This window comes from Marmota monax, unplaced genomic scaffold (assembly GCF_021218885.2).
Source record: "Marmota monax isolate L192 unplaced genomic scaffold, Marmota_monax_Labrador192_F-V1.1 WCK01_AAM20220418_F8-fsc00009, whole genome shotgun sequence".
Taxonomy (NCBI): domain Eukaryota; kingdom Metazoa; phylum Chordata; class Mammalia; order Rodentia; family Sciuridae; genus Marmota; species Marmota monax.
In genome coordinates, this window is record NW_026694710.1 from 26,196,948 (window position 1) to 26,335,884 (window position 138,937).

A 138,937-nucleotide genomic window follows, 5' to 3' on the forward strand; every position below is an offset into this window, starting at 1 on the left:
AGCCATGGTTAGGTGCTCAGTAAATACTGATCAATGCTCACTCACTGCCGGTGGGCAGCCTGAGAGCCAGAGCCACCTTGGTTGTTGCAGAGATAAAAAACGAAAGTGGGGCTGGGTGCGGTGGCCACGCCTGTCATCCCAGGGGCTCGGGAGGCTGAGGCAGGAGGATTGTGAGTTCAAAGCCAGCCTCAGCAACAGTGAGGCCCTCAGCATCTCAGTGAGACCCTGTCTCTAAATAAAACACATAATAGGGCTGGGGACAGGGTTCGGTGGCCGAGTGCCCTGAGTTCAATCCCCAGAACACCCTCCACCAAAATGGGAAGAAGTGATCAGAGCTTGTGATGACCCCAACAGCTGCTCACTCAGACAACCCATGATGGAAAACAGGACCCCCAGCTCACTGCCACCAAGAACCACGGTGACAACGGCCGTGCAGACCTCAACCCAAGGTGCCCAGGGCTCTCGTACGGGTCTCCCCCTCTTCCCTGGTTTCCAGGTGTTTCCCACCGTGCTTCCCAGACGCCCACGCTCCGCAGGGTCTTGCCCCCTTACACCCAGTGGGAGCTCTCATCCTGAGGCATCGCCCTCAGCCGTCCCCACAGGCCTGTGCCCACCACAGGTGAGAGGGCACCTTGCCAGGTCCTCTGCCCTGGTCCACTTTCCATGTGGATAACACTAACGTGACCCACTGACTGACTAACACAACCCTCCTCCACTCTGGGAGCCAGGCAGTGGCTCCACGTGGCCAGGTGGGTATGGTCCCTGCAGGGCTGGGAGACACCATTTGGCAGGAAAGCTCAGTGGTGAGAGTTTTGGAAAGGTAAGGGCAACCCCGTCATTATTTGCCAACGAGGTCAAAGAAAAGCCAAAGTGAATCAATGAAAGACTGTAATAATTAAATAAGGTTTTAATAAGGTAACCAAAATGTACAAAAGCCAGATAGCTTTTTATTTAAACAACGAGAAGAATCTTAGATGGAAAGACTACTTCTTATAGATTCTCCTGGTGTCATCTACAGGTTAACAAAAGCTTCAAATTCCAAATAACTGGTTTTTTTTGTTTGTTTTTGTTTTTTAATTTGGGGCTGGGAGGAGGCCCAGGCTTGAAATAATACCAAAGCTTATATACCTAGAACATTTTTGACAAAAAAATCTTTATTCTTTTCCACAGGTATTAGAAGGATGAAAACTAGAATCATGAAAACTACAGAAGCTGACATGGGAAACGATAGCCCAAAACTACAGAAATAGAAACAGGAACATATGTGACTCTGCATTCAAACAGGTAGCATCAGGCCAGTATATGTTCAATGGGCTAACCACAACAGATCCCTACCTCACACCAACCGGCCGACCGTGTTGCATCCCTACCTCACACCAACGGGCCGACCGTGTTGCATCCCTACCTCACACCAACGGGCCGACCATGTTGGATCCCTACCTCATACCAATGGGCCGACCATGTTGGATCCATGCCTTGCACCATTAGGCTAATCACGTTGGACCCTTACTTCATAACACAACTGAAAATAAACTTCCAGTCAATGAATACTGAAATGTACTCAAAGGAAAACAGATAAAAATGGAAATACTCTTGGTGTGAGAGAATTTCCAAGGATGACCTCAATGGCACAAATGATTCTTGGCTTTTAAATTTGGATGTCTGTTTCTGATTTAAAATTTTAGGTTTTACAATGTTACATCAAAAGGGGAAAATGAATGCAATTAGAAGGCAAGTGACAAGTCAGGAAAAATCCTTGGTAATGGATACGTCAACGCTTTAGTCACTTATTATGTAAAACTCTTTACAAGTAAAAATACTGAAAACTAAGTGCTCCATTGGGCAAAGAATGAGAGCAGACATCATCCCAGCAGCACAGGCTGCCACCTCGGCAGGTGCAAAGGAAGCAGAGCGGCATGGGAGCGCCACACGGGAGCACGGTACTGGACACAGGAATGGCAAGGCCACAGCTGGGACAACTCACCAAGTCCTACAGGACACGGGCTCCTGGCTCCTGGCCCCCAGGACACCTGTGCCAGGCTCCAGGCTGTGCCCCTGTGATGGCAAAATGACACCATGGGCATCCAGCAGCTGTGCAGTGGGCCCTGGCTCTCACTGCCCGGCCTCCCCCGTGGGAGTGGGGAGCTGCCCACGTGCTGATGCAGGTGCACCCGTGGCCACTACAGCCTGCAGAGGGGAAGCGTCTAACCCGTGTCTCCATCTCCTGGAGGTTTGCTGATCTCGCACATCGTCACTGATGGGGAAACGGCCCAGCCGCCCACCAAGGGTGTGCCCCTGTTCCCATGGAAAAGCCGCCTTCGTGTAGGGACGAAGGCGCTGGGGACAGGACCACTATCACTTCACCTGCCAGGGAGGCCCTCGGGCGGGGACGGCAACCCGGGCAGTCCAGGCCACTGTCAGCACTAAACACCTGAGACACCAGGTGCTGCTTCTGAGTGTGGGGCTGATATTCATTTTCTTTTTGGAAGGAGTCTACATTTTCAAAATAGTACCTGATGACCACATGACCAGTTCATCAGCAGAAAAAGAGTGTGAGAAGGCAGAGATTAAGATTAAACGTTTTATTCCAATTATTCAAATTTTTACTGTTGCTATCAAAATGTTTTATCTTCTAAATGATCTCTACTTACAAGCTGACTCCATAACACCACCTCTGCCCTTAACCCTGCCCCCTTGCCCTCAGGTCCAGTGTGCCCACAGGACTGGGGTGGAGCCGGCAGGTGGCCCGAGCAGGCCTGTGGGTGGGCGTCATGTCCGTGGAAGGGACCCTCTGTGGGGGCAGATGACACCTGTGTACTGATGGTCAGTCAAACCCCCTGGACAGTGAGCCACCCCTGCCCTGGGAGCTTCTCACGGCCGCACATGAGAACAGGGACACGCAGGGACCTGGCGGCACACGCAGAGAGCCTCCCTGAGTCAGTGCCAGATACAGCATTCTCCTGATCTTGGACAACTTCCATGTCCTGTTGATGAAAGGACAGCGGCTTCCAACCCAAGGACAGGTGGTAAACCAAGGTCCCGCCTGATTGAAGGTAAAAAAGAAAAGGCAAAGCACAAGGATCCCCCCAGGTGCCCAGGTAAGGCGGGCTCTCTTGCTGGACAGGGAGGGCTGAGCCTGGGTATGCTAAGGTGGGAGGGCACCGGGACTCCCACTCAGGCAGGGGGACAGGAGGACTCAGGGCCTGCTCCTCACGGTGGGGAAAGGCCATGGATCTGGGCAGAGAAGCCCCATCAGTGAATGCACAGCTACGGTGTCCGACGAGGGGCACCAGGTAGAGATGCAGTGGCCTTGGCTGGGAGCCCAGGCAGGATGGCTGAGCAGGGGACCCGGCCTCTGAGCCTGGGCAGGCCACATGAGGTGTGACTGGCAGGGCACTGGCAGCACCGTGGTTACCATGCAGGTCTGCGTTCAGAGCAGACCCTCCAGGCTGCTGAGGGTCTGGGATCTTCCCTCCCATTCTCTCTGAGGAGGAGGAGGAGATGGGCACAGTAGACCACACCCTGAGAAAGCATGAAGCGCTCATTTAACTGTGGCCAGGTGGGGATGCCTCTCTATGGAAAGGTCCATGAGGAACGCTCAGCAGGAAGCCCTGGGCACTGCCCGTCCACAGTGGGCCACGATGCTGCCCGCGCTCACACCCCTGTGCTCTGCAGCTTTGGGAAATGTCCTCAATGGAAACTTCCAGATGCACCAAGAGCAGTGACCCAGGGTTCTCCCCTGAGGCCTCACGCCGAGTCGTGCAGAGGGCCTATGGTATGAGCTAAGGAGGTTAGGGCACAGTCACGTGGCCGCCCAGCTGGCGCCGAAGAGCCAGGGAGTCCCGGGAGAAGCTGAGGCTTGTGATGCCCACAGGGGTCAGAAGGCCTGGACAGTGAGTGGCCACTGAGTCGGGGACCTGAGCCCAGGAAGGAGGTGTGGACTCCAGTGACCACGCGAGGTCCCTTTCCACACAGCAGCTGGGGACCCAGACACCCCCCCAAGGGCAATGCTGCTCAACCTGGGTGCAGAGCCATCAGCGCTGGGCACGGTGTGGCACTGGAGCTTGGAGAAGGGGCCATCTGGGCGTCTACGGAGCCAGCTTGGTGGCCATGTCCGCTGGGCTACATGGGGCGCTGCAGCCAGCGCGGCTACAGCTTGGCCCGGAGGCTGCCCACCACGGGCTTGTTCCCAGAGAACTCTGGCCACCACGACGGGCGCTCCAGCACCCCGCGCTCCTGCAGGATGGCGTTCCAGAGGTTTTTATAGAGCTGCAGGAAACACAAGGAAAGGGCTCAGCGGGTCCCGGGAAGGCCATGTCAAGGACAGGGATCCTCTGCAGTCACTTCTCAGAAAGTGTCGGATGTTTTAAGCTTATTTTATAAAAACCCTTTTTCAAAAGTGGAAAACAATTGGGACAATTCAGTTGTGAACTACGACGGCAGGCCCCGAGCTGCTCCCCGGGCTCGCTGCAGAGGTGGGCACTACCTGTGCAGCCCACACCTTCAGTCCGCCCTGAGAATGTCCTCTGGCGCCCTCGCACCACCAGCCGAGCTGGCCAGAAGTGCTGGAGAGCAGGCCCGGCCGGGGGGGTGCCCCGGCCCATGTGGCCCACCGGCCCTGTGCAGCCAGAGCCCCCATGGGATCCTGTGCTGGACTGCCTGCTGCTCGCATCGCCTTGTGGGAAACCTGGGCGGGCAGCGGTTGTCTGGGAGGATGGTCCTGGATCAGCCTGGCTGGGGCCTGGTCCTCCACCCGCTGGAGACAGAGGTTCAGCCACCAAGGGCAGAGGGGCCTGTGACTCCAAAGGACCTGGCCTAAGGAAAGGGGCCCTTCTGCCCTGACTGAGGGCAGCCACCCTCACCTGAGGATGGCCCCTTGCCTGTGCCTGCGGCACACCTGTCAGCTCCAGCATTGCGGGTGGACAGGCGGCGGCTTCTCCCGGGCGCACACCCCAGCAGCTCTCACGTGGAAAGCATGCGCTCTTTTGGGCCTTCAGACCCTCTCTCGGGGCTTTGCTCACTGAACTCCTACCTGGTCGCACCTGCTAAAACTTGGCTCCTAGTAGCTGGAAGAAAGGCGCAGTCCAGGCCACCCCACCAGGTGACACCTCTGGCAGGCTCTGGCTTGACTGTGGCACCCAGAGCCAGAGGGCCCTCTCCACCCTGGGGACACGAGACTCCTTTCTCTGGCACCTCCCGCCCACGAGCAAGGCAACTGCTCAGATGCAGGAGCCGGGGCGACCCTCCCTGCCGCGCAGGCTGCGGGCTGGGGTTCTCCGCCAGCCACAGGGCCTTCCACGGCAGGCCCCGCTGCCTGTCTGCCTGGTCAGCCCCCAGGGGAGGGAAAGCCCCTCTCCTCAGGCTCCCACTGGGACCCAAGGTCCCCTCCCCTCTTCCTCATAAGCACCAGGACCCACCTCTCCACCTGGACCCTGGCTGGGCCATGCTGACTGGGCAACCCTGGGCAACCCACAGGGCTTCTCTGGACTTGTGTCCCATCAGCAAAGTGGACAGGGGGACACAGTGTGGGCCAGGGAGGGTGAGAGGCAGAGCCTTGCTGGAGGACTGTGGGCCTCTGGATGACTGCCCTGTCCCTCCTGGTCTGAGGCACTCGGGTCTTCCATGCTGCCCACCCGGGCCAGGTCTGCCTTGTGGTGTGCCCACCCCAACCCAGGAGTGGCCTGGACTGTGAGGCCGGCACCTGCCCTTCCCTGGACAAGTCCGTCACAGGCTAAGAAGTGTTGATTCCGGTGTTCCCTGCCCAGTCTCCATTTAGGCAGAGCCCAGGTTGGCAGGTCCCTCTGGGGGACCCCGGGGGCCTGGGCTGGGTGACACATGCCCCCACAGCCGCAGCAGCAGACCTCAGACATGAGAGGAAACACTGCAATGCCAGGTCCCCATGGTTCAAGGGGCCGAGAGGCCCTGGGTATCGAGTTCTGGGTGAGGACAGGTGGACCTGTGAGTGTCACCCTGTGTGACACTGCCACTCACTGAGCAAGAGTCACACAGGGAGATGCCTTAGGCTCAGTGATGAGCCCTCCGAGGGTCACAGGGCAGTGGAGTGGGTGGGGGACGCTCCTGGGAGAGCCAGAGAAGGCTTCTGCAAGCAGGCAGTGCCCGGCTCAGGCGAGTGAACAGGGCGCTCCAGGCAGCGGGAGCAGGTGCCCAGCCCTGGGCCGGGAGGAGGAGCACATTAGGAGAGTGTGGGAGGATGGTGGGCTGGGTCCGAGGGCAGGAGCAGCACCTGGGAGCAGTGCTGGAGGGCAGGCTCACAGCGCTGGGCGGTGGCGGAGGGATCTGGGGGTGCGGGTGCTGGGAGGCTCCATCGCCGGCAGGCTGACCCACCTGCTTCTAAAGAAACCTCTGTGGAGCTCAGAGGCAGGAATGATGGGGCCTTGCAGAGGCCACGGGAGCCCAGGTGGGCAGGGAGGGGAGAGCAGCCCCAGGGCTGTGGACAGTCACCGAGAGCTGGGGGCCTGAGCTGGGGTGGAGACCTTAACGCAGCAGGTCAAGCAGTGACATGCTGACCAGGAAGGGACCGGGGCAGTGGCCAGGGATGGTCCTTCATGATGTCTGTAGTGCCACCCCTGCGACTGGAACTCAGAGGCGGCGGGAGCCAGCCCTGAGCGGGGCCGAGGTCCGGGGTAGGTATCCGGGAGAGCAGGGAGGCCGGGCCGACTGCCACTCCTGGGCCTGGGTGACGGGGCAGCCGCTCTGTCCCTCGGAGGAAGAGCAGGCCGGGGACGGCAGGGCCAGCAGCCAGTGAGAGCACCCGACACCCACCCCGGAGGCTCCCTGAAGTGTGACAAGGTCCCAAGAGGCTCCGCAGTGCCACAGAGACTCCTGCCAGCCCCTGGGACAGCCCACGTCCCACCCAGATGAGGGGGTCCTTACCTCGCCGTCAGCCCTGGCGATCGGTGAGTCCAGAACAAAGTCAGGAGGAGCGATCACGTCCACCAGGGCAACCGCGTCGTCTTTCAGCTGTTGGAAAACACGGTCCCCACACTGACAACCAGCCGCACACTCGGGGCCATGCCGAGTCAGCAGCCAGGCCCTGGGACCCAGGCAGGCACAGGCCGCTCTGACTCAGGGCCCGGTCACCACTGTGTCTGGACACCCCACCGCGCTGCTCTTCACTCAGGACTCCGGGCTTGTCTTTCCCCACAAGGTGGGGATGCGGGCAGAGACCCCAGTGCAGCCTGCTAACCAGAGCTGTCCCCAGAGGCTCGTCTTGGTCTCGGAGGACCTGGTGACTGCTGCCTGCCTGACCCAGAGCAATGGGGCAGGAGTCACAGGACTGCACAGGCCATGGGCTCCGGTAAGGCCAGCAGCGCGCAGGGCCCCTGTCCTGTCTCAGATTGCTCTTCAAGGCCACAAAAGAATTCTATGTGCGGAGACCCCCAGAGTTTTCTTGGAAGCATGACATTTTTCCTTTGAGTAACTGGGATCAACTGTCCTAGCCTCCCTGCCAGGTGGGAAGCGACTTCAGGGTCCTGACCACGTAGCACAGTGCGTGACATGGGTGTGTGTTGATATGCAGGCCACCCCGCAGCATGCAGACGGACACGCATCCTGGCGACTACACACAGGGGTCACAGACGGCCACTCACCTGTGTGCACAGGTCCAGGATGGCGCTCTCCATCTGTGTCCCTGTGTGCTCATCAGAGAAGTATCCACCTGCAAGCACAGCCTTCGTCACAGCAGGGCTGGGCCGTGGCCCCCCGCCCACGCAGCAGTGCACCCAGGAGGCCCTGGACAGGCCCTCGGGAAGCCTGTTTGGGTGGAGCTGCCCAGCTTGTAGCAGCCAGGTACCCAGGACCACAGAGGGACCAGGAGGGCCACGGAGCCGTGGCATGCAGGGTCCATGGGCCTCTGGAGCCACTGGGATAGGAGAATCAACCCGAGGGAGGGTCACCTCCAGCCCCTTGGCTCCTCTGGAGTCCTAACAGGTCCAGGCAGGGCCTGTGCGTTTGAGAAGGTGTTTGCTCAAGGATTTGCTTCCTGGAGGGTCTCCTCTAGACAATGGAGTCCGGCCACGCAGCCTCCTCCTCTGCCGGCCACTCTGCTGACCTGGGCCTCCATGGGGCAACGCCACCACCCCAGGGGCCAAAAGCTGGTCTTGGTGGGGGGGGACCTCACTGCCCACAAGCCCAGACACAGCCCCAGCACAGGGAGGGCTCATGGGGTGACTAGGAGAGAGCATCAGAAAAGGCTCCCCGGGGAGAACCCTGGCTCCCCGGCCCTGCCAGGCTTCCAGATCAGCTTGGGCACTGCCTCCTCCAAGAAGCCACCCAAGATCTCTAGACTGGAAACTCCTGGCGGTGTTGTCCCAGCAGCCCAGTCCTGTCTCTGCCTGTGGCCCACAGGGCTGGCTCTGCTCTCTGGAACCCAGCCCACTTCCCGGTGACAGTGGCCTCCTGAGCCAGGCACGGTGGTGCACCTGCTACCCCAGGGACTCCAGAGGCCGAGCACTGCACATCTGAGGCCAGCCTGGGCCACCAGCGAGACTCTGCTCAGAGTAACAGGTTAAGAGGGGTGGGCGCAGCTCAGCAGTGGACAGCTTGCCCAGCACACAGGGGGCCCTGGCTTCAGTACCAGACTGCAACACACACACGCACACACGCACACACACATGCACACACACACGCACACTTCTGGAAGTATCAATGAAGCACACAGGAGGCTGACTCTGCAGGGACTGTGGACAGGGGCAGCTGCGTCTGGCCAGCGGGTGCTGACATTTCTCTGCCCTTTCTGCTGGCCTCATGTTGCACTGGGGCACCTGGGCCCCTCCACTGAGCCCGCCTGGAGGTGCTGCCACACGGGCAGGGCACAGCTGCCTGCGTTCACAGGGCACAGGTCCCGGGGGGCTCCTGTGCCGGGAGGCCGGCCAGGACAGCGGTCTCACCTCGATAGAGCAGAGCCGTGTGCCGGCTCAGCGACCACAGGGCGTAGAGAGCGCTGAGCCGCCCCAGCACAGCCCGCAGTGAGGACGGCACGCCGGGGCCGTGCGTGTAGGCGTGGAACCGCTGCACCACGGTGAGCTCCAGGAAGACCAGGGCCAGCGAGCGGCAGTGGTACACCTTGGAGACAGAACAGGGCTGCGTCCACCAGGCTGCGCCCCATGGGGCTGCCAGGAAACGCAGGCCAAGGCCTTGGTGAGGCCAGTCCCACAGGCCCCCTGGGTGGGGGACGGGGACACAGCACACCTCAAGAGCTGGTCCACACACCCAACAGAAGCGCCGTGCAGACACAGCCCAGCGCAGCCTGGCACTCGGGCCCCGGGACCCCTGTACCCAGCTCAGGCCATCTGGAACTTGGCTCGGCAGTGACAGCACAGGGGCGGGGCAGGCTCGGGAGGCTGCTGCTGCCCAGGGGAGGTGACACCAGCATATGGCCCCAGGGTGCAGGGCCTGCAGTCTTCTGCAGCTGGGACACTCGAGGGACCCAGAGGGGCTCCATGGCCTGCCCCAGTGACACTGCTGGCAGAGTGTCACTCCTCCAAGGGTCACCTAAGTTCCTAAAGAGGCCATTCTGCCCTCTGCTCAGGCATTCGCCCTGAGACAGGAGGCCAGACACAATGCAGCCCAGCCAAGCCTGCCTGAGCCTCTGGGTGGAGGCTGGCAGCAGGGGGTCACGGTCGGTCCCGCTTTCTCTTCTAACCTGTACCCAAAATATCTGCAGACAACCCTTAGTGTTCCTTCCCTCATCTCCAATTTACAGTCTCACCAGGTCCTTTTAAGTCCCGGGAACGATTGTGCGCTGCTTGGTTTGTGAGTGAGCGTGAGCTGCTTCTGAGGTTGAAGCTAACACATCAAGAGACGGATGGGGACCGCGGCACCCCTGCGTGTGACACTGCCACCACCTCAGCCGGAACACACAGGGCTCACCCCACCTGACTGCAGGGGCACGGAGCCTCCCCTCAGGCCTGCTCACCCTCGGGGCAGCACAGGGTCTCCAGTCCCAGACTGGCCTTCCCCAGGGCCCCGGGCACAGTCTCAGCCTCCGGAGAGCAGACATTCCTCCCTCTGCCTCCTGCCACCAGACTGTCCTGTCCCAAGAGCCCATAGGGTCATGCACACTGTAAGGAAGGCCCGCTGGGGGCCCACAGGGCCTCCGCCACAGCCTGCCCTGACCCACCCTCACATGCTAAGGTGCGCGTGTCCCTGCCTTGGCCAATAGAGGCTGGAGGCAGGGCAGGAAGGTGAGGACTGCTATGGACCCCAGCTGGACCTGTGCCCAGATTTCCCAGGGCTCTGCTGAGTTCAGGGCGGGTGGGCCCTCGGGCTGCTCATGTCCTCTGGCTGGTCATGTGGCCGGGCCAGGTGCTCTGGCTTCCTGGGCTCCCCCGTCCTCCCTGGTCTTCCCTCCACCCGCTGACAAAATGGACAGGCTGAGCCTGGCAGGTCCAGAAAGTCCCACCCACACCCCAGCACACACCACAAGCCCTCCTCTACCAGGTGTCCTCTCTGGGGTCAGAGGTGAGGTCAATTCCACAGGCCTGGACGTTGGTTGGGGCCTGAGCCAGGCTTGCTCTTCTGTCCATGCCCTCCCTTCCGCCACACGGACTGTCTAGTGTTCAGGTGACCCTCTTTTATCGTCTTCCTGTGACAGCAGCACATCTCCATTTCTGCTGTGCCACAGGCTGGATGGGTGGCTGGTGAGCGTGGAAAGACAGCTGCCCCTGTAGCTCGCCACCATGCAGCAGGGACACCTGGTTCCAGGAGGTGGCAGCTGTTTCTGTGAGCAGTGCGTGCGGCCAAGAGCTGACCATCTCTGCACACGAGCGTCCACAGCTGTGGTCGGGAGCCCTGGGTGTTGTTCAGGGTCAGCTTGAAGCTCGCAGGTGACGCTCCTCACACCTTGGGAAGCACCTGCATTGTGGCTCTTGGTGGCCTGCGGGCTTCAGCATGAGGACACGCCCTTGCATTCTTGGGAAACGTCCAGATAAGACCACTGGTCACAGGCTCCAGGGACAGACTCCTCACCAGTGTCTGTTGCTGCAGTCAGTAGATCTGACTGCAATAGTGACCAAGGTGGGCTGGGGCACGGGACAAGGGCGTCCCCATCGTCACGGTTACAGCTGGTGCCTTTAGGCCAAGGTGTTCCTGGAACCCACGGGCCAGTGTGGGCAACTCACTGTCCCCAAAGCTATACCAGTCGTGGACAGGACAGTGGGTGTGGGGCCTGTTCCAGAGCAAACTTCTGACTAGTCTCAGTGCCCCCAGAGCTGTTCCACTGTCCCTAGTTCAGGACGCAACAGGCACACAGGAGTTGCAGCTATGGACCAGGTGCCACCCTGCAGCAGTGACCCCTGAGGCTCATGGACAGAGGGCACACAGAGGGGCCTGGCTGTGCCTAAATCCCAGCCATCCTGTCTGCACATCGGTCCCCAAGGCCAGCCTTCCCTCTCACAAACCCCAGACACCTCCAGCCAGGAAAGAAAGGGAGAATCGAGTACTCGTTGTGGCTGAGTCTCCAAGGCCTCGCACCTTAACAGGCAATGAACACTTTGGGCAAAACCCAACTGCAAGCTGCCCAGGCCCAGACCCAGCGGTGCGGAACGGGGGACAGCTGGGCTCTAGGTCGGCAGGTCCAGGTCCATCTCCCAGTGTTAGGGTCTGTAAACAAGACAGGATGGCGCCTGGCATTTTGCCAGAGGGAGTGGTTTGTGAAGTAACGCCAGCGAGCCATTAAGTGTGGAGATTCCTTACTGGTTGACTGCTGTATCTAGTTTATGTTAATTAAGATACGCTGTGTGGAATGTATATATACCCCTCCTGTCCTACAATAAACGGCCCCACTCCTGCTGTATCAATCTACACAAGTTGCTCGTCACCCTCGGGTTATTTTGCTGCAGCCAGACTGCGGCATCCCAGTGCAGCTGAGCCAGGAGGCCTGGGCGTTGCTCTCCCCCTCAGGTTCCTTAATTCCCCAAAGGACATAATGTGACGCACAGAGCCCAGGGTGGCTAGAGGGAGAGAAAAAGTCCTTCTCTGCAGGTCTCTGCAGGGGCTCTGGGTTCCGTGCAGGGCTGGTCCCAGGGCTGGGGTCAGTGAGGCAGGGATGAAGACACCGCCACCTTTCTACAGCACTGGCCAGCACAGGAGGGGGCCTCCCGGCCGAGGCACCAAAAAGTGCTTTTGGTTTTAAATAACCTACTGTGCACATGGGGCCGCAGTAGGAAAGCAGTAAAGGGCACTCACCTCTGCAAAGGGCCATAGGTGAAGAAAGTCAGTAAAGCCTGCTGGGGGAGGGGGAGGCACACTGTCCCCTCAACAAGAGCAGCCGGTCACTGCCCCAAAGGGCAGCACGCAGAGTAGCTGCTGCCCAACACCAGCCAATGCCTGGGGCGTGTGGCCTCCACCTGGAGGTCCCCGTTGGTCGCGCCCCCCTGGTCGCGCCCCCACGCTCCCAGCCCAGGGCCCGGCTGGCTGTGCTGCAGGTGACTGCTGCTCCTCAGGGAAGCCCAGCTTTCCTCTCCCTTCAGTGCTGCTGCAGCCCAGGGCCTCACACACTCAGCAAGCCTCTGCCTCGAGCCACACCCAGCCCAGAAGGCTGAACTTTTCAACTGTTAAGTCAGTTTTCTTTTGTAGCCTCGGAGGACCCCGCCTTCAGGAGGCTGGTCCAGGACTGAGGTTAGGTAAACAATCTGCCTTTCTTCCTGAGCTACGTGGCTGTAGGGCAGGGACTGTGCTCCCGCAGCCTGCGTCCAGCCAGGGCCCTGCGAGCTCTCGGCTGTCTGCAGTCTGCCTCCTAAACTCCCTGTGATCCTGAGCAGGGAGCCAGCCTGTCCTGCTGCTCCCTCCCCAAGGCCTCGGGGCCACCTCCACCCTGGCTCCTGCCCCTCTGTGCGGCCACACAGCAGCATGGTCAGCTCCGGCTCTCCCAGGAAGCCCATCCCAGCTGGACCCAGACCCTGGGGCCTGTCTTGTTTGCAGCTGGATTCACTGAAAGGCAGCTGAGAAGCCCATTAGTGAAGCACCCAACGAAGTGCTCCCCAAGCACCACGCCACACGTGGTGCTGAGGACGCATGGCCAGAGGCCAGCACTGGCCAAGGGCAGCACGGAGGCCAATCGGGCCTCCTGCAGTGCTGGGGGTGCGTGCTGTTGGCAGGTGCTGTGGGCAGGTGCTATTGGCAGGGGTGACTTGTACCACCATCTCTTCAGGGGTCTCAGTTGGTAATGAGGGCAGGTTGCTACTCATTTTAGAATGACCCCTGGACCAGCAGGCAAGAGTGGTCAGAGCCAGTGGCCAATCATCCTACCCAGATGGCCAAATTGCTGTGACCCAGCCCTAGGGTACAGAAAGTGGCCTGTTCCAGAAGGTCTTTCTAAGCCTCCTAGTTGGGCCACTGTGGACCTGAACTAGAAGCTGAACTGACCTTGGCCATCTGCTGAATTCATTAAGTCCTAGGCTCCATCTAGTTCATTCCTGCTCAGCAGGAGCCCGGCACCCTGGGCAGGTGAGCCACCTGGGTTCCCGAGCAGCTGCTTGGCCTCGTTACGTGACACCGAGAGGAGGGGGCAGCAGCAGCCCTGCGGGGCCTGGGTGTGCTCACCAGGGCCTCCCAGAGGACCCTGTCCCCGTGGATCCTCCGCCCAGGGCAGGCCCACCACGGCCCGGCACAGAGCAGTGCTCCACACCAAGTGCTCCCACAGGCACCCAGCTGCGGAACCACAAGCTGCCCAAGCCACTCACGAGCTGCTTGGCCCACTCCCACCAAGGCCCAGGGAGCGGGGCGGGCCCTTGAGAAGAGCTGGGCGCAGGGCAGTGGGGCAGGCTTGGGAGCCATCCCATCAGGAGGAGCCTGAGGCCTGCACTGGCACTTCACAGAAGACCAAGGCTGTCACGGCTCCCTTTCCACTCCCCAGGACAGCTCTGGCCCCAGCAGAGACCACGAGGCTTGGTAACAGTGCGCCTCGACCCCTCCCCCACACCATAAAGCAGGTGCCACCACCATCCTACAGAGGAGCAAAGTGCCCGAGGCCAGCGATCATCCCAGGCTCTGGGAATTCCGGGGGAGGGCGGCAGCCACAGGGACACAACAGCAAGGGAATTAGGGGCAAAAAAAGCAAATTTCAAAACAAGCAAGTACCTGGCTGTTGTTTCTTGCTTCGAAGTCACTGCTCTGGGACCTCCTCTCTCGAATTAACTTCTGATGACTCTCTTGGAGCAAGTAGCACACCAGCCACTTGTACGCAGCCAGGGGGGCTTTACAACAGGAAAAAGGAGAGATCAGCAACAGAGCCCTCAGCAGCTGCTCTGTGCCCACCCCGGGACAGACGGACAGGGCCGGCTGCAGGACACGATCCAGCACATGTCTCGCACTGCGTAGGGACTGGCAGCAGGCAGCTCCTGCCACCCGTCAGCAACAGCTCGGTGTCCTGAAGGTGAGGGTTTTGGATCCCGTGCACCTCTAAACTCACTGGCAGATCCCGGAAAGCCATGCTCCCGCCAGTCCAGGAGAGCCGGAGGGCCAAAGGTCACTATATAAGGCTTCCCCGGACCCACATGAGGCCAGGGCCGGACTTGGGGTTTGTGACCATGTGTACGCGGGACACAGGCTTGCAGCCAGTGGTTTTATTGCAGTTTCTCCTCCAGAAAACACTTCCACTTTGCTGGGTCTTGCACGGTTAAGCAGGAAAGCACAGGACGCAGCTTGGCAGGCTTGCTGGGGCGGGTGCACCGGGAGGGCCCAGCGCTCCTGCTCTCCGTGCCAGGGAACGGGGAGAGGCAGGCAGAGCCGGCAGGTAGGGGAAGCTGAGCCCTGAATTCCAGTTTCACAAGGCCTGACGACTGGGGAAAGAGCTCTGGTGGCTGAAGGAACTACCATGGTGAGGTCATTTTCTAGCGCTTTCTGTGGCAACACTTGGGAAGCTCAGACATAGATCTTCACGTGACCCCATTTACTATTAGCACATTAAAAAGGCAGATTGATAACAGAAAGATCTGTTGCTGTCAGAACAGCTGTATCAGCACGTGATGGCGGGGAATACGGCAGCTACTCTGGGCTGCGTTTCCTGGATCACAATGACTACAATGACAATGGGTCACTCTGCAGTGCCAGGCGCTGCCACGGCGCTAGTTCTCTGCTGCAGGCCCTCTCGGGAGCCCCGCAGGCTGGGGGCTGAGGAGGGCGTGCTGGACGCCGGCAGTTGCCTTGCTCTGGCTGACAAGGGGCCTGGTGGCTGGGATGCCCTGCTCCTGTCTTCCTGGGGAGGAGGCTGGTGGCTCTTTATCCTGGGGATCCAGGGCCCTCGAGGATGCTCATCCTCTGGCCTCCTGTGTACAAAGCCCGGTGCCACCCCACAGTCCTCCAGATAGCCTCAGTGGACGGAAACCATTAAGTCTGCAGCAGTGCAGTGTGTTCCTGAGCACCGGGGACATGAGGGGCTCAGGACACACAGCAGGCAGAGGCCAGAGCACAGAGGCCTCTCCCATGGCCTGTCCTGGGGAGGAAGAGGTCTGGTGGCGGGAAGGGCACTTTCCTTTTTACCCTGGAGCCAGCACCTCCGAGCCAAAGGCACAGAAAGATGGCCCAAGAACAAGTCATTAAAGATAAAAGAAAAGGCCCATGCCACACCCAGGACCTCCCACTGCCCGGCACCTAGCTAGCCACCAGAGACCCCCGTGGCCCAGCATTTTCTGGGGTAATGACAGAAAACAAGAGAGCCAAGGAAACCTCCTGCCCATGACCAGGGGGAAGGGACACACCTGCAGAGTCCAGCCAGTCCGCTTGGTGGGTGCCTGTGAGCCTCTGGCTGAGGATGCTGGGGTGGGCCTCCAGAAAGTCCACAGTCCGCAGCGGGCTTCTGAAGCGAGCTCCGTCTAGGACACACACTCCATGACTTTGGTGAAAGGGGCCCCCCAAGCCCGCCCTGAAGACACAGCAACCCCTGCCCAGCTCAGCGGTCATGCAGCGTGGCCCCTGCAAAGTGAGGCACCCCTACCTGGCCCGCAGTGCTCCAGGATGCCCAGCAGGTAGCTGCTCGTCTGCTGCAGCAGGACGTTGTTGTCACCTTCGTATGTGCAGTTTGGGTCGTTGTCATTCCTGAGGTCACCCAGGCGGTTCACTGTGACAGAGCCACAGGATCTGCATCATTCACCACGCTCACCTGAGAGACGCCACCGCCACCCACAGGGGTGAGGAGCCCCATGTCCCCTGAACTACCCTTGCGTCTCCGGCACTGACTCGAGACCCAGCAGTGCCCTGGGAGGGCATGGGAGGGGTGCAGGGCTACTGGCTGCTGGACCAGGGCTGTGGAGGGAGTGCAGTACCACTGGCCGCTGGACCAGGGCTGGAGGGGGGGCTTCAGACGGCAGCTGGGGCCTCCCTGCGGCCCAGGCCTCTGCACCTGGTAGCGCCTCCCAGCAGCATGGGGACCGGCCTGCCCACGGTCTCCACAGCGGGTCTCCAGGGAGCTGATTCCAGGGCTGCCCTTCCTCCTACGGCTGGACGGACCTTTCTTTTCAGCGAGAAACCTCAGCTGTCAGAAACGGTCAGTCTCACGGCTCCGTATAAGGCACTCTCCAGGCCCTCACCCACCTGGTCTCCCTCCTGAGATGGGGACTTTACAAGCACGAGGCTGCCCCCGAGGAGCCCAGCCTGCAAGCAGGGCGCCCGTGGCCACACCCACACGCTGTACGAACGGAGGCAGCCACAGGCTGAAAGGTGCCCTGCTGCAGGAGGCTTGTGGTCACCTCTGGTCATTTTTCAAAACACTAATTAATACCTTAAACCTAGATATGGGCGTTTACATTTGTCTCTGTTGACTTCGGTCTTACTGGTCTGGCCCAGTGTTTAAATAAGTTAAAAACCTCGATTCAGTTACTTTTGTTGTCTCCAGTATTACATGATTCAATTTCCTTATTCTACTTAAAACGGGAACAGGTGGGGCCGGGGATGGGGTGCAGTGGTGGAGCGCTTGCCTAGCACGTGTGAGGCACTGGGTTTGATTGTTAGCACCACATACAAATAAATAAAATAAAGGTCCACTGTCAACTAAAAAAATTTTTTTAAAAATGGGACAAAGCTAAACTATTTGTAGTGTTTCTATGGGTTTTAACAACAAAAAACACCAGGAACTTCACCCAGAGGACGAAAACACACCTATGTGTAAATTCTGTACATCCATGGTCCCCGCACTCCAGTGCATATCAGGGACAGCGTGCAGGCACGGAGGGCCATGCTGATGTCCAGCGGTGCTGGAGAGGCTCGGCTGGAGCAGCAGGGACAGCCAGCCACTCAGGGGCACGGCCATTCTGGGTCCTTGCTGCACCCTTCACCAGCTGGCAAGAGCCTGCAGAACCTCCCCAGGCCGGGAAACAGCTTTGCAGCTGAGCTGTGGGGCGAGTCTGCGGCCTTCTGGGAGAGCTGGTTGTGAAGATTTTCCCACAGGAAGCTGTGCAGATAAGCTGCAAATAATGACACTAACAACTGCCGGGGACGATGGCGCTCGCCTGTGATCCCAGCAGTGAGGGAGGCTGAGGCAGGACGAGCCCAAGTTCAAGGTCAGCCTCAGCAACTTAGCGAGGCCTGGTCTCAAAAGATGAAAAGGGCTGGGGTGTAGCTTGATGTAGAGCACCCGGCTCTGATCCTCAGTACAAAAATAAGAAGATAAAATGGAAGTAACCATGATTCCAACGCGGACAGCCACGGGAGCAGGGAGCAGGGAGCAGCGCTGGGCCAGAGCCCAGTCAGACTCCCACTGACTCGCCACGTGAACTCACTCAATCCCGGCAGGAGCCCACACCACAGGCAGACCTGAGAGCCCGAGCACCACGGGCTAAACTGCCTTCAGTGGACACCAGCGAGGGCTGGCCTGGCCTCGGGGGAGCTGGCTGACCCTCTCAGCCTCGTGTCAGCTGCCTGAGGACCCGCCAACACCAATGGAGCACTTTCCTTTCTAGGCATGAGCACTCGTACCAGTTTCCTACCGAGTCATTGACCAAAAGCTTGCCTCTCCCTGCCTGGTCTGCGCCCTGCCTGGCCCCTGGGGCCCCTCACATATCCCACATGCTGCCTCATTGTCCAGGACATGGGTCAAGAAATCAGAGGGCACTGTCTGGGGCAGAGGTCAGCAAACCACACTGGGCATGGTTCATGGCCAGCCTGTGAATGCGTGGTTTCTCTCGGGTCTGCTCGGGCCACTCAACATTGGCAGGGCGGTGTGGAAGGAAGCCTGGGAGGACTGGGTGCCTGGGGCTGGGTGCCTGGGTGCCTAGATGCCAGGGAATTCCATTCACAAGCACAGGCAGCGGCTGGGCTTGGCCCATGGGCTGCAGCGTGCTGACCCCTGGCCTAGCATCAAACAGCAGGGATAAGGGCAGAGACCACCGTGCGCTTCTCCAGAACCTACTGGCCAGATAGCCGTGTCCACCGCAGGCCTCCCGGCACTCCTGGATTCCTTGCTGGGCAGTCCATGAGGCCAGAGGCTTGCCAGCCGATGCCAGAGCGTGGATCTCGCGCCCGAGCTCTGCCTTTGGGTGGGGAATCCAATGAGAATGAGTGAAAAGACCCTGAGATTGCAGGTCAGGCCCCAGCATCAGCAACGGCATCAAGGACAAAGGACCGCATCCCCCGCTCTAGTCCAAGACCCCTGCGATTCAGAGGAGACCCAAGCTTAATTAAGGACAGGGAGGGACGCACCCAGGAGTGGACATGGCATTGATAAATGGACCACGCTCTGGGCAGCAGACAGGCCTCAGGGCCACGGGGTGGGCAGCGGGAGCCCAGCAGAGGAGTGACGGCTGCCTCGGCTCTCGGAAAGCCCACGGAGCCCAGGCGAGTGGGGAGCCAAGAAGGTGCTCTCGCCGAAGGGCCACAGAGCAAGGGAGGGAACCCCCACAACACCAGAGACACGCCTCCCTCCAAGGGGACAAGGGCCGGGATGGGAGCTCATGGCTGGGGCTGGCGGAAAAGCCCTGACCACAGACAGCGCCCGGCAGGGCTCTCCCCCGCCGGACACTCGCTGCCTCGCACCCAACCCCGCACACATCCCCTGAGTCCCGCTGCTCTACTTGACATTCAGGAAACAACTTAGAGAGAGAGAGAGAGAGGGAGGGAGGGAGAGAGAGGGAGGGAAAGAGGGAGAGCTGCTAAAGAAAATGACCCACTTTACAAGGGTTTTCAAGTTCAAATGAGGGCAACTTCGAGCTTGTATGGTGTCTGTCTGGGCCACGGAAGAATAAGCCCGGTTGTGCCCCGCGCCACTGACACTGCAGAGCCAGGACTCGTGCCAGGGAGAAGCCTGCCAGGCCCTCCACCTGTCCCAGTGCCCAGGGACTCTAGCCGCTCACTCCGCGTTTACACCCCACATTCCACCCCAAGCAACGCGGAGGGGCTTTCAGAACCCGGAGCCCGACCCCAGCTGCAGCGGTCCTCGTCTGTTTCCAGGGGCACTCATCTGGACTCAGTCTCACTCCGCTCAGGCAGCGGCCCACGGGGGCGCGGAAGCCAGTCTGTGCAGTAGAACTGGGACGGGCCGCCTGAGGTCGTGCTGATCTCAGTGGACCTGCACGCCACTCCTGCACAGATCCTCAACTGTCAACTCGACTCCCGTCAGCAGGACTCAGCCTTTGTACGTTGTTTATGAAAGGATCAGAACCATGAAATCCGCTGAGGGGCTGGTAACGGGGATTTTGCAAAACCATCACATTCTCAAAAGGAGAACAAGAGCTGAACTCAGACGGGAATTAGGAGTCGTGTCAGCACATGCTTGAGAAGCCAGGGCGTGCACGCAGCCCAGACCGCTGCAGTCGAAGCACGAGCCAGGTCCCGAGCAGCTGGCACGGCCGAGGGACACGTCGTGGGCCCTGTGCTCACAAATCAACACATGACTTTGTTTAGGAATCATGGCTGGGATGCGGCTCAGTGGTGGAAGCCTTTCTCACTGACGGCCCTGGGCTCCACCCTCAGACAAGACAGGAACGGAGAGTGAGACAGGAGGAAGGGGTCACGGAGGGAGGGGCGGGAGAAGACTTTCAAATCAGCAGGATCTGGGCTGCTGGACCTCAGCAACCCGAACCCTGTGCGCTAAGCAGAGCATGGACGCCTCACCTGCCTGGGCCCGTGGTCCCCCCGCATCAGGCCTCGCTGCAGCTGCATCAGGTCCAGGAAGAGCGATCTGGAGAAGTGGTCCAAAGCATAGGCAGCCGCCAGGTAGGGGAGCAAGCGCCATTGCTACAAGAAACCAGACATGGCCCGCGTCCTCCTGAGGGGCCAGCCACTGCCCATCCAGTGACCTCAGGCCCCCGGGAAGTCCACTTGTGAACTGAGAGGACACTGCCTGGTGCACAGGCTGGCTGGGCCCCAGCCTGGGCTTCCTAGGCCTGGGGCAGGTAACACAGTCACGTGGTCAGGAAACTAGGCTCAAGGGCAGAGAGCGTGGGCTTTTCACCTGTGCACATCAGCACAGGACAGGGACAGGTGAAGGGAACCCAGCCAACTGCCACCACCAGGGTCCCACATTTGCCAGGCACGAAAGGCTGTGCCGGCTGCCTCCGCATACAAACTTATCCAATCCCTGAGACCCGGGAAGAGTGTCACCAGCAGCACCACACAGACCCAATACTGGGTATGGGGCCGGGGCACTGGCCCAGGCCCTGCCTCCCATCAGGGTGGGGCTGGGTTTGTGGCTGAGCTGCCCTGGCTCCTGACCTGTAGCTGGAGGAGGGGGCCGGGGTGGGCAGGCCGTGGGCTGCCCAGGTACGGACAGCACCCTACTCCCCTCGGCATGGAGGCACCTGAGCCTCAGTGCACAGAAAGGTGTGCAGTAGTCATACCCCGCAGACTCACTGGACACACCTGCTCACACACAGCTCGGCCCCCAGCCTGAGCAGAGCTACCCACTGAGCTCTGAGCCTCACCATCTAATCCTCGGTCCCCACCTGTGTGGTGGGGATCACAAGGCGATTGCCTGGCTGCGAAGGCCCGCCGCACAGCCCCAGGTCCAGCAAGGCAGGGGCCTGCGCCTCAGGAGCCGGCATATGGGAGGGGTCAGCCCCCCGGCTGTGCCTGCCTGGACTGCTGCCTGGGTGTCTGCCCTGAGCCCTAAAAGCCACCACAGGGGACAGGGCTCCACACTCACCTATTGCTTCTGACAATCATTTCCTGGGAATCATGTCTCAGGGAAGGAACGGATGACAGGTGGACAGGCGGCCCACCACCTGCCACAGCTGTGGGACCTCACGGCCACATCAGGTGAGCATGCCTGCTGCCCAGACCTCGCCCGGCTGGCCTGCCCTGGCCCCTGCTGAGGCCATTCTACACACAGTTCTTTGAACTACAAGCCACCCGGGGGCACACCGAGGCCTCGCTGCCTGCGGCCACACCCCTTGCCTGTCCCCTTACTGCCGATGGCTTAGACCAGCTCCCAGGAGCCCAGAAAAGAGGCGCCTGGGGCAGCAGGGAGCAGGAAGCCCACACCTGCAGCTGGTACTCGAGCACGGGGACCTCTTCCTCCTCCGTTGGTCCAAACTGACACCGAGTGGCCGAGAAGCGGAGCGCGATGGACACGGCCAGCTTCAGGTTCACCACCGACATGCCGATGATGGACACCCGGCCCGAGGACAGGCTGCCCAGCGACGCTCCGAAGCGCTGCCTGGTGTCCTGAGGAAGAGAAGCAGGCACTGCACGTGGGCCAAAGACGAAGGTGACCTTTCCTTCCCGTGAGCCCTGGGGCACCCAGAGCCAGCCTCCCGGCACAGACGGCGGCTGGGCCTGCAGATGGCAGCTGCCACCAGTGAACCATGGGCGGAGGAGGGGACCCCAGCTGCGGGAGGAAGGGGCGCTCCAGGAGGAGGCAATGGCAGGCCACAGCTCTGCAGGAGCCCTCCTTAGGGACCAGGCCCTGTGTGCACCGGGCGGTAGGCAGCAATGGCCTGGGCGGCTGGAGGGCAGCAGGGTGCCCACAGTCTGGGAGTGCATCTCTGGCCCGACATTCTGCTGAAAAAATAGGTTCCTTTTATCCCCAACCCTGTGGATTCCCCTGTCCCTGTCAGAGGACCCGATCTAAGGGCTAACAGATGCACGTGTTCTGTGTCCCTGGGGAGTGGGAGGGTCTCAGAGCACCTCCAGTTTTCACCTCTGGTCGCGTCTCCTCCTGCCATAAGCAGTCAGGGTCCCTGGTGGGGCTGTGGCTCGTCCAGTACACAGCCTCCCAAGGCCCCGTCCCCTCCCGCCTGGCTGCTGTTACCCCAGGTGTTGCGTCATCTTCCAAAACACTGTGGGTTGGGAAGACGCACCCCAGCGCCAGTTCTGCTGGCGTGGGAACACGTGCTCACATCACTCCCCCCCTCCCGCCCCCCGCCGTGCTGCCTTGAGAATCCCAAGTTCAGGTGACTTCTGCTCACTGCCATCGGACCCGAGGGCTCCAGGACTTTCCTCTGAAGTCCCCCAGCTCCTCTCTTGCTCCTGCCCGGCCGGCGTCTGCTCCCCTGGGAGCATGAGATCCTCCACCCGAGGACCCCGTCCTGTCGGTCTGCAGACTGCTCGTCCACACTCAGCCTCCCCAGGGCCTCCGCGGCCGGTGGGCATCAGGTGCCGCCTGGCCCTCGGGCTGTCCTGTGGCCTCCAGAGCTCCTTCTCCAGGCCCCCGGCTTCATGTCATGGTGATGTTTTCACAGCTCAAGGTCACATGCTCCGTGGCTTCCAGCCTCAGGGTGCTCCGTCTTTCCTTGTGTGTCCCTTACCTCTTCTCACTGCCAGGTGACGCGGGTGTCCCCAGAGTGCCTTTCTGATGCCCATCCTTGGGCTCAGTGGTCTTGGCCGTGATTCACAGCCCTGAGGCTTCAGCTCAGCCCAGGGCCACCTCCCCTCAGGCCACAGATCTCTGGGGAGGGGTGGCGAGTCCTGGACGCAGAGAACCCTGCTGGTTGCCAAGTGTGGAGCTCTCCAGCAGCCTCTCCCTGTGGACCCTCAGGTGACAGCACTGGGGAGAATCCCCCAACTGGAACCCCATGGGCGTGGACGCCCCAAATCAGCCTGAGCCTGCTGCCAGGCCAGACTCACCCTGCAGCTGGCACCCTGTGACCAAGTCCCTGCCCTGGCTGGGGACACAGAACCCAAGATAAGGAGGAGTGCCCAGGGCCTCCAGTGGCAGGGCCTTGCTCAGGGCTTTGGCCGGCCCTGCAGGGGAGGCGCCCGGGGAGCACTGGCCACAAATGCCCTGCAGAATCCTCCTACCTTGAAGGGGGTGACATAGGTGCCCTCAGGGGTGACATCCCCCGTCCTGTTCAGGAGGTCCTCACGAGGAATCCTGACCTTGTGGAACATGGCGAATCTGTGGGGAAGAAAGGGCGGCTTCTGTTAGGGGGTGGCCCTGGGCTCCCTCCTATCCCCAGAGGGCAGCACAAAGGTGCCACAACCCCAAGGACAGGGCGTGTGCTGGCCTGCACATGGGGGAACATACAGCCAGGACCCCGCCCCATGGGACAAAGGTGTTCCTGGAGAACGCACAGGGGCATGGGGCAGTGCAGCACCTGGGCTGCTGGCAGGACGGCAGCTGGCCCTGAGGGCGGCCGCCCTGACTCTCCTCATGTGTCACCTGCAAGCCTGAGCCCCGGGGGCAACGAGTGCAATGGAGGTTTCAAAACCCGCAAGACAAAGCAAAGAGCTGTGTGGCCACCTCCTCCACACTCAGCCTCCTCTGGCCTCTGCAGCCCCTCCCGCTCCCCAAGGGCGGCCGGGGGTTCCTGGTGCGGCCGGGGAACCCAAAGGAGGTGACCTGTCCCTTCTGAGTGCTGAGAGATGATCACATGGTCACCTTTATGGTTGAGCATGAGTTAAACACTGAAGATATTGTGATGGTCGTCAGGTCAGGGAAACCCCTTTGGCAACAGCCTAGGCAACACGTTACGTCAAGGGATGTGCGTTCTGTAAACTGTCCCCAACTCAAAACCCCAAACACAAGCCAGACACATCGGTGGTTCCTCAAGCCACCCAGCCGGTGACTAAGATCACTCACAATGTCAGAGAGGACGGCTCTTGTGAAACCAAAGAAGACCTCATTGGTGGTGAACAGCTGTCCCGGCTGGGGACAGGAGATGGGGGACGGCCTGCTGGACAAGAAGGTGTTCCTTTCCCAACACCTGTCCTCCTTGAAACCTGGCTTGTGGACGTCCCCTCTCAGTCCACCCTAGCCGTTTCCATCAAACACCAGCAGGAACAGAGACGCTCTGACACTGCCACAGCCCGGTGAGCCCAGCCCACACCCACTCCCCAGTTGCCTGCACCCCGTATGCAGGGTGACCCTCACCTGACCTAGCCTCTCCAGCAGCCGGGTCCACCAACTCAAGACACGTGGACCCCCCAGGCTCTCTCCTGGCCTGGGCCCTCCCTGCCTTTCCTGGGCAGCCTCTGGTGCTCCTCAGAGGGCAGCTGGGCTGCGGCCCCCTCCAGGAAGCCCGTCACGGCTCCCCACCCCACAGAAGTGGGTAAGGTGTCCTCTGCCCAGGACCCCACAGGTGACCCTGTTCTGTGCAGGTCCTGCTCTCTTCACCCCTTTCAAGATCATTTATTGTGGAAAAAGTGGTAGCAGTGAGCAGGTGAGCCTTGGCCACTCACGGGAGTCCCCAAGGTGTGTGGCTGCTAGAAATCCAGGCGACCCTCAGCCGTGTGGCTCAGTGCCAGGAACAGCCCAAAAGCAAAAAAAAGCAGGACCACAGAGGCAGGGCTGCGTCTGGGCCGCGGGCGCCCTCTGCTGGGCAAGCCCGCCGCTGGCGGAGGGAACGAGCCAGGCTGGTGTGGGAAGCTGGGCGCTCCCCAGCTCCACGGCCTCCTGCGGCCAGCGTGTGGGCAGACACCACGGGCCCCACAGCCGGGACTCTGCTTCAGAGGAGCTCTTGGCTTCTCGGGCCGACCCCACTGCCCACAGGGACTCGGGAGAGGGGCGTTCCTGGCCATCAGAAGAGCCTGGCCATGTCCACGTGTCTACTGAAGCGGTCTCACCGGTGCTGCGGGGGCACCGTCCACCTAGAGATCATTCTTTCTCCAGAAGCAGGAGTTGATTCAGGGGAGCCAAGGGCAGGTCGTTCTGTGTGCTCCCAAATGATGCTGGTTTGTAAGGTTAGTGGATGGTCAGCAGAGGCCCTGCGGTGGCCGAGCTGCTGGCCACGCACACCTGCACTCTCAACAGAGGAGTGACGAGACCCGCTTTTCTCCAGCTGTGACAAAACCTGCTGTGACCAAGCAGAGATGGGAGACCCTCCCAGCCCAGCCCCGGACTACTGGGGAGGGAAAGATGAAAGGGGGTTTCTCCAGGTGGGTATCTGGCGACCACCTGGCTCACCTCCTCCTGGAGGCCAGGTCACCCACTGGGCAGCTGCTGGGAGTGGCCAGCCGAGCCACACGGCAGGGCAGGACTGCTCCCCTGCACCCAGGACCCAGGCTCCCACAGGAGCCTCCAGGACTCAGGGACCCCCTCTCCCTGTGCCCAGGATCTCTCTCGGGCCGGGCTCACCTGGAGCCAGTTCTGGGTCCTGTGTGCAGGGGGAGGGAGGCACCGACACAGTTAGGGCCAAGAGCCCTCTCCTGGCTCCTCCTTGGGACCACACAAGGGACTGACATGGGGACACACCATTGCACGGATGAGGACCCTGGCCAAGAAAGTCAGCTGAGGTGGCACAGAGCTCATGCTCTCGATGTCCCTCAGTGACAAGACTCCCGGGGCCACCGCAAGCTGGCTGTGCACCCTGGCGCCTCACACTGTGCTGTCCTGTCACCTGGCCACCTCCTGCTAAGCGCAGGCCTCTACCTGGACATCAACCTTTCACTAGAGACTTCTCGGGCTGCTCCCAGCCAACGTCTGCACATCCACCTGGGCGCTCGGAACCCCCCACACCCGCACCAACCCTGCTTCACACCTGTGCTGGGAGCGGGCAGAGACCCCCCTGTGCTCACCATCTTCCACCCAGCACTAAGCCAGTTCCTGCCCCAGCAAGAGCCACTGAGTAGGTTTCTGTGAGTGTATCAAACACATCAACCAGCAAACCTCCTCCGAGTTGCACAGGATCACCAGGAGCAAGCCCAGGGCAAAGCACAATTGTGGACAAGGTCCTAGGGTTCTGAGCAGGGTGCTGAGGCTGAGCCCCGAGGACCTGGCAGCAAAGAGGTGGCCTGGCACCCAGCTTAGCCCAGGCTGGGGCCCCCAGGTGGAGGGAAGGGGCTGGGCCTGGCCTGAGGCCTGGGAGCGCCACCTGCTGGAGGGGACGGCTGTTCGCAGGGAGGCAGGCAAGGGTCCCCACCGCCTAGAGAGGCCCATGGGAGCCTCCAGGCAAGGGCAGCTCTGAGGCTCCTGCAAAAGCCCAGCTCAAGTGAGGGTTCCTGGAGGGGCAGCTCTGTGACCGCCAAACCCAGCCCGACACTCACCCATTGTCCAGCCCGTTCTGCCCAAGCTTCTTCCCTATGTCGCCAACCATCACCCCTGGCATGGGAAGCAGGGTCTTCGGGTCCCGAATCTGTGAAGTCGTGGGGAGCAACAAATGGTGCTTGTTAGGATCACAGAAAAAGCAAAACGAGTGTGGCCAGACCCGTGGCTGAGCTAGGGGCCACTCTGCGCAGCTGTGGGTCGCGCCATCTCCTCTGGGAGCGTCAGGCCCAGGGGCTGCCCTGGACCTGGGAACCGGCGTCATGTGGAAACGGGCTCTGTGCAGATGCCTTGAAGGCTGGTCTCAAGACAAGGTCACCCCAAACACCTGGTGGCTCTAAATTCAAGGACAAGGATCCTTACAAGGGACCAGGGAGACATATACTCAGGAAGCCACGTGACTAGGGTGAAGGCAGAGACAGGAGAGAGGTGGCCATGGGCCAAGGATGCCCAGAGCTGCCAGGAGCTGGGAGAGGCAGGGAGGGGCCACCCCACAGCCTCAGAGGGAATCCCTGCTGCATCTGGACTTCAGACATTGAGCTCCCGAAATGCAACCAGAGTGCCCAGCCCCCAGCTCGCAGCCTGTGGAACTGAGAAGGCGGCTGTCCGCTGTGGTGAGGCCGGTGGCCACAGGGCTCTGTGGGGGCAGCTGCAGGGCCGGAGTCAGGGCTGACGGTGCGTGCTACCTGAATGCCACCTGGAGGTCCTGCCACAGCAGGGTTCCAAAAGAATAACAACATGGCGGCACGTATGTGCGGTGGGAGGGACGGTCGAGATTTGTGGCAACTCTCCACTCAGCAAGACGGGTTTCCAGAGGCCTACTTATCTAAAAACATGCAGAGGCAGCGGGCTGACCAGCCCTCACCTCTGCTCCGTGAACGGGACACGGCTTCATTCCACGAGAATGTTAGCGCGGGGACTTCTGGTCGCAAAGGAGCGGCCACCACCTGCCCCTCCAGAGCTCAGAGGCCACGTCTGGAGACATGTGGTTGTCCCAGCTAAGGGGCAGCACTGGCGTCCTGTGGTGGAGGCCAAGGCTGCTAAACACCCTAGAGGGCACGGATGGTCGCAGGACCGCCGTCCACTGAGGTGTGGAGGAACCCCGATGGCAGGGCGGAGCCCCGGCAGAGAGTGCTCAGCACAGAAGAGAGAAGAGCAAGAGAGAGGAAGGAGAGGAAGCTGCGGTCAGGTCACTCACAACTCATGGGTCTGCGTGTACGTCAGCTTTTATCTGGTAAAGCAATGGTCTGACTTAATTGAAATTTAAAATAAAGATATTTAAAATACTTAAAGGGCCAAAATCCAAACACAAGACATATTCTCCCTTTTCCAGTCTTTCAATAAGGCTCAGTGAAGAGTCAGAAGCAAACTTTAAAAAATCTTTTGAAATAAATGCCATTTAAAAAGCAGCTCAAAAACCAGAAATGAAGAGTGGCCGGCTTGGCCCTTGACTGCCCCGAAGGCCAGGAGAGAGAACCTGGAAGGGGAGGGGGCTGCGGGGGGCTGGAGGGGCTGCAGGAGCAGGCGCCCAGGGGGTGGAAGCCGGCGCTCCCTTTTCCTCTTGCCCCTGGTGCTGGGAAGTGAAGGCTGTGCTCTGCCCCCCCGGGGGTGCAGCCTCTCCACAGGCCCAAACGCCACAGGCCAGGTGACCATAGACCGAAGTCCCTGAAACCATGAGTCAAAATAAACCTTTCCTCCTTTTAAGTACATTATCTCAGCGACTTCGTCACAGCAACAGAGAGCTAATACAGAAAGCCAGCACCTAGAATCGGAGTCGTTGCTGCGACTATATCTGACCACGTACAGCTTCAGAAGCCTTTGGAATTGGTTTGCAGGAGAATTCAGACAAGTTTGGTGGAGCAGGTTAGAGAAAGCCTCGGTGGTATAAACAGCTTCATGGAAAAATCTGGTCCACCTCAGAAGAGCAGAAGGTGATAGTAATTCAGACAGTAAAGGCCAGGCTCGTGACGTTTCAGATGGGAACAGGCCTCTGTGGGGAACTGGATTGGCACTGTTCATGTTCCTGTGTAGACAAAGAACTTGTCTATGTTTTCTCTGTGTTCTGACATTTTGTGGGCCTCCAGTGGACGGCAGGCCTTGGCATTGTCCACGTGGTGCTGGTGTTGGTTTTTTGTTTTTTTGTTTCTTTTGGTACTGAGGATTGCACTTGGGGGCTCTCGACCACTGAGCCACACCCCAGCCCTGTTTTGCATGTTCTTTAGAGACAGGGTCTCACTGGGATACTTAGCACCTCACTTTTGCTGAGGCTGGCTTTGAACTTGCGATCCTCCTGTCTCAGCCTCCTGAGCCACTGGAATGACAGGCGTGGGCCCCTGTGCAGGGCTGGTGCTGGTGCTGCAGGCATACAGGGGCCATGGAGGCTTCCGCCAAGATCCCTTAGGAATCCCGAGAGGCCAGGGGTGTGGGGCAGGGTCAGAATCCCTAGACACCCCCCACAGAGGGCCACATGTGACGCTGGGAAAGCAAAGCCCAGGCCACAATGAGATGCTGCAAGCTGGAGATATGAGGAAGGGCCTGCCTGCCGCGCGGAATGCAGGCAGCGAGCAGAGCCAGGCCCGGGGAGAGGCCAAGTGCTCTCGGCCAGCAGGGCCGCAGCAGTGGGGCTGCCTGGGTTTTTTATTTTATTTTTTTAGTACCAGGGGTTGAACCCAGGGGTGCTTTGCCTTTTCTTATTTTGCATTTTGAAATACGGTCTCACTAAGTTGCTGAGGCCCCACTACATTGCTAAGGCTGGCCTTGAACTTTCTATCCTCCTGCCTCGGCCTCCTGAATCTCTGGGATTACAGGTGTGTGCCACGCGCCTGGCTGCCCAAGCACTTTCGAGTTCACATCACGCCACTATGTGCCCAAGGTGCCAGAACTACAGGGTTAAATGTTTGCCCTTCTGGGTTTTGGTCTTGCTTTGGTCTAATTCCTTCGTTCTATAGTCTATTCTTCCTTTGGGATTGGGAATGTCTATCCTGTCCCACCACTGTATCTTGGAGGTATGTAACTTGTATTTTAATCTTTACAGGAGCTCACAGCTAAAAGTTTGCCTTTGAGACTCAGAGACTTTGTATTTGCACTTTTGAACAATGATGGGACAGTTAAAACTTTGGTCTTTCTTGGAAATTAACTGAATGCATTTCACATTATGAGGTGGACGTGAGATAGGCCCGGTGGCACATACCTATCATCCCAGCAACTTGGGAGGCTGAGGCAAGAGGATTGCAAGTTTGAGGCCAGCCTCAGCAGCTTAGCAAGGCCTGAAGAAACTTAGCAAGACCATGTCTCAAATGACAAGACTTTTACAAGCTGGGTGTGTAGCTCAGTGGTTAAGCAGAGCTGGGTTACCCCAGTACCAACAGAGGGGGAGAGAGAGAGGCCTCTGGGGGCCAGGGATGATAGGACATTATGGTCTGAATCTGAAATGTCTCCCAGAGGCCACGTGCTGAAGGCTTAGCACTTGGGAGAGGATGAAAACTTTAGGGATGGGAACTAAAGGAGGAAATCACATCCGTGGGGCATGCCCTTGAAGGAACCCTTGGGACCTCAGCCCCTTCCTCTCTCCCTGCTTCCTGACCAGCTAGAGGCCTGCGGGTTCACACACACTTCCACCAAAGGCCTCCCGTGATGGGCCAAGCAACCATGGACAGAGCCTCTGAAGCCACAAATCAAAGTAAACCTTTCCTCCTTAAAAGTAAATTATCTCAGACGTTTTGTCACAGCAGCAGACAGCTAACACAGAGGACGGAAATTATAAAAACAATTGGTATTTTTCAAGTAATGGAACAATAATAACACTATGAATGCAAGTTTTCAGTTCATCGAGAAGTAAAATGATAATGTAGTGATTATAAATATCCTTAAAACTCTTGAATCAAGGAAAGACTTCTAAAGACGAAAGTAGAAATAGTCAATGTCAACTTATCTCAGGAATATTTAATTGTGCAGTTCACATCTCACACTTCCACACTTAAGGGACTGCCAACCCGAGGGCCCCTCAAGCCTGCGAGCACCTCCACCAGCCAAGGCTCGGGACTCCACTCGCCTCCTCCTGTCTCTCCCCTGGACTGGCAGCTCCACTGGGCAGGACCCACAGCGCCCTGCACACTGTGGGCTTCCCTGGACGCCTTGGAGAACGCACAATCCTCTGAGCACCTTTGGCATCAGGCTAACCACAGCCTGCAGTGCTGCGGCGGGCGGCCTACAGCCGGACAGCCCAGCGGCTCCCCCGGTTCCCCAGGCCCAACCTGCACTCGCAGAAGCCACAGGGGCCTCAGGCACCCCCCGCTGGTCCCCCCCCCCCCGCTGATCCCCCCTCGCTGGTGCCCATCGCTGGTGCCCATCGCTGGTCTCCCTGGCACCCTACCTGGACCACAAAGGAGTGCAGCCCGTGGCACTGGCCCCCTGGCGTGTACAGCTGGGCAAACACCACCGCGTGAGTCGCCGTCTTGCCCATGTTGCCAACCCAGAATTTGGCAGCTTCAAAATCGGGCGAATGTATGACGAATTCCTGCGAGAGGAAGAGTGACACCGTGGTCAGCACCGAGGCGCACGCCTCCCCCAGGTCGTCTTCTGTGGTCAGCATCTTTGGCAACAGTCAAAAGGAGGCACTTTGACTTCCTTTACTGCAAAGTGGGCCTTATTTTTAAAGAAAGCATATCCCACGCCTGTGATTTACAGACTTGAGAAATGACAAGCAACATTGCAAACAATAAAATGTACGCAAAATACTCTGTCTGCTAAGACCGAGCTCCTCGCCAGGTTGAGTGGGAGGGCCGAGCACCCGCGCTTCCTCCACGTGCCCTGGACTTCTCCGGGGTGGCAGCCTGTTTCACCTGCGGTCTCTCTGGTCTACAAGCTCCACGAATGAGGCTATCCCAGAACGCCCAGGAGCCCTGTGGACACACGGTGGAGAACAAGCTGCCGCCTCTGCATGCTTGGTGTGGCCGTGAGACCATGGCAGGTGTGCGAGGCCAGGGCAGGTATGCAGTGAGAGATGGCAGGTGTGTGAGACCAGGGCAGGTGTGCGAGACCAGGGCAGGTGTGCAGTGAGAGATGGCAGGTGTGCGAGACCAGGGCAGGTGTGCGAGACCAGGGCAGGTGTGCAGTGAGAGATGGCAGGTGTGCGAGACCAGGGCAGGTGTGCGAGACCAGGACAGGTAGGCAGTGAGAGATGGCAGGTGTGCGAGGCCAGGGCAGGTGTGCGAGACCAGGGCAGGTGAGTGAGACCAGGGCAGGTGTGCAGTGAGAGATGGCAGGTGTGCGAGACCAGGGCAGGTGTGCGAGACCAGGGCAGGTGAGTGAGACCAGGGCAGGTGTGCAGTGAGAGATGGCAGGTGTGTGAGACCAGGGCAGGTGTGTGAGCCCAGGGCAGGTGTGCGAGACCAGGGCAGGTGAGTGAGACCAGGGCAGGTGTGCAGTGAGAGATGGCAGGTGTGCGAGACCAGGGCAGGTGTGCGAGACCAGGGCAGGTGTGAAGTGAGAGATGGCAGGTGTGTGAGACCAGGGCAGGTGTGCGAGACCAGGGCAGGTGTGCGAGACCAGGGCAGGTGAGTGAGACCAGGGCAGGTGTGCAGTGAGAGATGGCAGGTGTGCGAGACCAGGGCAGGTGTGCGAGACCAGGGCAGGTGAGTGAGACCAGGGCAGGTGAGTGAGACCAGGGCAGGTGTGCAGTGAGAGATGGCAGGTGTGCGAGACCAGGGCAGGTGTGTGAGACCAGGGCAGGTGTGCAGTGAGAGATGGCAGGTGTGTGAGACCAGGGCAGGTGTGTGAGACCAGGGCAGGTATGCAGTGAGAGATGGCAGGTGTGCGAGACCAGGGCAGGTGTGCGAGCCCAGGGCAGGTGTGCAGTGAGAGATGGCAGATGTGTAAGACCAGGGCAGGTATGTGAGACCGGGACAGGTGTGCAGTGAGAGATGGCAGATGTGCGAGACCAGGGCAGGTGTGCGAGACCAGGGCAGGTGTGAGTGAGAGATGCAGAACTCAACGTGCAGGTGACTGGACCACGCGCACGCAGCACCAGCCCTGCTGGCGAGCAGAGCAGTGAACCCCACAACAGTGGTGTCCTCTCTGGCTTTCAGGGTGCACAAACCAGAGCACCTGGACTCTACCCTGGGTCGTGGGGCACGGGCACCAGCTCTCCAGCACCCGGGAGGCTCTGTGTGCATCTTGGAGCACCGGCCGGGATGGGTCTCCTTGTTAGTGACCACCCCACTCCCGACAGTGCCACGGGGAAGGGGCAGGAAGGGGCGCCCACCTGCGTGGCGGGATCATAGTGGGCGGTGGTGCGGATGGCCTTGGTGTTGCTCCCGTGACTCAGCTCAGTCAGAGCGAAACAGCCAAAAATCTAGGAGTCCAAGTGCAAAGTACGTAAGGCGAGCTGTTCCTGAGGGCCTGCCCCACCTGTCCTGGCAGAACTGACTGGGCCCGCCCATCGCTGTTCACCTGCCTCCCCAGCTCTGACCTGGCTGCGTCCCATGGGACCGGGTGCCACCTCGTGAGATGACAGGCAGACCAGCCACAGCCCTCTCTGGGTCACAGGGTGGTGGGGACTGCTCTGGACCCCGGAAGCAACGCCAGGCCCCGGCTTGGGCGGGCAGCAGAGTCCACTGTGTGTGGGCTGGGGAGTGGACGTGGCCCGAGACTCCCCTTAGATAAGATGGCCACAACCTCCAGGGGCCTCTCCTGCACTGCCCTTCCCCAAATCCCAAGAACAGGGAGGAAGGCCGGGCCATTCTTGGCGCTGACCTTACCTCTGTGTTGAAGATCTTTTCAATGTATTTGAAGTGTCTTTCAGAACCGGAGTTGTAGACTGCCGACCCGAAAACCTGCAGGAACACCACTGTGTAAACAGACGGGGCTAAGAAGCTCCGCTGCTCAGCAACTGGAGGCCGACGTGACATCGACACGGCCCCCGGCTCCGCGCCACCATGCTGGCTCAGCGAGGCCCCGTGGGACAGGGGCAGCTCCTCCCGAGGTTCGTCTGCCCAGGGGCCTTGGATTCCACTGGCAGCAAGGCCCGGTCCCTGGCCAGGCAGCCTGCAGGCACCTCCGGCCTACGACAAGTCCTGAGCCACTGAGAGGGGCCAGGAGGACGGTGAACAGCAGGGAGAGCCCCACCGCCACCGACAGCACACCCAGGACGAGGGCCACACCCTGCCCAGTCCCCTACCAGTGTGTGGGAAGGAGGCAGTGGCCACCTCCCTTCGGCCCGCCTTCCTATTCCCACTGGTCACACACACAGCAAAAAGGAACACAAGGCCCCAGGATCTGGCATGGGCCTTTGAGTTTCATCCAAGTGTGCAGCTTTGCCTGTGGTTTGCTGGCTACCTGGGGAAGCATGGCGGCGGCCCCCGTCCAGCTGCGTGTGGCCATGTGCAGTGGCCTGCGCTGTGCACTCACCAGCAGGTGCAGGAAGCACTTGGCTGCCAGGGACCAGTCGTACATGCCCAGGCAGTGGATCAGGGCCCAGACCCTCAGCGGGCTTGCTGCCAGGTCCTCCACACTGAAGAAGCCGTACTCCAGCACCCGCTTGCACTGAAGGAAGCTGAGCTCCCGGTACTTCTCCAGGGCCAGGTCGGCCCCACGGGAACGGGCGAAGAGAGGGTCCTTCTCCAGAGCCGAGAAGATGGTTTTCTGGAAACACAGGAGGCAGTGCGGCCGACTTGGAGGAAGGACGGGACTTCCTTCACCCCCACCCGCACAGTTCTCAAGGCTGGAACTGCCGGGGACACAGCCTACCCCAGGACCAGCGAGGAGACAGCTGCCACTCCCAACTGAGGGACAAGGGGCTCGAGGGTAGGAGCTTAGACTGGGGGTCTGTTCCTGTCTCTCTGGTCGGCTCCCTGAGGCCCGTCCAGGGTTACAAAGACGAGAACGGCCCACGGTGGCCCAGGATCAGCTTCTCACAGAGGAGGCAGCCCCAGGACACCACACAGCTCAGAGCTGCAGACCCACTTCCACCAGGGGACGAGGACGCCGGCAGCACACGCCGCAGCGCCACGCACCTCACCTTAAAGCGGACCACGTCCTCGCCTTCCAAGAACAGCAGCAGCTCCGCACCACTGAAGGATGCGCGGGCCCGGTACCTGCTCAGGGGTCCCCTGGGGAAGTCTGGCCACAGGGCACGGGCGCTTCCTTCCAAGGTGGGCGCCATCCTCTGCCATCAACCTGCGGAGGACACTGCCTGAAGCAGGGTGGCAGGTCACCTTCAGATGGCCACATGCCTGGCCAGGTGCCACCACCCAAGCAAAGCCAGCCCTGACCTGAGGGGACGGCAGGCAGGGCCCGCACAGAGAAGGGGTGCCATATTCCAAAAGAGAAGGCGAGGTGACATTTCTCACCTCCACTCCTGGACAAAGGGTGACGAGGACACAAAAGAGAGCTAAGAGAGGTCCCAGGGCTGGCGCTGGAAGGACACGGGAAGTGGGTATAGCAAACAGATGGTAGGCGAGGGGTCCAGAGGGTACTGGGGACTTGGGCTCAAGCAGCCTCGGCTCAGCCTGAGGACACCACGCAGGGCTTCCCTGGGAGTCCAGCAAAGCAGCCTGGCCACACACCATGGTACATTATGTTCCTGGACGCGGGCCATCTGTCCCAGGCTTTGGTCCTATTCTGTCCCCAACATGCAGACACCTGCCTCTCCACTAAGAGAAAAGGGCCCTCAAACAAGGAATTCAGGGACTTCTGAGTCGGCTGGCCCTTTCCCAAGACCTCAGCTGGTGGAGGTGCTGGAGGAGATGGCTGTGGACCCAGCTCTCCACAACCATGGAGCCTGGGGAACTGTGAAACGCTTCTAGGTGACTGCTGAAGTACTCCAGAGCTGGACTCTGCCCTGAACAGTCCACAGTTCCAGTAAGAGGGAAAGGAGGGACGTGGCCACCAAGCCCTGCTTGGAGGCCAGGGAGTATGCTCTGCAGACAGTCCCCGGGTAACCCTCCCATCTCTGTCCCTGTGGAAACAGGTAAGAGCTGAGGAGCACAGGGCCACTTTGCAGCAGGGAAGAGGCAGCAGAGCTCTGCGGCACCCCCCAAGGTCAGCTTGGGGAGACCCCAGGTCACGGGAGGAGAAGCACACGAGGAGCAAGCGACAGGGGATACTACGAAGAGCAAGGCAGGAGCAGCGGGCAGGAGGAAGAGGCCACGTGGAGACAACTGCCTTGCAGACAGACTGAGGAGTCTGTAGACTTTCAGCTGGACTGAGTGTGGCCAGCGGGATGTATCCTACAAGTGACGGTGACATAAGAACAGCAGGTCAGGCTGTGCCTGCCCTAGTGACTACATGGTGTATAGGACAGCAGTCCTCAGGCTGTGCCTGTCCTAGTGACCCTATGGTGTGCACAAGAGCAGTCCTCAGGCTGTGCCTGCCCTGGTGACTCCTTGGTGTGCACAAGAGCAGTCCTCAGGCTGTGCCTGCCCTGGTGACTCCATGGTGTGTAGGACAGCAGTCCTCAGGCTGCACCTGCCCTGGTGACTCCTTGGTGTGTGAAACAGGAGTCCTCAGGCTGTGCCTGCCCTGGTGACTCCATGGTGTATAGGACAGCAGTCCTCAGGCTGTGCCTGCCCTGGTGACTCCATGGTGTGTAGGACAGCAGTCCTCAGGCTGCGCCTGCCCTGGTGACTCCATGGTGTGCAGGACAGCAGTCCTCAGGCTGCACCTGCCCTGGTGACTCCTTGGTGTGTGAAACAGCAGTCCTCAGGCTGTGCCTGCCCTGGTGACTCCATGGTGTGTAGGACTGCAGTCTTCAGGCTGTGCCTGCCCTGGTGACTCCATGGTGTGTAGAACAGCAGTCCTCAGGCTGTGCCTGCCCTGGTGACTCCATGGTGTGTAGAACAGCAGTCCTCAGGCTGTGCCTGCCCTGGTGACTCCATGGTGTGTGGGACAGCAGTCCTCAGGCTGTGCCTGCCCTGGTGACTCCATGGTGTGTAGAACAGCAGTCCTCAGGCTGTGCCTGCCCTGGTGACTCCATGGTGTGTAGAACAGCAGTCCTCAGGCTGTGCCTGCCCTGGTGACTCCATGGTGTGTGGGACAGCAGTCCTCAGGCTGCGCCTGCCCTGGTGACTCCATGGTGTGTAGGACAGCAGTCCTCAGGCTGTGCCTGCCCTGGTGACACCATGGTGTATGGGACAGCAGTCCTCAGGCTGCGCCTGCCCTGGTGACTCCATGGTGTGCAGGACAGCAGTCCTCAGGCTGTGCCTGCCCTGGTGACACCATGGTGTATAGGACAGCAGTCCTCAGGCTGCGCCTGCCCTGGTGACTCCATGGTGTGCACAAGAGCAGTCCTCAGGCTGTGCCTGCCCTGGTGACTCCATGGTGTGTAGGACAGCAGTCCTCAGGCTGTGCCTGCCCTGGTGACACCATGGTGTATAGGACAGCAGTCCTCAGGCTGTGCCTGCCCTGGTGACTCCATGGTGTATAGGACAGCAGTCCTCAGGCTGTGCCTGCCCTGGTGACTCCATGGTGTATAGGACAGCAGTCCTCAGGCTGTGCCTGCCCTGGTGACACCATGGTGTATAGGACAGCAGTCCTCAGGCTGCGCCTGCCCTGGTGACTCCATGGTGTGCACAAGAGCAGTTCTCAGGCTGTGCCTGCCCTGGTGACTCCATGGTGTAGGACTGCAGTCTTCAGGCTGTGCCTGCCCTGGTGACTCCATGGTGTAGGACTGCAGTCTTCAGGCTGTGCCTGCCCTGGTGACTCCATGGTGTGTAGAATAGCAGTCCTCAGGCTGCGCCTGCCCTGAGTGACTCCATGGTGTATAGGACAGCAGTCTTAAGGCTGCGCCTGCCCTGGTGACTCCATGGTGTGTAGAACAGCAGTCCTCAGGCTGCACCTGCCCTGGTGACTCCTTGGTGTGTGCAACAGGAGTCCTCAGGCTGCGCCTGCCCTGGTGACTCCATGGTGTGTAGGACAGCAGTCTTCAGGCTGCGCCTGCCCTGGTGACTCCTTGGTCTGTAGGACAGCAGTCCTCAGGGTGTGCCTGCCTTGAGTAACCCCGGAACAATCTCTCCTGCCAGGCACCACCATAAAGAACACACCTATTTTTTATAAAAACGTATACATGCCAGCCAGGCACAGCGGCACATGCCTCATGAGGCAGAGGCAGCAGTATCTCAAGCTCAAGAACTGCCTGGGCAAGTTAGTGAGATACTGTCTCAAATTAAAATGCAAAGTCTGGAGGTGTGGCTCAGTGGTAGCAAACCCCTGGGTTCAATCCCAAGGACAAATAGTAAACAAGAACTCAAACATGCCAATTATCAAACATAATCAGAAGCACCTGGACTCACAGACTGCCCAGATCATACCAAGATGGGAGCGAACAACCTAATCAGACAACACCCATCACTCAAGACCCCGAGGCTGGACACAGCAGCACCTGGACTCCATCACCTGGTCACTCCTCACATGCCTTTTCCAGGAAAGTTGCCACAGCAGCAAACCTCTGCTTCTGTCCGCTGGGCTTCAGCACGGCATAGCTTCTCCCGTGTGATGACCACACACAGCCCTCTGCACGCTGACACGTCCAGTCTGCACCTGCAACTCTGCAGAACTGGTTTGTCCTAACCCCTCTCTGACCACCCCCAGTGGACAGTGTGTTCTTCTCTCTGCCCCAGCTCTAGGCCCAGCAGCCTGTCCTCTGTGGCGCCTTTACCTATCTTATTCTTTCTGCGACCTCTCTACATATGACGTGTGCTTTGAGGGTGACAGGTACTATTATCAACAGAGACTGGAATAAAAGACCCTGTGCTTGCCAAGCCTGTGGCTATAGGGGGACCTGCCAGTATTCAGGGAATCCCCACCACAGGGCGTGGCACAGCCCGTGACTTCATTGTTACTCAGGGAATTCTGTCACTGGGGAAAGAAACAAGTATGTTTGCCCATGTTAATGACACAGGTTAATCATGGCACTGGGCCCATTAAAAAGAGAAAACTCAAACTCCTAACTGGGAATTGAGGCGGGGAAGTTGGGCTGACTGTAAAGAAATAAGCATGCGGGAGAACTCCACAAACCACCAGGTGCCAACCCAGGAGGTCACTCAAGGAAATGGTCCACTCCCAGGGAGGCACAACCCACCAAGGTTGATTTATGAGAAGCAGAAAATCAGCGTAGACTACAATGACTGAGAAGCTGAGTTACCAACCGAGAAACTGGGGTTCAGTTATGAGATCTGCCAAACATTCAAAGAAAAATACCAATCTCCACAAACATGTCCCCGAAGCCGAGGAGGTGCCCACGCTTCCCAAGTCATCCCCAGGCCAGCATGACCCGGACACCAACAGCAGACCAGGACACAGGAGAAAATCCAGGCAAGCGTCCCTCACACACAGATGCAAAGACCCTCGGCTGAACTCCGCAAACTGAACCCAGCGACATCTGACCAGAGATCATGTGGCAGGAGCGCCTGGGCCCACCTGGGAGGGCAAGGCGGCTCCGCACCTGAAAGTAGCTCTGTGAAGCCAGGCCAGCAGGAGCAAGGCACTGAAGCTTGCACAGCGGGCGACAGGTGCAGAAAGAGCACCCAAGGAAGGGAACACTGCTGACAGACGCCGCCAAGCCAGGGACAGGGAGCTGCACGTCACGGGACCCAGGAGCAGGCAAGCTGACCTGGTGCCAGCATCACCGCATGCACACCTGTGGAGATGCTGCAAGGTGCCGTCAGTGTGTAGTCTTTATGTGTCAATCAAAAACATTCTTAAATGCTGGGAGCCTTGGCACACGCCTGTGATCCCCAAGTACTTGGGAGACTGAGGTGTGAGGACAAGTTCAAGGCCAGCCGGGCAACTCTGTGAGAGACCCTGTCTCAAATTTATTTTAAAAAAGGAGGTGTGGACTGGAGTGTAGCTCAGTGATCAAGTGCTTGCCTAGTGTGTGCCAAGTCCTGGTACAACAACAGACCACAAAATATAAATAAATAAAATTAAAAGAAGGAAATGTCATCACCCAGATAAAAGCCATCTACAAACAGCCCCAGGGGACCACCAGTTTCCAAGACAAACACTGATTTGAGCCTTTTGGAGCTGATAAATCAGCTGAGCCAGGCTGCAGGCCCTACACCAAGATGGCAGAGGCCTTCGCTTTGACCTGGGCTCCTGCACCAGCCCCCAGACAGGCCAAACCAGACGGACTCACTCATGATGCCACAGGACCAAGCTGAGTCTCGAAGGCAGCGGCCTGCTGGGCTTTGGATCTGGGATGTCCCCCAAAAGCCCACGTGTTACGGCTTGGCACCCAGTGACGAGGCACTATTGGAAGATGCTGGGACTTTAAAAGGTGGAGTCTAGTGAGGGTCCTTGGGTGATTGAGGGAAATTGTGGGACCCCAGTCTCTTCTTCCTTTCACCTCCTGTCCACGAGGTGAGCTGCTTTGCTCCACTACACGCTTCTGCCACAACGTGCTGCCTTGCCACAGGGCCACAGCAATGGGAACAACCAAACTGGCCGCACTGGAACCTCCAACACTACAAGCCACGGTTTTTATAATCGGACTGTCTCAGGTGTTGTGGTGATGGAAACCGAGCAATGCCGTCCCCATACACAGCAGTTTTCCTAGAAACCGGCAATTCCCATCAATGTAGTAACACGTCCCCTCTGCTTCAACCCTTCCACAGCGCTCGGCTGCTTTTCACAGGGTGCCATGATAACTCAATAAGACAGTCCTTTCCAACAACCAGAGCTGGGGCAACTGGACACACACACACACACAAGATTAACTCCGTGACCCACAGATCCAATGAGCCCAAATCATAAAACTCAGAAGAAAACATAGGCGTGAATCTTTGTGATGGTAGGTTAAGCAAGGCCTTCTTAGATATAGCAATGGAAGCACAATCAACAACAAAAAAATCAAGGAAATGAGATCTCACCCAAATTAAAATGTTTGCTGCAAAAACCACCTTCAATAACCTTAAAACTCAATAATAAGACAGGTATCCCGAGTTAAAGTGGGCTAAGGACTAGAACAGACAGTTGTCCAAAGAGACACACAAAGGGCCAATAAGTCCAAGAAAAGACGCTCAACATCATTTGCCATCAAAAGCCAATCAAGAATGCAATGTGATCCACTTTATCACCACAAGGACTGCCTCAACAAAGAGATCAATAATAGCAAGTACTGCAGAAGATGTGGAGAAGCCAAACCCTTGTGCACTGCCATGAGGGACAGAGAATGGTGCCACCACATGGAAAGACAGATTGGCAGTTCCTCAGACCATAGGACCCAGCAACTCCACTCCTAGGCACACACTCTGGAGAACTAAGACTTAGTTACACAAAAACCTGTACATAAACTTCATTGCAGCATTGCTTATAGCATCTCCAAAGTGGAAACAACCCAAATGTCCACCAGTGGATGAAGGGATAAACTATGTATGGCAGATCTGCCCAGTGGGACATAACTTAGTCACAAAAAAGGAATAAAGTACTGATTCATGACACAATATATATGAACCTTGAAAACATGATTTCAGTGAAAGAAGCCAGTCACCAAAGATCACAGTCATATGCTTCCTATAATAGGAAACATTCAGAAAATGCAAATACAGAGAGAAAGAAAGTAGGATTAGTAGCTGCTGGGGGAATACCAATCCACTCCTAATGGGTCCAAAGTTTCTTTCTGAAAATGTTCCATAATTACACAGTGATGATGTTTGCACAACCCTGTGAATATATAAACAACCACGTAGCACACAGTGTAGACCATGGGATGTGGAGTCTATCTCAATAATGCAGCATAAAAAGGGAAAAATACAGCACCCCACTTGGCAGAGGCAAGTTCTCCACACACCAGCAGAAAAGCCCAAGAGTACTTCTGCAGCCCAGGGCCTGCTTCCTACTACCCTGCACACGCTTCTTCCTGTGGCCTGGAGCACCACACACCTCCCTTTGCCCTCCTCCTGTCTCCTCGAAGACCTGTCCTTAGACACCCACCCCATGCACCATCCCATCCACACAGATGGTCCTTGGTGTGTGGAGAGCTCCCACATCCATACCTCCTGACCCCTGTGCTTATTTGGCAGCTGGCTGGACAGCCCTCTTCTCTCGAGTTCTGGAGATGCTCAAACTGAATGTGCAACACTGAAATCACCCCTGACCCAGCCTGCCCTCCTGTAGGCCCAGTTCACACTGCCAGTAGCCCAAGAGCTACCCACGCTGTAAACCTAAGACCATTCCTAGAAGTTCCTTCCTCATGGTGCCCAGATTGCTTATCAGGGCCCCACTCTATCAATACCTCTGCCACATATGGCCCTATTAAACCTAGCATGGAACCTCCCATTATTGAGGAAGGACTGTGTGCAGGTAATCGCCAGGGAGTTAGCTGTTTGAAGTGAAACCAATTGCCCAAGGTCCTACAATTATTATCAAACAGAGTGACTCCAAATCCTATGATCCTATCCAGTCTCCTCTGGTCCCATTGCTATACCATGCCAAGAGGATTCAAAGCCAGACTGCCTGGGTTCAAATTCCAACACTACAGCAAGGTGCCTGTTTGCCAAGCCACCTCTCCTTGTGTGCTTCAGGGACAGTGCAAGGCAATGTTTGTCAGCACACACTGTCTAAGCTGTCGCAGTGCACAACCGGATACTGGCAATAGTTGCTGACATCTGTTAAGTGGTGGCTTTCACTGAAGCCAGTTTTTCTTCTTAAAAAAAAAAAAAAAAAAAAAAAAAAAGAGAGGCTATACTTTTGGTCTGAGGTCCTGCACAGAAGCCCCCCCATGCACCAGTGCAAACCAAAATGCTGCACAGTCTAACTAAGGAAGCAGCCAGGTCACCAAACACCATTTTGCTGGAAACTGGACACGTCAGCCAATCAGGGCCTCATTATGAAGTCCCCTGGCTTTCACCCCTACAGAAAAGTTACCTGGGGTGACCCGTGGCCTGGTCTCCACCTTTCTGCTTCCCGGTTCCACCTCCAAGTCCCACTGTCAGGGAGCTGTCACCCTACGGAGTCCCGGTTGCCGAGATACGTGACGTGGACGCCGGCCTGTCACCTGCAGCTAAACCTGTCGTGACGCAGTCTCCCCTCCGCGGCGGGCGGTGATCTGAGACACGTATGCTAGCGTTTGGCCCCAGCGGCTGCCGGGCGCCCCGGGGTCACAGCCGCGGCCCGCTGCCCCGCGCCCGCCCAGGCCTCGCGCGGTCGGCTCTGCTCCGGCCCCGGCTGCGCACACAGCGGGCTCTGGACCGTCGTCCTGACGTCGCTACCGCGGGCGGAACCCCGAGGTTAGCGCACAGGCCCGGCCGCTCCGGGGCGCGGCCGCCGCCTCCGCTCCGCCTTCCAAGGGGCGTGACCCACCTTCCTCGGCTCCGCCCCGGGGCGTGGCTCGTCCGCATTCGATGTCTTGTCCCCTCCCATCAGGGAGGTCTTCGCCCCTGCTCCTAGGCGGGTGCTGCCCTCTCGTCTCCACGGCTCCAGGGCGTGGCCTGTCTGTCCCCCTGACGTCTTCGCTCCGGGCTCGGGTTGTCCCGGAAAGCCGCGGCGCGGACCACGTGGGCTGCCGCTGGTGGCCGCGGCTCTCCCCGCACGTTGTTGTCGGGCGCTTTTCCTGAGCGGTCCTCCTGGCGGGCTGCGGCGGCTCTGCGCAGAATCCCGGGAGGCGGTTTAACTTGCAGACTCCCGCCCGGCCCGGAGCTGCCCCATCCGCCAGTGGGCTGCGCCTTTTCAAATTAGCAAGCTGGCCTAGTGCTCGCGAAGTTCCAGAACCGCGGTGCCGCGCGGGTCCCCAGAGGGAAGCGCGGTGGCGCACGGCAGTAGCCTACTCAGTAACATACACCTCTCTCTGTTTCTATCGCACACATCCTCACTCTCGCATTTTGGGATCACCTCCACATTAATTGCCAGCACCCAAATCCTGTCTCATGGTCTGTTTAAACTTGCACAGAGAGAACCAACTGGGCTGGGCAATTTTCCACATGAAGAGCAGATTAGCCCAAAGGTTTTTTTCCATGGAAAGGGAACTAAAAAACAGGTGGTGTGGTTGTGGGGAAAAGAAAGATGCTAAGTCGAATTTTAGAGATGTGTCAATTTTAAGACATCGGAAGCATATCTGGGTGGTGATTCAGTTGGGAAAGTCTCTTTCTAATCCTGCTCTACCCTAAAATATCCTTAGTTCCATGATAACATTATTATTCACACTTACCACTCAAAATCGGCTTATGATTTCAGCTACTGGGACTTTCCTGTTGAAAAGCAGAAGGAAGGGATTAGAGGATGAAGCAGTCTCCTGCCAAGCAGTCAGGGTGGAAGTCCCTTCTCAGGCAGCATTGTGGCCCAGGTCTGAGCCCATAGGAGCACCTGGGATTGTCTGCAAACCAAATCAATCAGTCCAATAAGAACACATGCTGCTATTTTGCAAATGTTTGAAGATACTGTTGAGAGTCACAGAATATCCACTCATTACAGAATTCACACCTTTAGGTCACAATGTCTTCCCAAACACAACTAGTAAGTTAGGTTCACGTTTTATTAACAGAGAAAAGCATTATTCCAATTTGGAAACCGTCAACCTAAAATGAGTGGTAAAGATAAAGCCAGATTTAAAGATAGGTAGTTAGGTAAATCGGGTCTAATACGGAGTAAAATCGAAAATGAATGCCATGTTGAGAATGGAGTCCGAGAAAAGCAGAACAACTCTTGGAATGTTAATGTCCCCAAGGCCCAGAGCCCATCCCAAAGAAATGTTAATGGAACAGCTCCCAGCAAACCTGGAGATGCTAACCCAAAAGTCCTTCCTGCCCAGATTACTCCTTTGGCCCACCTGTGCCCCACCCACCCTCTGGGCCTTCCCACCTACATTCCATCACTGAAAGATAACAGAACAGAGGACAGGAATGAGGGAAAGGTGAAAGAAGACCTTAGCTATAAAAGGGGAACACATTCACCCTTCCACAGATTCCACCTCTTGGGTGGGAGAAGTCTTTTCTGCTGTCCTTTAATAAAGCCTCTACTTTCCACTCAAAACTTGCCTTGGTGTGCTTCTCTGGTGTTATACTTCAACATTGGGGAAGCAAGGACTCGTCACCAGTAAACAGCAGTAACAAAGACATGGGCTCTCCAACACGGAGATGTTATTTGGAAATGACAAGATTGCAGTCTGGAATATGCATGACATGGTAGTCCATGGGCATCTAAGAAGACACCCGTTTTCAGAGGTAAAATGAAGGAGTTTCCGTTCATTGTTTGGAAACACTTGTCCTTGGCTGCAAAGATCAGTAACCAGGCTGGTGTTGATATGCTCGAGATCGGGACCCCCCAAAAGACCACCAGAGGCCAAGATCAATGTAAGCAGCAAAGAGGTGTTTATTGCGAGCTAGCTTGGTCCTCCGCGCACACAGCAACTGGTGATGCTGAGAGGCCCTGATCCCAGGGTTTGTAGCAGTTTTATACACTCTTTGGGGAAGGCAGGAACTTCACATACATCATAGCATCTCTTAGCAAATCATTACACACCGTGGGAAAATCATAAAACAACTCTAAAACATGATTAGTACATTCTCTGGAGGGAACAAGTTAGGTAGGGGTGATTGGGCAGTACAAAGGGGGGGGAGATTTGTTTGAACTGATTGGTTTAAGCCTCAAGGGGTGTACCTGCTGAACTACATGGTTTCCCAACATGTTATCAACCACCATAAACTACTGGGAGGGTCATCTGGCTTCCCAGGTATTTTCCCTGTCACATGCTGGTAATCCCAGCAGCTCAGGATTGGTGGTTGCTAGATGTTGCTATGGGTTCTCACCTAGCCTGACTCAGTCAGGGACACCTGGTACCACAGATCTCTCCTGTTATTTGTAGATAAACAACTCAGTGGGGTGGGTATGTGCCTAGGAGTGCGCTCTGTGCATTTTTCCAAGGATAAGGGTCACGCCCACTTCCTTGGACAGGCTTTGCTCTGAGGTAGAGGCTGGTTTCTCAAAAATGGAGTCACATCAGTTTCTCAGTGTCAGTCTGAGGCTGAAAGCAGATGCTGGATAGGGAGCCACACAGAGGCATCTTTTATGTGAGGTTTTTTGGCTGGCCCTTTTGTGATAGTTCTTATTACCAGGCAAATATGTGTAAGAATCACCCCCATCCCCCAAGGCCTCCCCACTCCATTTTGTTAGGGTTTGACATAAGTAACTCCATTTTGATTCTGGCAACTTTCACAAAAGACTTCTAGTCCACCACAGGAAAGGGAGGGAAGAAACGTTTATATTTTCTTTCTTTTTGGTGTCAATGATTGAACCCAGGGGTGCTTAACCATTGAACCACAGAGCCAGCCCTTTTTATTTTTTTTAACTTTTTATTTTGAGACAGGGTATCACTAAGTTGTTTAGGGCCTTGCTAAGTTGCTGAGGCTGGTCTTGAAATTGAGATCCTCCTGTCTCAACCTTCTGAGTGGCTGGGATTGTAGGCCTATCACTCTGCTGGGCAGAGGAGACCCTGTTATGCTCAAATTCGGATCCCCAAAAGACCACCAGAGACCAAGATTGATGTAAGCAGCAAAGAGGTGTTTATTGCGAGCTAGCTCCATCCTCCGCGTACACACAGCAACTGGTGATGCTGAGAGGCCCTGAGCCCAGGGTTTGCAGCAGTTTTATACATTCTTTGGAGAAGGCAGGGACCCCACATTCATCATAGCATCTCTTAACAAATCATCACACACAGCGGGAAAATCATAAAACAACTCTAAAACGTGATTAGTACATTCACTGGAGGGAACAAGTTGGGTAGGGGTGATTGGTTACTACAAGAGGGGGATTCATTTGAACTGATTGGTTTAAGCCAAGAGGGGTGTTCCTGCTGAACTACATGGTTTCCCAACACGTTATCAACCACCATAAACTACTGGGAGGGTCATCTGGCATCCCAGGTATTTCCCTGTCTCATGCTGATTGGTGGCTGCTAGGGGGCTGCTATGGGTCCCCACCTAGCCTGACTGAGTCAGGGACACCTGGCGCAGCAGATCTCTCCTGTTATTTGTAGCTAAACCACTCAGCAGGGTGGGAATGTGCCTAGGAGTGATCTGGGGGTCTTCCCAAGGACAAAGGCCATGTCCCTTCCTTGGACAGGCTTTGCTCTGAGGCAGAGGCTGGGTTTTCAACCCTTCTAAGCAGACTTCAGAAGGCAGGCTACAGAGGAACACCTCAGAGCCACCAGTGAGAGCCAGAGACCTGAGGGAGGGAAGGGAGGTGATAGCCTCCTGTTGGCTCTATTAGGACAGGGTGTCCTTAAAAAGCATGCATGGAGAAAATGCCCACAGCTCATGCCCCAGGTTTGGGGAGGGCATCAGCCCTCTTTCCCCTGCTCCTTGGGTTTGTCTGCCTCTGCCTTCCGCCCCACTGCCAGGGCTGGTCGGAGACTTTAATGTTCTGGTGACTGGGCTAAGACTGTTGTTCCAGCTCTGACCACTTCCTGTGCCCCCAGTTCCTCTCCCCAACCTGCAGTCCCCTCCTGGGCCTTAGGATACAGCGCAATCTTGGTTGACAGGAGCATCATGGACGTCTCTATGTGGATTCAGGTGCACCTTGAGGCTGAAGGATGGTCGTCAAGTATGAAGAGAAAGGGACTTTTGTGTTGCTGGGACCCGGGTGAAGGGATCACGGTGACCAAAACACCTGACACAAACAACTTTATGGAGGAAAGCTTATTTTAGCTGTCAGTTTTGTCCGTCTCAGTCCGTGGTTGGCTGGCTCCCCTGCTCTGGGCCTGAGGGAAGAGGACCATCATGGCAAAAGGACAGGCAGAGGAAAGCCATCGGCTTAGGCCGCCAGGAGCAGAGCCTGGGAGAGGCCAGGGACAGACTGTCTCCACCTCCTCCCGCCATGCCCACCTGCCCACAGTTCCCGCCCTCCTGGTGGTCCACGCAGATTATCAACCCAGCCACTCAGGCAGAGGAAGGGGGACCAACGTCTCGAGGCCACCTAAGCAACTTAGTGAGACCCTCTCTCCGAATAAAATGAGAAGGGCTGGGGATGCAGCCTGGTGTTGGAGCACCCTGAATCCAACCCTGAGCAACACACCCAAAGGTATCAACCCATTAACAGACTGGTCCAGTGAGAGGTCAGAACCCTCACAGTCCAGTCTCTCCCTGCTGTTCCTGACCAGCATGTGAATTTGCAGGGACACCAAAGAAAACAGACACAATCTACCTTTACACATGCTTCAGGACCGCTTTCCCGCTCTCGGCCTCAGGTTCCCCAAAAGGGAGAGCAAGGGAGAGTCACCAGAGGCCGATGAGAGAAGGAACTGTTCTGAAGGGAGCTTTCATTGAGGGGATTCTTGTCCTCAGAAAGTTCTACCCAAAAAAGGGCAGAAGGGGCAGGACTACAAGGGACAGGTGACTCAACCCTAGGGGCACACCCCGCAAAGAAGACCCCTTACTATCTGAGCTGGACCCCACCAGAGCCACAGCGAATGCCGTGGTTGGTAGAATCAGAGGCATCAGGACTGGAAGGTGTGGTCATTCACTGTGGCTCCCCACACTTCCTCAAAACTGGCCTGTGCATTGCTGCAGGGGACCAAGTCTTCAACCCAGGAGCCTTTGGGGACATCTAGATCCAAGCCCTAACAATGGAGATGCCACTGGGGTCAGCATAGAGGGTCTCACTTTAAGAGGAAAGAAAAGGAGGCTGTTTTTGTTCTTGTTTTGTTAGCGACTTTCTTGTGAAACTACAGGAACAGCCTGGGCGCTGCTGCTGAGCGACTCATAGATGTCCACTGGAGCTGTCATCTGACTGCCACCCGCTCTTTTTCATGTGGACTCAGTCCTGTTCCACTGCCCACCTAATCCCTGCTCAGGCTTAGTGTTTGCTCTATTGCCCCCATGGGCACAGGCATGGGCACCTGCAATCCCTTGAACACACTTCCTCACAGCTTGGGCCATTTGTATCCCCTTCCTCCACTCTCCCACCACTCAAACCTCTGCTGCTGGTTCAGGATTCACAGATAAGCGGTGGGGATGGGGCCACCAGTGTGGAGAAAGGTGACTTGGATCACAGTCTCTGCCTGCCTGGCAGCAGGAGCTATGCCTGCACTGGGAACTTCCTGTGCAGAGATGCAGGTCGAGACTGCCCAGTTGCCATGGTGACACCTTGCTTAAAGGAGGTTCTGTGTACTGGACTACTAGTCTTGACCTGAGTTCAGACACCAGCTGCCAGGAGTAGAGAATTATGAGCACAAGTATGGAATTATAATTGGTTGCCAGTGCTTCGACCTCAAGACTTCCTGCTTTTGAAGACACTTTCTCAGAGAAGATCCTTTCAATAATAAAACCTACATAATACGTGTGCTGAGGTAACTCTCTGGGTCATTGTTCCTCCATCAGAGGACAGTGTCCCCCTGGTCCCAATTTCTCTGTGTGTGTATCTGTCTCAATCCCCCACTGCCCCTCACTGGTTTCCATGGGTCAGCCATGCAGCACACCAGGCTGCTGGGCTGGGAATGGGCTGTCAATTCTGCACCAAGTGTGGCTCTGTGATACCTCTGCCGGGGCCACCACTGCCCAGCACCATGCTTCCCCTTGTAAAGTCACACTCAGATGGGCATCAGAGCATGGCCTAGAGAAGAGCTGAGGCTGATAAATGTGGTTTTGTAAAAGATGCACATACAAAAGGCTATAGCTTTGGTCTTACTGGTGGTATGACCAATGGGAAAAACTTTTTTGGACTATAAACCCAATACATTCAAACCAAAGGGTATGTTGACTTAAAAGGAAACCAAGAGACAGACTCTCTAGAGGTAGCAAGTTTACTTGGGGATAAAAGGAACTGCATCCAGGACACACAGCCCTCTGTTTGCATCCCCTGGCAGCTGGAGCCTCCTGATGAGCAGGGCCTGATTACCTGTGTCCTCAGGGCTTGGCTGAGGTCCCTGCACACAGTGAGATGTGTAACAGTTGGCCAGTTGGCTGCCCCAACCAGGCTAAACATTTTTGAACAGCGTTGGGGTTGAATCAGGCCCTTCCAAGGGATATGCTGAAGTCCTAACCTTATGTGGACACAAGGGCCTTGGCAGATGAAATCAAGTTACAGTGATGTCACACTGGATTAGGGTTGGTCCTAATATCAAATATGAATGCTATCTTTATTAAACAAAGATACTTTGAGAAACGAGAGAGAATGCTGTGACCACAGTCAGAGGCTGTAATGAAGCCGAGACAAGCCAAGGAGTATTGAGGACTGCTGTAAGCAGCAGAAGCTGGGAGAGAGTAGGTTCTACTTCAGAGCCTTCAGAACTGTGAGAGAATGTGTCTCCATTTGTGGTTCTTTGTTACAAAAGCCCCTGGAAACTAACTCAAACAACAGAAAAATCAACCCTGTGAACAAAGTCTGAGTGGGCTGGAGTGAACAGGTGTGTCTGAGACTGCATGGCTCAGCTGTCTTTCACTTAATTCCACATTTGGTCTGTGCTCTTCACTGATAAATCACATGACAAGTGAGTTTTCAATTTTGATTCTGCCATATATCCTGTTACTGGAAACTCCCAGAAAAAACGAAAAACCTTTGAGACTTTTGAGATTTTCACCAGGTGCTGGTGACCTTGGATGACACTGGCAGTTTTTGAACCTTTTTGTGACAGCTACTAGACAGGAACTTTTAGGGGCAAGGTGCTTATGCTTGGGGGAAGCTGTCACCTCTTTAAATAACTGCTGACATCCGTTCAAGTTGTTTCAGATAGGATTCTCAGGCTTGGTTAGGTGGCTTAGGAGGTTGATGCAGGAAATCTGCCAAGTTGGAGGTCAACTTCAGCAACTTAGGAAGACTCTGTCTCAAAATGAAAAAGACTGGGGCATGTAGCATCAGTGGTAGTATATTGGTTCAATTCCAGGTCAAACAAAATGAAACAAAAACCCCCTCCAGATTAGACCACAAGGTGTCAGTTTAAACTCAGCCAAAATGTGAGTCCTTCTGGATAATGCAGTGAACTTTGCTCATCATAATGCTTAATTCTTCACCTGAGGAGCATTCCCACCTGCCACATTTCAAGACCTAAGCAAGTATGGATTGAGACTGGGCATGCTCTGCAACAGCCCGACTCAACAAGCAAAGTCTTTTCCTTAGAGGTTAGCATAAATCTCCCTAATAAAATCCCCTGGCCCGAGCAATCAGGGAGACACCGATTTGGGAGTTGTCCCAGTGCTCTACGTACTCGCTGCAAGTGATAACCCTCCCCACCGCGGTCCTCGGGCTGTGCCCACTGGCCCTGGGCTCCGGAGGGCGAAGACCCTCCCCACCGCGGTCCTCGGGCTGTGCCCACTGGCCCTGCGCTCCCGAGGACGGCCTCTGAGTGCCGCTCCACGGTGCCGCTCACTGGGCGCGAGCTCACAGTGCACGGTTCTCGGCGGCCCGGGGCTGAGCTCGGACCTGGGGGTGGCCGGCTGTCACTCTCCCAGAGGAAAGCACACCGGGCCGCACGCGGAGCAGGGGGCGCTCCCCCAGAGCGGCGGCCTTGCGCGTTCACACATTCGGGCTCCCGGGCTCCTATCAGCGGTTCCGGGGCGCCGTGCGTGCTCCGCGCCGCCTCCAGAGCCCTCCAGAACTGACTCCGCTCAGACCGCCCTCCGCATCAGCCCCCTGACGGGACGGAAGGACAGCGACCCAGGCGACGCAGCCGTGGACCCCAGAAAGGAGGTCCCTCGGCTCTAGTTTCGCCGCCGCCGCGCCCCGACGTCGACGCGCTGCCGTACGTGCGTCATCGTGGCGCGCCGCTGCCAGGTGCGTCTTTGCCGCGCGCCGCCAGGGATCGGGGCGCCGGCGCGCTATGGCGGAGGTGGGCCGGGTGCGGGTGTGCGACCCCGGTGCGCTGCTCCCGGGCGGCTTCTGGGCGGCGGTGGCCGTGTGGCTGGAGAAGCCGCAGGTGGTCAACAAGCGGCTGAGCGGCGCCCGCCTGGAGGCCCGCGGGAGCGCCGCCCTGCCCCGAGCCGAAGTCTGCCGTCCCGGGCCGAGCGCTGGCCTCGAGCAGGAGCGGCGGGGACCCCGCCAGGGCTCCGCTGAGGGAGACCCCGGGCCGGGATTAGGACCCGAGCGGAGCCCCACGGCTGGCGGACCTGAGCAGGCCCAGGCCCCGCTGCTCGCTGGGGATCCCGGGCCGCCCGTCAGGACTGGACGCGCCGTAGATCTGGGCTCGCTCTGGGGCCGTTTGTCCCGGAGCCTGGCCGATGGCAGCCCGGAGGTGCTGGCCTTCCTCTCCGGCCCCGGGGCCCGCTCGCCGCCCGAGGCCCCGCAGCAGCTCGACCTGGCTCTCAGAACCGTCATCCCGAAAAGGAGCACTCGTTGCCCGCTCTCGGCTCCCGGGAGAGAAGTGGTTGTGCAAGGTCAGCGCGCAGCTGGTAGTGGAGGAGGAACGCGGCGAGGGCGCAAAGCGTCCCTTGGAAAGGCGCGGCAGGGACCTGCCGTGGCAGCACTCGGCGATTTACTAGTGAAGTTGTAGGTGTTTGCTTGTTTTTGAGGGAGTGTGTAGAAATGCGTGTCCGCAGTCCAGGGGTTGGGAAGTTGGTCCAGGTGGTCAGAGTCCGCGAGGCCCCCGGGAGAAGGTGAGGATGGGCTGGGTCTTGAATGATCAATTACAAGTTCAGCCGTTAAAGAGAGAAGTTAAAGTTCAGTAAGCAATTTATGCTGACACAGATGAGAAAGAGCGTGGTGATTGGACAGAAGGGAACTGACTAGTTTTGAGTGTTTTTCAAGAAAATTTCAGACATTTATTTTGACTGTGGCCTTCAGACTTAAACTACTCCCTGCCTCAAACTTTATTCAGCATTTGTGAACTTCCTACTGTTGCTGTAGCAAATTACTATGCATTTAATGGCCAAACCCAGACAAACTGCTTCTTACAGTTTTGTAGGTTGGAATTTCTGGTGGTCTCTGCTGGCTTCTCTGCTCTAGGTTTCATTCACAAGGCCAAAATGTAAGAGCTGACTGACTTGGCTCTTGTCAGGAGGCTCAGGGAGAAAATCCACTTTGCAAACTCCTTTAGGTTGGCAGAACCCTGTTGTTTATGGTTGTAGAACTGGTGCCCCTGTTTCCTTTCTGGTTGTCATTTCCTAGAGGCCTCTCTGGTTCCTGGGACAGTGCCCTATGCCTCTGAGCCTGTAGTGGTTTTGAATCGTTGTTTTGCTTGCAGTTTCTCTGACTTCTGCCTCCAGCTGGAGAAAGTTCTCTGCTGTTGAGGACTCATGGTTTGAGACTGAACCCACCTGGATAACCCGGGATACCCTCCCACTTAAGGCCTGTAGCTTTAGTCACATCTACAAAGCTATTTTTGCCACATAACAATGTGTTCATGAGTATTGGACATGGGTGTGGGTGTACCATCCTGGGGAGACCCTCTGCCTACCACAGGCGGCAGTTGCTGTAGGTGCCTTCTCCCTCCCCCAGTACTTTCTGCCCTGGTGTCCTTGTGACACTTCTGCATTTCCTCCAGGGGCCTCTCTGACCCAGTCCAGTCTAGAATTCTTCCAGCTTTTATCAGTGGTCGTAACAATCTCCCTATATAACCTATCCACTAGACTGAGAGGATCAGTGAAACAGCCCACAAAGCCTTTGATCTTGCTGTCTTGCCCTGCCTTCCTTTCTCTTGAGGAGGTGATTGATGCTCCTCCTATAAGCTTCCTGGTACATTCAGTCCCTGCCAGGAAGGCTCTTCAGAGTATTTATGTCCTCCATAGAATACTGATGGTGTGGCCTTGTATTCTGCTTTGCTATTTATTAGCTGTGTGGCCCCCAGTTAGGTTTTACAGTGTCTCTGTGCCTTAGTTTTTGCATTTGTAAAATGGGGTAATAAAATCTCTTATAGTTGTGCGAGTAATTAAATGAAATTTTGTATTACAAAGTACTTGGGATTAGTTCCTGGCAGTGTTAAGTGCTTAATAACTGCTGTTTTTGAAAGTGGAGACACTCCCAGCTTTTGTATATTTCTCTGCCCTACTCTGGGTGAGGTCACACAGGTCTCAGAGTAACGTGACTAAGGAATCATAGCTATTGGTAGCTGACCAGGTTGACACAGAGGTAGAGAACTGGGCCTGCTGTGGAAGGTGATTTCAGTTGTTCGTGCTTGGTTTGTGAAGTGAGGTGTACGTTCATCTTTAAATTCGATTTTGCTGATTTTTTATATTAAAGGTAAACAAGCAATTTTAGGGATAGAGCTTCATACCACCAAAGCTTAAGTTTCAACACAAATTGGCAAATTGCCTTAAGGTTAACTTAGGAGTAGGTGCTCTGCTTATATCTTAATGAGAAGGTGAATCCAGAGTCCCTGTAACCACCAGGATTCCACACAGTTCAGGGCCCAGAGTTCAGAGGCCTGGAGTGGTGTTCACTGTCCTGAACTGGCGTCTGGGGGTCACAGTCATCTAGAGTAGTGTTCAGTCCATGTCACCGCACCCTTTCCTGAATTCTTGGCTCCTGCACCTCCGCAAATGGCTATTGAGAACGAGTGCCACGTGCCTCGTGTTTTCTAGGCTGGGCTATGACTGTGATAAGACACAGTTGTCCTCCTGGGGTGCTGGGAAGGCCTCTGGAGACTGGGATTGTGACACGCTCATCCTCTTCACGCTGCCTCTGAGGCAACATAGGGCTATGCAGTGGTAATCTGTTATTATTGTCTTTTTTCCCAGATGTCCCCAATGGAACCGTAACTTTTTTACCTTTGGAAGAAAATGAAGATGGGCATTTAGAGGTTAAGATGAACAATGTGTATCAGATTCAGCTCAGTCGTAGCAAAGAAGAATGGTAAGAACTGGACAGCTGGCTCATTTCTTTGCTTTGTGGTTTCAATCAATTACTTGTCTGGGCGACTGGAAGATTCTGGGTCACTGGCAAGCTGAAGTCCTGTCTCTTGTGCAGGATGGCTTCCAGGGTACTTTCCTGTCTTTTTGCTGGTTCTTGTTGGGTTGGCCCTGTGTTTTGGGGTAACAACCTAGCTGGAATCCGTAGTCTCTGTGTCCCACATGGCAGCAGCACTCAGTTTTGACATGAAGTTCAAGTCAACTCCAGTCCTGTTGTTACTTTGTTATTTTTACAACTAGATCAGGAGAAGTGGATGATGCTCCCTTTCACAGTGGGTATTCAGAGGTGCTTATTATTAAAGTAGGGCTTAAAAACCCTTGATTCCATGCAGGATTTAGTCCTGTGCAGCAAGTGTGACATTTGGTTGATTCCATTAGTATTAAATGAACAAGGCAAAAGAAGAGTAAACTTCCTCATTACTCTTCCACTGCCGCTTTCCTGAGAGCCATAGCTTATCAGTACTTTCTCGAACACTCCTGAGCTGCCTGGAGAGCTGGGGACAGAGCAGGGTTTAGAGTCAGACAGAGCTGGGCTTCCCCAGCAGTGGAGTCTTCTTGTCTGTCACTCTACCCATGTAGCCCTCACTTCCTCACCACTGAAGTGGGTCTGATGATTACTGACCTCTGAGGAAGGGCTGGGCCTCAAGTCCATTGCAGGCCAAGTCTAATGGGAGTGCTTGAGTCCCTTGAGGACACCTGCCCTGAGGTCCCTCCTTATTGGCTTTCTCTCTTGGGAACACAGGGGAGGCCACTCACCTCTGGCATCAATCTGGTATGTACTCATGCCGGAGCTACTACCGGTGAGCTTTGAGGCCACACCTGTTCCTTGAGGTTATGGTGAATGCACCCAGCAGGGCCCCTGGCTACAATAAGCACTAAGGATTGGCTGGCATCCCTATTTCCTGGTTGGAATTTCCTGAAGTGGCTCCACAGACAGCTGCTGGCATCCCCTTGAGCACTGATCGCACCGTGGGGCCAGAGGTGACTGTGTTCTAAGTTGAGTGCAGACGAGGCGGTATCTGAGGGCTCCTCGTCATGCTTCCTTTTGGCTGGACTTGTGTTGCCGCAGTCTGGCTGGGCACAAATGCCGCAGTCTGGCTGGGCACACAATCACGAGCCACCACACAGCTTGTAGATTCAAACAGCAACTCTTTATTCCCGAACTCACACCAGCTGTCTACAATCACGTTCTGGGGAAATCCACGTTCTCTGCCCAAATCCACGTTCTCTGCCCAAATCCACATTCTCTGCCCAAAATCACCTCCACTGGGCTTCTATCTCCAAAATATACTGTCTAAATCCTGTGAGAACTCAAGGGGAACTCAGGCAGCAGGATACGCCCTATTCCCAGCAGGAATAATCTTAAACCTTAAACCTGGAACCTAAACTGGGAACGCCCTAAACATGATTATCTTAAAACCGGGAACACCCTAATCTGCCTTGGTCCTTGAGCAAGGTTAAGTACATTCAATGTCACTGCAACATGGGGTACGCTGGCAAGGAAATTGTCATACTTACTTGGCTAATGGCTCCCAGCATCTCCCCCCTTCTGATTAATTAAACAACAAGCAATGTGGCTTAAGGACCGTGCCTGGTAGGTTGTCCAATTCAACATATGGTTCTTACCCGTCATCGGAAAACTGACCTTTAGGCGTCAGCCTCCTGTCTTAGGTTGATACCACTGCAATTGAATCATACCCGTCACTGACTACCGGTCCAGCATACAGCCATACTTGTGGATAGGTCTATGCACCAGTGGGGGGGTGAGGTTCTTTGCCTCACCTCTGTTGGCCCCCAAATTTGGCCTCGGTGCCAGTGGGGGAGTGAGGTTAATGTGGCTTATGGACCGTGCCTGGTAGGTTGTCCAATTCAACATATGGTTCTTACCCGTCATCAGAAAACTGACCTTTAGGCGTCAGCCTCCTGTCTTAGGTTGATACCACTGCAATTGGATCATACCCGTCACTGACTACCGGTCCAGCATAAGCCATTGGCCCCCAAATTTTAGACCATCACTAGCAGAAGGGAGGATACAGAAATGCCACGACACCAAGCCAATTGACGGCTCCTTGGGAAAAATTGCATCACTGGTGACACCATCAGCAAAGATATGTCAGCACTACCACAATTAACATGGGGTGCGCTGGCAAGGAAATAAAAATTGCATCACCAGTGACACCATCAGCAAAGATATGCCAGCATTACCACAATTCGCTGCACCAAACGATAGTTACATAGTCCAGGCAAGTTCTGCAAGCAGTTCAAAGCAGAGGAATCTATCAATATGTCCATTTCCTCCCCAAAATCTGTCTCCTCCCAAAGTAAGTTGACTCTTTGATTGAGCATTACTTGTTGAGTTCTTCACCGGCACTGGGATGGAGATAGGAATTCTGGCAATGATGCTAAAGAGACATTATCCTGAAAAGAATTATTAAATATAATGAAAAGGAAAGGTGAAAGTAAACAAACAGATCTGTTAACCTACTTTAAAAACAATCCTTAACAGCCTTTTACCTAATTTAAATTAGTAAACAAACAGATCTGTTAACCACCTTTAAAAACAATCCTTAACAGCTGTTTACATAATTTAAATTAAACCATTTAAATCACGTGAATAAAAAAAAATAATAATTCGGATCCGTTTTCTCATGAGCGCTCCTCATATAAGAAATATGGACATACGCACATACAGACATACAACACAAAACACAAGAGTGTACACAAACGTACAACACATAAGAAAATAGTAAAGGCCTTGTAGCTTTACCTGGGTGAAATCTCCATTGCAATGTTTAAAAACTCCACAGTCAAAAAATAAAACTGATCAGAAAAATGTTAACCTAGGTTTGTATGAGCTCAAAAAATAAAAATAGAACCTTATGATGTGGAAAAATGCAATAATAAAATAGCTATTGAAAAAAGCATCCTGGTTAATCACTGTCGCAGATGTAAGAATGGCCAAGCTGGAGTTCTGGATATCAGCTGTTATGGATTTGAGTCAAATCATCTTCTTTTCGATCTGTAGAAACTGTTTTAGTTAATCTCTCTGGAATCCAAATCGGCTGCTGTTCTCCCTGTGGAAACACACAAACAAAACCCCGACTCCAGACAATCACTGGGTCAGGACCTTTCCATTGTCCTGTTAGAATATCTTTCCAAAGTACCTTAGGCTTATGTACATTTTTTGGATACATATGTCTTTCCGCAGCACTAAGTCCTGATGAATCCAAATTTAAAAAGTTTAGAGTAAAAAGGGTTATGTTAAGTTTATCTATGGGGGATATATACCCCTTTCCAATTCCCTCTTTTTGCTTTAATAAGTATATGTCTGTATCTAATAGTTGGTCTAGCTTTTTGCATTTTTCTATCTGAAATACCTTACTTGACATTTTCATCCATTTTTTATCTTATTTCTATCTTCTAGTTTTTTTTTTCCCTAAGGTTTGTATATTTACCCTTAGTTGCTTATTTTCCTCCTAGTTTTCTTTTTTTTCTTCCTATTTTGTGGGTTTAAAATTTTTGTCTTCCTACACTTTTTTCTTTCTACATCTTTTCTATCTTTTTTTGTTTTTAACTTTCTATACTTCTGTCTTTAAAGTTTTTCATTTTAAATTTTTAATCTTCTTTATCTAAATATCTTTTCTTATTATCTTCCCATTTTTTTAAAGTAATGCCTTTAAGATTAAGCTTCTTTCCTCCATCATGAAGGCATTTTAACCACCTTCAATTTAACCTTTTAAAGCCTTTTAATTATCATCTATACTGTACTTTTAAATGTACTTTTTCACCACCTACAGCTTCACTCTTTTAAACGAGGCTTAGATTTTGTTTAAATCGCTTCAATGTTAGTTTACATGGCTGCCTTTCAACCAAAGGCTTTTTTTTTTAACTCCATTGAGAAGCTTTGTCTCAATCTGCCATGTACAAATATCTTTTTCTTCTTTCTTCCTTTCTCAAGCTTTTAAATTAAGTCTAGTTTCCTCAAAATCTTTTTAAATGGCATTTTACAACTTTTTACTTTACCACAGAGATTATCTCATCTAGAAACATTTTTTTCCTTTAACCTTTTATATTAAAATATATTTCCACATCTTGAATCTTTTTCTATCTCTTTTTTAACCGTTAACCCTTTTTATAAATTCACATTTTGAAACAACTCTTATAAAATTTCTGATTTAGACAAATTACTCCACTTTAATAAGATGAAAGACTTGCATGTTTTTTATGATACTATAATACTATAATTGAAACCCAACTGAAAATTTTTCTACTCTTTGTATATAAATTACACATGATAGAATCTTAACTCTTAGTAACCTTGTTTTAGCAAAGACACAGACACAAAGCAATATTAAACTTTTTCCATTCACCAATTTATGAAAACACACATAATGTTTAAATATATTACCTTATGGAACTTAATAAGTAAAGAGTACTTGATTTCATATTTAGTGGTTGATATTTTAACACTTCAGCTTTGTAAATTAATCAGATGTCTGTAAAAACCAAGATCTTAGACAAATGTAGTAAACAGAACTAGCCATCTCTTTCTTGTTGAAGAAAAATCTTTCTACAGGATACCATGATGGTCCCATTGATATACTTAATAACTCGTCTTTAAAAAGCCATGGGCTACATTTTTGTATTGTATCAACATATGCCCTAATTGTTCTTGGTCTTACTGGGGTGCCTCCTTCCTCTAACAATTTATCTTGCTCGGAGGCGAACAACTTCAAACCTTGAGTCAACCATTTTCCCCAGTTTGCCTGAGAAAGTTCTAGGAACAGGCAACTTGAAATAAAAACAAAATAAATCAAAACAATAACACATTGTTTTTTGAAATGTTCACCCATTCTTTCTCTCTTCCTCAAGGGTGAGAAATTTCACTTACCTCTAAGCTTCAGAAGTTCCCCGTACGGGCCACCAAATGCCGCAGTCTGGCTGGGCACAAATGCCGCAGTCTGGCTGGGCACACAATCACGAGCCACCACACAGCTTGTAGATTCAAACAGCAACTCTTTATTCCCGAACTCACACCAGCTGTCTACAATCACGTTCTGGGGAAATCCATGTTCTCTGCCCAAATCCACGTTCTCTGCCCAAATCCACATTCTCTGCCCAAAATCACCTCCACTGGGCTTCTATCTCCAAAATATACTGTCTAAATCCTGTGAGAACTCAAGGGGAACTCAGGCAGCAGGATACGCCCTATTCCCAGCAGGAATAATCTTAAACCTTAAACCTGGAACCTAAACTGGGAACGCCCTAAACATGATTATCTTAAAACCGGGAACACCCTAATCTGCCTTGGTCCTTGAGCAAGGTTAAGTACATTCAATGTCACTGCAACATGGGGTACGCTGGCAAGGAAATTGTCATACTTACTTGGCTAATGGCTCCCAGCATCGTGTACCTGTCATGTGCTTTGTGCCAGGCATGTGAGGTAAGCAAGTCTCACAGAGGAGACAAAAGATATGTTCTCCGTGCTAGGAAGAAAGCCAAAACAGTAAAAGTGGCTCTGTTCCCATGACCTTGCATTAAAAATGGCAGTGTTGGGCCACTGGTTTTATGTCAGGCCAGCAGGGAAAGGAACAACTAAGAAGCAGCCTGAGGGAGGGAGGGAGGAAGCCACGTGGACCTCTGGGGACATGGGCAAAGAGCCTCGCTCGAGGTCCAGGAAGGGTCCTTCCCAGCCCCTCCCAGATCTGTCCTCCATGGAATACTCATGGTGCTAATTGTCCCTTTGATGCATCATGGTGGCCTGGCTCTCAGAAGACTGCCCATCTGCTCACTCTTATCACTTGGCAACCAGTTAGCAGCCTTTCTTATCCAAAGACCTTGTTTTGTGTGCTCTTAGGGACCCTTGTTGCCTGTCACCTTCGTTTTTGTAGCTTTTTCTCATCTGACCAATAAGCTTAACACTCTGTCCCTCAGAGTGCTGCCCAGGTTGCAGGCCTTAAGTGTGGTGGTGTCTTCTGAGCCTATGTTTGTCCCCGCCTACCCCCCTGTGGACTGTGATCTGTGAGCTGTCATTTCTTTATCCAACATAGAGAGGGCCTCAGTGTATCTGGCCCTGCTAAGAGCAGAACATAGGGCAGTTGTGTCCTTGCTGACAGAGAATACATGAGAGGCACATGCAGGGGGACCATGCACATGTCTTTTTCTCTGTGATGGAGTTCTGGCTAGTATTGAGGAGCCAGTATACTCACGTTTGAGTAACACACATGAAAATGCATGAAAACTACAAAGTCAGGAAGCCCGAAGCCGGGGCAGGGCTGGCTCTGCACACAGGAGGAGGGCCGGCAGTTCTGCACGGTCCTCTGCACGGCCCTCTAGCCCTGGGACTCGAGGAGGACTTCACAGATGGCAGCAGGAGGAATTCTTTCTGCTCTTAAGTGTGTTTTTTTTTTCTTTAGTAGCCAAAACTTTCATGACTACTTTGAGGTCATTTGGCATCTGGTTTAGTAAAATATTTTATAGTTATACATGTGTGTGTTTCTGCTCTGTTCTTTTGGTGAATAAATACATAATTTAAAATTAGAATTAAAACCAGCCCCACTTACTCATATTTTTCTTATTTTTAAAGGTTCATATCTGTTTTAATTTTCTGTCCAGAGAGGTGGCATTCGGATGGAGTTATATATCCCAATCCTACCTGGCTTGGAGAAGAACTGCTGGCCAGGTTGGCCAAGTGGTCTGTAGAGAGCAAGAAAAGTGAATTTAAAAGCACCCTCTCTCTCATTTCCATCCTGCGGTACAGCCAGGTTTACCAGGAACTTAAAGAGAAGTACAAAGAAATGGTGAAGGTAATTCTGTGGGACATCTGTGAGCCCCTGTAGATGAGGTGCCATGACCAGACCCTGGAGTAGAGTGGTTCTTCTGGATCTGTCCAGCTGCAGACCCCAAGTCCAGATGTGCCCCCTAGTGTGTGACGGCTGCTGTGCTCCCACCTTGAGGGGCGCCCAGCACCCAGGCAAAATGTGTGATGGAGAGGTTTGCTCTTTTTTCTACATTATATTTTCAAGAGATCAGAAGGGAATTGTAATTGAAAGTGATTGAACATTGAATTAATTACCAGAATTCTTTAGTGTGAGTTTGAAGGTGTTTTAAGGGAAACACGGAAAGCTCAAGTATTGAGAACGTACTCCCAGGAAAAACACACGTTGTGGTTTCTTGCCCCTCAGTCATCACCGTCACTGTCTGCAAGGCACTCGAAAGCCACAGCCTGCACCATGATGGTCGAGGCACCGAGAGTTTGGAGGGCCTCTGCCTGGGGCTGGGCCCATTCCCTCAAAGAGCCTTGCCTGTGTCCACAACTTCCTGCCCACTACTCAGTACTTGCAGGAAGGTACTGCTCATGTTTTTACAGCTTTTAAGATTGTTTATATGAGCTGGCTCCCTGGAGGGGTGTCATATACTCTGATGGGAAGTGGAATCCCAGTGGTGAGCACTGGCCTTTGGGATTCCTCTAGGGCCAGATGCCGATGCGCATCTTGCTGACCTCAGCAGTGAGGCTGTGCCATTTCCCAGAGCCTGCTTTGCCCCTTCCAGGGGGCCTCAGTGGTCTCTCTGCATGTGCCTTAGGGCCCAGGCTCCCTCCCTGCTTTGCAGGGACACTGCCACTGCTGCCACAGGCTAGAGCGTTGGTGTTCAGCTCCTGGCCTTCTTCTTTCCTCCCCCACCACCTATTTCTTTGTTGTTGTTGTTTTATAATATTTTTTAGTTTTAGATGGACACAATATCTTTATTTTATTTTTATATGGTGCTGAGAATTGAATGCAGTGCCTCTTGCATGCCAGGCGAGCACGCTACCACTTGAGCCACATCCCCAGCCCCTGTTGTTTTTATCCAGATAAACCGGTTCCTGTAGTTGGGCATTTTCCTCTGAGATCTGATTGCCTCATCTACACATCTTTTGTACATTTCTACAGCCCCATCTTGGTTTTAATCACATTACACCAGACACTTCCTGTTTTGAACACATAGTGTGGTGATTTTGTCTTAATGGGAGGCTTACAGTACGAGCATTCAGGTGTGAAGTTGTCCCTTTGGAGCTGGTCATGTTTTCTCTTTTATTGCATGACCAGGTCAGTTTGACTTGTGCCTTTTGAGGATGTCTTACTGTGAAGTGGTGGGAAATGGAACAACCATTTTCATGTGTTCTTGAAAATCTTTTAGGTGTGGCCTGAAGTAACTGATCCTGAAAAGTTTGTATATGAAGACGTGGCTATTGCTGCATACCTGCTGGTAAGAAGGTCTGCAGCATGCAGTGTGTGGAGGTTGCCCCTGGGAGGGAGGACGGTCCCCACATCTGTAACTTATGGTGTTCTGGCCGTAGGCTGCTTGTCATGTGTTAGCATGTGTTAGCATGAAGGGAGCACGCTCTGAAGCCAACTTCAGGGTGCTGCTGGCACTAGGCTCTCACACACACATGCCTTCCACCTCTGGGCCTGGGCCCCTGACCCTGGGTCCTTCCTCAGCTTGCTCACTAGCCAGCTAAATTTGGGCAGCCATTTAACTTAGTAGTTTCAATTTTCCTTTTTTGTTGTTGTTGTTGATGTTGTTATTAGGGATTGAACCCCTGGGCACTTAACCACTGAGCCACACCCCCAGCCCTTTTTTGTGTTTTATTTAGAGAGAGGGACTTGCTGAGTTGCTTGGGGCCTCGCTAAGTTGCCAGGGCTGGCTTTGAACTTGTGATCCTCCTGCCTCAGCCTCCCAAACCACTGGGATTACAGGCATGCGCTACCACACCTACCTAGTTTTAATTTTCTTATCTATGCAATATTTAGATCATTTTTAGTTTCCCTTTGACTTGTTCTTTTAATTTAGAAATAATAGTTTTTCTGATTATTAAAGTACACAAAACTTAAAGGATGAAGAGAAAGTGTAAAGAAACTTATCTATAAAGCTCATATCAGAAATGACCACTTAAATGCGGCCTTTTTTTCCTAAATCTGGGGATTGAACCAGGTATTTGCATGTGCTGAGCATATGCTCTACCACTAAATTACAGCCCCGACCCTGAATGTGACTCCTGGCGAACAAAGAAAGAGCAGCTTCGATGCCCCATGCAGTGAGCGTCAGGCAGCAGCAGTGGACTCCCCTGTGCCATTTGCCTAGAGGCCAGGGCTTCAAGTGAGGCCTGGGAGTACAATTTGTAGTTACAGGTGGCATTTGGGTTTTTTGATTATTTTGTGGTACTGGGGATTGAACCCAGGGGTGCTGTACCATTGAGCAACATCCCCAGCCCTTTTCACTTTTTATTTTGAAAGAGGATCTTACTAAGTTTCCCAGGCTGGTTCACACTTGAAATCCTCTTGCTTCAGCCTCTCAAGTAGCTGGGATCACAGGTGTGGCCATGTGTCCTGCCCAGGAGGGATTTGTGTCTGGATTATTCTTCAAAATGTGAACTACAAACTGGCTTTTCTTTGCCACTTCTGTTTCCTTAGATCCTGTGGGAAGAGGAAAGGGCCCAGAGAGGAGTGACCACCAAACAGTCCTTTGTGGACTTGGGGTGTGGAAACGGTCTCCTGGTCCACATCCTTTGCAGCGAGGGGGTGAGTATGGCTCTGTGGCTTTTGCTAGAGTCTCTTCCTCTTCAGCTTAGGCACAGGGTTCACAGCATCACTTCGGCTGCTGCTGTCTGGACTCAGAGTCGGCCTGGCTGTTAAAATGGGCTTTTCCAGTGCTTTGCGAGAATGAGTTTGTGTAATCGCTGCAAGTGGGTTGCCTGTGGGACCTGGGAGCTGAGAGGTGGAGACCACTTGGGGGGGTGTCAGCACCCTTCTCCTCCCTGGTAGGGAGTAAGCAGCTTGCCTGGGAGAGCTGGAGCCCGGCCGGGTGCGAAGAGCAGAGTGCTGGAAGCACAGCCTTGACCAGGAGCCGCTGGCAGGAGTTTAAGCCTCTCTGCCAGGCACAGTTTCTGCCCTGCGTGCTGCACTACCTGCAGACCTTGCATTTTTGTTGCTGGTTTGTTGTGACGTATTAAATGTGATCTTTGGTTTCTAAAACTATTTCAGCATCCAGGCAGAGGGATCGATGTCCGAAGAAGGAAAATCTGGGACTTGTATGGACCCCAAACTCAATTAGAGGTACTGACAGCCCACGTGCTTGACTTCAGGCTCATCCCGGTGGCACCTGTTGAGTGAGTGTGTGTGGCTCAGCCAGCCCTGCGCACCAGGACCTGAAAGTGGAAAGGAAGGGAGACAGGACACTTGAGATTCCACAGCCCTCTGGTCACGTTGAGGAGTGGAAGCTGAGCTCTGGCCATGAGAGGGGCCTCCTCCTGAGCCTGCTGCATATGACATGCATCTCCTGCAGAGTGTTCCCATGCCACCTTGGGGTGATGTGCCTCCTCTTCTTAGGTGCTTGCAAGGCTGTGGACACTCCAGTGCAATGAGTGTTCAGGACCCTGTGGGGAGGCTGTGTGTGCTTGGCCCCCACCCTCCAGGGGCTTCATGGGCTCAGCTGCCTGCCCTCTGGTGAGCTTCATGGGCATGGCCTCCATTCCCACCATACTGTGTCTGCTGCTACGCTGCTGGATTACTAGAAGGCCTTTGTCCATGGAGTCAAAGGCATGACTATGACAGGTCAGAGTCCCATCTACTGGAGGGCAGAATATTGATTTGAGAAATGAAAAGAGTTTTTTATTGTTCCTTGGAGAGTGGAGAGGAGAATGTGAGCCCCATGTGCTCTCCAGCCGAGTCCCTTCCTTTATCTCCCAACCCCCACATGACCCACATTGCCATTGAAACAGGCAGCAGGTATTATTATTTCTCCCATAAATAGAAAGTAAATCCTGGTGCAGTAGCACACGCCTGTAATCCCAGTGGCTCAGGAGCCTGAGGCAGGAGGATCACGAGTTCAAAGCCAATCCCGGCAAAGACGAGGTGCTAAGCAACTCAGTGAGACCCTGTCTCTAAATAAAGTACAAAATAGGGCTGGGGTGTGGCTTGGTGGTCAAATGCTCCAGAGTTAATCCCCAGTCTCCCCCGCCCCCCCCAAAAAAAGTAAAGGTAAGAAAGTAAAAGTCTTCAGGACACTTTTAATGTTTTCTGTTGCTTTTTAAAGCAGAGAATAATATTGCCAAAAAGGAGAGAGCACCGGAGGAGGGGAGTTTGCTCCAGTTGCCCTGTGTCTTAATTGCTTTTATTCTAAATTTATTCTTTGCTTGTTCTAGAGGGATTTGTAATTGCTTATATGTTCATGTGTTATAGTAAGTTAAAAAATACTTGTAAAACCTCAGGCTTGAAGACCTTTGGTCAGCTGGCCATGTGCTGGGGAATCTCTGTGGATGTGTGTACAGACGCTGATTGTTATACACCTAGCAAAACTGGCCCCCTGATTTGGACTGTGAGGTTGATGATCAAAGCAAAAGGAGTAAAGTTGAGTGAGCTGAGGTGGCCAGGCCGATAATCCTAGAGACTCGGAGGTGGATGAGAAGTTCAAGGCCAGCCTCAGCAACTTGGGGCCCTAGCACTTAGCGAGACCCTGTCTCAAAGCAAAAATAAACAGGGTTGGGATGTGCTCAGTGGTTAAGCGCCCCTGGGCTCAATAATAGCAGCAACAACAAAAGAGTAATAGCTGACTTTAAATTCCAGTGTCCTGAGGCCTCCCTTTCTTTGGGTAAGAAGTTCAAACAGTCAGGACCTCAGGGAAGGGCTGGCTGGTGTGGGTGCTCTGGAGAATGGGTAGGAGGTGGGGCTGGGCTCAGCTCAGTGGAGAGCCCTTGCCTAGCTTGTGTGAGACCCTGGCTTCCATTCTCAGCACCACATATAACTAAATGAATAAAATAACGGTCCATCAACTAAAAAAAAATTTAAAAGAAGAACTTATGTTCAAAAAAAAGAGTGGGTAGGAGGTTCTCGTCATTCCTCAGAGGCTCCCCAGCAGCCTGCCTCTGGCTCTTTTGGGGAGACCCTGCCTGGAGAGTTCTGGTTCTGATCTGTTTTTCTTTTTGCCCCTAAAGCTTTGTCTCTGGTCTGGAGGTGCTGACTTGTGTTCCAAGGTGGGGGTAGAAGCCCACTGAGTTCCAATCACAAGTTCTGTGCTCAGGACTGTGGTTCCACAAGAGTGGCTTTGTTCGCTAATACACAGTGTTTATAGATTTCCCGGTAAAGTGTTTCCTCCTGATACAGCTGAGTGATTTCCATGGAGGGCCAGTCTAGAACTTCAAAGGTCAAGTGTGTCAGACCACCTCTTGTCCTTCAAAAACCTCTTTTGCTTTAAAACAAAACACCTTTTGGTAATGGCTGCATTGTGATGGTTGCAAACCGACTTAATTTTGTGAAACTATGTATGAAGTAGGAAAGTTGCAGTTTGCTGTATTCCCAATGCCAGTGAAGGCTTTTCATGAAGTAGACAGGAGGGCTTTGTTTCCACGGCACTGTGGCCAGAGGCTCAGGGGCAGTTATGGCAGTCACAGGTGTACAGGAGGGCTCAATTAATTCAAGCCACATGAAGAGCCAGACGGGCAGACTCAAACCTAGGTTGGGAGGGAATAAAAGAATCATATCTCCAAAGACTTGTTTCACCTGCTTGTAGGTTGGGCACTTACTGTAGGTCCAGCAGTACCATTTTCTTTTTTTCAACATCTGTGTAAATAAAAGCACATGCCTTATTTAAGGACCAGAAAGACTATAGGATTTTAGCTCTACTCTTGTATACTTCACGTCTGCAAAAGGCCTGCTCGGTGGCTTTGTTGTGAGGCGTGCCCTTGAGTGGTGAGTGGTGAGCGGTGAGTGGTCACATACCTTCCCATGTGTTCTGACTGCGGATGACAGTTCTGCCTCTTCCCTGGGCATCATGGTGCACCTACAGAAGGAAGGCCGTTGTGGTGGCTGCTGGCCCGTCTTCCCCCACTGCGGTGTGGAGGTTTGTGGGAATGTTGCCGTCAGTAACTGGTGATGGCCGCCAACCTCAGGAGCATGTGAGGCGTTGTCTGGCAGGGGCTGGGTCGGGAGGCTTACTCGCTGTCCGAGGGTTCACGGAAGGCAACTGGAGCAGCAGCACAGAATCAGGCTAGGTGTGTGTGTGACTTCGCTTGTGCTTTGCTCATGTGAAGCTGGCTTCTCTCTGTGGGAGGCTCTGGGTGGTATGGCGATGGTGCCTTGTCCTAGCCTCAGGCCTGGCTGCTCTCCCTGGCCCATCTTCCTTCTTCCTGCTGCCAGAGGGAGACAGTTCCCGTGTCCCATCTCTCCTGTAGCTACTTATTGGGTTCATATAAAACCATCTTCTTAATTATCAGGAGATCAGCACTCCGAAAAGGGCTAGTCATGTCCCCAGGGATGACCCTAACAGTTGCCAGTGATTTGTGCCCTTGAGGGCTGGCATGGGCAGGGTCATCACCTTGCTCCTGGTGACTGAGGTGCAGCGAGCCCAAAAAGGGCATGCCCCACGTGCGCTGTGGCCCTGTGGTCCTGTGGTGTGTGGCTCCACAGCCTCTGTCCTGCTGCCTTGGTGGCTCCACGTCAACTTGCCATTTTCTCCTGTTTTTGTGCCATTCTTTAAGGAAGACTTGATCACCCCGAGTGATGAGACCCTTTTCCCTGGTGTTGATTGGCTGATTGGTAACCATTCCGATGAGCTCACACCCTGGATTCCAGTCATAGCAGCCAGGTGAGTCAGCACTCTTACTGTGCAATATCTATGTCCAGTGTTGAAAGATGCTGTCAGATAACAAAGGCAGACTCTGTCATTAGGTGACCTTTTGCAGCCATGATGTCTTCCAGATGGAGCTCTCTGCGTCTGTGAGACATGGGTTGCCCTTAGAGCCTCCGTGAGGTGGGGGGCTGCTCCTGGAGGCTCCGCGACAGGTCTCCTTTGTCCAGGGATCTTTTGAACTGTCTGAACTTGCAGTTCCAGGGTCAGGTCTGCACCCAGTCTTTATGGTGTCTTCCTCTGAGTTTCTTACTCCTAGCTAAGGACTCCAAGTGCTTAATCTCAAAGTATTCTGAATGTTTGGATCACAATGATAAGAATAACTATGGTGGGAAATTATACTCAAGTAATTAGATTCACATTGTATTGAAAAGATACACTGCGCTGCATTGTTTTTAGATATTCTCTTGGTGTCTCGTTCCTCACGAGTAAAACACTCAGGGTCACTCCAGGTGAACTGGGCTGCACAAAATAACCACACAAGAGACAGAGATACCTTTTTCTTTGGGTCCTATCCTCTGACCTTAAGGGTCTGTGAAAAGAGAGAGAGAGAGAGCACGAGAGGGCTGAAACCTTTTATTGGGGAGAAGCCATTCAAATGAGGCAAGGGGTCAGGTTTCAGGGGGTTGAGTCTAGCTTCAAGATGTCCCCTGTCAGCAGGTTAACTGACATCTAGGAAGGCCACACCCAAAGGCAGAGTAAGAGAAGGGGACACACAAAGGGAATTTCCATGGAACATTCTATCCCAAACAGGGCAAGGGGTAGGATTACAAAAGAACAGGTGAGTGTACTCAACCCCAGGGTGTGCCTACTCAGAAGACTGGCCTTGCCAGTGGGGTAAAAGACCGAGTCACAAGTCACACGGCATTACTGTGCCAGACTACAGTGATCTTTCAGATCTCCATGGTGCATCAGGACTGGAAGGCATGATAATGTTACCGCTGTTGAAGTAACACCAGAGAAGCACGCCAAGGCAAGGTCAGAGTGGAAAGTAGAAGTTTATTAAAGGACAGCAGAAAAGACTTCTCCCAGAGGAAGAAGTGTGGTTGTCTCCCCTTTTTATAGCTAAGGTCTTCTTGCATTCCTGTCACATTCCTGTCCTTTGTTCTGTCAGGGATGGGGCACAGGTGGGCCAAAGGAGTAATCTGGGCAGAAAGGACTTTTGGGTTAGCATCTCCAAGTTTGCTGGGAGCTGTTTCATTAACATTTCTTTGGGATGGGCTCTGGGCCTTGGGGACATTAACAGAGTTGTTCTGCTTTTCCCGGAATTCATTCTCAACATGGCCTCCATTTTGGATCTTACTGGATATTAGACCCGATTTACCTAACTACACTGACTACCTGTCTTTAAATCTGGCTTCAGTAACTCAATATGGCTCCCCACAACTTGGGAAAGACTAATTCATTCTTTAATATAAAACATGTTGCCGTGCTGGGTGAGATAGCACACACCTGTGATCCCAGCTCAGGAGGCTGAGGCAGGAGGATCACAATTCAAGGCCAGCTTTGGCAACTCAGTGAGACCCTGTCTGAAAATAGAAAGGGTTGGGGGTGTAGGTCAGTGATAGGGCACCTCTGGATTCAATCCTCAGTTCTACCAAAAAAAAAAAAAAACATTTGCCAGGAACAATCTTGGCTGTTCTGCCCCTGTGTGGCCCCCATGTGGCTCTCTGCTGAGGCTCGGGTCTCTTGTGGCTGTCTGCAGGTCCTCCTATGCCTGCCGGTTCCTCGTCCTGCCCTGCTGCTTCTTTGACTTCATGGGGAGGTTCTGCCGCAGGCAGAGCAGGAAGACGCAGTACCGGGAGTACTTGGACTTTGTTCGGGAAGTGGGGCTCTCCTGTGGCTTCCACATGGAAGAAGACTGCCTCAGGATTCCATCCACCAAGAGAGTAGGTGTGCTGTGGTCCTGGGGATGTGCTGGTGTCCACGTACGTGGGCAGCTGGGTCCCTGCAGTCACCCTCAGAGCTGCTTTGCAGATGTCCTTTAGCATCTTCGCTCTGTTGCCCCTCATGTCTCTGTTTGGGCAAGTCTGACTTTTGAGGTTGGGTTGGTTGATGGAATCGGCTAGAGTTCAGGCCCCTGGTGAGTCAGAGGTCCCACTGTCCTGCTATTTGCATCTGCGGTCCGGTTACTTGTCAGAGGCCTGACTCTGCCTCATCTTTCGTCTGGGTGTTCTCAGAGCTGAATGCGTGCCAGGCGCAGCCTTGCTCCCAGCAGAGAAGCTGTGGTCCCACCGCAGGTGCAGCTGGGGTAGCAGGGGAGGCTTGGTGTCACTGGACTGGCTTCTCACATCCTCTGCGACTTGCCTCTGCTTGGTGCCTGGAGAAGATGTCCATGACCACCACCCTGGGGCCCATCCTTCATTCAGTTACTCAGGAGGAAGGAAGCTAGGGTGTACTGAGCACCCACATGGCACCGAGCACTCTCCAGGGCCTGTGTGTCCTTGCTGTGGCAGGTTGACACAGGTGCCTTCTCTCCCTGTCCCCTTGGGAGCTCTGCAGAGTGAATCCCTTGTCTGCTCATGGGGTGGATGTGGTCATCCACTGAGGGTGAGCCTAAGTGATGTGTCTGGAACGGGGTGTGCTGCGAAACCGCTTTGTTGGCCTTTGCATACCTCTGAAGCTCTGAGTCATGAGGTTTTCATGGGCTTTTATTGTTAGTTTTTCTAGGTCATGTACATTAACGTTAGTTTTTAAAATAAGGATCTTGGGGCTGGCAACATAGCCCCATGGTAGAGTGTTTGCCTAATATGCGTGAGGTTCAGCACCGCCAGAAAAATTTTCAAAAACGGTTTCATCACAGATGACTTAAATTCTTGTGTGGTTTGTATTCCAGAATAAGGGAGTTCCATAGGTAGAGAAGTGCTGGAGTATGTGAGCCTGCCAAAATGCTTACGTTGCTCTTTTAAATCCAGGTGTGTCTCATTGGAAAATCCAGAACGTACCCACCCTCTGAAGAAGTTTGGATGGATGAGCAGAGGACTCGGTATATTCGCAGTAGGCAGGGCTGCCCCCGGAGCCTGCCTGGTGGACAGCCTTCTCCTGCTGCACCTCAGGTGGCTGCCTACAGAGAAGCCCACAGAGCCTTGGGTGCAGAGGCCAAGGGTGTGTCTGAGGCCTGCACTGCTGCCCATGGAGCAGGGACCCCAGCTGTGGAGCTCTGGCTGCCTGGATTCCACCCTAGGGAAAAGGCTGAGCCTGTGAGGAACTGCGCTTCCCTCCCTCGAGATTTTATTGATCAAGTGGTTTTGCAAGTGGCAAATTTGTTGTTAGGTGGAAAGAAGTTACACACAGGAAGTTCCCAGGAAGGAGTTCTGAAGACCTGGAATGGAGGAGGTAGGCCATCCACACTGGGGGCTGCCGCACTCCTGCTGGCTCACCAGCATCAATTGTGGGTCTTAGTAGTTAAATGCACTCCAGAGGCTGGGGCTGCTTACTCCCAACCATAGAAATGATACAGCTAGAAAGCAGGGTACCGAATGCCAGGAAATAGCACTGTTCCCTTGAATGTGCAGCTAGAATTTGGAAATGTTAAGATTTGCTCATTCTTGAAATCCTCAAAAGAATCCATTGTGATCAAAGCAGTTGCATCTGATTGTTTCATTGTCTGAGATTAGTGGCATTTGAGAGAGGTGGGCCAACATATGTTATTGTATTATTGATTTATTTTCATTTTATTTTATTTTTTTGATGCCAGGGATTGAACCCAGGGCTGCTTACTGCTGAGCCACAACTCATCCCTTTTTATTTTTTATATTGAGACAGGGTCTTGCTAAGTTCTTTAGGGCCTTGTGAAGTTGCCCAGGCCGAGCTTGAACTTGGAATCGTCTGGCCTCAGCCTCCCAAGTTGCTGGGATTACAGGGGTGCAGCACTGCACCCAGCTGTTATTATATTTATAACGATGGTTCTCCTGCTAAAACTTCCTGGGTCTCAATAAGGAGGTGGACTCCTTCCCTGCAGGGACACTGGCTGGCCACCAGGGGGCGGTGTGGGCTGTCTGCTGGGGTTGGTGCTGCAGACCTGCTTTTCTGGAGTCTTGGGAAGCTGGAGGACAGCAAGGAGCCCTTTCCCTGAACAGCATGGGACTGGCTCCTGCTCAGGTGGAGGCAGTGGCTCCTTCCTTGGCCAAGTCCCCTCTCACCTGCTGCCCTCTCCTGTGCATGATGTGGCAAGACCACAAGCTTGTTCTCCAGAAAGTGTCCAAACAGGACAGCCTAGTCAGCAGAGCCCTGCAGGGCCCTAGGAGCCACTGTTGGGCCAGGGTGGTTCTGGTCAGGTGGCTGATCTGGCAGCATAACTACAGACCGGCCCCCAGGTTACAGGGCCTTGGGTGGTCCACTAAGTAGGCACAGCCAGGGGTAGAGGCGGCAGGCTAGCTGGGCACAGGACCGGAACCCCGATGCTGAGGTGGGTCTAAAAGTGGTGAACAAAGAAAAACCACTCCAGACTTAGAGCCAGCTGGTGGTAGGCCCCAGTCCTGCCTGCTGTGGAAACCCTGAGGCCAGGTGCTAGCACCCTAGAACGGTATTTGCAGGTCCAAGGCTAGCTGGAGGCCCTTAGATCTCTCCTGGGTGCGAGAAGCTGCTCCCCTGGGGATTGAGGTACACCCTGGATCACTTGGTCCACAGGTGGCTTCTGGCGCCCTTGGTTCTTGCAGTTCCTGCCTGCGGTGCTGCTTCTTACCTCGCACCCAGCTCTCCGTGCCGCAGCTGGCCTACCTGGAGCCCGTGCCTCTAGGGCCCGGCTGGTGGCTGTGGCTGGAGCAGCCTAGGAAGGCTTGGACAGCAGGCTTGCCCCTTGCCCTGCCTCCCTGGCTTCAGATGCTGTGGGTACCAGGGAGGAGAGGGACCCAGGCCACCACCAGACTCTGGCAGTATCCTTCGATGCTCAGCCTGCACAGGAGAGTGGGATCCTGGTCCTGCACAGTGTTACGCTGTCTGTGCAGCTCGGATGGCAGAGCCACTGCTCCTGTAGTTCCCATTGTTGTGCAGTCTGGGTTCCATTGAACCCAATGTACAGGCCGGCTACTGGAACTCTGAGGAATTTGAATTTGCAGGAGGGGATTGAACCAGGACCCAGCCGTATCTGCCTGGTTCCCGTTTGTAATGTCTCATTGTTGTTTGGGGAAACCCCACTTCTCAACAGAGAGCCTGTCCTTGATGGAAGTGGCCAGGGAGCTGGACAGGGAGACGCTGCAAAGGCTGAAGCGCGAGTGTGGAGGCCTGCAGACACTGCTCAGGAACAGTCACCAGGTGTTCGAAGGTGAGGGCCAACCTGGGCGGGAGTACGGGCTGCGGGCTGTGGCATGTCCCACACAGGTCTCGGCTTTGCTCTCCCCTTCCTTCTTCTTCATCTTGGGGGAAGTGAACACTTTCAGAAGACCCTGGGGAGGGCGCAAATTCCCTGTGCCCACCGGGTCACTTAGGACCCTCCTTCCTTGTGTGGGACTGTGACCATCTCTCCCTCTTGGGTTCCCTTGCCTCTAGTCCAGCTTGGCCTGCCCTAGCCTAGGCCCTTGTCCATCCAGGATGTACTCACCAACTGCATTCATTCCATCTGTTGCTCAGGCATAGCAGGTAACCCTTGGGAAGGCCTGCTGGCTGGATCTCATGCCACACTAGAGCATTCCCAGGTGGTGGTTACCATCTGCTTTGTCTTTGGCCACCTGCACACTGGAAGCATCCAGAGCACACATTCCTGTGAGAGCCGCAGTGTGCAGGGAGATCAGCCTGGGCCCAACTGGCCCTCAGGAAGGCCTGACTTAGGAGGCGACACTGAGCTGGGCTGGAAGGAGAAGAGCACTCAGGGATTTGGGAGGACAGAGATGAGTATTGGGGGCAGAGGGAGCAGTGTGTGCAAGGGCCTGGGGCGGGAGCCTATGGGGTGCAGCTGCTGTGGCCCGAGAAGAACTGGGTCTGTACCTGGCACACAGCGATGATGAGGACCCCCGTCGCCAGCAGTCACTGCTGTTGCCTGAGGGTCCTGTGCAGCGCTGCCTTCAGCCCTCATGCAGCCTGGCTCCACCGTTACCGAGGGGGCAGTCATGACCTGTGCGGCGCTGCATGGCTAAGCAGTGGACTGGAGGAGCTAAGTGGTTAGCTTGATGCTGTTTCTGTGTGACGCCCTCCTGAAGGCTGCGCGGGCTGGGGCCCCCCTCTTATTACTCTGTGTGGACCCCAAGACCCAGGACAGGTGGTCAGAAGCAGCTCAGGGTTGGGTGGTGGAAAGGACCTTGCAGGGACACACGGGTGGTGGAGGTGCTGTTTGTACCTGAGGCAGCAGACCCTGGGCCTCCTGAGGGTGGCGTGCTGCCAGCTCCTCCTCCCTGTCCTCTGCGCACGCATATATTGAGCCCTGTCCCCTGTTTATGCAGGAACATAGGTGTGCATGCACTGCCCTGTGTGTGCACAGGAGCCTGGGCGTGCACATTACCCATGGGTGAGAGGGGCCGTGCCCACTTGCACACCCACTGCCCTCGGTAGCCTGGCTGCTCAGGCGGCTGACTTCCCATGGGGTGGTGTGCTGTTGGGACGGGGCCACCTACAAATGCCCTGGAGCCCTGTGTTGGGGTGGGTATAGGAGAGGGGACCCCAGGTCCCTGGGCAGCTGTGCCTGGAGCTGCTCTTCCTTCCCCAAAGCTTTGACCAATTCAAACCCTCCTGGAGCGGGAGGCCTGCTCTTTGTTTTTCTGCACATTGTTTTCTTTGACTTTCTGATGAGCACTTCTTCTCCTCATTATAAATACTATAAAGTTGCTTTTCTGTTCAGTTCACATTGGGGGCAAAATTATTTTTGGAATCACTTCTGAGTAGGTGGGGCCAAATAAACATTCTCTTCCAGTCATGCAAAAAATATGCACTGAAGCTGGGTCTTATCTCTCTTTGAGGTTTTGTTTTGTTTTTCAGACTAACGTGGCTGGCCTGGAGAAGAGCTTGTGAGAGTGGGAAGGGAATGCTCTTTCACATGACTTGGGTCAGCTAGTGCCAGCACCCCTGTGTGGCGTCGTGCTGGGCTGCAGCATGGCCGACACTGCTGGAGCCCCACTGATCATGCATCCGCTCCTGCCCAGGCTGCCAGAGCCCACATGGAGCATAGGTAGTTGTGCCAGCAGGCAGCCTCTGATGGGCACGTGCCATCTGACTGGTGCTGGGGTGCAGTGGCCTCCCCCTCTGACCTGCACTCGGGTGCAGAGGGCCTCCCCCTCTCAAGTTGTGGGCACAGTTCAGAGGGAGGAGGAACTTGCCCAAGGGCTCCTGGCTGGTGGAGCGCCCGGTGCTGGCGCTCCTGGGGCTTGCTTCCTTCTCCGCAGGCTGCTCAGCGCCCTGGGTTGAGGGAGTGCCAGTGTCTGGGCAGGGGAGGAGGCAGCAGTTCCAGGCTGCCTGCAGTCCAGAAACGCCCACGGAGGGAGGAGGAGTGCCATCAGGGACAGTATGAGTGGGCTAGCTGGAGCGGATTTTGTTCTGTGATTCTGTTTTAAAATTAGGAACACATTTCTGTAGGAGGAGCGCTGTTGGTGGTCTGACTTGGGGCCGGCTGGAGTGTATGCCTCTGGAGGGCTGCCCTTCTGGTCCTCGCATTCGTCTGCCCAGAATGGGAGCTCAGGTATCAGGAGGGGCTGGCAGCAAGCCGTGCTGTGCCCTGGGAGTAGACCAGGAGCCATCCTTTGCCACCTCTGGGGTCCCTCTGTCATTGATGCCCACTGCTGGGCCTGAGGTATCCTGGCTGGGTCTGTTTTTCCCTGACCTATAGGGTCGTTCCATAATCCAGAGTAGTGGGCCTTAGTTCACAGAGCTGCCCCGGAAGGGACTGCTGTGAGGAGCCTGCCTGTGGGGAGAGTCCAGGATGGCATGAGTGGGGGGCTTCAGGCCGGACCAGAGACTCCTTGGTGTATGGAGTCATATGCCCCATGGGGAGTCTGGTGGATGCTCCTATCTGCACCAGGGCTCCTCCCAGGCGTACTTCAGCGGGTTCCCAGTGACTGTGTTATGCCCTGTGCCTCTCCAGAAGGTGCTACTGTGGGAAGGTCAGTGTCCTAAAGGTGCCCTGGCCCGAGATCAGGTTGCACACAGCGTCACACAGCCTTAGGGCTTGAGCATCCCTGAAGACAAACCCCTCTTAGGCCCATCCATGCAATGAGGCGCCTCTGTTGATCCTATTTCTCTGGTTTCAGAGGAGAATGTCCACCAAGGGTCACTTGAGGGCAGCCAGGTGGGCTGGCCCTGCAGAACATGGGGTGCTGTGGAGGCTGGCTGGGGCTGTACATGCTCTTCTTCAGCTTCTGGAAGTGGGCGGCCAGATTGCTTAGTAGGAGCCCTGTTTCTCTCAGCCTTCCTGTCTGGGTGGGTTTATAGTTTCCGGTGAAAACCAGGAAGGGTTTGGTTTCATTGGCTGCGTTCACATGGAGCTGGTGGCTTCTTGGAATGAAGTGGCCAAGGAGAAGCCCAGGGGGAGCCTAAGCCTGACCTGGGTGGCCTGGTCCTTAGCCCTGCTTGCCCATCGGCTCACAAGCAGGCTCTAGTGGCCTGCAGCTGCCCTGCCTGGTCACACCCAGCTCCCCAGCTGAGTCAGTCCTGGCTATCCTGGGTCCCTCTGCTACAGGCCTGGGCCTCCAGGCAGGCATCTGCATCAGTGTGCTCGGGAGGGTCAGCTGCCCTCGTCTCCATGTGTCCAGGCCTGCAGCCCCCATCACCACCGTGGACATCTGGAGGGGCTCTGGTTGTGGCGCTGTGTGACCCCAGTGTGGGGCAGATGATAGAAGGGCTTGCACACAGCCCCCACCTCAGGCTGCCCAGAGGGGACCCTCCCCTCCTGCCTCGCCTGTCTTCTGCTGGTGTGCTGAAGTGTCCTTGAAGGCCAGCCCCCAGCCCAGATGCCTCCAAGTGTTTCCCTTCAGGAGTGCAGGCCCATCTGGAACAGGATGGCAGGCAATGCTGTCCCCCTGAGGCTCCCTCTTTCCTCACTGGCTGGTTCTGGATCAGTCCGGGGCTCGCCGCCACCCTCTGTACCTCTCCTGCTCACCAAGGCCTTCCTGGCCATCTCCCGCTTGATAACCCACTGTGCACCCAGGTTCCCAACACTGGGGCACTGCCTCCTCCCTCCACCAGGGGAGAACCTTGGTGCAGTCTTCTGCACCTCTGACCCCGCACCCTGCACCACTGCCACCCACCCAGCAGATGTCGACAGACCCATGAGTGGGTGGGCTTGTGGTCGACGTCTCAGCTGTGTCTCCTGCTCTTCAGTGCTGAATGGGCGAGTCCACCTTCGTGACTGGAGACGGGAGCTGCAGAGGGAGAAACCACCTGAAGCCAAGCGGAGTCTGTCCTCTGAGGCCTTCAAGACTCGCATCTGTTGGTTCTTCACCCATCATCCCGATGGCTGCGTGCTGCCTTCTGCCTGCTGCCCATTTGCCCACGGGCCTGGGGAGCTGAGGCCACCCCAGGCCTCTAAGAAGAAAAGACAGGCCCCCTAATGGTCCCTGTACTGTGCCAGTGGCCTCTCTGGACTCCCTGCAGACGTCACGGTGGTCAAGCATCTCACACAGAGACCAGAGGAGCAGGGGACTCGGGATACCCCAGCCGAGACTGGGTTTATTTTCAACACAGCCACTTCCAAATGCACCCAGCCTTGTGACATCAGACAATGCAGATTCTCAGCAGGTCTCCTCAAGGGGCCAGCTGGGGCATCCACTCAGATCCTTCTTGGGCAACTGCTAACCAGCAGGAGCTGCCACATCAGCCTCTTCCCCAGGGGCGGCTGACACTCTGCAGGCACACTGCTGGTTCAGTCCCCTGGCTTCTGCGTTGAAAGGCCTCAGGCCTCTGTGATGTGAATTCCCAGAGCCGAGCAGCGGGCACAGCCCTCACCTGGCTGCGCCAGGTGGCCGCGAGATCAGAAGGGGTTCCTGTGCAAGGCTCAGAATGTATCTGTGCCTTCCTGTCCTCCATGGGCCCTCCACAGGAGTGTTTTGACAGTTTTTCTGATTGCTTCCAGGTAAACAGTCCCTATGTATTTACGCTTACAATTATTTCCACAATTTGCATAAAAGATCTCATCACTCGTTGGTCTGTCACTTACTTTCCCACAGTATGTCCTGGGGACTTGCAGTGAGGATGTGTTGCTCGTGGTCTCCACTAGTCTCCAGTAGCGGTGTGGCTCTGGGTGAGGGTGCTCTGGGCTCTATTCTTGAGTAAGAGAACTCACAGGGAAGGTGGCTGTGGGCACTGCAGCACTCTAGGGCGGGTGGCCCCACAGCCCTACCTCCAGGATGCCCTGGGTCGCCCGCCCCACGGCCCCTGCTTCCTGCAGCCCATGGCTCAGCAGTGCTGGGAGGAAGCTGGTGGGCTTGCAGTACACCTGCCTGTGCCAGGCACGGCTTAGGCCTGTGCAGGTGAGGTGCCCGTGACCTGGTGCCATGGGAGCAATCCAAAGTCCAGAGCCGTGTCGAGGGGCTGGGGCTCAGCAGTAGAACACTTCCTCTCACTGTGAGGCACTGGGTTTGATCCTCAGCACTGCGTTAAAATAAATAAAGATTGTGTCCACCTACAACTACAAAATATTTTTTTTTAAGTTTGAAAAAAAACTGACCAGAGTCACACAGCTGCTAGGGCTGGGGTCATTGTGTTGGGGCTCCTTCCTGGGAGGCACTGGCCAGAGGGCATGCGGTATGACGGGTGGACTGTTTGCCTCTCGCTCTGCCTGGGCACTGCGCTGGGTCCCCTCTGTGGCAGGTGGAGCATATTTTCAGAGTGAATCTGGTTGATAAAGTGACACAGTTTGATGCCAGTATAGCCCAATGATATTTAGTTGGTGCATGATGGGGACCTTTGAGTTACACTGTTTGGACGTCTCTCCCCTGTGGCCAGGGTCAAGAGCAGGCCGCAGCAACTCCAGCTGTCCTGCGACCTTGCTCTCATGCCACCCTGGCCCTGCAGTGTCAGGTGCCTGGGTCCCCTCTACCAGTGGTGGCCAGAGCATCTGACTGCCAGGAAGAGCTATGATGAAAGGTAGGACAGAGACCTGGGGCCCAGCTGCCCTGTGCAGGAGCTCTGTTGTGCGGTTCTGAGTAGAGCCGGGCAGTCAGCCGAGAAAGTGGAGGGCCCTGAGGGGAAGGCAGTCGCGAGAGAGTGGGCGGCCTATATAGGGCAGAGGGCAGGCCTCCAGGGCTCCCCCGGGACAGAACGCGAGAGCCAGTTAATTTCTACTCCTTGGGTAGTTAGGAGGCTGTGATTCTTTATCAAAAGAGGCCCGAAGGTGCCCTCCCTGTTGTTCTGATTGATTGGGGGGGGGGTCACCCCTTTGGGCTTTTCTGTCCTTCCCAGTTGGGGCTGCCACAGCAGGCAGTAGCTTTGCCCTTGTGCAGGGCAGAGGTGGTGAGGGTGCCACTGTCCAGGGTGATGCTTGGGGCCAGGAGAAGGAGTTGCACCTCATTTGGAGCTAAAAGCACCCTTGGTATGTGCATTGGAGCAGTGTTTATTAAGCACCCGCACAGGCTGCGCCCTGTATTGGGGTGTGGCTGTGCACGCCGAGCCCCAGACAAGGCTGGACCAGGGAGAGAGAGGCAGGTGTCGGGCTGTGGGAGCTGCTGAGCCCTGATGGCCATATTCCAGTTAGGGGTTGGCCCCCCACCCTGGGGAGTGTCTCGGGTCTAGGGACCCTGGCCCTGTCTAGTTTCTGGCACAGGGACGGCCCACCCAGGTGAAGTCAACACACATTGGACATAGTTCAAGTGCCCGGTAACCTGTGTGCTCACTGGCACCTGCGGATTTTTTTCTGCCCTCATACTCTGATCAGTATTTTGGTCTTCAGAAATCTTCACGGTAGAGAGTAGAGTTAATTCTTGAATAACTCCCCTTTCAGGAGTTTGTTTCAATTTGTGGAACTCTCAGTATAGTTTTTTTATTGAGGTTTTGGATTTTTGTTTTGTTATGGGTTGAACCGGGGACAATACTGCTGAGCCCCATCCTGAGCCCTTGTTGTTATTTTCTTTGTTTTGAGACAGGCAAGTTGCCCAGGCTGGCTTTGAACTTTTGCTCCTCCCACGTCAGCGGGCTGCACAAGACTAAAACAGCCAGGGGGGTGGGCACTCTTACTGAATTGTTCTCGGAAGTGGAGATTCTCAGCCAGGTTAAAGGCCACTGTCCCTACAGCTGAGGCAGGCAGGTGGGGCATGGAGAGGCCTTGTTCTTTCAGAGCTGTTTCAGACCCCAGTAGAGCCACACTCCTCCCTGGGACCTGGGGGCCTACGCCAGGCTCAGTGTGTCCGTGGGTGAGAAGAGGGGGCTCCTGGTTTCCAGGAGCTCAGTGCCAAGGATCCAGGTCCACACAGGCATCATCACCCAGGTGCACGGGGCCCACGGAGGGTGCAGGCCAGGAGGGGTGGTGAGGAGAGAAGGAACCAGGGTGTGCGCTGGAAAACACCACCAGCCCAGGCCGACCTGTTCACAGGGCCTCAGCACTGAGCAGGCTGCTGCAGCCTCGGTCTCCGCCTAGGGGATGATAACCCAGGCCTGTGGCACAGATTCTAGAAGGCTGACTGTTTCTGCCCCTGCAGACCCTGGTGTGTAGAAGTGAGACCACATCTCCTGCACAGTCTCAAAGCCCCCAGCCATTCCACGGTGCCTGTTCTCCTGCACCCTGCAGGCTTGTTCTTTGTGGGACCTTGCCCACCCTTCATCAAGCAGGAGGGGAGCTCCTGGGCCCTGGCTGGGTGACTGTGGGCCTTGGGGTGCAGCCCTGAGAGTATGTCTGGACTGATGCCGAAGTGTGTCGGGCCTGTCCCCATGCCTGCCACCCCAGGCTCTGAGCCTGCCCAGGGCTAGACTGGGGCCGTGCCGGGTGAGGAGTGTATCCACACAGTATTGAGGGGTGCGCAGAGATTAGGGTGGGGTACCCACACTCCTGTGGCTGTGGGCAGCACTTGGGACCTGAGAGCTGAGGCCAGGGGGATGCTCACCGCCAGCCTCTCCAGAGGCCAGCTCAGAACACAGCAGCAAGTCCGGAGCTGGTCTGTGTCACACGATCACAGAAGTGATGTTTTTCAGCGACGCTCCTCCACCTTTGCTGGAGTCCATGGAGGTAAGCTGCAGGCCCTACCCACACTCGGGAGGCTGTTCAAAGGCATGAGTGCCAAGGGCAGGCTCGTGGGCATCTCAGAGCCTGTCTATTGCTGTCTATTGTGCTCATGCTTGAAGACAGGACGTGGGCACTGCACATGAGCACCCACGCAGGACACCCAGGCAAGGTGGGTGCTGTTGGGGTGAGGCAACAGAAAGGGGGAGACGCCCTCTGCCCACGCGACAAGAGTGGCAGGCCCAGCTTGCTTTCCTTGGCCTGTGACCTAGGGCAGCCTCCTCCCTGGGTCTCTGCTTCACCTGCTAGAGGAGGGCTGGACCTGGCTGGTCCTCATCCAGGGACATCATTCCCACCCCCAGCTGCAGGGTGGTCTCCATACAACCCCTCTGAGCAGTCTTTGAGTGTCCACTCTGTACATCTTTCAAGGTGAGTGGCTCAGGCCCTGGTTGCAGCTTTCTGGCCTTGGCTGGAACCTGCACCCTGGGGAACCAGCCTCAGGTTCATGTGGGAATCCAGAATCTGTGGGCAGTTGGCCTTTGGGGCCACGTGCCTGCTGGTGAAGGCAGAGAGCGCTGCTCCAAGGTGGCCCCTGCAGTGGTCTCCTGGCTTAAAAGGTGAATACCGTGAGCTACACTGCATCTAGGCTGCCTGCCCGCCCTGGAGGACCAGGCATGGTCAGCCCAGCAAGGGCCCTTTGCACCCTCACTACAGCACAGGAGGCTGCCCCTCAGCTGGGAACAGAGAGACGTGGCTCCTCTTTGGATCTGTAGGCCTTTCCTTGAGACTCTGCTTCAGCCCCATGACGGGCAGTCATGTGCCCCACATCCATGTCTGCTGGGAACGTCCCGCGTGGCCTAGTTTGGAAATAGGGCCCTTGCAGAAGTGGTTGAACGACGATGAGGGGGTGCGGAGTTAGGGTGGGCTCTGACAGCGAGGGTGTACTGAGGAGGGGGTGCAGACACGGAGGAGACAGAGGCAGAGACTGGAGCGATGTGGCCACAAGCCAGGGAGCTGGGGAAGGAGGAGGACCCAGAGCCTCAGGGAGTGTCGTCAGAGGTGGCTCCTTTAAGTGTCAGGGTCTGGTGGCCGTGGCCTGCCCAGTGCTGGAGCTGGTGCTGGGCTCAGCTGTGGGAGCCGCTGTGTGTGTAGGGAGCACCTGCCCGAGGTAGGGTGGCTGGGGGCCACTTTAAACCTTGGGGCCGAGGACTGCTGTGATCTCAGGCCTCCTGGTGCATCTTGGATCTAACTCAGTGTCTATGAGGCTCCAAGGATGGAGACCCCAGGTTCCCTGTGTGGCCCTGCAGGGGAATAAGTGGTGGTAGGTGAGTTGAGGTCCCAGGCTCAGAAGGAGCCTGGTTTGCACCTGGCACACTCGCTCTCCCTACACCAGAGGGTCCTGTCATAATGTCGCGATGGGGCAAAAGTGCAACTCATGCAGTCCAGGGGGAGAAATAAAGAATGTCCACACACTTCTGCCCTGGTCAGTGCTTTCTTTATTCACTCAGATCACTCAATACAATTTCACTCTATAGGTTCTTAATCAAGGAGATGACAATCCTTAATGCTAGTCACTGCAATAGACATAATCAGTTCACAGCAAACCATTCTAGATTAATTCTAAGCACCGCAAACACACTTAATCGTGACAGGCTCATGACAGACATGCCCTCTGCGTGCCAAGTTCAAGTGTCAGATCAAAAGTCTCAAGCCTTAGGCTCTAAGTCCAGCAGATGCACACTCACTCAGACCAGATGCACACTCACTCAGACCGCAGTGATCAGGTCAGGAACCCAGGCAGGCTTCTCCTGGGGTGGAGCTGACCGCTGGCTGAGGAGGCTCTCCCCAGGGCCAAGATGTGGCTGTAGAGTTTGAGGGTGGTGAGGAAGATGCAGAGGATCAGCAACGATGAAAAGTGTTGGGATGTCAGTCCAGGTCCTCATCAGGCTCTCGGCGTGAGGGCATCAGTGTCGGCTGGCTGAATGTCTGTTCTCTTGCTCCATTATTTATACCAAATTTTGGGGATTTTGACCCCCTTTCAATCCTGATCAGTTGCCACCGGATTTCCCAGTGACATCATTTACCCTGGGGTTAAAACATCTGGTCTGGTGGTCCCCACACTGATCTTTTTACCTTTCCCCCTTATTGGGGGAGGACAGCCTGCCAGAGGCTTCACTCTGAGTTTGTCAGGGTGGGGAGAAGTGACTTCTTTGTGCCTGAGGGCCATACTGGAGGGCTCTGTTAGGTGTGCCTGTGAGACTGCAGGTTTCCAACCAGAGTTTTAAAATGGAGTTGCTTAGGCTCAAGCCTAAGGCCATCCTCACACATAACCCAGGAGGTAAGTTCTTGCTGTCACCTTTTACAGATGAGAAGTCAGAGACAGAGAGGTTGAGACACTTGCCCAAGATTACACAGTAACCTGCAGTGCTGGAGCCAGCAGGCTCCAGGCCTGTCTAGTCCCAAGTTCATACTCCCAGTGAAGACACAGAGAAAGGGCTGTGCTGGTCTGTGGCTCCTTTTGCAAGGAGCCCTATGCTCCAGTTATGTCCAGGGCCTCCCCGAGACCCGCAGGCTAGGTGTCTCGAAGGTCCTGCTGGTCTGCCCCCATGACACTGCTGGAGCACGCAGACTGGAGGTCCCCACGTCCTCAACAGTCTGCTCAGGTCTTGGGTCAGCCAAAAGTGAAGTGGGAGCACTCTGCTGCCCACGCTGGGCGGCAGGCGAGACCTGTGCCCAGAGCGGCCTGCACCATAGCCAGGCCTGGCTCCACCTCAGTGCCCATTTGACCTAGTTTAGCCTTTGCTTCTGGGCTCAGTTGGACACTGGGGTCCGCAAGTGTCCTGGCAGGTCTCTTCACTTCTTTGGCCTGGAGCCAGGCAGAGTCAGCCAAGTGCTGCGTGTGCACTTCCTCTGCCCAACCGGGAAGGAGGGGGCTGGCCCTGCTCGGCCTCCCCCAGCTGGAGGAGTCAGCAGAGCCCACGTGTGCAGGGTTGGGAGCCATTTCTAGCACAGAGAAAACAGCCCAAGCTCCTCAGACTCCAGATGGAAAGTGCCGCTTGGTTGGCCAGCCCAGCCAGGCTGTCCCTCTGTCCCAGCCCATCCAGGGTCCTGCTGAAGTGAGGGGGCTGCAGGAATCTCCGCAGAATTTCAAGCAACAGGGCCCAGGGGAATGTTCATTAGGCTGGCCTGGGGTGGAGTGTCCCCATTGGAACCCAGCTGGCCATGGGTCAAGGAGTTAGCCTGTGGCTTGGCGGGACTGGGAGGCCTGTGACTATGCCAACTTCTATCCTGGGCCCACAGAGGCCAGCGCACACACACCCTGCCCAGCACGGAGCCCGGTGGAGCCGAGTGGACATGCACTTTCCCAGGGCCAGGCCAGCTCCAGCAGCCAGTGGTGGCCCTCCTCCCACTTTAGCCCAAGCTTCCACAGGCACTCAGAGTGACTGCCTTGCTCTGTGGGAGCCCCGGGCCAGGCTGGGCAGGGCAGGGCCTCCATGGGGAAGTGGGCAAAGTGCATGTCTCCTCCAAGGACTGCCTGGTTGTGTGGAAACCCAGATCACTGGCAGCACTTTATTCTAGAACTCTATCCAGAGAATGAGGAAAACCCCAGGAAGAAGGGGTACGGCAGGAGGCAGCCCCACAGCTCTGGAGCACCTGGGCCTAGAGGCAGCCTGCCTGGGGGTTCTGGGACACTCCATCATTTCTTCCCCCCTCCTCTTTCTCTTTCTTCCCCCCTTTCCCTTCCTTCTCTCCCTTTCTTGCATGCAGAAAGAAACAGGCCTGCAGGGATCGTGGGTGCTCTCCCCAGGATACCCACCCGGAACCTGGAGGCAGGGCTGTCCCTCCCGTTACAGATGGAGTTCAGGCTCCAGGGCTATGGGGCTTGGTGGCTTGGACAGCAGTCTCCTGGGAGCTGGAGAGGCCACCTAGCTCCAGTAAGGCCCCAGACTTGCTTCTGTCTGGTGGATTATGACAAGTCCATAGACCTATTATATTGCAAAATATGCTTACATGTTGTACCTACAAATGTCCTTCCTCAGTTAGTCGCTGTGGCACTAGACTCTCAGTAGTTGATTCAACGCCTCATAAATGTGTGTGCACCTTCTAGGTCGCACCTGCTCCTGTCCCTTCTTTATATTTCCCGCTGTGTGCTTCGTCTCCACCGCTGGTTTGTTCACTTGTTCACTCATTTATTTATGTATCCATCCATTCACTCACCCATCAGCCTTCACCCACCCACCCCTATTCAGGCTTCCGCCCATGCATATATCCATTCATCCATCCCCCTCTATCCATCCACCATCCTTCTACCCACCATCCATGCCCTATCCAACATCCACCACCCATTCCCCTTTCCAGATTGCCCACTTCATGTTCCAAGTGCTGCACTGAGTATGTAACTCGTGTGTTAATACGTGAGATCATGCACACCAGCACCTGTGGTGTGTGCCTATTAGGAGGGGCTTTGTGATAGGGATTCACTGCCTGAAGCCTGGGAGCAGCTCAGCAGACTCTGGAAGGCTGATGCCAGGGAGCAGGACGGACACAGGTGGGGGAGTAAGAAAGATCCAGAACCCACAAGGACAGCTGAAACCTTCCCAGCTCAGTCCTTGCTACCTGCAGGCTTGACAGAAGCCAGGCCCAGTAGGAGGAGCAGGAGGACCCCACCTGGCACTGAGTGGGACAGCACACAGCACTCCTGGTTGCTGCTGCTCTCTCCTGTCCTCCAATGTCCTCAGGGTGACACACCCTGAAGCCAGCACACAACTCCAGACGGACCTCACCTCCCTGGAGCCTCGGACAGAGGCAGTCCTGAGCCGTTTCTCCCCCTCAGCTCAGCCCTCTTGAGAGGACCCAGCAGAGGGCACCCCATTGGGATGACAAAGGCCTGGAGTGAGACAGTGTCACCCACAGCCCTCCAGGTGCGTGAGCTCCTACCCAACCCTGCCTGGGTCTCAGTCAGAGCGCCCTGGACAGGCAACCAGCATGCATGGTCCTCAGAGCAGGTGGTGACCTCTCCCTGCCGCCCTACTTGGCCATGCTGGCCCCTCCTCCTAAAGCACCCTCGCCCACCTCCCTCCCAAGGCCCTGCTTCCTGTCAGCCTCTCTAGGCCTCCCATGCCAAGGACCTGGCCTCAGGCTTTGGACTTCTAGACTTTGGGTGCAGACCCTGTTTCAGGGAGTTGGACGAGTTGGAGTCTTGAGTGTCTTTCTGTAGCTGTCCCCACTGCCACAGAACTTTGCATGCACGGGCCCCCAGCGCCTCATGGGACTTGTGTAACATGACTCTGTGCCTCTGTTTTCCTTCTTGGTGACCCGTAGGTACTCATACCCTCAGTTTCCACAGGTGGCCAGGCCCCACCAGCTATGTTAGGGACTCTTTGGAAGGATTTCAGAAATCTGCTTCTGAAGATTTTTCTTTCCTTCCAAAGAGAATTCAAGAGCCAGGGTTGGAGATGAGGCTGTGATGAGCAATTTCATTCACCAAATGTTGGCAGAGGTGCTCGGCTCCAGCCTGACGGGCCCAGCGCAGGGGAGGCCCCCCCTCCCCCCCACCCACCCCCGGGCTCCCAGGGCCCAGCTGCACTCATCCAGGAACCTGCCTGAGCTCCCCCCGCAGTGGGGAGACCCCTTGAGCTGTCTGGGGGACACCCTGGGGTGGCGCCCAGGTCCTCAAGGTCTGTCTCTGAAGGCTGACAGCCTGCTGGGGAAGCTGGACTTGGGAGCCCCCCCTCTGGTGCAGTCCACTCCTCGGCATGTGAACAGCATGACCTGAAGGTCGCCTCTCTGAGCCTCAGCTGTCCTGTCCGGAAGATACCAAAGGAGTCCTAGGAGTGCTGGGCGCCAGCAGGAGCAGGGCGGTGTCTGTGCGCCAGCATCCCGGAGCCTCTGCCTGTGGAGAGCCAGCAGCTGGCTTCATGGTGCTCGTGGGAATGTAAGGGACCAAGAGAGCGGGTGGTCTGACGGAGCAGACCAAGCTGGGGTCTCCCTGGAGGGTCCCACACCCCGGTCACTGTAATGCAGTGACATAATCCAGACAGTGAGGTGTATGGGCAGGAGAGAGCCAGGAGCAGAACAGTCCAGAGCAGACTTCCATTCCTGGGCTGCTGATGGGGGAGGCACGTGGCCAGGAAGAAGGACCTTCTAGCCAAGGTCACTGGAACAGCTGGTGTCCTTAGGGGAAGAGGCTCTTGGCCCTGCTTTACTCATATCCCAACTCCACTCTAGATGGACCAGAGACCCAAATATGGAAAGTCAAACCAGGATCCCTTCAGATGACACAGGACACACTGGGTGGCTTGGGGGAGGCAGCTATCCTCAGCAGGGCAGAGTCTGATGGGAAGTGTGGAAAGTGGGGAGCTGGACTGCAGTGAAGGGGGAGGTGAGCTGGCGGAGTGCCAGGAGGAGGGGGCAGGCAAACCAAAGAGCAGGAGGAGATCCCGCAGCACACCCCGACTCCGGGGAGCTTTGGCCTGGTCCTGGGGGTCTGTGTTCCACTGGAGCCCTAGGGCAGAGTGACAGTGACAGAGGAGGCCAGCCCCTTCCAGGGCACCCTCTGGTCTCTGCAGCCCCTTGCCCAGGAACCCCAAGGCAGGCTGTCTGAGGCCGCCCCTCTGGCCAGGGTGTGGCCTGGGCAGTTTTGGCACGGGTGCCTCCTTGCACGGGCCTTTAGGCACCCTCCTGGCTTTTCATGCGACAGCTCAGGCCCGAGGCCACGTCAGCAGCAGGCTGTGGCTGGGAGGTGGCCATTTCTTGGGTTTGCATGAGGTGCAGACTGCCTGCCGGCTTGGCGTGGGAGGGCCGGGCTGGGACACTTCCCCTCCTCGAGCCCAGAAGCAAGCGTCGACTTCCAGGAACAGTCCTGCCCAGTCGTCTGCTGCTGGGACGTGCCCTCCCCACTGCACCACGAGGCAGCCCGCTGCCCTGCCCTCCCTGGAGCTGGGCAGGGCCTCTCCTGGCCCAGGAGGGAAGATGACCAGGGCAGGACTTGGGGTGTGGGCCTGGGGCTGATGAGCCCCCAGCGTGGGGGACTGGCCATTTAACCATGTAGTGGCCGGGAAGGTCAGGGTGTCCCTGGGCCTCTCTGCTCAGCCCCCTCATGACAGGATGGACCAGGGTGTCCCGGCATCCCAGGCTGGCTCCCAGGTGGCTGGGCAGCAGGAGGTGGGCTGCTGAGGGTTCACTTGGCGGTTTGGGATTTTTTCCAACCGTGCCGATCTGAGTGGGGGTTGGGACTGCGCCAAGAGTACTGTCATTGCCCTGAGTCCCCTTTCTGTCCCTGTGTCACCCTGCCAAGGCAATGGGCAGCCCGGCTGTCATCCAGGGACTGTCCACACCCTCATGGACAGTAGTGACCATGCCAGAAGCTCACACTCCTGGGCCAAGGCTCTGAGCTCAGGTGGGACTTGGGGACCCTTGAGGAGCTGGGTCATCCTCTCCCAGTTGGGACCCCGTAGCTGCCTCTTTCTAAGGACGGGGTGCCTGAGAGCCCCACACTCGGGGTGGGAGCAGAGGGCAGTGGGGGACGCTGAAACCCCTTCTTGGAAGCCAGAGCTGACCCTGGATGGATGCCCGGGTCTGTCTGTGTGGGGAGGAGCGTGGGGTCTGAGTGGGCAGTGCTGGGGTCAGGCTTCTGGAGCACCCAGGGCACCCGTGCACTGCCCTGAGCCTCCTCACTCAGCCACCGAGGGAGGTCTTGGAGCCACCAATGACCACCTGAGCACGTCTTCAAAGGCCCCTAGTGGCTTCTGGCTGGGCATGGGGCTGGGGTCATGGCCCTGTTTGACCACTGGCTTTGTGAGTGGTCCTGGGTAAGCCCCTTGTCTTGAGGCCTCAGTTTCCCCATCTGTAGAATGATGGGGAGGAGGACTGTTGTCTGAACCTGGTTAGGGAGGGTACCAGGCTCCTGCTGAGTGGTGGCACTAGGGACAGAGCCCAGTACTGAGAATGGACAGGCTGGCTGAGGCCCCAGGAGATAGGTTGAAGGGAAAACAGCAGGTCTGGGCCCAGGGAGGTGGGAGTGGGCACTACATAAGCAAACTTCAGGGAAGGTCCTTAAAGGGGAATAGATGGTGCTCACCCCTTTTGAGACCTGCCTTTCCTTTTTACCTGGAACGTAAATGTGTTGGTCAGAGCTCTGGCAGCCAGATTGTGGCTGTGCGCGTGCAGGGGCATGCGCACAACACACACGCAGAAAGAAAGGCGCTGGGGTTTCTGCTGACCAGGTAGGAGGGTTACTTCAGCCCCAGACGACTCCTCCTGCGAGAGCCTGCAGATGTTAGAAGGTGACAGGGTCAGCTGCTCGGCGGGGCCCAGTGTGGCTGAGAAGTGCAGGTGGGTGACTGAGGGAGGCTGTGCTTGGCTTCCCTCCCCCTCTGCCTGCCTTCTTTGTCCCTTGGTTCCAGTCATAGGCGGGTGAGAGTGTGGCTAATCAAGACTTTGCCCCGTGGTGATCGACGTGGCAGTATTATGGGGTGGACACTGTCCTGGTGCTCGCTTTACAGGAGGGACATCAAGGCACAGAGAGGGATGGACTGAGTGGGTGGGTTCTCAGCACCGAGCCCCCTGCTTGGACGCCGCTGGGTTTGGCGGTGGGGCAGGTAGGGGTGGCTGTGCTGGGTCTGGTCTGGTCTGGCATGCTGGTCCCCCTCGGGCTGGAGAGACAGCTGTCCTGTGGCTGCACCTGATGGCCCGGCACTGAGATGAGGCCCAGGACTGGAGGGTCCCTGCTCTCTCCCGCCCCTGTTCCTGTCACACAGGGCCGGACACAGGAGGACTCCATGAAGCCTGAGGGAGGATGGTGGGGCTTTGGGCATTCACCTCCCGTCCCACTTAGTGTGGGAGGACCCGAAGGCCTGCCCCCTGTGTGGGGGTGCAGGGGGGCGAGCCCTCCATCCTGGCTGGAGCCTCCACCAGAGGGAGAGCCCTGGGGGGCCACCAGGGCTGACTGCACTGTGGGGGAGTGCTCAGGAGGGGAGTGGCCTCTCTCAGAGCCACCACGCCCCAGGCTGCTCTTGTGACAACTACTGTCCCCCATAGGGTGGCCTGCTGAAGTCCCTTCATCCGTCCTGGTCTGGGTGGCGGCTAGGGCCAGCAATCGCCCACAGCAGCCTAGGCGGGCGGGGTCACAGCCAGCCCCCACCCCAGGGAGCACTCAGAAGAGCAAGGGAGGAGCCGGGCAGGGCGCGTGGCAAGTGCGGCCAGCACTGTGGCCACCTTAGTGGTGGCTGAGTCCCCAGCAGCCGGGGAGCTGCAGAGGTGACTTCACCACTGTGCCACAGAGAGAGCCGTCTTTATGGAGAAGGAAGGGAACTAGCCCAAGGGCACCAGCCATGAGGCAGGGTTTGGCCGTGTCTGGCCGGGCCCAGCTGGCCAGCGCATTTCTGTGTTTCTGCTGTGGACAGAGGGGAGCGCAGAGGAGGTGCCAGGCCCAGGCCTTCACAGGAGCCGCGAGTCGGGGTGGGGTAGGGACCGAGGGACTTGTGGGATGAGCTGGGAGTGGCCACGACGGAGCCGCGTGGGAGGCCCACCTTCTCAGGGGCTGGCAGTGCAGACCACAGGTCCCCAAGGCACCAGGAGTCAGTTGCTGGGCCTGCCACAGGCCCCGCAGTGTCGAGCGGCGCAAGCCCACCAGGCGGAGCGCGGCAAGGCGGAGAGGCGAGGCCGACCTGTCCAGGTGCCAGAACCCACCCTCCCTGACAGAGCCTGTCCCTGTACTAGTGACCTTCTGTGCAGACTCATGCCTGGCCAAGAGGTGGCCGGCTCCCCACCCCGCCCCACCTCTCAGCCCAGAGGGTCTTTCTTTCCCTGAAGTCCTCTGTGCCGGCTGCCCTCCAGCCGTCCTCCAGTTCCTCTCTGCCTCCCCTTGGGGGCCTCCTCAGCACACTGCAAGGCACCGAGGGATGAATAGGAGCTGGCCAGGGAAGGACTGACTGGTGGCTGTCCTGGGCTTCCCGTCCCGTTCCTGTGGAAAGCAGGTGTCCTGACAAGAGCGAGTTCTGAGTGGGTCAGAGACCCAGAGACGTTCAGGGCGCACAGGAAGGAACTTGCGGTCCGGGTTGGAGTGTGACCTTGAGCAGGACACGCAAGTCTCCTGAGCACCTAAGGGAGCCCAAAGCCCACAGGCAGGACATCTGCCACGCTAGAGGAGATCCCAGGGACCTCCCTCCCTTGACTCCTCCTCCTCCTGCTCTTCCCCCACCCTCCTCCTCCTCCCCTCCCCTATTTCTCCCCTCCTCCCCTTCCCTTCCCCTTCTCCCCCTTCCCCCCCTTCCCCCTCCCTCCTTCTCCTCTTCCTGGCTGAGTCCTTGTCACTGGCCTTCCCTCCCTGGCCGTTCCCTTGCCCACAGGCCCTTGCTGGGCCTTGGGCTTTGGGGAGGAATGGGGCAAGGCGGGCTGCAGGCGGGCTGTGCCTGGGAAACCCGAGCTGAGGGTCCACAGGTCCGTGTGACTCAGCAGTCCACATGGGGGGGTGTCTGTCTGTCACGAGGTCTTTTTACAGGTCCACAAGGAGCACAGAAGGTGGGGTGTTTGGAATCTCTCATACCTGAGAGCCTGGGGTATCGCCTTGCCCAGAACCTCGCCGTGATGGCTCCCTTGTCACAGCTGTGCACGCCCTGTCCTTGGTTCAAGTCCCACAGACTAAGCTGCACACCAGTGGCAGGCAGGTTGGGGATCAGCCTGGGGATTGGCTCTTCCCAAGAAGCCCCTCAAGTGCTACCCAGGTGAGCCTGGAGTCTCCTTGGAGGAGGTGTGGGGTAAGTGTGCTCCTGTCTCCATGGAGCCCCCCATGGAGCGGAGATCAGGACCTTCAGCCTCTCCTGGGCACCCAGGGCTCCAGCAGACCAGAGACGTCTCTGGGCATGGGGGAGGCAGGGGCCTGGAGAAGGAGGCCCCCGAGGATCTGCTGTGCAGGAAATATTTCTGGAGAAGTTCAACAGGGCTTTGGAATCTCGAATATTGTGAATTTAAAAGGAATGGAGATGCACATTCCTGAGCCAGAGGGCCAGGGCCTCTGCAGGCGCTCAATCCCCACCAGGCTGTGGCTGCAGGCCCAGGGCAGATGGCAGCAGGCAGGTTTGCCTGGGCCCTGGAATTGTGGCACAGGTGGGCGGGTGAGGAGGGGCGCAGATCAGGCTGAGCCCCAGTGAGAACGTTTAGGAGAACATTAGGGATGGGCAAGGCCCTCCCCCTCCCTGCAGAACCACGTGTCTGAACAGGGGGGGGGTCCCCCTGTTTCCCCTGCTGTCCGAGGTCTACAGCCAGCCTCTCTGACCCCCAGGTAGCACAGCAGGGTCCCGAGGGAGGTGCTGTGCAGAAATAGCATATCCCCTGGGCTCCGGCCACCTGCCATAGGGCTTCTCCTGTCTGGCGCAAAAGAGAGAGAGAGAGAGAGAGAGGGAGAAGAAAGAGGAGAGGAGGGGAGGGGAGGGAGAGATGGCTTTTCCCCCCAGACCCTTCAAACAGCCCTCCACGGGGCACAGGGCTCAGGGGGCTCCATCTCGGTGTCTGGTTTCCACACAGACAGTGTCTGGGCCTGAGTGAGGCCACAAGGCCACACGGCTTGTGCTGGGAGGTGCACAGGGTCCTCAGGTCTGTGAGGTCCCTGTTGCCTTGGGAACCGGCTCCGGCAGTGACTTGTACAGAGGTCTTGTATTCGGCCACCGTGCCGGCTCCGTACTCGCTCTAGCAGTGTTCCTGGTCTGGATTGTCTAGGGTTTCCTGTACATACGATCCAGACGTATGACCTACTATGGTGACAATGGATAATCATGGGGTGCAGGTTTTCCCACGGCTGCTCCCACGGGACCCCTCCTACTGCTCCCTCTTCAGGTTCCTGCGGTCCCTCTGTGGGTCCCACCCTCTCTGGAACCCACACGGCGGGTCTTTAATTTGCAGACTGTGTTTTAAAGTCCTGCATTGGCCACGTGGTTCTTTCACTTCGTTGCTGGGCCTCTCTCTCTGTCATTTACGGTGTCCACCGTTTCTTTTTGGATTCTTTTTATACTATACTTCCTGCTTTAGCATCTCCATCGGAAAATTCCAACATTGTGTCAGGCCGGCACTGAATGGCCGCCGGTTGTCTTTTCCCTGAATCTTTGTGGGCTGGTCATTTTAGGTCACATCCTGGACATTAAGAATATGGCTGGGACTGGGGCTCAGGGGCAGAGTGCTTGCCTAGCATGTGTGAGGCACTGGGTTTGATACTCAGCACCACATATAAATAAATGAATAAAATAAAGGTCCATCAACATCTAAAAAGACTTTGGCGGTGGGAGACTGAGTCCTGTGGAGAACGCTGGTGTTTCTGTTTGTGTGTGTGGGGGTAATCCAGGAGGTCCAGCTCACAAGTTTCCACCAGCCTTCTGTGGGTGGGGGTGCCATCCTCCTGCCTCAGCCTCCCGAGTCCCTGGGATCATAGGCCTGTGTCGCCGCTCCCACCCATTCTGTTTTTAAAGTTTTGTGGTGACATTTAGATTTGTCCCACGTGTACCACCCAGTGGCCACTCCAGGACTGGGCAGCGGTGCACCCGGGTTGGGTTGTCAATGTTTCTGGTATGCTGGTGAGGGCCACGTCCAGACGTTCAGCTCAGAGGCCAGCCTGGGGGAGCCCAGGTGTGCAGAGACAACTTCTGGGGTCGGGGTCCCAGCCCCTCCCTCTGTACAATGCCTCTGGTACTTTCTGGCTCTTGAAGGTTGTCTTCTCAGGCTTTGCTTAAAAGGCTGGGCCTGCTGAGCCGGGGCTCTGCCTGACTCTGGGCCAGGTGGGGGTAGACGGGAAAGTGGGGCTGGAGGGAGCGGGTTGGTCCTGCCCGCTGGGGACTTTAGCGCCCTCCCTGGTGTCACAGGCACCCATGGCCTCTGTCTGCACTGCTGCCACCTTGGACTGCTACCTGCCTCCTGCTGGTCCCCAGGACTGGACGGGAGCCCAGCTCCTGACACCCATCTCATCCTTGGTGCCTGTCCTTGGTCGCCTTGACCTTGTCCCCCCAATAGCCCCAGGAGCTGGAAGGTCTCTGCCCACAGGCTCAGCACTGCAGAATTCTCCAGCACCTGGCCCTTCTCCCCTCCCCTCCTGCCCTCGCTCCTCTCCCTCCCTCCCCTTTCTTCCCCGCCCCCTCCTGCACCCCTGAGGACCCTCCTTCTCCTTCTCCTGGTCCTCCTCTTCCCTTCCTCTTCCCACAGCCCCCACCTTTCCCCTGTCCCATACCTACGTGGCTCTTGTTCGGGCCCTGGCCACATCTCATACTCACGAGTGTCCTCTGGGTAGGTGCTGGATCCGGTTCAGTTACAGGACAGAGGCCAGCTGCAGAGGCCCCTCTTCACCCCTATTCCTGCGACCATGCCAGAAAGATGAGCTTACTAGGCGGGATGGGGAAGGGAAAGGGACACTCTCGAGGGAGAGAGTGGTCCTCTCAGAGAGGAGAGGGACAGCACACCCCTCCTGCACTTGTTTTATTGGGGTCCCAGGGAAGTTTCCAGACAGTCCCACTCAGGTCCACCTCTTGACTCTTTTTTTTTTATGTGTAACAGAATTTATTATTCACTAAAACCAAAACACCAATACTCTTTAGAGCACTATGATACCACACATGTAGTAGTCACAATGTCCAGGACTCAAGACACAAAAAACTGAAAATATGACACACTCTCAAGGGAAAAAACAGTCAAGTGATGTCATTTCCAGGATGGCCCACGTAGTGACATTACCAGAGGAGGTCATTAAAGCAGCTACTCTTGAACATATACTCAGTGATGTAAAGGAAAATGTGCTTATGTATTTATTTTGCACTGGAGATTGAACCAGGGAATCTTTACCACTGAGCTTCACTCCCAGCCAGTATTATTTATTACTTTGAGACAAAATAAAGGTTGTTGAGACAAAAAGTTTTAAGGCAAAATTAAGTTGCTGAGAGTCTCACTAAGTTTCCCAGGCTGGCCTTGAACTTCTGATCCTCCTGCCTCAGCCTCCTGAGTTGCTGGAATTACAGGTGTGCACCACTAGGCCTGGGGAAATGTGCTTTTGCTAAATAAAAACAAAACAAAACAAAACAAAAAAACTAGGAATTTCAGAAGAGAAAGAGAAAAATGGGCATCTTAGAAAAAAAAAAGGAGTCATCTGTAAAGAAAAAATCACCAGTGATCTTTCTAATAAAATAGAAATGATAAAGGAAATAGTGAGGTTGGAGCTGGATAAATAGAAATCGCTGAATCTAATAAGAGAGAGAGAGAAGACACTTGATGACGGGGACAAAGAAAGGAAAGAAGCACAGTTGGCCCCGGACATTGGAAGACGATGCCACCTCAGACGACTCCATCAATCTCCAGAAAGTCTTGAAAACAGAACAAGAACAAACTTCATTCAGGCAACAAGGACTTGAATGTCTCTGACTCCCCAGGTTCTGGAGGGCAAAAGAACCTTTTTGGGTACTGAAAGAAAAAACAAAGAAACATATTGGCCCCCAATCCTGCACAGGCTGAGTGTGTTAAAGGCACCCAGTACTGTTGTGTTGTGGTCCATCCGATTCTTGAAATTGAGAAGGGTTTGTTTGATATACATGGAAGCTCCATTTGGGGGGACATAGATATTCATGATTGTCATGTCTTGTTGATGTGTCATTCCCTGAAGCAGTATGAAATGCCCCTCTTTATCCCTTCTGACTGATTTTGGTTTGAAGTCTACTTCATCTGATATGAGGATGGAAACCCCTGCTTGTTTACGTGGTGTGTGTGAGTGACAGGTTTTTCCTTACCCTTTCACCTTCAGTCTGTGGATGTCTTTTCCTATACATGCATCTCTTGAAGCACCATATGGTTAGGTCTTTTTTTAAAAATCCAATCTTCCAGTCTATGTCTTTTGATTGATGAGCTTAGGCCATTAACATTCAGGGCTATTATTGAATTATGGTTTGTATTCCTGGTCATTTTGTTTTATTTTTTATTTTTAATTTGACTTGGTCACTTCTTTGGTTGGCTTTTCCTTTAGTGTAGTTCCTCCCTTTGCTGGTTTTCATTGTTGTTTTTCATTTCCTTCTCATGGAATATTTTGCTGAGGATATTCTGTAGTGCAGGCTTTCTCATTGTAAATTCTTTTAACTTTTGTTTATCATGGATGGTTTTTATTTCATCATCAAATTTGTAGCTTAATTTTGCTGATTAGAAGATTCTTGGTTGGTATCCATTTTCTTTCAGAGCTGGGGATATGTTGTTGCAGGGTCTCCTAGCTTTGAGGGTCTGGGTTGAAAAATCTGCTGAGATATGAATTGGTTTCCCCCATATGGGTAATCTGAAACTTTTCTCTTGTGGCTTTTAAAATTCTATCCTTATTCTGTATGCTAGGCATTTCATTATAACGTGCCTTGGTGTGGATCTGTTGTAATTTTGTACATTCAGTGTCCTGTAAGCCTCTTGTATTTGATTTTCCAATTCATTCTTCATGTGTGGGAAATTTTCTGATATAATTTCATTGATGAGATTATGCAGATTCCTCTGGTTTGTATCTCTGTGCCTTCCTCTATCCCAATAATTCTTAGATTTTGTCTTTTTCGTGTTATCCCATAATTCTTGGAGGTTCTGTTCATGGTTTCTTACCATTTTCATTGTGTGGTCAACTTTATTTTCAAGATTATATATTTTGTCTTCATTGCCTGAGGTTCTGTCTTCCAAGTGATCTATTCTGTTGGTGATGCTTTCTAAAAGAGAGATTCTTAAAAAAATAATTTAAAAACCCAGTTTATTGTTTTCTTTATTTTTGGAATAAAGGAAACAACAAACCAAAAACTGAGTTTTAATTTTTTTTTTAAGAATCTCTCTTTCTTGAAGTAATCTTTTGCTACCTGTATTTGCTCTCATATCCCTTTATTGGAGTGATTAATTGTTGCCTGTATTTGCTCTCTTATACCATTCTGTGCTTTGAAGAAGATCATTTTAATAATGTACATTGTGAACGCCTTCTCTGACATTTCATCTACTGTGTTATCAATTGATTCTATTATTGTACCATCTTGGTTTGTTTGGGATACTTTCTTCCCTTGTTTTTTCATGTTCATGTCTTCCTCTCTAGCAGAGTGGATCTGAGGTATTAGTTTCTACCCTATAATCTTGTAGTGTTCCTTCAGTTTACCAGTACCTCGCCTTGAGGTGGGAGATCAATATTTACAGCTACCAATGCAAACAATATGCAGCCTTAAACCAAATAACTCCTATTTAGACAATTACAGCTTTGTTGCAATAAACAGAAATGATGTGTTCAATTACTATATACAATATAAATAGTAGGTTTGCATAAGGTCTCCAATTTCTAATGGTGGACAAAGAGAGAGCAGGGTGTGGGGATGTGGGGTTTATGAAGTAAGAGGTGAGAATATAGAGGTATTAGATCATAAGAGGAGTGAAAGAGGAATCAAGAGAAGAGGCATCAGGGATACCTCTGGTGTAACCAAGCCTGCAGGGACCTTGGTGATGGTCTTCCAGGTCCTGGCTGTTGTCTCTAGATAGAATCAGCTGCCGCAGTCTGGCTGGGCACAATCAGGAGCCACTTGTCAAAAGAAACTAACTTTATTTTTAGAACCACACATGCCAAACAAAACAGCCTCTCAGGAAAAACCCTCAGAGCCTCAACTGCCACCACCGGCTTTCCACAAGCCTCTCTCTCCCCCACAAGCTTCTCTCCACCTCCCACAATCCTCCTGCTCTTGAGGCCGATTGGCTGGGTCACGTGGGCGGAGCCAAAAAAGTCCCCCAATGAGCAGCTCCGTGGTCTGAAAGGGCAGGGAAACAGCCCAATGAGCATCACCGCAGAGGAGCCAATCAGCTAGATGTTGCTGGGGCCACTGTGAGCCAATCATCAGCCGGCAGCTGGAAGTTTGCTGGCAGCTGGAAGTTTGCTGGGGCCCCTTCGGCTGTGGCTCTCAACATCTCCCCCTCTCTGTTTAAACAACAAGCATGTGGCTTAGGGACCGTGCCTGCCTTAGGTTGACCAATAGTACATATGGTCCTTAGGTTGGTACCATTGCAATTGGATCTTACCCGTCACTGACTACCGGTCCAGTATACAGCCACACCTGTGGAGAGGTCTTTGTACCAGCGGGGGGGTGAGGTTCTTTGCCTCACCTCTGTTGGCCCCCAAATTTTAGCTGGACGATCATGACAAGCAGAAGGGAGGAAGATACACCAAGCCAATTGACGGCTCCTTTTGGAAAAATTGTACCACCAATGACATCATCAGCAAAAATACCCCAACACTACCACAAGTCGCTTCACCAACAGATAGTTCACAATGCATACAGGTGAGCTCACAATGTGTCCAGGCAAGTTCTGCAAGCAGTTCAGTGATGGCTATTGTAGAAGCTGTAGATTGGTTTTATCTTTGACTTCACCAGCACTGGGATGAAGATAGGAATTCTGGCAATAATGGCTAAAGAAAAAATTATGTAACATTACAGAAGGCACTAAAAGAAAACAATTTTCTTAACAATTTACATTGTCTTCACCGACACTGGGATGAAGATAGGAATTCTGGCAATAATGGCTAAAGAAAAAATTATGTAACATTACAGAAGGCACTAAAAGAAAACAATTTTCTTAACAATTTACATTGTCTTTAAGAGAATTATTAAATATAATGAAAAGGAAAGGTGAAAGTAAACAAACAGATCTGTTAACCTTCTTTTTTGTTTACATATTAAAACAATCCTCAACAGTTGTTTACCCAATTTAAATTAAACCATATAAATCACATGAAAAAAAATATTTGGATCCATTTTATCATGAGCGCTCATCATATATGATATATGGACATACGTACATTCAAACATATAACACAAACATATAACATGTTTTTAGTTATTGGTAACAGCAGTGTCAAACTTGTAGGTATCTTGATGTTAGGCTTCCAGGCCCTAAACAGTGTCCTAAGGTGGAAGCTGCCCCAACTAAAGATGGTGGTCCCAAGATGGGGACAACTGCTTTCAGACATGGGGCTGAGAAGACAGGCCATTCAGTGGTGCTAGGCACCCTATTTGGAGATGCAGCATTGTGGCATGCAGTGCTGAGGCAGGCTGCTCCCTCCAGGCCCTGCCCGTTGTCCCAAGGTGGAGGCTACCACGTGGCAGGGGCTATGGAGGTGGCTGCAGTGTCCCCAGAGGGAAGCAGGGCAGGAGAGCCACGTGTTGGTAGATGGGGGGCCGCAGTGTGGTTGCTCTCCTCCTCCGCACATGCATGGTTCCCCACCTCTTGACTTTTGACTGACTGCAGGATGACATGAGACTTTCAAGTCCCCTATGAATTGACATCTCTAGGTCACCTTGGCCCATGACGACTGGTTCTAACTGGAACCTGTTCTGACAGATTTTATGGTTAGAAGGAATCATCCTTATCTCCTTGAGTTCTGGCATCTGGTCTGTGAAAAGGGTCACAAAAGTCCCCCCTTCAGGGTAACTTGGTTCCCTTTTATGGATGTTATTTCAGGCCTGCATTTCTCCTGCAGGTAACAGGTAGTTTGCTGAGGAATGTGATGTAGCCTGTCCATTTAGGCCAGGCAGGGCTGCAGGTAAATTGCTTCTTGGAAAGGAAAGCATGTCGGGTCCACACAGTGGGCCCACTTTATAGAACTACCCCCTTAGCCTCCTGTTCCCACTGCTCACGTCTGTCTGTCTCCTATCCTTCTGCTCACCACAGACCATTAACCATTGCTAGGTGAACATGTTATTTTTGGTAGAGGGGCTGTAGTCTTTCTTAAACATCCCAGAGGAGAAAGGTAAGCTAACTCTGCCCAGCCCACAGCAATGTGCCCCCATCCTCACCAGGCCTACCTGTCCCCCATGTCCTTACGTGGTTCTCAGATGGCAGCCCCCACCCAAGCTTCACCTCCTCAGTCCTCAGTGCCCCACAGCAGAGTCCCCACCAGCGCCAGGGCCTGAGTCTTCCCATTGTCCCTCCTGGGACCACCATGACCAAGTGCTGAAGCTGGGGCTTAAGCAACAGAGATCTATTCCCTCACACCTTGGAGGCCAGAAGTCCAAGGTCAAGGTGTCTTCAGGGCCATGTTCCCCCTGGAGGCTCTGGAGGTCCCCTGCCTCCAGCTTCTGGTGGCCCCAGGCCTCCCTTCCTGTCCCTGTTCCCAGTGCCCCATGTCTGTGTCATCTCTTCTTCCTTTAAGGACAGTGGCCCTGTTGGAGCAGTCCTAATGACCTCCTTCTCACATCATGCCTTCTGCAAAGGCCTTATTTTGACATGGGGCCTCACATACAGGTGCAGGGGCAGGGACTTGAGCACATGTTTTGGGGGACATGGTTGAACCTACGATAACATGACACGATTCTTTCAACCACAGAAGAAGATCCTTCTGGGTTTCCTTCTGGGGGACCTCGATGATGCTGAGACTGGAGAACCTTCTACTTTGTGCTGAGCCAGGGGCATCCTGGGTCTTCCCGGTGCAATTCCTTCCAGAGGCTCACATGGGAGGTCTGATGTGTTTTCATCTCTTGCTGTTATTATTTTAATCCCCCTGGCCCAGGGGAGGAAAGGGGGTTAGCAATTATCCTGGCTTTCCTAGATTGAACCTTAAGTCCTTCCACAAGTGGGAGAAAGACAGGGAAATGTGAGCAGAGTTGCCTCTGACAGGTGACATGGTCTCTTCTTTGCAGCCAGTCCCTGCTCTTGATCACCCACAGCCTGATATCCATAGGGAGGAGTCACTCGGTACCAGGCTGTATGGGCTCCTTGCCTGCTTCCCACCCAGGGTCTCTGATGAACAACCGCAGTGAGGGCCCTGAAGAGCTGGGCCACCCTGTAGGTGCTGCTGCGTACCTGGGAAGGCCAAAAGACAGTTCTCACTGTGGACATGTGAGCCGACCAGACCATGCTGTTTCCAGGCCTGGGCAGTGGAGGGGACTATGCTCTATTCTCCTCTGTCCCTTTCCACCAGCCAGATGGGACACCTAGAGTGACCCTTTGGCCATACATCAAGATGGCAGGGTCATGGCTTGAGTCCCCAAGTGACTGGGTGACACAGAGACCCCAGCATGGTGACCAGGATCACCAGCATCGAATTCTAAGAGTTCCAGGCCCAGGCAAGGCTAACTATGGTGAGCCACTGTGGTTTGCAGTCTGTTGTAGCAGCTGATAGTATTCTGACAGCCACTGCCCATTCATTGGAAGAGGAACTTGTGGAGAAAAAGTGAAATATGAAAAGGAAGAAAAAAGGAGAAAGCTCAGCAGGTTTTGGTTCACCCCTTGTACTCCACCTGGTTCAGAGATGCAGATAAATGTTAGAATAAAGAAGAGTCTTGTTACTGTCATTAGATAAATACAATGTGACAAAATGCACTTGGAAACCCTCCCCCCAGATCAAAGTAAGAAAGCAAGAAAGGAGTCAACAAAACTAGGTTTCAGATCAGTGATAAAATCAATAAGTTCACTTAAGTAAAAACAATGGGAGAGGAGGCCAAGGTAAAAGGTGAAGTGAGAAGCCCTGAACTGGTGGAGGGCAGGAGGTGGGACAGGCAGGGGCTGGCCACTGAGATGGCCCCAAGGCTGGAATGGTGCAGTGCTAGGCAGCATTCTGATGGAGGAGCCAGGCAATGGCAGGAAGCACAGGTGTGGGGGACAGACAAGGCAGGGCCCCAGGGTCTCCAGTGCTGCTGGAGTGGGGCCTTGCTCTGCTTTGTTGATCCCCACCGGGACACTGTGGAAGACTCTTCTGGAACACTGAGGCTCACTCACCCCCACGTGTCTCAGGGGTGATCAGCTTGCTGGTGCAGTCAGCTGCAAGTACACAGGGGCCTCCCAGAGGAAAGCTTAACTCCTGCTGATTTCCGAAGGAGGGAACATGTGAAAATTACAGAATGACTTACGATCACAGGGCCTGAAGGAGAGCAGAGAGATCAGAGGCAGGACACAGGGACTCCTGGACGTGGAACTGGGCTGCCTGCATCCAGCCCATCCTGTTCCCCTGCAGATCCCCTTGCCACCCCCTGGCTTGGATTGGGATCAAGGAGCCACCTGAGCAGGTGGGAATAGGTGGGGTCCCTGCTTATGTGAGGAGCACTTTCTCAGCTGCTGTGTCCTGAATCCATGGATCATCAAGAAGCAGACCCAGGCCCAATTGCCCGGGGCCACACCCAGCTACAGCATCAGGTCTCCCAGCCTTGGCTATGTGTCCAGATGTCATAAGAGTTCTTCTGAGATCCAGAAAAGACACCTAGTTTGTCACTACCCAGCTCCTTTCTATCTTTAACCTGGGAAACTCAGGATGCATTTTTCCTATGGGATTTGTCAGATGGAAAAAAAGTGCTGTTTACAGCCCCTCAGGGCTGGAGGGGACAATGCCATCCCAGGTGGAGAGGACTTGATAGGTTCAGACTAATGAGGTTTTGGGTGAGAGTAGGGGGTGAGAGGGGCCTCCTGGGGTTGCTGGAGCAGCAGGGGGCAGCATGAGTCAGGTCTGAAGCCCAGGCTGAGGGTGGTCAGAGAGTGGGCTGTGGGAGCCTTGGGAAGTTTTTGAGCAAGGACATTTCCTGGGATTTGAGATCCAGGAAGGACCTCTGTGCCCTTTATCATCAGGTTTATTCAGGACCACTTCACAGAAACAGATATCTAAGAGGCACAGAGCCATTCATAGAGGCCAAAGAGAAACCCAGGGGTCAGACTCTGACAAGGGCAGGAATGAGAACAGGGTTCTAGAGACAGGGACTGCATGTGACTTATGGGCTCTGTGTCCAGCTGACTCAGGTTGTGAACCAGCACAGGGAATTGGGTGACCTGCTGTGAGTCCCATGTGTTCCCTTTGCTGGGCAGGAAGTGGGAGGTTGCTGATGGGTATCCCACCAAGATTATGGCCAACAATGAGGGATGTATCCCCAAGGGGAAGCCCCTGTCCCAGGAAATGTGGGCTGGGTGTGGGGCAGGCAGAGTGAGATGTCCACCCCAGCCCCTCCTTGCCCTAGAGAGGTGGATAGCTTGCTCCAGTCCACAGTGATTCAGTGGCCAAGTGGTGTCCAGAGGCCAGCTCAGGGTGACTCAGCCTGTGTCCTCTCCAGAGGAAGGCTGGATGAATGAGGTCAGTGTTTGGTGTGAACAAGCCCTTGGGAGAGATGTCAGATGGATTTTAAGAGCAGGTGGGAGCAGAGAGGAGGATGATTGGCTCAAGGTAGTAGCCACAGGCTCTGGAGTGTGCAGATGGGCTCAGATGTCACCACAGAGCCTTGCTGGTGGTGTGGGACCTCAGACAAGCTACAGCCTCTTACTGTTGCTTTTTCCTCCAAGGGGCAAGACAGCTGTATGGCCATTGGGAGCTTTAAAGAGGATAACATGTGACGTGTCTGGCACACATTAGGGCTGTGTAGATGATAGTTTCTTCTGTCTGCCCCCACACAGTAAGCCAGAGGGGTTGACAGGAGCACCAGAGGGTGAAGTGTTGGGAGCTGGACCAGATTCCAGAATCACTTTGCAGAAACAGACTCTGACCTGTCACCTGCTGCCAATCTCCAAGCAGAAGCACAACACACTCATCTGCCATCTCCTAGCACCATGCTGGCACCATGGTGCCATGACACCTGGAGGGTCATAGGACTGTCCCCCCTCACTGGATAAGGGGCCCCCAGTCCTGAGACAATGCTGTGGTCACTCTGGACCACCAGCAGCCAGCAAGGGACCTGGCCCCTCCAATGCTGGCTGGCTGGTAGATGGAGATGTGGCTGAATGGCTGCTGGAGACGTGGCTGTGAGAGCCACCTGGTGCCACGCCTGGTCTGGAGAGTCACTGGGGGCTGCAGCCCAGCCTGATAAAGGATTCCGTGGGGATTTCTGCCCAACCTCCACCTGGGTGCACCCTCCTCCCTTGCTTCTTTACTCTCTGAGTAGTTGTCAGGCCATGATGTGCTTCTGACTGGCCAGTGCCAGGTGCTAGATTGCACCCAGACCTGGCTGGCTGTCCTTCCTTCTGAGAGGCAGAGGAGCCTGCAGACAGGCCTGGGTCCTGGACCTGGGGCCTGCTGGCTGGGGCTGATCCTGGCTCTGCAGTGGCCTGGGTGGATGCTCCCTCCTGAGGGCTCCATGTCCCCTCCTGTGAAGTGGGCACTGCCCTCTTGGGTCTGTGATGGCCGAGGAGTTTGTGTGGTGCAGTGTGGAGGCCCTGGGAGCTGACGAGCACTCTTGCATCATCTAGCAGGAGTGCAGAACGTCAGGGACGACTTCCAGGAGAGGACCTGCTGCCCATAGACCAGCTGCACAGACCCTCCAGGACATCGCTGCTTAGAAAGGACCCTCCAGGACATCGCTGCTTAGAAAGGACCCTCCAGGACATCGCTGCTTAGAAAGGACCCTCAAGACATCGCTGCTTAGAAAGGACCCTCAAGACATTGATGCTTAGAAAGGACCCTCCAGGTCATCACTGCTTAGAAAGGACCCTCAAGACATCGCTGCTTAGAAAGGACCCTCCAGGACATCGCTGCTTAGAAAGGATCCTCAAGACATCGCTGCTTAGAAAGGACCCTCAAGACATCGATGCTTAGAAAGGACCCTCCAGGTCATCACTGCTTAGAAAGGACCCTCAAGACATCGCTGCTTAGAAAGGACCCTCCAGGACATCGCTGTTTAGAAGGGACCCTTCAGGACATCGCTGTTTAAAAGGGACCCTCCAGGACATCGCCGTTTAGAAGGGACCCTTCAGGATATCACTGCTTAGAAAACACCCCCGGAGGCAGCTATGAGCCTGGCCTTCGCAGCTCGTGGGGCTTCCCGTCATGGAGGTGGGCATGGGTGGTGGGGCCAGTCTGGACAGAGCTGGAGCTCAACACGAGGCCTGGGCTCCCCTCTGCCTCTGCTGCCTGTTGAGAGCACACTCTTTGCCACAGGGGGCTGTCCGTACTGGTTAACTAGGCATCGGCTTGACTGGCCAAGGTGAACCCGGCAAGTGGTGTGTCTCTGGGAGTGGTCAGCATTAGTCAGTGGACTGGAGAGGAACACAGCCTCCAGAGTGGGCAACACTGGCTATTCTCCAGGGCCCAGTGGATGGCAAGGCTGGGGGGAGAGCACAGCCCTCTCCTCTGGCTGAACACCCCTCCCCTTGCCCTTGGCCTTGTGGCCCAGTGCTTAGATCTCTGGACTTAGGGTGACCCCTGCTGTGGCTCTGCAGGCTCTGTGGTGGCCATGGGACCCCCACCCCTGGGGCCTTCGAGCCCATCCCTCTCTGCATTCGTACATGTCTCCTATTTCTTGGTTCTGGAGAACCCTGATCGGCAGGTGAAAGAAGCCTGTGGCATGAATGGTGGCGTAGAGCTGCCTGGGCCAGGGCTCGACCTCCTGGGCACTGGTAGGGCTATAGACCAGGCACCTTGTCCCTCCATCCTGAGAGCAGGGTCCCATCTTGCCTCTGCAGGGGGGACATCAGGAGATGTGCCTGCGCCCTGGACCTCCTTCTTGTCCCTGGGGAACTGTTCTTTTCACACCTGGTCTCTGTGTCCACCTCCAGGATGCCTGCACTGTCCACTGCTCATTTCTACACCTTGCCTTTAGTGGTATCTGAGTCGAGCCGCCAGCACACCTAGGGAGGGAGGCATCTCCCATGTGTGCGGGGCTCTGGTCCGTGGGTGGGACCTCCCTCAGTACCTCCATCATCTCACGAGAGTCCTGCAGTAGGTGTGCCCCAAATCCTGAAGCTAGCAGTGAGCAGAGCTGGGTCTCACACTGGCAGGGGAGGGCACAGCCGGTGACCCTCTGTCCCCAGAGCCCGGCACAGCCTGGCTGGCAAGGGACTGGCAATATTCGTTGAGGGCAGTATAAACAGGGAGGAGTTGAACCCTCTGTGGCTCTTCTCATTTGCTGCTTGGGGAAGTGTCCCCATTGCTTTTCCTGGAACCAGGAGGACACACCATTCACCTGAGAAGCCCCTGTTCTGCTCAGCTCCACCCAGGAGTCCCTGCGCCCCTGGGCCCCTTTGGTGAGCCCTCCTTGGGCTCTGAGGGATAATGAGAAAGCGCAGTCGCCCAGGAAACCCTTGGGGCCTCAGGCCCTCTGGCGCATCAGGCTTGCAGGGCTGGGCATGACCCTGGTTCTGGGGCTGCAGAGCCAGGATGAGCCCCAGCCCAGAGCCCTGGGCCAGGCTGCCCCCATGGCACAGCTGCTGCCCAGCGGCCAAGGCTCCAGAGCAGCTTCTCCCTGTGCCCACCCCTCCCTCTCCCGGAGAGCTTCCAGCTCCAGGTGATGGAAGGACTGTGGGACAGGAGGCTCCCAGCTTCCTAGGCAGCCCACGTGGCCTTGGGAAGCGAAGCTCTGGAACTGAAGGTCTGGCAGAGTCCTCCAGGGCCAGGGCTGGGCTCTTTGCAGCCACACCCCCTCTGCCTCTGGGCCTGGCTCCCTGCCCCGGGTCCTGGCAGGCCGGCCAGGCCAGCTCAGCATTGGCAGCAGCTGTCCACTGGCCTGATGCAGCTGAGGGGGAGGCAGGGGCAGCTGGCAGCTCCAGGGCTGGGATGGGCCAGAGGCCAAGGCTGGAGCACTGACCTCAGTCCTGCGAGTGGTGACTGAGTAGACGAGCTTGGGCAAGGTCCTCAGAGCGCAGTTACCAGGCGAGTGCCCAGTGCTCAGGGCTGGGCTGCGCCTGGCGGGAGTCGCAGTGTGCGCTGGAGGACTGGAGCGAAACTAGCCCGTCAGAGCCTGGTCCCCAGGTCTCCCCAGGACAGGCCTGCACCAGGAGGGAGCGTGGGGATTTGCATCTGGGCCTCCTCCCATCTGCACGCCTTGGCAAGGGAGGTGGGCATGGCCTGTGTCGGGTGCCCAGCCCTCAATGTGGAGGAAGGGACTCCACTGTCCCTCAGTACCGAAAGTCCCCAAGACAGCCTGCAAGCATTTTCCCATGAGGTGACTGGAGGTGACTCTAGAGAACTGTTTTGGATGATGAGTTTCTGAGCAGCATAGACGTGTCATAAACAAGTAAGAAGGAATACGCAGGAAATTAGAAGAAACAGAGACCACACCAGCACCCCTGCTTAGAGGCCAGCACCAGTACCTGTTCAGAGCTTCTCTGGGCACTCCACACAAGAACCACCCCATGTCCACCCCCACACATGTGGTGTGACACAGGCTCTCTCCCACGCCCACCCGGAAGCAGTTTTCCCGCCCTAGAGTGAAACACGCTGGCCTTGTCCTTCCCGAGTCTTTGATCGAGGTTGGGACCACTGCCCCCGTGGTTTTGTGGCCTGTGTGCCTAACCTCCAGCTTTCCTGTGAGCTGCCAGGTCCCAGGCCCCGGGCAGGTCTTGTTCTCACCAGGACAGGTCAGCCTGGGCCCCCGGTGCCCCTCCAACACCCTCCTTGAGCAGTGGCAGGAGTCCTGTGAAGGCTGACTCCCACACCCACCCACTGGAGGCCAGCAGCCGCCCACTGGACTGCTGCAGACCCAGGTCCCAGCCATGCCCAGGGGTTCTTTGGCCACAGGGATGTGGCTGGTGTGGCCCACCTGTCCAGCTCCCGTCCAGTTCCCAGCACGGCTTTCGGGCTCGGCATGGGATTTGGCTAGTGTTCCCACCAAGAGCTGGTGAGGGTGAGCAGAGAGCGCAAGGACGAAGGCTGGGGTCTGGCTGGGTCACACAGGTGAGGGGGTCTCTACAAGATGCCACCTGGAGTGCAGGCGACACCCTCTGGGCAGAGCTGGAGCCCCCAGGGCAGGGCTCAGCACATGGCCTTCCTGTCTGTCCAGGGGTGAGAGTGCAGCTGTCTCCCTCCTTCCACAGCCAGAGTGGCCACCGCTAGGCATGGGAGGGGCGACCAAGGCTTAGCTTTAGGAGTGGACATGTTTGGGCCTTGCTGCGGCTGTGGGCTGTGGGCTGGGCAGGCAGCATTCACCCCTCACCCAGGCCCAGGGCCCCACCTTGATGGGCAGAGGCCCCAGCTGGAAGAAGTCAGGCTGGACAGTGGTGTGCTGGCCAGGTCCTAGCCAGTCCTGCCAGACAGAAGCGTGGCTGGAGGTGTTTGCTGCTCTCTGTGGTGTGAATGCCTCCCCTACAGCCCAGGTACTGGTATGAGGTCACTAAGGAACTGGAGGGCTCAGGGCAGTGGCACCCCCTGGGGAGGAGCTGTGAGCCTGGAGAGGGCCCACTGTGCCCAGGTGTCAGCCCCAGCCTGGCTCACACAGCTCTGGAAGTTTTCCCTGGGAGTCGCTGCCCTCCGTGCAGCCAGCAGACGCTGAGAGCGTGCATCCCGTCAGACCCCGTGCTGCCCGCGAGTCAGTCTGTGTGATGTGCAGAGAGCTGCTCACTGTGCTGCTGGTCGGAACCCCCTGAGCCCCATCCTCTCCTGCCATCAGACCTGCCCTCTCTGCCAGCACCCTCTTCTCCCTCTACCACTGCACTGGCCCTCGGCCTGTCACCCGCAGCCCCTCCCCACTGGCCTCACTGATTCTAGCTACGGCCGTGTCTCAGCTCCACCACCAGTCACCACCATTTAGGACCTTAGGCAAGCGTTGTCCCCTCTGAGCCTCACCTCAGCTTCCCCACCTTCAACAAAGAGATGTTAATATCTACCTCATAGGTGTGGGATGAGAATTAAATAGGGTGATATATAAAGGGGCTTTGCAGGTGCCTGGGGTATGGTGAGTGCTCATCATCACCACCATCACCACCATCACCCTCACCACCATCACCCTCACCACCATCATCATCACCACCATCATCATCTCCATCACCACCACCACCTCCACCACCACCATCACCATTACCACAGTTACCATCATCAACACCACCACCATCACCACCACTGCCATCCCCACCTCATCCCCACCATCCCCACACACGATCCCCATCAGCACCGCCATGATAGTGCTATTCTACACTTAACAATGTGTGAACAGAGTGCTGTTCAGAACATAAGCCCACATCTTCAGGATGTTTGGGATGAATTTCCCTGTTCGTGTGCTCACAGGTGCCGGACACTAAGCCAGGAAGTTTGTGGCTCCAGCTCTGGGGTCTCATGTGGGCTCTAGGGGAGGTATCCTGAGGGGCACCAGCTTGCAGGTGGCTTGTAGGACCTTGGTAAGTGAACGGCAGGAAGGAGCGTGGTCTGGGTCGTGACACCACCCAGGCGCGGGTCCCCTTCTCCTCACGCCCACCCTGAGCACTCACCTCGTGCTGGAGACTGCTTGACTGGGGCCCGGTTCCTGTGCCAGGTCTCCTCCAGGAGACCACTCCCTGGGCCGCCTGGACCTTGCCCACCTGCACCCACCTCTGCTGGGCCACTCCAGCAGCACCTCAGTGCCCCCCTTGCTCCTCTGGCGGTAGTTCTTAACTGGCCCCATCTTGTCACACTGCTTTGGGGTCTGCTTCATTTTCGGCCTCTGTCTCCTGGCTCCACTGGGACTATGTTAGGGCTGAGGTGGCCTAGGGTGGGCTCACTGCTCACTGGGTTGAAGGGTGGTTGAGCGGCTGGGTGCTCATGACCCCAGCGCCCACCCCCTCCTTCCATGTGGTGACCCCCACAAACAGTCCATGACCATCCTGCATCTGTGAGCAAAACCTGCCCCCTCTTATGCTCACTCTTGGGGTTGCAGAAGGGAGCAGGTACCAGCACTTAGTAAGCACCTGCTGTATGCTTACATGGGCCACCTTGGATTTTTTACCTCCTTATACGCAACCCAAGTCCCCAAGCATCCTAAGAATATGGCTCTTGCCATCCTGCAGATGAGGAGACCTCAGCTCAGGCAGATGAAGTGGCTTGTCCAGGACCGTGCAGTGTGACCAGCCATCTGAACCTGGTCAGGGCGCTCTGCCGGGCGCTGGCTACCCAGGCTGGTGCTCTGTCTCCACTGGCAGCCCTGACTCACCGTCCACCATGCTCAGGGTAGCTGCCCACCTCCCCTCGCCAGTGCCCTCCCTGGTCCAGGGTGGAGGCCATGCTAATGAGCCTCCTGCTGCTGGAGCCATAGGCAGAGGGTTCCAGAAATGGGGAGGGGGTGGTGGCCAACAGAGGCTGAACCAGAAATAATGGTGGGTCATGCTACACAAGGAGGGAACCTGAGTCCCCACAGGAGGCTCTGGCCGTCAGCGTGCAGGAGTGGACAGACTCGTTCACCCTGATGAATGACCACTTGAATTCCAGCTGTGGCCAGTGGACAGGACCCACATCTGCGGCAGCCCAGACTCTGCCCAGCTCTGTGGCCTTCAGCCAGCCCCTAGTCTCTCGGGGACCAAGTTCTTCCTGCAGGGAAATGAGAAGGAAAACTTGCTGTGTCAGCAGTGCCTCGGGCTGGCAGGCAGGGCCCTGTGGACTTGAGTAAGTACGGTTTAGAGTACTGCCCGTGCCTCCAGGTCAGCTGGCTGTGTGGTTCCTGGGACCTGGGCGGGTGGAACCCACACCTCCCTGGGTGCTGGGAGCTCCCCAGAAGGTGCGGCTGATACCCTCGTGTTAGGATGTGGGTGGGGGTCAGCACCAGGGCCTTCACCTTTCCACAGAAGGGCCCTGCCTGTGCCTGGCTGCTCATCCCTGGACCAGGTGGTGGACAGGTCCTGCTGGGCTCTGTGGGGGCCACATCCCAGCATGGAGTGAGGCCTGTGCAGAAGTCCCAGAGGACACACCAGGCTCTACTCGCCCGTATCCTCAGGCCTGCATGGCGAATGTGGCAGGAGTGCGTGGGTGACTGGTGGGTGGGTTGTTTAAAACTGTATTCCACAGGCTAAACTCAGGCCCGACTCTCCTGGGGAGCCTCGCACACTCTCCCCAACTTCCTCGACATCATCCCCCCATTTCCTTTGTAGTAGGGCTTCGATGGAAGGAGAGCAGTCCCCCGCCAGGCCTGCGTCGTGCCCAGCCTGCTGTGCTCTGGGCATGGTGAGCACAGTGGGGGGACACGGGGCCAGGGCCTCTGCTGGCTTCACTCACGGGACTAACAGGGACTCTTCCCACACAGCCCAGCTCCACTGCGGGGCAGACGCCAGTGCTTGCAGCCCCCCCGCCCCCGTCTTGTTCTGGGTCAGTGCACCTGGACCCCCCAGGGTCCTCAGCCTCCCTGTCCCCACCTCAACCCCATTTGCAGGCCCAGGCCCCTGGTGCTGAGGAGCCTTCGAGACCTGCCAGGGAGGGACCGGAAAGTGCTGACCCAGGGAAGCGGGATGTTGAGGAGCCACGCACTAGACCCGTGGTCACCTTGACACTTCTTTTTCTTTGGTGCTCTGCTGTTGAGGAATCCCCCTCTCTCTCCTCTGCTCTTCCCTCCCCCCATGGGAAGATCATTTCTATTAGGCTTTACGAAGCTAAGATGCTCTAAGGCAGGAGAAGAAGCAGGTTGTGATGGGCAGAGTCCCAGCGAGGGGGTTTGACATGGCCCGAGTTTTGGTGGAGGACCCAACCCGGGGTCTCTCAGAACTGTTTCTGATTTTCCAAGCAGTTCATAGCGTCCCAGAAAACAAAGACATTATAGAAACATATGAAGAAGTGACCACTTCTGGCCTTCCCATCCCACCCTTTGTATGCATTAAGGTGTGGACATCACTGTGTGTTATCTGCAACAAGCCGTGTCTTTTGCCACCTGCATTTGGTGGCTCATAGAGCTGTTCTAGGGGAGTGTGATGGTGCAGCTGCCCTCTCTGTGTGGGAGTGGACTCCGCCCTTCAGCCCCCCCCCCCCCCCGCGCCCAAGTCCATCATTTATGCCGGCACGTTGTCACATGACTCCTCTGGGATGCTCACCTTGAGCTGGACCTCTGTGCTGCAGGGAGGGCGCCGAGAGAGAGGTAGCCACATCCCGTCCTCCTCCAAGTGCTTCTGGTCTCAGGTGCTGTTGGCCTGTCTGTCCCCTTCCCTGGGCCGCAGGTGGTGGCTTGAACTCTGTGTTCTTGTCATAGAGTGCCATCTCATCTCCTGACCCAGATCTGTAGGGTGAAGCATAGGTTCTAATAAGTTTATCTTATCTTCTGAGTAGAAAAAAATTGTTAAAATGTCAACTATTTTCACCTCGTTAAAAACAGTAATTCACAAAGGAGGGAGGGAGGTGGGGTTAGGAGGCACAGGGACTCAGGGAGCACTGAATTTCCTGCATGTCTGCCTGTGGCGAGCTACACTGCATTGACGACGCCATGAGCAAACAGTGCCCTGTGAACCAAGGTGGCGGCTCCTTCTGCTGCCTGCTCCTGCCTGCTGAGCTGCGTGTTTCAACATAAGAGTCAGGTGGGTCTCCAAGGGCCATCCTTGCTCAGAAGTCCTTAATGGCTCCCCGTTGCCCAAGAAGATCCTCTGTGGCCCCTCCACGCCTGCTGGAAGCTGGTCCAGCCACCCCCGCTGCCTTTGGCAGCCGTGACTGTACACACACCCATTCTGTCACGCCTCCCACCTGACTTTGTCTCTGGGCTGTCTTGGCCTGCAATGCCCTTCTACACTTTCCTTCCTGTCCAACCCTCCTAAGATGATGCCACCCCGTCCACCGAGCACCCCACCCTCTCTGCCACTCTCCTCTGAGCATGTCCCGGAACTCCTGCTTCAGGCCTTGTGTGGGAGCAGGTCTTGAGCGAGTGAGACATTTCTGCTCCATTATCAAAGCTGACTGCTCTGAACTCTTTCCTTGTCTGAAAAATAGGGGCAGGAAGGCCCATCCCAGAGGCTGCAGGTAGCATTAAATAAAGGATGTTAGATAAGCTTAGAGCCAGCCAAATAAGCTTGATATGTATTAAGACCCAATACTCCTCTCCCTCCTGGCTGACACCTCTCCTTGATTGCACTTAGAATGCACAGAATGGCATGGAATTGGTCACAGTGACAGTGCCTCAACCTGACGCCACAGGTACCATTCCCTAGACTTTGAACATAAGACTCCTGTCGCTCAGGGTGGCTGCTCAGGTGTCGGATCTTCTGTCCACGTCTTCTCCCAGCCTTGCCCAGCCTCCAGGTCTGTGTGGGTCCCTCACTGTGACGCTGCCTGCTGCCTCTACAATCCCCAGAGCTGCAGACCATTCCTCAGACATCTTGGAGGGGCTGGGGGTGCGCTCCCCCTGAGCCCCTGCTGCCACCGTCACCTTCCCTGTCCAGGCGATTCCCCTGCAAACTTGTGGGGTCCACGGGAGCTGCAGGTGCGCAGGAGTGGCAGGAGGACATTGACATCGCTGCTCTGGCTCAGGCAAGGTGGATTTGGTAAGAACTTCTTGGATTCAAAGCAGATTGGTGGGGTGCCCGAGAGGGGAGGGAGGAGGGAGCCAAGGCATTCCTGGGCAGAGCTGGCTTGGAGCTCTTCTGGTAACCTCTGGATGACAAGGGCCTTGGGTTGGAGTTAGAAGGACTGTGTTTGAACACCAGCCTCCTGGTGTTTAGCTGGGTGGCCTTGATGATACTAGCAGAGCCTCGCTTTCCCCTCCTGTGAAGTGGGACTGAGTCCTCACTTTGTTTAACCCTAACAGCAGCCACACGGGGCAGGTGTTATTTAGCCCTTCAAATCTCATTCCACCAGTGAGGAAATGGGGCCCCAGGAGGCAACAGTGTGCCTGGGGGCAAGGCCGAGGGTGGCAGAGCTAGTCTTGTGCATCCATCCTGTCCCCCTTGGGCCACCTGACTCCTCTCCACCCCTTGGGGCACTGGCACAGGGAGACCCATGGGGTTAGCCCCTCCCTCCAGAGCCCCTCTGCCCCATGAAGGGTTGGGTATGTGGACTTGCAGGTGAGGATGGGTATAGGGGAGAGGGTCTGCCCTGCTTCCTGTCATGTCAGGAGGAAATGCCATCAACCTTCCTGCTACCAGTGGCTTCTGGGTGCCTTTGCCTTGTCCTTGTCCTGCCACTGACCAAAGGACTGGGAGATTCCCAAAGGTGACAGGTTCAGAAGCTGTGAGAGGGGACACTGCAGATGGGGAAAGACACATCCGCCCCCAGGGGCACCAAGAGCCAGCTGAAGGTCTCCATCGCCCCCCCCATGGGAGCGGGTCCTTCCCGGCCACCCCTCCTTCTCCTCCTGCCTTTCCCTCCCCCACGCTCCCCCGCCTCCCGCTCTCCTCTCCTCTGTACAGCCTCCTCCTCTCCCTCCTCTCTTGCTCCTTAGACCGTATTTCTCCAGCCAGCCTGCACGGATCCAGCTCCGGGCCTTGTGCTGGGGTGGGGGGCATAGTACCCACAGGGCTTGCTTTCTCTCTCCTGCTCCCTTGTCGCTGCACCCTGCCCCACAGCTCCCTGCTCCCTCCACTGTCCCCACAAGCCACCAGGTCACTGTAGTTTGGTGCCAGTGACCCAGGTGAGGCACGGAATGAGGGGCAAAGTAAGTCATAAAGGACCTGCTGGCTGGCAACTGAACTGAACATGAGTCACCGCAGGGGAGCTCTGGGCAGAAAAAGTGTGACCGTTGCAGACAGCAACCTGGTCGGGAGCAGAGGGACACAGAATCTCCTCCGGAGGTGCTGCCAAGAGGAAGAGGATGACAGGGTGGCAGCAGAGAGACTGTCACTCCTGAGCTCTGCACCCTCCCGCCTCTCCCTCGCATCAGCCGCTGGAAAGTGCCTCAGGGCCAGAAAGTCCTCGGGCGAAGGTTCAGCACCCCGGACAGCGCCACGACCTACAGCTGTCCCCTGCTCTGCCCGGCAGCTCCCGCTTCCGGAATCCCGCACTGTGGCGGCTTTGGGCTCACGGCTCTGGACCCTGCGGGGCTCTGGATCTCCGGGAGGCGGCGGGTGCGCCCACCTCGCTGCTCCGCATTCCCCGAATCGAGTCTTGAGCGGGACTCCCGCCGTCCCCAGGGCGAGGCTCTGCTGGCGGGGCTGCTGGCGCTGACCGGCACGGTGCTGTCCAACGCGCTGGTGCTGCTCTGCTGTGCCTACAGCGCTGAGCTGGGCGCGCACGCCTCGGGCGTTTTCCTGGTGAATCTGTCATTAGGCCACCGGGGGTCGCATTCCACATGCCCTTCACGCGGCTTGACATGCTGTGCGAGCTGCCGCCGTCAAGGCCTAGCGCGGGCCTGGCCGTCGGCTTCCTGGACACTTCTCTGGCGTCCGACACCGCGTTGAGCTGTCCTACACGTGGGGTCAGCGGCTGGCCATCGCGCCGTGCTAGCCTGCTCGCTCTGCTAGAGCACCACCTGGGAGTCCGCACTTCTCTCCTGGCTGCTGGCTTGCAACCGACTGTGAGCGGCAGTCACCAACACCAGCATCTACTTAGCGGGTTTCCCGGCACCCTGCCCACAGATTCACACCTTCTTACTCTTTCTGTGATAGCACATGGGAGGGGTTTCTCAGCATCCATATTCGCCTCCTGGAATATGTGCCCACAGCACCCAGAGAGCTGTTGCAGGAGTGTGAGGTCAGGGTCACCAGAGAGGTTTGTTGAGGACCCTGCTGCAGAGCTCAGTCCCTGCTCCCCTCCTAGGACAAGGGGTGTGGGTCTGAAGTCCACAGCCATTTCTGCCCCTAGATGACCTGGTCCCTTGCTATGACTTGGTCTCAAGCCTTGGGGTGGGTTGGCTCACTAGGTGGCATGGGTCTGACCACTGACATTCTAGCCAGGGTCATTGCTCTTGAGTTGCTGCTGGAGAGGTTTTGTCCCTACCCCCTCCGGCTGTGGATGGCCCCCACCCCCAGCCTCTGTCCTGCCCCAGTGAGCAGGCCAGTGCCTTCTCCCTCGCTGGGGTCTCAGTCCAGCTCCTCATACAAGGGCCTGATTCAGGTCCCCCTGCACAGAAGGGAAGGAAGAGAAAGGGGAGGGTGGAGGGAGGCACAGAGAAGGACACGGGGAGAGCTGCCCCTCTGTCCCACCCTCCGTGCCTCCTTTATTTCGTGTGCATCACAAAGAAAACCAGCCCCTCCTCCTCCTCGCTCTTTCTCCCTTGTCCTGTCCTCTGCCTTCCTCAGGCTCTCCAGCCTGGACCTCCTCCTTGAACCCGCCCTGGTCAGTCCACCTCACCCCTGCCTTCTGGGTGTCTGGGCTCAGGTTGCCCAGGCCCCTCCTGTTGATCTGATGGCTGACTCCTGTCCCTGCAGGCTGCGCCAATGTTGCTGCCTCCATGAGCAGAGAGGTGCTGCCCAGGAGCCATCAGGAGGGTCAGCGCCTGCATCGGGTCCTTCGTCATCTGCCTTGCCCCATATGTGGTGACTAGGTGGGTCCTGTTGGTTGGGTCTCTGATCTGGGAGCTGCTGGAGGGGGCGCTGGGCCTCAATGGGCAGGCCCCTCTGAGGGTGGAGGATGTGGGAGGTTTGGGCAGAGGGCCAGGTCAGCGCCTTGGGACAATCCATGGCCAGGTGAGTGCTCTCTTTTCTCCTCCCCTGTCTTTTCCATGGAGACTTTGGCCTATTCACCTGTCAGGCCACATGGGTCTGCATTTCTGTTGAGAGGTTCTTGGGGCTCTCGTGTGTGGCCAGGTTGCTCCCTGTGGTGGTCAGGCTCTGGGGTGGTGTCTGCTCCGCCCTGTGCCCTGTGTCGGGCCCTGGCAGAGGAGGCTCCGAGTGCTTTCCCGCACACGGCTCACTCTGCCCGGCTCCCCCAGCCCGCTCTTGGCCACCAGTCCACCTTGTTCAGGACAGGTAGCCCAGCTCTTGTGGATCATGGGAGCTTTTTCCTCACACAGAACCTGGCCAAAGCTCTGGTTCTTAGGGAACAGGGTGCCGCCATGGGTGGGAACCAGGAGCAGGTGGCGTGCAGGGTGTGGGGCTGTTGGAACGTGGCCAGTTGCAGAGCCTCAACTGGTTACTTCACCCTGGGCTGGGAGGTGACCGGGCCTCCCTGCTGGGGATCATGTTCTTACCCTTGGCAGGCAGATGCCTCTTGACCGTACTCCTGCTGCTTTGAGACTCAGGGGGCACTGGTCCTTCCAAATGACAGTGGGACACCCTGGGACAGAGGTTCACTGTCTTGCTGGTGACCTGCAGCCTCTCAGCCAGTCAGGAGCCAAGAGGCTGAATGGTGGCCCTGGTCAGGACGTACACTTGGGTCAGCTCTCAGAGGCCTTGGCGTGTGACCTGATAGCCCTGCCGCAGGCCGTGCAGGCCCATGCACAGAAGGCACAGGGATCAGACCAAGGCCCAGAGTCTGAGCCCCACCCATTTCTCCCACTCTGAGCCCCTCCCTTCCCCTGAGGCTCAAGCAGGTTTCAGAAGAGAAACACCAACATTGGGCCCAGAATGCCAGGTACATGCCAGGGGGTCTGCAGATGCCCCTGACTGCAGCTGGGGTCCGCAATGTGGGAGATGGGAGGGGTGACAGTGCCACCGTCGCCTTTTATGCCAGCAGCTGTACCCAGGCAGGTGGGGGAAGTGAGTGTGGTGCAGGGGGGACAAGGCCACCTTGCAGACACCCTGGGGCCTGCTGCTGTATCATGCTCAGATCTCAGTCCTAGGAGCCAGCCCCGTGGTGCCATCCTACAGGCAGGTGCCTGAGGTCATGACCTGCGCGAGCCACCCGGCTGCAGAGGATCAGGGCTGGACGAGCACCGCGCCTGCAGTTCTAGGAACTCCTCCCTGCAGGGGGTGATGGTGATCCTGCTGTGTGCACTGTCCCTGTGTGGTCACCTGCTCCTCTTCCCCACAGGCAGGTGCAGCTGGTGCCCTTTGTCACCGTGAACACTTGCTGTGATGTCCTCAGCAAATGCCTGGCCTACAGCAGGGAGGAGGGGACCCCTTTTTGTGGGCATGGCCAGCTGGCTGCTGCCCGCCTGTGGTGGGAACTGAGCTCACGCAGCCCACCAGAAAGAGATCCTGACCAGGGCTGGAGGAGGGGGTGCCCGGCTCCACGTGCCCTCTCCCACTCATCACCTCATCCTTCCTCTGGGCGCCATGCAGGCTGGGTGCCATTCCTGTCTTCAACTCTGGAATAAGATAGCTGTCCACCAAGCTCCTGGAGACTTCCCGGGGGAGCGTTGGCCCATGTGGGCAGTGGGTGTCCCGCCTGGGAACAGCAGCCCCTGGGACTGCCCTCAGCAGCTCTCTGGATCTGAGAATGACTGTCACCTGCAGAATACACTGAGGACACTCCCTAGAGACATACCACTGGGGACCCCATGAGCATGGCAGCTTGGCTGTGCAGAGGTGGCAGCAGGGAGGAGGGATGTGGTGGGCACCGCAGGGGCAGCAGGGCTGCAGGAGGGGCGCAGTGCTGGGCTGGGCTGCAGGGCCCACTGGTGGCTCCCTTGCCCCTCGCTGGAGTTCCTCAAGATGCTGAGCAGGGAAGCACCTGTTTGGCCCTTACATGGTGGCTGTCCTGGGAGGACAGTGGGCCCTCTGGGGACAGTGGCTATGCTACCTAGGCCCATTGGGACACTGACGCCTGCCACTGCAGCCTGGTAATGTCCTGCCTTTGCTCACAGCATCGTTCAGACTGGAAGATGAACCCCCAGGCATCTGCTCAGGGCTCCAGACCGCTCACTGGGCAGTCTGTGGTCAGGGGCAGGCGGGAGGCCGACTCGTCTCTGAGAAGCCCAACACCAGCCGCCTCTGCTCCACTCTGTCTGCTGTCAGGCACAGACCGGGCAGATGGGTGCAGCTGCAGCCCGTCTCCCTTTCAAGGGCGTCCTAGGTGGGATGGGACCTTGCCTGGGAAGGAGGGGGGTCTGGGCACCCAGAGCTGACTTTGGGGAAGATGCCGTGAGAGCAAATGGCCTTTTCTCTCCCTTCCTTCCCGCCAAGGCCACTGCTGGCCTCTGGTCGCGAGATGGTCCAGAGCATGTCAGTAGTGGTCAATGGACAGGAGTCCAGAAAGGAGGGGGTCAAGAGGACACGAGCTTCACTCCCCACCGCTCACCCCTCGGGACAGAAACGGTTCTGGGAACAGAAACAGCATCGTCCTCAGCCCCAGAGCTGTGGGCTGCTGTTCCCGGGTGGGACACCCACTGCCCACGTGGGCCAACGCTCCCCCGGGAAGTCTCCAGGAGCTTGGTGGACAGCTATCTTATTCCAGAGTTGAAGACAGGAATGGCACCCAGCCTGCATGGCGCCCAGAGGAAGGATGAGGTGATGAGTGGGAGAGGGCACATGGAGCCGGGCACCCCCTCCTCCAGCCCTGGTCAGGATCACTTTCTGGTGGGCTGCGTGAGCTCAGTTCCCACCACAGGTGGGACAGGCTCTGGTAGGGCCTCACAGAGATCTTGCAGGTGAGAGAGCCTCAGCGTGTGCCACCCGCCTGGGGTCAGCGAGGCAGGAGGCCTCCCTCCACCGAGGCAGGAGGCCTCCCTCCACCTCTGGGCTGCGTTCTTCAGAGCCTTGGTGCACAGCGTCCCCATTAGTACTCACACAGTGAGAGCTGGTGGAGTCAGTTTGACAACACTTCTCCAAGTGACCAGGTGTTTTTAACTGATTCTCTAAGGCCCTCTCCAAAAGAATGCTAAGAAGTGTTTTGCAGATCATAAACTGAGATGCAATAAAATAAACTATTCCTAGGAATAATGATAACTATAAGTGTGAAGCCAGGAAGCTGTGATCAATTAAACAGGGCTAGCGTGTCAATCAAAGACCCCCCCAAGACAATGGAATCCCCCCATCCCTGCCCTCAGTTGTAGGGTCGCAGTTTTAGACTGGCTGGGGGCTTCATGCCCTGGGCTTGCAGACCTGAAGCCTCCACTGTCCCCTGGACCCCTGAACGTGCAGAGGGAGCACTCCCACAGGGGAAGCCACTTTGTCTCTAGAGCCCAGGCCAGGAACCTGCTGTGTGAACTCTCTCCATCCTGGGAAGCCACCGGCCAGCTGGGCCTCAGTGTCACACGGCATCACCCTGGTAAACACCGGCTACAACCTTAGATCCACTCAAGGAAATGTGTGTTGCAGAACTGTGTGGGGCCCAGTAACACAGGGGCCTGGGAACATAGGGACCTGAGAACACACGGGGCCAGGAACACAGGGGCTCGGGAACACAGGGGGCCGGGAACATAGGAGGCCAGGGACACATGGGGACAGGAACAGAGGCCCAGGAGCACAGGGGGCCCAGGAACACAGGGGCCCGTAATAAAGGAGGCCCGGGAACACAGGACCCCACGAACAAAGGGGCCTAGGAACACGGGGGGGCCAGGAACACACAGGGCCAGGAACAGGGGCCCAGGAGCACAGGGGGCCTGGGAACACAAGGGCCCGGTAATAAAGAGGGCCCGGGAACACAGGGGGCCCAGGAACACAGGGGCCCGGGAACACATGGACCGACAAACGTTTCACACAAGGGTCTTCATTTCCCTGAAAAGGGGCAGATGCTGTTTTGTTTGTTTAGCCGGAGGCCAACTTTTAACCAGGCAGCAGCAGGCAGGGCTGCAAGTCGTCCCTGCAGGGCTCCTGGGACACATGGACTGGGCCCTGACCCTGGGGGGGGGGGCTGGCTGTTACCCCAGCAGTTGTTTTGACCCTGAAGCTGCAGCTGCTCCCCCAGGTGTGGCGGGAAGCAGAGGCCATGGGGCTGTGAGGCTTGCAGGCAGCTCGCAGGACACGGGGCTCACTTTTCTGGGGCCCCGGAGTTTCTGTTGTACCCACTGGTCACTGGAAGCAGCCTGTGGTGAGAGGTGGGGCGGAGGGAGACCCTGAGAGCCCAGAAGTGAAGTCCTCCCACACAGCTTGTCTTATCCTTCTGAGACCTTCGCCTGGTGTCCTTGAGGCCCCAGCCTGATCACACAGGGTGGCTGGCCAGCCAGAGGGACTGTGGGTAAAGACACCCTCTCCCACCCCTCAGGTGCCTTGCACTCTCACCCTCCTTGGGCCCCACCTGGGCATCCATCGCTGGTCCCCAGCACGGTGGCCCTTCCCTGTACCCTCCAGAGCAGATCGGGCTCCTGGGACATGGCCCGAAGCAGGCTGCACTCTGCTGAGGCCTGAGAGCTCCCCGGCTGGGCTCCTGTTTCCCGTCTCCACCCTGCCCACCGCCCCAGGCTACAGCTGCGGTAGGCAGCCTCCGGGACTGCCTCCAGGGCTCATGCTTCTGCACCTCCCTGAACTGCCTCTTCTTCCCAGGTGAGCCAAGCCCAGCTTCTAGCCCTGCCCCACATCGCTGCCCCCCAGGCAGATGCCACCCTGTCCCTCAGGGTCCCATGCCCCTTCTCTTGCTGCCCTATCCCAAGGTGTGCTCCCTGCCCCCCCACCCCGCCATGCTCCTGGCACCTACCCTGTGGTCAGTGCATGTGCAGGAATTATCTCAGCTGGGAGCACAGGCCACCACCCGTGGGCTCCTATAGCCGACACTGGCTCACCTGGACTGGAAATTGATGGACTAACAGGGGCTGTGCTCTCCCCGGCTCCACGTGACTTCTTGCTGGCCCCAGGCTCTGGCACCTCCGGATGGCAGGTCTGCGGCCACCCTCCCCGCCCCCAAGGCCCATTGTTATTGAAAGGGAGGCACACAGGGAGGGAACCTGTCCCAGGATGGAAACTGGACACACTTGTCCCACGTGGGTACCACCATCACCCAGCCTCTGGGCTAAGTGGCTTGTCCAAAGTTGAGTGGCATCTGACTACAGGATCCCTGCACTGACCTCTGCCCTGGCCTCCCAGCTGCCCAGGACAGTTGTCCAAGGATGCCCACAAAGGCAAATGCCCCTGAAGATCATTTGGGCCGAATGTCCCAGCAGAGAACACCTCAGGGCTGTGAGTCTTGGGATCTGGGCAGTGCTGGCCCCAGGGCTCAGATGTGCGTCCAGATGGCACACCAGCTGGACCATACCATTAGGGCAGCAAGAAGTGGCCAGCAGGAGTCAGAGTCTGTCCAGCTGCATGATGGACCCCCTTCCCAGGAGGGAGAGACTCCAGCCTGGCCAAGTCAAGGGCTCAGGATTACCTTTGCTTCTGGGTCTCTCAGGCCCTGGGGATCTCCCAGCCAGGTGGCTCCAAGGTGGTGTGGCATGGAATAGGAGACTGAGGACGGTCGGAAGAGTCCTCTGCTCCCTAGGTGCAGACCCAGGAGTCCTGGCTGCACGGGTAACTTGCTGGCTTATCTCCCTCCCCCCATGACCTTACCTTTGGCTCCTGGTGGAGGTCAGGGGTAAGTAGAGGGCCTTCAGGCCACCTCCTGGACCAGGTGTCCACTCCTTTGATGAGAGGGGGCCAGTTGTCTGCTGGGCCCTGTGAGTGAGCAGGAACCCAGGGAGGGACTTCTCTCAGCCTGGGCTGAAGACAGCTCAGAGAGAAAGGCAGCCACGGAGGGGCCGCCTCTCCCTTCCTGTCTCCTAAGTGTTTCCTAAGTGTTTCCTCCACGAAGACCCGAGGGGGAAGGGTGGGGCTGTGGGGACCCTTCTGCCCTCTTCATTTGCTTGACAGCTCGATGCTGGCTGGGGTGCGATGGGCTCCAGACCCTCCCATCCAGTCCCCAGGGGTGGGGGCAGCCTCTGCAGGGAATTTGTTCAGATTGTCCTGTCGGGCGGGAGGTGGGGTAGCTGGTCCCGAGGAGGGGCCGCCGCCCGCGAAGGGGGCGGGCCTCGCCCCCGGGCGGTTTATCTGCGGTCCTCCTCCTCCTCGTCGTCCTCTCCACCGCACCCTCCGCGGCTCCTGCCCGCTGTAACCCGACTCCTGCGGCGCTCGGGGCGCCCCCCCAGAGGCGGGGCGGGGGCGAGCCGCGCAGCCCGGCCGCGGGCCCAAGTGCCACATCACTGCGCCCTCGCGCCGCGCCCGCGCCCACCATGCCGCCGCCGCCGCTGCTCCTGGCCGCGCTGGCCCTGCTGGCCTCCGCCGCCGCACGGCCCGGGTGCGGCGAGCGCGCCTCGGACCCCGCCGGTAAGGCCCGCCGCGCGCCCCGGGGAGGACGCGGGCCCCGACCCGGGAACTCTCCCCGCGTCCTTCGCTAGACCGCGGTCCAGCCATAAGGTCCGCAGAGCGGACTCCGTGTGACTTTGGACCAGTAGAGGGACCTTTGCCTGGAGGGGGCGCGGGTCTCTCCGGCACCTGGAGGCTGGGACCCGGGCGCCCAAGCAGTGGGCGGCGACAGCGGAGGGACACCGCCCAGGCCAGGCACAGGCCCTAGCGGTGGGGGCACAGCGGACTGGCGGGGTCCCGTAGGTGGGTCCCGCCCAGCAGGTGCCAGGACTTTTCGGGGCAGAGGGCGTCCCAGGCCTGTCCTTCCAGGAACGGGGGAGGGCTCTGGCGGCTGCGGGACTCGGACTCTGATCCCTCCCTCCCAGCTCACGGCTGTGACGGGACTGCAGCGTCTCCGGAAGTGGGCCCAGGGGTGGGAGGGGCTGCGGGCCTTCAGGGGGGATCTGGGCAGGACTCTGGGACCCCTGGGAGGCGCACCTGTGCTGACCTCACCTGAGAAGGTCCTTCCAGCCTGGGCCTGGAGTCTGGGCTCAGTCCTGGCCACACCTCCCCTCCAGGAGTGGGCCCCAGTTTCCCTGCCTAATGAGAGGTGGGGTGCATCTAGTCCCCACCCTCCAGGGCCTTATCAGCCGCAGACATCTGCTCCGGCAGGGCTGGGGTCCCCAGAGGCCTGGATACAATGGGTGTCAGATTTGTGGACACCCAAGATCTTGCCTGGACCTGCCAAGTGCATGAGGGGACAGGCCCCTTTCAGACTCCCCCACCTTTCCTTCTTCCTCCCTCCGCCAGCCGCCCCCTGACTGTCCTGGCGACCTCTGGCCCTCCTCTGGCTCTCAGCTCTTTCCTTGGCTCACTGCAGAAAGCCCAGGTGTGTGTAGCCAGGGGACACCAGGACGCATCCCCTCATCTGACCCCTGTGTGTGGTCCGAGCCCCCTGCAGGCACTTGGCCTTGAGAAGCAGGTGTTGGGTGGATGCCCACTTGCTCCTGGGGTCCTCACCTCCAATTCTTCTGAGGCCAGTAGAGCCCCAGGTCAAGCTCAAGTTGGTTCTTCCCACTCACTGACCTTCTGCTCAGCCTGGGGATGAACTGTGCCTGCTTGTGAGATGCTTCTAGAACCTGCAAGCCCAGAGAAGGTCTGGGGTCACAGTTCATTAGGGCCTCCCCCCCACCGCCTCCAGGAAGCCTTCTTGGCCTTACCCAGGAGCAGTACAGCCACCTCCATCTGGGCTCAGTGCCTGCGTCCCTTCATTTCCCGCAGGGTGGGCAGGTGAGCTCTGTCCTTGCCAGGGCTGAGAACACAGATCAGGGCTGCGTCTGCAGCCCCTTCCTCCTCCAGGCCCCTCCTTCCAAAGGAGCGTGGGAGCTTATAGACAGTGGCCTGATGTGCGTGGGGCTGGGCAGTGTGGGCATCAAAGGCTGCCGTGGCCCTGACTCTCTGTGCCTGGGGGTTCACAGCAAGCCTGGACAGCCTGCTCATGGTCCCTTCCCTGGTGGAGGACTCCAGGGCTTCATGGGAGCCTGGGGTCCCAGGTGACTTTTATGCTCACAGGTCCTTGGTCCTGGCTTCCAGCCCTGATTCCTCCACTTGGCGACCTCCCTGAGTTGGTTCAGGTGTCTGCTCTGCTGGAGGAGACCCTGACCAGGAGGAGCAACCTATTGTCCAGTGAAGAGGGAGGGAAGGAATTGAGTTCAGTCTCCATCCCCGGCTTGAAGAAATGCTGCCTCCTTGTGGTCATGAGGCATCACAGCACTGTGGGCTGCGGTAAAGCAGCAGTCAGGGGTCTGCCATCCCCGATTGCCATCAGCGAGTGCCACGCAAGCCACGCAAGCCACGCAAGCCACTCAAGGGGGTTGTTTTCTGGCAGCCACACGAAGGAGGCAATGAATGAAATTAATTTTTATAACAAGAATTTTAATCCAGCACATCCCAAAGTTCATTCTAATATTTAGTCATTAATATGAAATCACTTCTGAGACGTTTCCTCTTGTTCTGACGCTGGTGTGTACTGTCCTTCCAGCAGGTGTCAGTTTCAAGGCCCTCGGTAGCCACCTGTGGCTTGGGATGCCAGGCTGGGCAGTGAGGGTGCAGATCCTTCTGGGCTGCCTTTCGCCCCCCTGTTTCCAAGGCTGCGGGGGGTCACGTGTGCAGGGTGGGCCTGCTTGGGTGGTGGGCGGGCTTGGTGACAAAGTGCTCCAGGTGTCCCTGCTTCAGCATTCTGTGGCTACAAGAGCAGGCAGGTGCTGGGATGGGCAGAGTGGGCTTTGGGCTGTCTGGTCCATCCCTTGATTTGTAGACAAAAATTGGAGGCCCAGAGAGTCCAAGCCAGTTGGGCGAGGCCCAGCTTCACTATGTAACTGGCTGTGTGTCTCGGGGCAAGTTGCATAACCACTCTGGGTCCCTCCTCCATTCCATCCCAGCTCCATGGTGGCTGGACAATCACCCACTGGGGCTTGCTCATTGTTATGGCTTGAATAGTGTCCCCCACAAAAAATCAGCTGAGGTCCTAGCCCTCAGTCACTGAGGAATGAACTCACTGGGAAACGGGGTCGTTGCAGAAGAAGCCTAATCAAGATGAAGCACACTGGGTTGGGGGAGCCCAGGTTCCTGACAGGTCACCTTAGGAAAGGGGCACGTCATGTGCTCGTCCTGGGCAGAGGCTGGAGTGATGTGGCCGCAGGCCAAGTGACCCCTGGAGTCCCCAGCTCTCGGCTTGGCTTCTGGCTCCTGGCCTCCAGACCGTGGGGCCTTGCTCTCTCTTACCGTGGTCAGTGGTCAGCTTGGCAGATGCCAGCCCCCTGTCTGGAGAACACATGGCCTGGGTGGTCCCTCCTTCTGCCCACTGACCCAAGCTGCTGTGCTGAGCACTCACGGGGCCAGGCCCTGATGGCTCCCGCCTCGTGGAACCTCAGCACGGTCATCTTACGCACAGCGAGGAGACCCAGGCCTGGGGCTTACTCCCTAAACCTAGCTTTCTTAACTATAGCCTGGGGACACCTGAAGCGGGGGACACCAGGACGCATCCCCTCATCTGTCCCCTGCTGTGGTCTGAGCCCCCAGCAGGCACTTGGCCTTGAGAGGCAGGTGTGGGGGTGGATGCCCGCTTGCTCCTGGGGTCCTCACCTCGAATTCCTGAGGCCAGCGGAGCCCCAGGTCAAGCCCAGTTTGGTTCTTCCACTCACTGACCGTCTGCCAGCCTCGGGATGAGTCTCCAGATCCCCACGCTCAGCTGGTTGTCAGTGCACAGCAGGTGCACAGTCCAGGCCCAGGGGACGAGGGACAGGGCGGAGCAGAGCACAGGGGCACAAGTGTCCACCTGATGAGCCTCGTCCTGAGCTGACGTCCACTCCCAGCATCTGCCTCAGTCCAAGCTCAACAGGGGACTAGACAGCCACTCTGCAGAGTGTGGGTCCTGGACCAGGACGCACCTGGAAAGTGTAGTGCCAGACGGAGCTGCTGCCAGGCCCGCAGGGTGGACGCTCACCCCTGGCCTGCTCACCCCTGGGCCTCCTCACACCTGGCCTGCTCACACTGGCCCTGAATGGGATGGACGCTCACTCCTGGGCCTGCTCACCCCTGGGCCTCCTCACACCTGGCCTGCTCACACTGGCCCTGAATGGGATGGATGCTCACTCCTGGGCCTGCTCACTCCTGGGCCTGCTCACCCCTTCCCTGCTCACACCTGGCCTGGAAGAGGTGTGACTCAGTGCCTGCCCTGGGTGGTCCTCCCGTCTCTCCCCACTGTCACTGGTTGCCGACAGGTGGATGATGCTGTGATGCTCCAAGCCTCTGTCACTCTGCAGGGGATGATGACAGCGTGAGTCTGGGAACGCTCAGGGCCAAGAAGCCATGCGTACCTGGAGATGTCACACCTGCCTGAGGAGAGCAGGGTGGGGCCCTTGTGCCACTTGGGTGGCCGACCAGGTGACTTGAGTCCTCTTGTCACCTGCTTGTGGATTTGTAGACAAAAGGGGTGGGCACCCTGCAGCCCTCTCTGCCAGGGGGCACCCAGCGGTGCTGTTTCCAGACATGCTTCCCCAGGGAGGCCAGCCCGTTAGGACACCCGGGAGCCTCTGGCCACGCTGAGGGTTGATGCCAAGTAACAGGAACGGGAGTGACTGACCACAGAGTGCCTTCCAGGCCGGGCCTGTGCCGGGTGCTGAGCCAGGTCTCCTGGAGCCCTCACAGCATGTGCCCTAGAGACTGGGGACACCTCAGGAGAGGGGCTTGCCCGGGGCCCCTGCTGCGAGGGGCTGAACCCAGAGCTGCCCACGTCCAGGCTGGCTGCCTGCCCTGCCTGCCCCGTGGCTCATGGCCAGGTCCTCTGCTGCACACTGATGAGGAGGGACCATGAGTCACAGGCGTCTTCCTGGGGACCCAGGTCCACCCGTGGATGGCAGTGTCCCCTCTCATCAGTGGCTCGGGTGGCAGCAGCACTGTCTGGTGGTCGGGGGGAGGTGTCCTGCCCCAATGCTGTCAACCCATGAGAGCTTGGCTAGCTGGTGGGTGTGGGGATCGTGGGGACCATGGTGGCCTGTCCCCTGGGGTCAGGAGTTCCTGCAGTGGGCAAGCCCAGAGCCCCCTGTGGGGCCACACGGGGTGCTGAGTTAAGCTGGGTTTTCACGCCCTGGGTCTTGAGAAAACTGAAAGTGGCCGCGCCCTTGCCAGCCTTGCGGTCAGGCAGGCCCGGCTTTCGTTCAGATTCCCTCTGGACCCAGCCTCCTGCCCCTCCTCGTGAGCTCCGCACCCTGTGCCCACCCGCGGGTGCCCACGTGCCCACACCTGCTAGGGAGCCTGTCCTCTTGGTCCTGGCTGTTCTGCCCACCCAGCCTGCCTTTCCCTTCCCAGGCCAGGTGGGGATGCAGCCAACCCATGCCCAGCCCCATCCAGAACCAGCTCAGCTGCAGTCTGACTCGAGGTCCCTCCGCAGAGTCCCTCCTTCCCCCTCAGCGCTCACCGAGCACCTGGCCCTGCTTGCACAGGGGCTTGGCAGGTGCACTGGTCAGCATGAGTTTCATCTGGCCCTGCCAACGTCCTTGAGGAGACCCTTGAGGTCCCGTGGTTGCAAGGACAATAGGTGCGGATCTTTTTCTGGGAAGGGGCCCCAACTCCAGCAAGCATGTCACCCCACACTCTGGGGCTTTCTTGAGGACAAGGAGCCTATGCTTAGATGTCCTTTTGGAAGGACTTTTAGTAGCCTGGGGGTGCAGCCCTTGGGGGCTGGTTGTTAAAGACTCGGGGCACTGGGTGACAGCCTTGGGGGGCTGAGGCTGGCCTCGGTGGTATTTTTAGGTCAGGCTGCTCAGCCTGGACAGCAGGGTCACCTGCACACTGCTGGCCAGTCCTGGGCTGTGGGGCTGGAGGCTTTCCTGGGACCCACCCTGCCACCGGGGACCTTGCTTAGGTAGGTCTCCTGAGCTCTCAGGCCCAGTGTCCTCACCTGGTAGCAGGGTGCCTGCTGCCCTGGGGGCTCAGTGGGGGCAGAGAGAAGCCTGGCCCCCAGTGAGCACTGGGTGAAGATGGGCTGAGGTTGGTGCAGCGGCAGGCGCGTGGGGTGGCCGAGCAGGACGCTAACTGTGGTGCATCTCTTCGCAGATGAATGCCGCAGGCCGACGGCAGCCGACAGCGGTACGGTACTGGACGCCCCTCTTTCTGAGGCCTAGGTCGCTGCCGCCCCGCATGCTCCAGAGCGTTCAGAGAGCTGAGCCCAGGTTTCCGCAGCGGGTAGAGAGTGACAGTGCTGCTGTCAGACCCCGGCTCCGGCTTCAGCGGCTGAGGGGACAGAGGAAGCACAGGGCCAACCTGCCCCACAGAGCGGCTTGCCCAGCCGCTCTGCTGCCCGACGTCACCTGCCTCCCTCCTTCACCTGCTGGCTCTTGGTCCCCTCCCGCGGTCTGCTCCAGAGGGCCGAGGGCAGGCCTTGAAGTGACAGGCTTTCTTTTGGGGGGCAGGTGCTCTACCCTGGCCACACCCCAGCCCCCTGGTGCAGCTCTGTGGGCCTGTGGGCCTGGTGAGCTCCTTGGTCCCAGTGTCCTTTAGTGAAGAGGTGGGGCAGGGCCATCTCAAGGGATGCTGTTGGAAGCGTCCCAGGTGCGCAGGAATGTGCTCGGGTCTGGTGCCTGAGGCCGAGGCTCTCCTGCCGGATTTGGGCGACTGGTGTATTCTCCATGGAGAGCCCAGACTTCAGAGAACTCAGAAAGCAGTCCCAGCCTGAAAGTCAATGTCCTAGACAGAATGCTTTGAGCAGAGAGAAAAGCTGAACAGGAAGCACCCCATCCTTTCTGATCCCTGACACAGGACAGGCAAAGCCTTATGCCTTGTGCCAGACTCTGGTAGCCCCATCCCTGCAGCCCTGGCCCTGGGTGGACCTCTTGGGCTGAGGTCATCACGTCACCTGCCCACCCTGCCTCCCCAGCCACCTGCATGGACCTGCAGCTCAGCTCCTGTGCGGACGCCGCCTACACCCAGACTGCCTTTCCCAACCTGCTGGAGCAGCGGTCGCGGGAGGCGGTGGAGTCCAGCCCCGAGTACATCCTGCTGAGCGTCCTGCACCATCTCTTGGAGGGCCAGTGCAACCCTGACCTGCGGCTGCTGGGCTGTGCCGTGCTGGCGCCCCGGTGCGAGGGCAGCCGTGTGCGCAGACCCTGCCGGCACGTCTGCGAGAGCCTGCGGGAGGCCTGTCAGCCGGCCTTCGATGCCATCGACATGGCCTGGCCCTACTTCCTGGACTGTACCCACTACTTTGCCCGGGAGGAGGAAGGCTGCTATGACCCTCTGGAGAAGCTCCGGGGTGAGGGGAGGCCACGGGGTCCTTGGGGCTCTGCGGGAGCTCAGTGGAACCACCATGGGGGTGGCACGGGGACCATCTCTGTGCCAGGAAGAGCCCCCAACAAAACGTCCCACCTCTTCATGGACCCAGGCTCATGGGAGGCTTAGTGAGGGGGTGGGGGGGCAAGTGCTCTAGGGAGGCCCAGAAGGGGCCCCCCAGTGGAGGTGGCTGTGCTCAGAAAGCAGATGGGACATGGGCGTGGTGGCCCAGGGGACAGAGTCCTTGGCCGTGTTTCCCTGGAAAGTTGCAGTGCTTGGCCATGCACCTGGGCTGCCAGGTGAACCTGGGGTTGCTGGGCCGGGAAGGCCACACCAGGGGTTCTGGCCTAGAGAGAACTGCTGGAGGTGGCCTGTGGGGCCTGTGGACAGCAGGAGGCAGGAGGGGGCTGCAGAGGGAGGCCCGTCCTCCTGGGAACCAGCTGGGTGATGGAATGGGCAGCTCTGGGCTAGTGAGCTGCACCTTCGGGGGTCCCAGAGGCTACCTGGCTATGATCTGTGGGGGTACAGGTCTATGTGCCCCAGGTGGGTAGGAGTGGATCCTGAGGGACCAGCTGCCTATGGCCACACTGGCTGGGGGGCCTCCTGTGTGAGGAGTGCGTCTCCTATGGACGTGGCTTGATGGGAGGGCAGATGCCCAAGGTCTTTGGCTGCAGTGACCCAGGCCAGTCATTGGTGGATGGACCGATGTGTCCATTTCTCAGCAGGTCTTGAGCTCCTACTGTGTACCGGACTCCACTCTGACACATGGTGGATGGCTGGGGAGGGGCCCGGACATGTGTCTGGTAACGTGTCGGTGGGCGTGGGGGGCTCAGGGCTGACCGGGTGCTTGGAGCCCGGCATGCCCCGAGGAGGCTGACGGCTTCAGCATGGTGCGAGAGGCGGGCCCAGGGACCCTGTGCTGGTGGCAAGGAACTGTCTGCTTGGGGGCAGCGAGCAGCTGCTGAGGCCTGGGGTTTGGGGAAAGAATCCAGACGTCTCCCCGGCTGGCCAAGCCCCTGTCCTGGGGAAGCCCGAGGAGGAGGCTGAGAGGTTATTTTGGGCATCTCCACCACTAAATTGCCAGTTCCACCTGCCTTCCTTCCTCCCAGCCATTCTGAGCAGAAGCAAACCGCAGGCCAGGGTGGCACTCAGGGAAGGCTGCAGCAACTGTGGCCCCAAGTGGCCTGCAGGGAGTGCTGCCCTGGGCGGGGTCATCGGGGGCTGCGCAGTGTCCCTGGTGTCCTGGGGCTTCTGCTCCAGGGAGGGAGAGCAGGGGGTCCTGCTTGCACCCCCCAGGGTGCCTCCCTGCCCTTCTCCTGGTGGAGGCGCTGACAGTGGACAGCCGGGAGTGGGTGCAGCAGTGGATGCGGGCCACAGGGAACCTCTGGAGCTGTGCTTGCTAACTCATGCTGGCGCTGACCAGGGAGAGCTGACCAGGGAGAGCTTCGGGGTGCCCCGCGGGCGAGCCCCATGGTTCAGAGGGTGTCAGTGGGCTGCGAGGGCACAGGGCTGAAGGTGTTCCACGCGCTGCTCTGTGGGCTTGGGTGCCCCAGGGGTGGCCCTTAGTCCCTGCTGCTGGCTGCACTGGGAGTCCTCACCCCGTCCCCACGTCTTGCCAGCCCGGGGAATGCTATTGCTGGGCTGTGTGTGCCTCTTGGCTGTGTCCTCGCTGTGGGTGGTGTTATAAGTATTACTACAAGAATCTGATTACAGACAGAAGCAGATTGGCAGAGCCATCCGAGGGGACACACTGCTCCCACCCCCAAGTCGCTGCGGTGTGTGGGGGTGAGGAGGGAGGGTGCTGGGGGAGGGCTTGTCCCCAGACAGTGCCAGGGAGGCTGGGGTGCAGACAGAGCGGCTGCTGGCAGGTGGGCAGTGCCACCCACTACCCTCTCTTCCCCAGGGGACCTGGAGGCTGAGGAGGCCCTGCCCTCGGGCCTGCCGCCCACCTTCATCCGCTTCGCCCACCACTCCTATGCCCAGATGGTGCGGGTGCTGAAGCGGACAGCGACACGCTGTGCCCAGGTGGCCAAGACCTATAGCATCGGGCGCAGCTTCGATGGCAAGGACCTGCTGGTCATCGAGTTCTCGGGCCGCCCTGGCCAGCATGAGCTGAGTAAGTGCCAGGGAGGGGCTGGGCTTGGTTCTGCATCTGGGGAAGGGCTCTGGGCCGCTGGACCTTGGGGTGCACCAGCTGGGGGAGCCGTGTTTGGGGATCAGGGTTGGACGAGACTTGGGGCTCTACCTGTCTTGTGGCCACATCCCCTGGGGAATCTCCCCAGGGGCATTACACTTGAGCACTTGGTGATGGGAAAAGAGCTTTGTTCATGGTGACAGGGACACAGGCCTAGAGGGATGGACGGGAGACCAAGCAGGAATTTAAAACAGGCGGCAGCGTGGGGGTCCGGTGAAGGCAGAGGCCTGTCCTCTAGGAGCTGGGGGTCCTGTCCCCGAGGAGCTGCAAGTTGGGGAGGTGGTTGCGGTGGCTGCGGGAGCTTGGCCTCACTGTTGGCGGGCATCCTGTGTCCCTGGTCCTTGCTGTCCCAGTCTTGCCCTTGAGCACCAGGCCCCGGCCAGGTCTGTGCAGCCTGGGTCCTGGTCACTATCCAAACTCTGCCCTGCCAAACTGCCCAGGGAACACGATTCCAACCTGGCGATGTGGACGGTGCAGCTCCTCCTCCTGAGCAGCCCTGTCCATGTGCATGCAGGCCTGTGCTCAGCAGCAGAGGGCAGTGTGGAAGATGCTGGGTCCCACTGTTCTTGCAGGGAGCTAGGAATCACTCTGCACCGCTGTAGGCTGCAAGAGCTCCTCCAGCTGGCTTCATGTGAAAATCTAGGGGAGACTCGGCCTCCTGGCTGGGCAGCCCCTGCTTCCTGTGCGGTGAGACCAGGGTGACCATGTGGTCCCCCCACTCTGGGCACTGAGAGCATCCAGGGCACAGGCCTCTGGGGATCACTGGGTCCAGGTCTTTCCTCATCCTCGTGCCCCAGCCTCATTGGTCAGCAGGATCAACCCAGAATCAACCCCATTCAGCCCTGGGCTTCACAAGTAGGTAACAGACTCAGGGCCTTTCCCTGCATCCTGTCGGCCTAGGCAGTGTGTCCAGCAGGAGCCCAAAGGCCCTGTGTCCTGCCAAGGGTGAAAGGTCACCCAGATGCACCCATCTCCAAGACCTGCCCTGTTCCCACACCTGCAGAGGGCCCAGGGAGGTGACTGGCATGGAAGGCCTCCTGGTCATTTATACCCTGGGATCTGGAGATCAAGGGATATAAGTGTTCCCTCCCATAGCTGGAGGGTTGGGACACACGGAGCTGAGGAGAGAGACACCATTTCCACGTGAGCAATGTGAGGCTCTGAGAAGAGTAGCAACTTCCCCAGTCATGCAGCAAACAAGCTGCTAGGCCTGATTGACTCCTCTTCCCACAATCCCCCCACCCATCCCTCCACCCATCCCTCCATCCATCAACCCATCCACCCATCTCTCCACATCCATCCCCCCACCCATTCACTCACCCTTCCACTTACCCACCCATCCATTCATCCATCCACCCACCCACCACCTATTCATCCACCCATCTGTTCACTCATCCATCCACCCATCCATTTACCCATCTATCCACCCATCCACTCATCCACCCATCTACGCATTCATCCATCATCCACCCATCCACATATCGCTCACCCATTCACCTACCCATCCATTCATCTACCCATCCATCCACACATCCACCCATATATCCACTCATCCACCCACCCACCCATCCCTCCACCCATCCTTCCACCCATCAACCCATCCACCCATCACTCCACATCCATCCCTCCACCCACCCACTCACCCTTCCACTTACCCATCCATCCATCCATCCACCCACTCACCCATTCATCCACCCACCCCTCCACTCATCCATCTACCCATCTATTCACCCATCCACCCACCCATCCACCCACACATCCACACATCCACCCATATATCCACTCATCCACCCACCCACCCATCCCTCCATCCATCAACCCATCCACCCATCTCTCCACATCCATCCCTCCACCATCCACTCACCCTTCCACCTACCCACCCATCCATCCATCCATCTACCCACCCATCCATTCATCCACCCATCCCTCCCCTCATCCCTCCACCCATCCATTCACACATCTACTCACCCATCCACTCACTCATACGTCTACCCATCCATCCATCCACCCACTCCTCCTTCCACCCATCCCCCCCAGGGACAGCTGCCTTCCCAGCTGAGCACCAATGTGTTTGACTCGTGCAAACATAGAAAGTGACTATCAATGAGTCACAGGAATGAATGACACCCATCATATTAGTAGTATCCTTGGTTTGTCATGCTAATAATTATGGTTAAATGTAAGAAATCAGTTCAACAGGTGACTCCTCCAGGAGCCCTCGTCATGCAGAGGTTCTTGGGTCCAAACAAGTGTGAATTGGTGCAGGTACATTTGCTCACCCTTGCTAAGTGGGGTCCCCAAGGGTTTGAGATGATGCCCAAATTGGCATCTCTTCCCCCAGTGGAGCCCGAGGTGAAACTCATTGGCAACATCCATGGCAATGAGGTGGTGGGGAGGGAGATGCTCATCTACCTGGCCCAGTACCTGTGCTCCGAGTACCTGCTGGGCAATCCCCGCATCCAGCGCCTGATCAACACCACCCGCATCCACCTGCTGCCCTCCATGAACCCCGACGGCTATGAGGTGGCTGCTGCAGAGGTGAGTATCCCTGACACCCGGTGGTGGCTGCTGCCCTCGACACCACCTCATTCCCTCGTTGCTGCGGAGGGTCTGTTTGTGTCTACGCTTCCGGGTGACAAGGACTTGGCAGGGATCAATATTGGCCAGGTCCTGCTTTGGGGGCAGGGCAGGCCCATATCATTCTGTGCTGAGGAGGAGATGCTTACGACAGAAAATCGTGGGAGTTGAGGAGGTCAGGGTGGCTCTGCTGGTCACGCTGCTGCCCTGCCCGTTGCTGAGAGTCAGAGGGGACCCACAGCTCCTGGCTCCAGCCCCTGCCCTCGGGGCCTCTGTCTAGAAGGAGTTGCCGGGCTGTGCTGACCTCCCTGGGGCTGCCGGTGTTTGCAGGGTGCCGGGTACAACGGATGGACGAGCGGGAGGCAGAATGCGCAGAACCTGGACCTGAACCGCAACTTCCCGGACCTGACGTCAGAATACTACCGGCTGGCCTCCGTCCGCGGCACGCGCACTGACCACATCCCCATCCCGGAGCACTACTGGTGGGGTAAGGTAGGAGCGCTGCTGCCCGTGTCTGCCCGGGGCTCCAGTGCAGCTGAGGCCTCCACAGGGCTCCTAGCTATCTGGGACTCTTGGGTCGTCCTTCCTTGGGGACAAGGCACCTTGGCCCCCAGAGCCTCAGTGTGCCCTGGTGCCACGGGGAGAGCCTTGCTGGCTTGGTGGGAGTCAGGGAATAATGTGTGGGAAGCACCTAGTCCTGGCCCCTGCCTGGCCCAGGCAGGAACCTCTGACAGTGTCCCCCCACCCCCGCTTGCTCTTTGTTGGCTTGTGCCGAGCACCTGCTGTGTGCTGGGTGCTCAGGGACTGAGTGGGACCAGGCTGTTTCCTCGGAGGGCTGGCTGTCCTTGGACAGGTGCACCTGCAGCTGGCATCGCAGCTCAGTGCAGGGACAAGGGCAGTCAAGAGTACAGAGGCCCCAGAGGGCATCTGGCCCTGCCAAGGCCTGCCCACCCCCCCATCCCTGGGAGGCAAGCATGTGCTCCAGGCGGAGGCCCACCTGGGCCTGCTGGACGCTGGACAGAGTGGGAAAGGCTGGGCTGAAGTTCAGCTGGGGCCCTGGGCAGGCGTGGTCAGCAGGCATGCCCAGCCCTGAAAGTGGCTCCTCCGCCCTGGGCAGGTGGCTCCTGAGACGAAGGCCATCATGAAGTGGATGCGGACGGCCCCCTTTGTGCTCTCAGCCAGCCTGCACGGGGGAGACCTGGTGGTGTCCTACCCCTTCGACTTCTCCAAGCACCCTCTGGAGATGAAGATGTTCTCCCCCACGCCTGACGAGAAGGTGAGCAGAGGGAGCCTGGGCAGGTGCGGGCCGGCCGGTGCCACCTGCTCTGGGCTCACTGGAGCCCGAGGGCCTCTGTGCACAGGACCCCCTTCTCCCAGAAGGCCCCCGCCCAGCAGGAAGCAGTCTCCTGGGCCCATGTCCAGTGGCCTCCAGAGTGTTTCCTGCCCCCTACCCTTGGGGAGGGTGCAAGTCTGGACGTGGCCAGCAGAGGGCAGTGCTGCAGCGCGCATGGCCCACCCCAAGCCCTTTTCCGCCGTCCCCTTTTCCTGGGGGCCCACTGAGGCCCTGGCTGATCTGGAGAGGGCGTGGGAGCTGGTGCTTCCCACTGCACGGGCCAGAGAACTGAGGCTGGGGGCAGTGACCTGAGGTGGGCTGCGGCCTGGCCTGGGTTCAGGGCTCCCCAGCGGGGCTGAGATGAGCCGGGGTTCCAGAGCTTAGACAGCCACCTGCCTCTGGTGAGCCCGCATCCCAGGCCAGCCCTCCATCTGCCCAGCTAATCGGCTGAACGCTGGAAGCCCTTCCCTGCCCCCAGGTGTGGCCCGGGCAGGCCTGACCTCTGGGCTTAGTCACGAGCCAGGCTGCTCTGCCTCCTGAGGCAGTGTCCAGGGATGGAGGGCCCTGTCCAGGGTGGGCAGGCTCCAGCCACTGGCTCCCTGCTGAGGGCATGCAGGCCCTGCTCTCTTTGTGGCCACCAGGATAGGTGGTCCACCCTGCCCCCCAGCGGCCACTAGGCTATCAGGTCCTCGGTCTGTGGTGGAGAAGAGGAGGACACGAGAAGGACAGGTGGGTAGACTGAGAGCAGAGGCTGCGGGGCAGGGCGTGTGCACACGTCACAGAGGCCTGTGCCCGTGTGCTGTGCGAGTGTCCGTGGGCCCCAGCCTGGCCTAGGTTGAGGGGCTCCCCAGCGGGGCCCAAGATGAGCTGAGGGTTTCCAGGCGAGGGGCAGCCAGGGACAGTGAAGGTACAGGTGGCAGCATGAGCAGAGCCAGGCGTCAGGGCCACCTGCAGAGGGGCCCAGGAGGAGCCCGCAGCCCACCTCTGAGTACAAGAGTGACGGCAGGGCCGCGTCCGCTGGGTCACCTGGGTCACCTGTCCTTCCCCTCCAGCCCCCACGCCCTCCCTCGCTCCATGCATTCATCGACTGACACCCGCACCAGCCAAGGGCAGGGGGTGCTGGGCTCAGACCTCAGGAAGCACCCCAGGGGCCGGGTGGCCTCCAGGGCTGGCCCTGCCTGGACCCTGGTGCCCTCAGAGAGCAGGGGCAACAACTGTCCTGCGGCAGCAGGTGCTCCTCCACGTGGGCTCAGCTCCATGGCCCCAGAGGGCAGAGCTGCCCCGAGGGGAAGGTTCACCTCAACAAGTCAGGAGACATGAGGCTGGGCCACCAGCTGTCGCAGCAGTGGTCTCTGTGGAGCCCAGAGCCCAGGGGCAGGTGGGGGACGTGAGGTGGGGCTGGCGGGGTCCTGAGGTGGGCTTTTCCCAAACTTCCCTGATGCCCTGGGCGAGTGCCAGTGCCTTGGGCAATGTCCAAGGCCCCCAGGCCCACTGCGTCCCTCTCACCTCCACACTGCCCTGGAGCTGGATCCTGCCCCCGGGGAGAGGGTAGCAGTCCCCCGGGCTCCCAGCAGGGGTACCCCATGGCCCTGGACCGTGCCCAGGTCCCTGAGCCATACCACCCTCTCCAGCAGCCTGTCCGCCCCTCCTTGTATCTGCGGTCCTCTTGTCTGTGCCCTGCCTGCCCCCTTTGGCCTCAGACGGACCCCCTGTCTCAAGCCCTGCCTGAGGCTCGGAGCCCAGGGTCAGGCCTGGGACAGGAAGGGCGAGGTCGGAGGGCTGGGAGGTCCTGGGGCGCAGAGTGCCCCGGTGCCACCCCCACCCCCAGACCCACGGCTGCTTCGTGGGGTGGCAGGGCTCACCTGACACACCCTCCGTGGAGGACACCCAGGTGCCCCCAGGTGAGGGCGACCTGTCCATGCGTGGTGGGGCAGCAGTCCTGCCCTGCTACCTCAGGGCCAAAGACAGTGGGGTGGATTTGGGGTGCCTGGTTTGTGACTATGGGAACAAGTTGGGGTCAGACAGCATCCCCTCTGGGGACCCCAGGTCCTGGCTCCAGGTCCCTTGACCCCACCAGGGAGAGACCTCATTCTGACCCCCACCCACCCACCCTTCTTGTGTCCTCCTTTCTGACAGAGCATCCCCCTCCCAGGACAGATGAGTCCCCAGGCCATGGGGCCCCAACAGCCCCAGTGCAGGACGCCCCATCATCCATCTGGCCCACATTTGGAGGGGCTCTCACTGGGCCGGGCCCCATGTCCAGCCCAGGACTGACAGATGACAGAGACCCTGCCCCAGGAGAGGACCTGGACCCTGCCTCAGGAGGGGGCCTGTGTGGGAAGCTCTGGGCAGGCAGGTGTCCAGGCCACGCACAGGCTGGCTGGGAGGTGCTACAGGTGTGTCCAGGGTCCCTCTACCATATGTGGAAACTGCACGTGGCTTTGGCCGGCTGGTGGTGGCCAGAGAGGGGCTTCCTGCAGGCTGAGTCCCCGCAGCTGAAGGTGCTGGCTGGCCCCTGTGGGCTGTGCGGGGGACAATGACTGTGTACGTCTGTTGGGATGAGAAGTCCTCCTCTCCTCCGACCCGCACTCCCAGCCTCCTGCCTTTGCCACAGCCCCTCCAGGCCACCCACAGGAAGCTCGGTAGACTGCAAGGCTGACTGCAGTGTGCCCTCTCCCCACAGAAGACGGTGGCCCAGCCGGTGTGCCATTCAGGGACCCAGCGCACTGCCCCGAGGCTGCAGGGGACCCAGCCGGTGCACCGTCCCTGTCCTGCCTGTGCTTTGGGCCCCGCCCAGTTCTGAGGGCACCTGCAGAGCCCCTGCCCTGGTGGCCTGGCCCGCGGAGAGCTCTCTCTGTCTCCTTTCCAGATGTTCAAGCTGCTGGCCAGAGCCTACGCCGACGTCCACCCTATGATGATGGACAGGTCGGAGGGCAGGTGTGGGGGCAACTTCCTGAAACAGGGCAGCATCATCAACGGGGCGGACTGGTACAGCTTCACAGGAGGTGCGGCTCTGCAGGCGGTGGGCGCAGGACCCACGTGGGAGGAGACCAGAGCCCAAGGCCGGGAAGCTCTGGGCCGGGTGGTCGGGTGGGAAGAGCTGGGGGCCAGCTTGGTGGTCATTGAGGGTCTTCACGCAGCGGAGGGATGTGGGGGGCCACCCTGGGCCTCCCTCAGCGGCTGTTGCTGTGGCTTACTTTATGAAAAGCCCCGGGTCACGTGCCACGCATCGCCAATGCGCTTGCCCTTCAGGGTTATGGAGGGCGCGCAGGCCACTCCTGGACCCCAGTTAGGCCGGCCTTTCAGAGACAGCAAAGATTTTCTGGTACCGTATCTGTGCGGGTGCGGGAGGCACGCGGGTGGAGAGAAGGCCCGTGGGGCGACTTACACCAGGACTTGGTCATTTCTCTGGCCTCAGCTTTACCTGGGCACCTGCATTCTTACTGACTGGCACTGCCCTGGCTGCAGGACCACAGGGACCGTGTGGGGCCCACAGCTACCACACGCCCCG

At 56.7% G+C, this 138,937-nt stretch overlaps 3 protein-coding genes across 3 annotated transcripts in view; 2 read left to right on the top strand and 1 right to left on the bottom strand.

The window, feature by feature from the left end:
* Nucleotides 1-2,567: 2,567 nt before the first annotated feature.
* On the bottom strand, nt 2,568-42,573 carry Acox3 (acyl-CoA oxidase 3, pristanoyl). Its single transcript, XM_046423566.2, has 18 exons — nt 42,233-42,573; nt 34,389-34,546; nt 33,779-34,012; nt 33,130-33,204; nt 32,634-32,723; nt 30,744-30,887; nt 26,374-26,462; nt 23,191-23,287; nt 21,433-21,615; nt 20,065-20,187; nt 18,365-18,485; nt 15,956-16,078; nt 15,720-15,833; nt 14,101-14,216; nt 8,910-9,084; nt 7,611-7,678; nt 6,895-6,981; nt 2,568-4,269 (listed from the first exon to the last, which is right to left on the bottom strand). Exons 2-18 carry the CDS (start codon nt 34,530-34,532, stop codon nt 4,150-4,152), a joined length of 2,103 nt encoding a protein of 700 aa, XP_046279522.1. The 5' UTR covers nt 34,533-34,546; nt 42,233-42,573; the 3' UTR covers nt 2,568-4,149.
* Nucleotides 42,574-51,110: 8,537 nt separating this feature from the next.
* On the top strand, nt 51,111-77,852 carry Trmt44 (tRNA methyltransferase 44 homolog). Its single transcript, XM_046423709.2, has 11 exons — nt 51,111-51,663; nt 53,962-54,076; nt 60,719-60,938; nt 62,311-62,379; nt 63,585-63,692; nt 64,155-64,226; nt 67,646-67,752; nt 69,500-69,683; nt 70,710-71,130; nt 72,941-73,057; nt 77,035-77,852. Exons 1-11 carry the CDS (start codon nt 51,111-51,113, stop codon nt 77,262-77,264), a joined length of 2,196 nt encoding a protein of 731 aa, XP_046279665.1. The 3' UTR covers nt 77,265-77,852.
* A 44,530-nt stretch (nt 77,853-122,382) lies between these two features.
* The window catches only part of Cpz (carboxypeptidase Z), a 21,824-nt gene continuing 5,269 nt past the window's right edge, over nt 122,383-138,937 (top strand). The window contains exons 1-8 of the mRNA XM_046423738.1: nt 122,383-122,476; nt 128,111-128,143; nt 128,931-129,305; nt 131,226-131,438; nt 133,858-134,054; nt 134,424-134,585; nt 135,211-135,369; nt 138,296-138,431. Coding sequence (XP_046279694.1) covers nt 122,383-122,476; nt 128,111-128,143; nt 128,931-129,305; nt 131,226-131,438; nt 133,858-134,054; nt 134,424-134,585; nt 135,211-135,369; nt 138,296-138,431 — 1,369 coding nt within the window. The remainder of the gene's footprint in view (nt 122,477-128,110; nt 128,144-128,930; nt 129,306-131,225; nt 131,439-133,857; nt 134,055-134,423; nt 134,586-135,210; nt 135,370-138,295; nt 138,432-138,937) is intronic.

Coding starts and splice junctions, on each gene's coding strand:
- Acox3 (XM_046423566.2), bottom strand. CDS start 34,532: ATGGCGCCCACCTTGGAAGGAAGCGCCCGTGCCCTGTGGCCAGACTTC. Junction 34,013..34,388: donor AGGACGTGGTCCGCTTTAAG/GTGAGGTGCGTG, acceptor CTGTGTTTCCAG/AAAACCATCTTCTCGGCTCT. Junction 33,205..33,778: donor AGTGCTTCCTGCACCTGCTG/GTGAGTGCACAG, acceptor GTGTTCCTGCAG/GTTTTCGGGTCGGCAGTCTA.
- Trmt44 (XM_046423709.2), top strand. CDS start 51,111: ATGGCGGAGGTGGGCCGGGTGCGGGTGTGCGACCCCGGTGCGCTGCTC. Junction 63,693..64,154: donor ACATCCTTTGCAGCGAGGGG/GTGAGTATGGCT, acceptor AAACTATTTCAG/CATCCAGGCAGAGGGATCGA. Junction 64,227..67,645: donor GACCCCAAACTCAATTAGAG/GTACTGACAGCC, acceptor CCATTCTTTAAG/GAAGACTTGATCACCCCGAG.